The sequence below is a fragment of the Asparagus officinalis genome, chromosome 3 (genome assembly GCF_001876935.1).
Source record: "Asparagus officinalis chromosome 3, Aspof.V1, whole genome shotgun sequence".
Lineage (NCBI taxonomy): Eukaryota > Viridiplantae > Streptophyta > Magnoliopsida > Asparagales > Asparagaceae > Asparagus > Asparagus officinalis.
Genome location: NC_033796.1, coordinates 15,360,728 through 15,463,575, shown reverse-complemented (window position 1 = coordinate 15,463,575; position 102,848 = coordinate 15,360,728). Strand labels below are relative to the sequence as shown.

Below are 102,848 nucleotides of genomic sequence, written 5' to 3'. Positions count from 1 at the left end.
TGTCTAATTTAATTCGTGTTAAGTTTAATTCAACTTGTTTTAAATCTAATTTGATTCATGTTAAGTCTAATTTAATTCATTTTAAGTCTAATTTAAATTATGTTATGTCTAATTTAACTTGTTTCAAGTCTAATCTAATTCGTGTTAAGTTTAATTCAACTTGTTTTAAGTATAATTTCATATTAAGTCCAATTTGATTCATGTCAAGTCTAATTAAAATCATGTTATGTCTAATTCAATTTGTTTTAAGTCTAATTTAATTGGATTTAACATGAAACTAGACTTTAAAAAAGTTAAATTAGATTTAACATGATTTAAATTAGACTTAAAAGGAATTTAACATGGAGTAAATTAGACCTAACATGAACGATTATTAGACTTTGTTAGGTCTCATGTTTATGAGCCTACTATCTAATCTAGTTTTGATAATTAACAAACAATTTCTAACATTGTTTGTCGAGTGTTTGTATTTACTTGTTAGGATTCCTACACAAAGATCCTCCGTTAGAGGTTGGATGGAATTGCGCTTTCACGATGATATCTAATAGAGGTTGGCGAAAATTGGAATGAAGTCGTTGCAATTCAAGTCAAGATCCAATATCGCTTTATTTTCGCAACCAAGATGAGCTACTGAAGATCCATTGCTTGGTATATTAGTTTAGGTGTTTATAGTTTATGTGTTATACTTATAAGCTCAAATATTACACACATACACATTTTTTTATTTTATCGGTTTCAAGTTAAATTGTAGAAATATGAAACTAATAAGTTATATTCATATACATATATACTAGTTTCCTATTTATTATTTTTTGTTTGGGAAAATAATGTGTTCACGGATTAAAAGACTTGATTATACTACTTCATATCCTTTCTAAAAGTCTATTAACCCATTTTGCAAAATCTCAAGAATACGCAAGCTTGTTTGAGAAAATTTCAAGTGTTTAAGATTTCATATTTTGCCTATTTTGAAAAATGATGAGTTTTTACAAACGGGGAATGCTATTTAAAATTTTTCTTTTCTAACATGTTACTATTCATGTTTATAAACATTGTCCCAAATTTTATAATTTTTAGAATTTATTTGCTATTTTTAAAATGACTTTAAAAATTAAATTCACTATTCAAAATTGGTCTGTGCATGTTTATGAGTCGACTGACACTGTTCATCAGTTGATGACACTGTTCACCAGTCGACCGATGAAATGTTCTGCAATTGCCAAAAATCTATGCTCAATCGATTAATCCTCATTAGTCGACTCATTAATGGACCGATGAGTCAACCGATAGGCTTTTTAGCAGTTGTAATAGTCAGCTCATTAGTCGACAGACGAACCCATCAGTCGACTAACGGCTACTATAACGGCTAGTTTCCAGTTTCCTGATTTTCAGGGATTTTGTTATTTTTGTTTGATTTTTCTAGGTTTTTAGGGTTTGTTCTTGGAACCTATATATACCACTTAGCCTCAACGTTCTGAATTATCAAAGAAAAATTTAAAACAAGTTTTTGTAAGTTTGTTTAAAGGTTTTTAAGTGTGTTGTTCATGTGAAGATAGTTTCACAAAAAGAGGAGATCATTTCGGTTTGAGCTTCAAATTTTCATATCTCCATCTCTTGTCTTCAGAGAAGTTTTTCTAAACTTATCTTCTAGCTTATTCATATTTTGATTCATATATATTTGTGCTAAATTGATTTAAGTTTAGTTTTTATTTTACTTATTGATTTCACACACGCCCTATTGAGCTTTTTAATATTTCACATTAAGTATTATTTGATTTGTGGTGAGTGAATCATTGAGTGTGAGTTTACACCTTCGTTCTCATTTGTATTAGAGAAAAATATTGTATTTGAGCTTAATCATCGAGAGATCACATTATAATATACAAGAACACCGATAGAAATGGTTGGTGAGAGACGAGGTTAATTCCAAGAGGAGTGACGTCGATTGTAAATCTTAGGGAGAGGTAGTAATTCCGAGTACTTGAGCAAAGTGACACGGGCTAGGCCAACACTTAAAGGAGTGTATTGTGTATTAACAATTGTGTGAGTTGTAAAAGTTTTCGGTGAACTTAGAAAACCGATTGTGTAGTTGATTTTGAGATAGTGGAGATTCTCCTCGTGGGTGAGGAGCGGAGACGTAGGTCGAGAGTGACCGAACTCCATGATCATTTGATTGTGTTTGTGATTGTTATTTGCGCACTATCTCTTTCATTTGTGTTTTATGTTTATTTCGCCCTTTGTTTAATTCTATACCTTTGCATATATCATTTGTGTATATCAAAATTGCTAGAGTATTGTTAGTAAGTTTTAAAATTGGTGTTAACATCGGATTAGATTAGTAAATACCATTTTCACCCCCTCTAGGGTAATTTTAGACTTAACATGAACTGAATTTAGACTTAACACGAATCAAGTTGGACTAAACATGGAATTAGACCTAACATGAACTGTTATTAGACTTAACATGAACTGAATTTAGACTTAACATGAATCAAGTTGGACTTAACATGAAATTAGACTTAACATGAACTATTATTAGATTTAACATGAACTGAATTTAGACATAACACGAATTAAGTTGGACTTAACATAAAATTAGACTTAACATGAACTGTTATTAGACTTAACATGAGCTGTTATTAGACTTAACATGAACTGAGTTTAGGCTTAACACGAATCAAGTTAGACTTAACATGAACTGTTATTAGAGTTAACATAAACTGAGTTTAGACTTAACACAAATCAAGTTGGACATAATATGAAATTAGACCTAACATGAACTGTTATTAGACTTAACATGAACTGAATCTAGACTTAATACGAATCAAATTAGACTTAACATGAAATTAGACTTAACATAAACTGTTAGACTTAACATGAATTGAATTTAGACTTAACATGTGGTAAAATTAGACTTAACACGAAACAAGCTGGACTTAATATGAAATTAGACCTAACATGAACTGTTATTAGACTTAACATGAACTGTATTTAGACTTAACACGAATCAAGTTGGACTTAACATGAAATTAGACTTAACATGAATTGAATATAAACTTAACATGAACTAAAATTAAACTTAACACGAATCAAGTCAGACTTAACATGAAATTAGACTTAACATGAACTATTATTAGACTTAACATGACTGAATTTAGACTTAACACAAATCAAGTTGGACTTAATATGAAATTAGACTTCACACGAACTGTTATTACTTATTAGACTTAACATGAACTGAATTTAGACTTAACATAAACTGAAACTAGACTTAATATGAATCAAGTTGGACTTAACATGAAATTAGACTTAAAATGAATTAAATTAGATTTAATATGAATCAAATTGGCCTTAACATGAAGTAAAATTGGGCTTAACATGAAATTGGATTTAAAATAAGTTGGAATAGACTAATATGATTCATGTTAAGTCTAATTCAACTTATTTTTAGACTTAAAATAAGTTGAATTAGATATAATATGATTCAAATTAGACTTAAAAGGAATTAAATTAAACTTAACATGAATCAAACTGGACTTAATATGAATCAAATTAGACTTAACATAAAATTAGACGTAAAACATGTTAAATTAGACTTAACACGATTCATGTTAACTCTAATTTAACTTATTTATAGACAAAAAACAAGTTGAATTAGACTTAACATGATTTAAATTAGACTTAAAAGGAATTATATTACACTTAACATGAATCAATCTGGACCTAATATGATAGATCTGGAGAGAACGAAGAGAGAGGAGAACATGAGGGTATTTTGGGCTTTTATGTTTATTTCTCTCTCATTTTGCTTAGTTAGCATGATAATTACATTAAAAAAAAACTGTAACACATGACGTGACACTTCTTAGAGCTGAACCACGTAGAAAAAAATGAAAGGGCTGCAACACATGAGAATATTGCTTTTGAGGCATTAATACAATTTTCAAAAAAAAAAAAGGAAAAAAAACCCTAGCGGAGTCTATTCGCAAAAAGGCCCACGGGGAGTCTATTCGCGTTGCAATTATTCCAAAAAATTCGCATTCTCCCTCGAGATTTGTCAGTCGCTCGGAGATCTCTCTCTCGCGCTCTCGTTTTTCTATTCTCGACCTCTCTTCGTTTTTCCTGTCGATCTCTCTTGCTTACAACTCCTCATCTCGATCTCCTTCTATCTGCCCTAATCCTCTCTCGATCTCCTTATCCCTCGATCTCCATCTTCTTTCTCGTCGCCGTCGCCGTCGCCGCCGCCTCTCGTCGAGGTAACCTTGACATAACCCTAGTCCTTTCTCTCCTCTCTCTTTCTCTTACCTTTTTTTAATTTTTTTCTTTTTTCTTTTTTGACAATCAGGGCTCGATTTGATCTGAGAGAGGAAGTTTAAGGCCATTGTCGAGTGCACCAACACTCGGAACCACTAAGGTATCAAAATCCGCCCCTGTGATCTTTTATTAGGTTTTGCTTGCTATATGTTTGATGAAATGCTCCCTAGACTTATTTGTATCAATAATTGATCTTTTTGCATTTGGATTTTTTTATTCATTGTTTGAAATTGTTTTATGAACCATATCCTGCACTCTTTCACTGATAGCCGCTTACTTTTATGATTAGCAAAAGTGGATAACATTTGGATTCAGCATCCATTGTAGTGATTGTTGCCTCTGTTGCCAAATATTTCTGACTGCAAATTTTTAATTAAAATGATGAAATATTAAAATCCTTTGTTTGCTATCTATTCTTTGACATAGGTACTATGAGTTCTTAACTGAATATTTAGAAACTACTTGATTATTAAAATTCTTTGGACAACATCAAGGAGAATAGTCATGAGAATTGTTCAAAGTTGAGAGGAGTTTTCTTATGTTTCTATGTAAAATATTTGGTAAGCAATAAATTAGTTGCTAAAGTTAAATGGATTTACATTTTGTAGAAAAAATGCAGCATTTGTCAATATGGCTATATTGTTGTAACAACTTTTGCAAATTCCTTTTTTGGGGTAGAGATCTTTTTACATCCTTGATTGTAAAGAATTTCTTCAACTCACCAGTAAAAACTTTTCATTTTTGAGAATCCCATGAATAATATTATTTACATAAATTATGGGGGTGTTTGATAAGTTTAATGTGAATAGAAAATGTGAAAGTCACTTTGTTTTGCTAATAAGAAAGTGTATCTATATCAACATGCAAGTGAAATACAATGTTCAAAGTGTATCTATATCAACATGCAAGTGAAATACAATGTTCATTTACAAAAATAAATTATTCTTGAAAGTAGAAAAGTAAAGGTAAGGTGGCAATAATATTTATTGATTTTAGATAGTATTTCCCATATATTTTGATAACTACAAATAAATGAATTGAAAGCGAGTTATATACACTAGGTAAAATTAATTCTTTATTTGAAAGCGAAAATACTTTACAAAATTTTATTTGTGATATTATCATTTTCTATTCATATTATCTGTTATAAGTTCTTTATATTTTATATGCATTACATATTTAATTGTAATTTTTAATAACATGTAAGTTATGTATTTTTGCATGATAATAATCTCAATAATTTTAGGGACTAATTTAAAAAATAATAAAGTTTAAGGGACAAATATAGATTTCCCAATAATAAACTCCCGTCCAATCCTTAAGTTCTAAACCTATCAGACATGCAAAAAAAAAATTTGGACACAAAAAAATATTTAATAAAAAATTTATTTATTTTAGTTAAAAAGGGTCCCACTTTTTCAACTTTTATATTACTTTTGCACGTTTGTAAGTGAAGATTTTTTGCATTTCATTTTCAAATACACTTAATAAAACATACACCTAAATGGATAAAAGTGAGTCACTTTCACACCTTTATTATTCGCTTGCAAATAACAAGCACCAGTGACATGCGAAAAATTTTAACTGTGGGATCCACTAAATAAACCAACACAATTTAGCTAAATAACAACTGTATTAATTCTCTTCAGTCAAGATTGTAGAGAATTTGAACTATTTTCTTAATGCCACATCATCAAGTTAGTTAACTTAAATCAAGAAGATGTAAGTTTCTTTTGCAGTTTTGAATAAACAAACACTTGGTTTGAAATGAAAACAAATTCATAAAACAAATGAAAAAACATTGAATTTGGATTTGGAAATACTTCCCATTATAAAGTGCAAACGTCCAAACGATGGATTTGAGGTTATTTCCAGCAATAAATGCTGCATGTGACATCTACTGCGTGCGACATTTGATGCATTTGCAATTGCAACACACAAACAACCACCAAAAAATTATATATACAAGTGCGAAAATGCGCATGCACTTTCTATGTCATACTCTTGTACGAGGCCAAAATGGTCATTTTTAGTAGTGCGGGTGCAATCCAAAGCAAAGTTAACCCAAACTCTCTAATCCGACCCTAAAACATATTTGTTTAATGCACTATAATCTCAAGTACCCATCTCTGCTTCCACTCTCCGCAACAGTGTGAGATTCATGTGCAAAACCATCACAATCAACACACGTCCTTGTGATCCCCCCTCGCCTTAACTCCACTTCATTGCTCTTTGTTTGCTCCAACTTCAACCCTAATCATCTCTTTTGATCAATCAGAATCAAAATCAAAATAAAGATAGAGTCGTTGCATCATGGAGGATGCTTTTGCAAGATCCGTGGCGGAGGTGAGCAAAGCACCTCTTTTTATCTCTTGTTTAATTTCGAGACAAAGTTATTTTGATGTGTGAATTTGCTTTTTGGTTTAGGTTCTGGAAGCATTTCGAGTGGATCCGACCAAAGGCCTCTCGGATTCACAGGTAGTGATGCAATGCGTTGCAATTTGATATTTTTTTTGTATGATTTGTTTATTAAAATGATCTAATTTATGTTTCTTTATGGTTCGTAATGATAGGTCGAAGAGAATGCGAGGATATACGGCAGAAATGGTACACACGCTTGAATTTTATTTGATTTCTATAGTAAATTGGTTGTTTTTTTACGTTATCTGTACTTTGAATTTTATGACGATACAAGTTTGTATGACAAAAAAGAGATTATTTCAGTATACTGGTGTAACTATTGTATTATACTTATGGTAGTTATGATAATCTATACTACTTATAAAAGAGAATACCCATATCAAAACTTTTAATTTCCTATTTTGCCCTTTCAAAATTTGATAATTCACAATTATACCATTAGTTATAAGTAATCCTTAAACAATTATCCATAACTTTTTATTAAATGCACCTACTGCTCTCTCTTAAAATATTTGGTCAAGAATATAATTATTATCAATAGTTTATAATCTAACACTACAAACAAATGCTTAGGTCTATATTTAGAATTTTAGAATGTCAATGTTCACCTTTCGGGCTACCTTAATTGCATGTCGGGGGGTTTGCGACCTACTCTCCTCTCTAAGAAGTTGAAACGACTGTTTTGAGGGACATTAAAGTTTAAGCAATGAGAGGACAAGGGTTTTGTGGAGACAACCTAAGAGGTAGAATTTGAGAATGATACACCTCATTCTTCATTCTTTGTGTCTTTTGAGCACCAATTGCTAATGAGCCCAAAATTTTTACTCAAGATTATAAATTTCTTCCCAAGAAGTCGCACAATAATATAAGACAATTGATCAAATAATTATAATAACAAGATGTAGAGTCTAGACTTTTAAAATTCAATTTGAATCAAGGCATAAACTACGAACCAAATTAACTAACAAACAACACTTTTTATTTTTATTTAACTTCTCTTTCATCTCTTGAGTATAAATTAGCTCACACATTTTCTTCCACTCACCATAATACGTACTAAGCCAAACTCATACAATTACAAGAGAAAAGCTCAACTAAAACTCCGCTTGGATTAAAATGGAAAATTTAGCAAAGCACAAGATGTCGACTTCTTTCGTAAATTTGCTCAAGCATGTGTTAGCATGGTATGTTCCTCTATAATTCAATTAGAATTTTAAAAATGTGTTTCGAAACTTGATTATTGTAGAAATGAGTCAATTCGGTACAATTTAAGTTGCTACAATCAATTTGACGATTAGTTTTCTTTTTAGATACATTGGGTTCACTCGAAATTCAAAATGTATTATGAAAAATCTGAAACGAGCAAATGTATCTTGATATCTCATTAGATTAAATACTTTTAAAATTCAATCCGCTAAACGCATTTCACAGTGTAATTTGAAAACACATTGTACCAAAAAAATCTATGATGCTAATATCATGAAGTAAGGGTACAATTAGGAATGTATTAGGCTACTTTTATTACCCTTTTGATGTTACAGTAAGAAATACAAAATGAACTTTCTTATCGTGATTATAGACAAAAAAGTTGAATAAATACTGCAACCAACATCATATTCACATGCATCCAAAATAAATTTTATATTTTTATTATAAATAAACCTTGATTACTAAAGTGATATTTTCTTAAGCTTTGACTTTTTACCTTCTAATTAATAACTCATTTTTATACATGACATTTATTTTTCATTTATTTCTATCTATTCCTCTCCTTCCAACCATCTGACTTCTATTTCTGAGAATTGAATAGCTTGGGATGACAATAAAGATGGAATAGATTTCTATGGAAATGCTACCACAATAATTCAGTGTTAAGGTTGTGTACTAGAGATTGATAAAAGACACATGAATGATATAATCAGTCTCTCTTGCAATTGTCACGGAACTTCAACTAGTGATAAGTCCCTATTTGCATGATATATCTCAATCATCCCGTCATGTCAATTTTAGCTTTAAGTTTAAGAAATTTATTTAGGAAAGTTCTTATTATCTAGCATTTCCTTAAATAGCTTGAACCTTAGTGTAAATTGAGCAAAAATGTATCTCTCATCTCTAATACTAAAGCATCTTTTAATGTTGCTATTGTGTTTACAGAATAAGTTTGTCATGCAGAGGATTATAATTTTTCGTCCTATTAATCCATGTTAGATATCAGCTATTTAGTAAATTCGACTCTCTATGTCTATATGTTTTGTTTCAGCTTCAAATGTTGATGACTAGTATAGACTTTGATAAAGTATTTAAATTTGAAATATGATATGAATTGGTTCCTTTTTTTATTTCATTACCCTATAGATTCAAGACTCTTTTATTACGTCCTTCATTTATGTTTCATGAATATTGGTAAAATTTAAACTACCTGAGGTACATGAATGAATCGAGAGTTGTCCATCGATTCACTTCATCATTTTACGGTCCACATTTAAAATTTTCATTGTTAAACAAGCATGCTCACGTGCAACGCACGTGCATTTTACTAGTTACTTCAAAATTTAATATTTCAAGAACTAAAAGTTTTGTGACATGGGGAAAGAGAACACTTTATTTTTTATTTTAACTAAGAGAGGAAGATGTTTGGTTAGGAGTAGAGCATAATCTGGTCTAAAGCTAGAAGGATTATTGTTATTCTTATGGGCGTTAGAAGTTCTTTGGGATCTTTTATATGCGTGCTGGCTAATGTACTTTTGAGAAGGGGTCCCATTTACTAAGGGTGGTCTACAAATAAAGAGATGTGCCTTGATGGAAACTGCACGAATTTTTGTGTGTTATTTCCTTTGTTTAATTAAGGGGAGCTTATTTAAACTGCAGAAGGTTTTAAAATGAAAAATTAGAAAAGCATTCTTGCTTCTTACGTAAGCTCAAAGATAGCAAAGTGAAACCAAAAAGATAACCTGTGAGGCTGTGAATCAAAATGACAAGTCTGCTTTAGCATTGCAAAAAAAAAAAAACCCTAATGGTTGCAAAAAAAATATGTTACCAATAAAATAATTTACATGCACGAAATAATGTGATAAGCTTGGTTGGTTCAAATAAAATAGTGTATATGCATTGCACTCTATAATATGTCCTTTTAGAATCAAATGCTGAGTGTGGGCCTAGTTATCTCCTTATTGAATGATTTAATCTTGTCGCGTCTTTTGATGAGTGAAAATTCGAAACTTGTTTTTCCTTTTAGAATGAAATACATGTTCGCTTTAGCATATCAAGAAACACCTAACAGTTGCAAAAAACATGTTACCAATAAAATAATGTACATGCACGCAATAATGTGATAATCTTGGATGGTTTAAGTAAAATAGTGTATATGCACGCTATAAGATGTCCTTTTAGAATCAAATGCTGAGTGTAGATCAACTTGCCTTCGAACTGAAGGATTCAATCTTGTCACATCTTTTGATGAGTCCAAAACAATGAAAAATCCATACTCACTTGTCATATTGCCTCTTATGCCCACTGTCATCATTTATGAGAGAGAGAGCTTTGAGCTTTGTAGATTTCCCATCCGCCAAGGGATTTGGAGCACTTTCAACAAATATTTTGTTCATCGTCGTGTCCCGTGCTTTATCAGACATAGGAATCTCTCATGGATATAAATGTCTTGAGGTCGTACAATCCTTATTTACATCATTTAAGTTTCTTTAGAAGGCCAATTACGCTGTCCTTATCTTGGTTCTCAAGGAGTTGGAAAATCCATTTGACCGTAGGCATGTAGTTTATGATATTCTTTACACAAGATTGTCTTTAACATAACAACTAATATGATGCCTTATTTTTTTTCCCCATTTGGTCAAATTTGATCTCATATTCTTCTCCTGAGAATACTGATCAATGTATCCATGGTTAGAAGAGGAATCTTGTCTTACAGACAATGACATCAATTCCTATTTATCATACGAGAATTAAATTTCTTCAGTATCCTATTATGATGATAAGGAGAGAAAGATGAAAGCCTTCATACTAGGGATTGAGGTCTGATTCTTGTCATTTAAAGAAAAAGAAGAATTAGCTTTATAGTTAGGCAAAAGGCCACTGTCAATTAATTTATGAAGCTTCATGGGCGGTTGGATTGTGTCCTTCATTTAAGCGGGATCTAATTCTCAGAGTAAATTACTGCTAACAAACCCACTTTATTTGAACATGAATCAACCATCTTTTCCTATTTGGCGTGAAAATCATGTTGCTTTTTAGTTGAACTCATTTTGATTTATTATTAATTGCATGAACATGCACATTTTACATGATAAAGGAGTATCTTTTAGGTTTGGACTTCTTTATAGACCTAAGATATTAATAAATCTTGCAAACAACAAATTGTATCCAAGCTTTCATGGATCACTTTAACTTCTGGTTAGTGTCGACCCTTTTATCATCAACACATTCCCCCCTTTTATCATTAACAACCTTGTTTGGTTGTCTCCTCAAAGCTGTAGGTTCTTCAACACATCATGTTACCCATACCTTTTTGTTCATCATCAATTGAAACCTTTTCCTGCTAGACTCAAGAGTTAATGTTGAGGCTGAGAATTTCTTAGGTTCCAAGGTACACAACAAAGATATAAAAAAAATATTTTTAATATATGCAACCATCAACTAGGCAAGCTGGTTAGTTTCTTGCCCACCCCTATGATCAAGTTAGTATGAGTGTTTAAGAAAAGAAAGTAGTGAAAGATTAAAGAGCCACAGTGAGGAACCCTATCAGAGTTTGGAGAGATTTCTATGCTGTCATTCTTTGTTGGCCCATCCACAAATAGTTTCTTAATGTACCAGGCCTTATTTCGCTTGATAATTCGTATATGTTGTTTCTCAGTTAGTCATTAGTATTTGTTGCCGTTAAAGTGGTGTTACATTATTTTATCCTCCAATTGTTAATATTCCTTTCCATCCAAGGTGATGTTCAATCACATTATCCTTGACAATGACATAGCCATCCTATGTTTCTAGTCCCTCCATTTTCATAATCGTCAGATATTCTAGAACTACACGTGTCATACAACCTCCTTCCATGAATTAAGCTCGTTCTTTGATTCCTAACTAATATACTCTCTACCAACGTAAGACCGCCCAAGCTATTAAAAGCGTGAGTCCTTGTGTTCCACCTCCCATCAAGTGCTACAATTTTGTCTTCCTTTTTATACTCAAAACCACAAATATATGTGTTGTAGAGTTGTCTTTCAAGCAATTTGATGTTTGAAGATTTGCTCAATGAACGCCATTCTTTGAACTTATTACAAGTATTACAACAATGGTCTATTTAAGTTGGTTGACGTAGCTAATTGGATTAATACACGTATTCAAATTGGAGGCTGAGATGTGTTTGTGTTTAACTACTAAACCATTGTATTCTTTATTCTACACAATGTTTTAAGCAATGGTTTAGGGGCCCACCTAGATCCAAGGTTTTAAGTATCGGTTATCGGGGATTTATCGGACAGCCAAAATCCTTATCGGATAGCGGAAATCGGGGATATATCGGGGATACGTAGTATTTATCGGAGTGATATACTGGATGGTGTATATATAATATAATAACTAAAAAATGTAATCTAACCATGCTTAATGAAATATAAACATACCAAAATGTAAATCATCATGTTTAGAATCACTAACTAATTGTAGAAAGCGGGTCGGGTCGGGTTTAAAAACTCAACAATCCAACTCAAAATACCTGGCCGATAATCCCGATAAAAAAGCCTTACTTATCGACTGATAAGTGCTGATAACGCCGATAACTCGCCGATAAACTCTCCAAAACGATAACCGATTACAAAACCAACTTATCCTAGCGGAGAGCTCTTAAATCCGATAACTCGGCCGATAATATCGATTATCGGCCGATATTTAAAACAATACCTAGATCCCCTAGGCCTAAGAAATACCTAGGTGGCCTGCCTAGGTCTTGGAAGCGCCCAAGGTAGCGTGGGGCACTTATGCAGATTGCACCATTTAGATCTTGGTTGGAATTTCCTCCGATGCTGCCTCCACATCCTCTGATCTCTTTTGGCCTTCTCTGGCCTCCTTCACCAACTACGAACACCTCTCGCTCCTCCTCACGCCTTCAACAAAACTCCTTCAACACCACTTAAGTCTGCTGCCTCCACGCCCTCCTATCTCTTTCAGCCTCCTCCACCAACTACGAACACCTCCTGCTCCTCCTCACCTCCTGCTCCTCCTTAGACCTTCAGCAAAACTCCTCCAATACTACTTAAAAAAAAAGAAAAAAAGAAAGAAAAGGGCAATCCGCCTAGGCCTTGCCTAGGCACTAGCCCTTTGTATAACATTGATTCTACATGAGACTCTTGTAGCATTTGCTTTATCAACTCATGTGGATGTTGACACATAAGTGCAACAAATTTCCACCATCGCTCACATAAGATTGCGTCCAATTTGAGTTGTGCTTACTCTATGGTTCACTTTATTCTAACTCCATCTTAAAATTTGAAGTTAACATAGGGGTGGTTTTTCATGATTCTTTGCTATAGCACCTAAACACTTCGACTTGATTCAAGTCTCCACAGCACTTCCGAAGGCAACAGATGCGCGTGCATACACACCAACCTCCTTGTTTTGTAAGTCCCAAATTAATCAAGTCATCACGCGCAAGCATGTATCTTATGGTCCTCCAACTCAAACAAACAATAGCTGGTACATCATCAGTTTCAATGTAAAGTTTTACTAGCTTTTGTTTTAGTGACTCAACGTCAATTCTACTCTTAAGTGGCAACTTACGACAACTCAATATCAGTTGTTATGACAATCACCTCAGTTAAGCTGATGGAAATGGGTAATCATTTAACCAATTTTCTTTGTATTCTATTGACTAACTCATATTTTAGCGCCCAATGTACCCAGTCAGTTTGCTTTGGGACACCTAATCAAACACCAAGGTTGTACATAAGTTATTCACTTGGTGTTTCTTTTGCATTTATACAATGCACATGGAAGTGCAAATCCTACACACAACTCACCTGAGTGCAATCCCCATATTGATTTCTCAGTTCTAAGCATCCCACCTACAGTCTGTATCTCATGTTTCCCTTAATGCGACACTTAGCTAGCTCCACTCAATAGATTGAATTTCTCGAATCGACGGTAAGAGTCGGAGCATTATTAGCATATCAAATGGTGGAATGAGGTCTCTCCTGTAAAGTCGGCTTAATGAACCAAGATTTGCCAAACCTGCTGAAGCGATTTCTGGGTTTCAAATGATTAAGGAAGCAGGTTTGACGTGCTTTATCTCATTGTGAAACACATGCAATGTCACAACTGCTTGACCTCTTCAAGTTCAAACTCAGAAGAAGGTTGTACATCACATTGTTCATGATTGCCAATGGATTCTGATAGGACATTTTTGTTGTTATATATGATTAGATTTAGATGTATGGTGGAGGTTGATTGATTCAATTCCAGCAACACTTCGTTTCCACTCATTTGGCCACTGGAATTCTAATGCAATTCCTCCTGCAGTTGGTGCATCAGTATGTATTGACTTTTTTAGATACACTGATAACTTAATGAAATATTATTCAAGTATTTACTTGCCTTGTCTGAGAAAGAAAGAATGAAAAAAGGCAATTGATAATGTTTTCCTTAAAGTGATGGTTGCAGATTTTTATGATTTGGTAATTTCTAAAGACTTGTATTTTTGTTTCCTCCAATTTGGCCAGCACACTCTGTATCTGTGACGCCCCTTGGTTTCACACAAGGCTGTAGTCCAAGGTGAACCTAAGGATGTTAAATCTTCCATGCACTGAACACTATGCAATAACACGTTTCACCATCATAGGAATCTCTCTCTAGTGGAATCAATAAAAGACAGTGCAGGTACAAGCAGATATAAAAAGGATGTAAACAGGAAATAAGTCATAGATATAAATGATCAACATCAGATATAATCAAGTCTCAACAGGTATAGAAGAAAATACGTCCAACAATCTGATACAAATGATAAATAATCTAACTACAAGAGTTATCTGAAAAGTACATAGGTTCTTAGCTCTCAAAATGAAATGCAAGTCTAATAATCAACTAAAATCAAAACTAAACAACCGTGGAGCAGAAACTACTATAAATAAATAACGGTGACTATGTTGAAAGTTCGTCAACCTGTAGCTCTCCGAAAATCTGATCTGCTGTCTGAAAAGAAAGGAAATCAACAGCGTCAGAGCGCTAAGAAAATCATCTCCATCCGCCCCCAGGGAAAGGGCTACTAGATACGATGGAGGCTCTACCTATAAGTGCATAGTCTATCTAAATCATTTTATCCTATACTACATGAAATTTATATTTAGAAACCCACAACACAAGACTGGTACGTCGAGCGAAATAATCCAAACAAGGAAACCCTCATGTATATATTATATGTCTCAAGTTGTAAATCTCTAAATATAAATTCCAACTAAACAAGTAAAATAATAAAGAAACACAATACAAGAAAATATCACAACAAACATCTCCATAAATATCATCGAACTCCTCATTTTACCCTTGAGGGTAAAGTAGATACCAATACAAAATTTCCATATACCAACGACGTGAAGTACCTCCACAATAAAACATATAAAAAAGAAATTCAATCATCACCTGTGACTCATGTTATCATCAAGTCTATTAAATCATCCTTCTCTGAAATTCAACTCATCGCATCCCCGTGCGGATCGACAAATAGGTATATTAACATCTGCGCATAACCATACGAAAACAAAACATAGGTTCATCGACCTCTGTGCGCTCTCGTACAGATACAAGAGATATAGGTTCATCGACGTCAGCGCATGCCCGTGCGGAAACAATAATGCATAAAGGAGTGAAGTCCATCGCTGTCTCATTGCAGTATACTGATTAACGCACTCAGAGTGTAGTCCATTCGCGGTTTCATTGCGGGTACTAACTGACCCCACTCAACCAATCGCAACTATAATAGAATATAATAATCGTCACTCGTAACGATGCAAACTATTTGGCCACTACAAACAATGAATTTGTACGTACTCAAACTCAATGCATGAACTCCTCAAAATATGTGTATAGAACAGCACACGACTTACACTACTCGCTCGCAAATTGAACCCACAATTAAAAGAAACAAACATCACATATAAGGCTTGATCAGTCGACCAACAAGGAGCTTCGGTCGACTAATCGGCTGCTTGAATGAGGCTGACTGCACCTTATCAGTCGACTGACGCACGCGGTCAGTCGACTAATCAGACCGAAATTTGCCAGGTTTCGGTTTCTGCTTGGTTTTTCTTCAAAGCTCGGTTTTTTATCAATAGATTTGATTTAGAACTCATGGATACTTGACAAAAGGTCGTTTAAACTAGATAAACTCTTGTAGATTCATAGATTTAGGGTTTAGCCTTCTAATCATAATTTTTGTTTAACATGATTAATTAGGGTATTCACACCAATTTAAAATAAGATTTACCAATTAAATGCAACTCTAATGATCATGATCATCTAAACTCGATAATTATAGATTTATTTTACTGTTTATAACCGTGATTTAAGATTTAACATCATAGATTAGGTTCTAACACATTAGATTAACCCTAAACATGAAATTAAACATAATTATCACATAAAAACTTGATTTTTAATTAAGGAGAGGTTTGGAGGGAGGTGATCTTACCTTTTGCCACGTGCAAATCCCTCTGAACCAAGTAGGGCTCGATCCTTCGTCGTCAAACGTCGCAAATCTCGACTTTTCCTCAGTGTTCGCCTCACGAAACTCTTCCAAAAACACAATTTAGACTTAGGGTTTGAGAGGGAAGAAGAGGGTCTGCTAGGGTTTTGAAAAGATGAGTTTTTCGTGTATAAACACACCCACACACCCACACCCACACACCCACACACCCACACACACAGCTGCAAACCCGAATCAAAACAGCCCAACCCGAAACAAAGCAAACAGACCCGAAACTGGAAACCCAGTCAGACTGGGAAAATAGTCTTTGGTACTTTGGCTGGAACTTTCTCGTCCGACCTCGAATGAGGTGATTTAAGATGCGTTGGAAAGCTATTTTAGAGACCTACAACTTTTGTTTTTTGAGCTTTTCCAGATTCGAACTGTATCGGTGTGTAATGCATATATACTCTTAACTGGTTGTTTTTTTCAGATTTCTTCTTTGTGCATGTTTTAGTCGTTTCGTGCATGTTTAGCCTTTGTATACTCTCATATATACTCTTAATTGATCTCAAATCAATTGTTAGCATAATCATACATTCACACTTGATATTTATCATGATTAAAACTCATTTATCAATATTAATCAAAATATTTTCAAAATTTACGGGGTTTTACAATATCCTTGATGTATTTGTCCTTTGCTTTGGCAGCAACTTCTTATTAGTCTGTGCCAATATTAAAAAAAACAAAAGCGCGGGGTAAAGCGCTAGACCCTTTGATGAAGCGAGGCGTAAGCTTCAAAGCGTGAGGCGTAAGCTTCATGAGTTAAGTATTTTAATTTTAAATTTGTAAAAATTATGAACATATAGTATATAGTGGTATAATAATTTACACATATATACATTCATGTCCTGATTAGTAAATAAGAATTAAATATGTGAAGTGTTGAAACGAATCATAATGCACTAAGCTACATGCATAACATATATGTTTTAGTTACAATCACACGGTCATATTGAAAATACATGGGGCATTTTAATATAAGTAAAGAAATCCTTAAAAATCCTTTTATATTCTTGCATCTTGTCTAAAGTGTGCGCTTCAAAAGAAAAGCGCTTTATGAAGCACAAAGCACACACTTTAGTTATGCTTTTAGTGATGAGATGTAAGCTTCAAGGGCTAACGAGCTTCACTCTTGAGTCTTGAATTTTGAAGTGTTTAGCCATTAGAAAGTTGTGAAGCGAGTTTCAAAAAGGCTTTTACAAACATTGGTGTGTGCAATTTCAAAGGAACTTCCAGAGGTCTAAAAATTTTCCCCAACCTTAGTTGTAGAAGTTTCCATAAAATTCTCGAGAATTCATTGTAGTTTTAAGTTATAACACTTGCTTTGCACTCCAGTCTGCACATATAACATCTATCACCATCATCCATTTAAGATTTTCATAGCTCTTTTTTATAAAAGAATTAAAAACATTCTGTTCCTTACTCTCACAGGGGCTATGTTTTCCATAATTATTTGATGTAAGTGAAATATAATTGCAATAGAAAGTGCCAGGAGTTCACCATAATGCCAGTTCTATTCCCTCCAAAGCCACACGGTCTTTTGGATCTACTATTTTCTTGCCTTGGGCGGTTAAGGGTTTCAGATGTTCAGTAATTTCTCTCTTTTTCAGAGGGTTAAAATTACCTTCTTAACCAATGTAGCTATCCTTCTTTACAACACAGAAACGAGCCATTTATCATCTGAAGACAACTATACTTCTATATTATCAATATTAAAAGTTTAGTTCTTATTCCTACATAATCAAAGTAATGGCCAACGATGCCATTAACATTGTTAGGGGGTGATACATTGGTAAATTTGAAAGTTTAGGGGAGTTTTGTGAGACACCCCTAAGTTTGCCAATGTTTTTACTCGCTTCTAGAGTACTCTTTGTTACTTCCCATTTAGAAAGGAAAGGTCGACCCTTGTTACGTAATTTAGAGTCCTGAACTATTCTTGAGGATGCTAAAAGTCATTTTGCATAGCAAATCTTCAATACTACCGCATTACAAGAAATTTATACTTTTCATTAGTACGATTGAAATTATTATTAGATGCACATGTGTAACCTGTACAGATTTTAATAAAGTAAAATGACCTAAATCCACTTGTATGTATATATTGTTATACATTGATTATGAACCCAGTCAATTTTTCCAATCTACCATGTTAATTTATGGCACATATTTCTAGTGTTTAATAGTTGAGTGAGCTTTACTGGTACCAGCTAAGTAGTTTTTCTATACCTGCTAATTGGTGTTCCAGATTCATGTGATTGTTCTTTCTAGCTCTAGTTGCTTTAGTTGGATTAGTACCAGTCTACAGAGTTGACATTAGGATTAGGATGTCACACGGTGATAAACCTTTTCTGGAGATTTTAGATTTTGAAGACTTGAAGTACATCTCATGTTCATCCCGTTCGATGAAAAGAAGATCGTTTTATGAAAATTGATTTAAAAACTTTTCTAGGTACATGTTTGCTAGTGAAAACTTAACAGATTGTCAGGCTTCTGTTCAGGAGATGCTTGATATTCTGGTAATTGCTAGTCAGTAACTGGTTAAACGCCTTCCTTCTTTCAATCCTATGTTTCATATGACTGGAATAGTTTCTTATGTTTAGAACTTTAGTAATCTTATAGCTTAGGCTGTAGTAATGTTATGAATCAGGATGTTGCTTTACTCAAGTGTATGATTATATAGATTGTTTGATTTCTTTTGATGCAATATTTCTGTATGTAAGTTCACTAGGAATGACTTCTGTATGTAGTATATATGTATGTGTGTGTAGCAATGCTAGTTAAAATATATTATGAGCAATTTACAGGCAGTCAATAACTTTGGAAAATTTCTTGTTTATGACTTATAAAGTTTCATTTAATTTTAAAAAGTTTTATTTAATTTTAATTGCTAACCTCACACATCTGATTCTTGCTTCTCCCTTCTCTTTTGCATATGCTGTGTGGGCCAGTGCTTCCTCAGGAAAAAAGTAAGTTCTAAACCTTCTCAATGCTTGTATATTTCTTGTTTAGTAGCTGTTAGTCCATAACGATAAATTGTGAGCTGCTTTATCTTTGTTTTTTTTGATGAATGGACGGGTTGGCTGTTTCTTTGACATGTCTTCTTTAGGAAAGATTCGCCTTCTTGCCTTAATTTTTAATTAATTTTTATGGTTATAACAGATAATTTAAGCACTTGGCGTTTCCATAAAATTTGCAATGTACATGAGCTCCAATTACTATGTGTATTTCATAGTAGATTACCTAGTTTCCAGCAAAAGGTTTTCTCTTTTTGTTGATTACCTTTTTGTCCAGCTAGAGTATTAAAACAGGAAAATGACACAAAATGAGGTCAGTCTGAGAGAAGTATAGGTTGGATTGGCTCAAAAATCATTTTCAGAGTTGCATATAATCAATATATGATTGTGTTCTGACTGTCATGTTTGTTACCACTGTGCTTGGTTTGTTACCAGAGTGAACATGTCAATCTTTTCAATCAGCTTGACTTGGTCTGGTCATTCACAATTCTTCTTTTAGAAACCTGAAGTTGAATGGGTGCCTTGTGCAAGTCTATCTTCAGTTTCTGTTTAAGAAACATGACTGACCTGTTTGCCCAAATTGAACTGGGATAATAGGGTAAGGTGGACTATATGAATCTTACCCTATTAATCATAGGATCAGATCAGTATCAGGTATACTTTTGGACGAAAAGTGGAGTACACTTCTTCAGTGAGATAGTAATGAAACTGAAGCAGAGTGATCCACCGTTGAATGACTGATAGATCATCACACGAAGTTAGTCACTATGATTGGGCAGCTGACAAGATTCATATCCAAAATAGCAGGGATGCAAGGCCACAAAAACCATTGAGTAAAAAAAAAAAAAATAGTACGAATGACCAAGAAAAAAAAGACAGCGGGTCTGTGCTCCTAGTAAACCCATTGCTTGTTTTCTATGGTCACCAGGTCCCATAGCTTCCAACCTGAAAATAGGGCTGAAGGTGCCTGCCCCTGTTACATGGAGCTACAAAACAGTTACCTGGAGATCTGGTGCCCTCTTGCTCTGGTTTGATAACACCTACCTGTTATGAGAAACCACTGCTGCCTGACAAAAAATTAGGTTATAGTTAATAACTTAACCTTTTCATAGTATAGATTAACTATAACCTTTTCATAGTATAGATTGTTGTTATAATCCCTGTGCATCTGCTTCTAAGTGTTTACACTTTAACAGACTCTATGTTGAAGTGTATTTACTTATGACATATATTTTAAAATAATCAGGCCAACTCAAATCAAATTGGTTGATAAGCTGAACCTGAAACCCCCTTGTTTAATGCATCGGTAAAGTTGGTAAAACTGTTAATATCCTAGAATTCATTTACACTGATCTGGGCCTCCAAGCTTCTCAAGGGATGTTGGTTAGCTGGCTACCCTTAGTCTGAAGCCGTTTGACAAAGATCTACAGAGTGGATCTTTAGAATTGTTTTTTGAGGTCATTTAAAATGAAATGTTTAGTTTCTTGTAATAGAAAAGGCGGCACAGACAGGGAGAAATCATGGCTCTCTTTAGTTTTTTGAACTTTAATTAGGAAAAATTACATTTTTTGTTATCAAATCTGAGGAGGATTAAACACTTGTAAAGACATGTCTATTAACCAATAATCTAAAATCTTGAAAATCATGGAAAAGTGATTCTTGAATATAGTTTTAATCAAGCACAAGTTGGTTTTTGTTCTTTATCACCTGGATTTATGTTTTTTTTTTAAATTTGGCTTGCACTTTCACTATGTTGATGTTGCTGTGTCAAATCTTAAGCTAGTTGCTTCATGTGGCTCTATGGCAAGTGCCTGTCTTAAACAAATGCTAATACTTATTTTTGCACACAGGTACTCCCTTCTGGAAACTTGTATTGAAGCAGTTCGATGATTTGCTTGTTAAAATATTGATTGCAGCTGCAGTGGTTTCATTTATTTTAGCTTTGATTAATGGAGAAACGGGCCTAGCAGCATTTCTGGAACCTTCTGTATGAAACACTCGTGGTTATTTTTCTTATTTTGCAATGATTCTTTGTGTTGAGTTTTTCTGTGCGTTTGAATTTAGTGCATAATTCTTGCACTATTTACGGCTGTACTCAGTGTTAAAGGATATTTTTCCAGTGTTTCCTTCTGGAATTCATATTTTGTTGTGGACTCAATCGACACCTGTATTTCGGGAATTATCTGAAACTTTTTTAGCCTATAAATAGTTATATATCATCCTCAGTTACCAGTCTTCTCCATTCAGCTCTCTCTTTCTCTCTCTCATTCTTCTCTCCTTTTTATACTCCTCATTTTCTTGTTTGGTCAGGTAATTTTAATGATATTGGGAGCAAATGCAGCAGTTGGCGTTATAACTGAAACAAATGCTGAAAAGGCCCTAGAGGTAATAAATTTAATTACCGTAGATACTGGTGGAAGAAACATTTCTTGTCTTATTCACTTTTTTGTCCTATAAGATTTTTATGGTCTTACCTTATCATTCATCTGCACACGTTAGTTCTCCTTTTTCCCCCTTGACACCCTCAAGTATTAAAACAAAGCTTATATCAAACTTTTATTATTGCAAATTAGCAGTTTGAAACTGGCCTATGTAAAGACAGTTCTTAATTTATTTCATCTATATAGCGGTGTCAAATTTATGAGTATTTGAGCTTGTAGGAGGAGCCTAATCTGATGTGTCACCTCTTAGTGATTTGGTCAGCTGCGCTGTTCTAGACTAATAAAAATTATTTACCTTTCAGATTTTCTTTTATCAAACTTCGTTATGATATGGAAGTTATCAACATTGGTAGTTTCAGGACCGTCATGCTTCTGAAGATATTACCATTTTTTGAATTACTGTGGTTCTCCATATAATATTAGGATTAATCATGAATTTATTCGAGGAGATTAGGAATAGGAAATTATTTACATAAATCTGAAGCTTTAAAGGATTTTAGTTATGTGCCTGTGTACAACCTTAAGGTCATCTAAATATTTCCAAGGGCTTGCATGATATGGAAATGTTAGTAAAGTTGTAAAAAGCTTGAGAGGCCTGGATGAATGAAGACGAAAAAAAGGTCCGGGCAAGTTTCATGAACAAAGTAACCTTCCATAACAAAAAGTTGCAGGGAATTCAATGGGGCACCGCTTGTGGATTGGTCAGGGGTTTTATTTATATTTTGGGGTCAAGTACATGCCTTTGATGGTGGAGGTTGTCTCTCAGCAAAATACACCTTCCACTTGTTCATCTTTACAAGAATAATATATCCAAAAACAACATGGATAAAGTAATGTTGTTCTCAATGCAAGTTGATGTAACTTCTATAAGTAGCATGTACCATCTTGATCAAATGTCAGTTTTTTCCTTCTTTTTTCCTCTCTAATGACTGGTATCATGAAATTTTAAATTAAATTAAAAACTTCGTATTTTCTAAAAAAAAAGAAAAAAAGAAAAAAAGGAAAAAAAAGAAAAAGAACTTCGTAAGACGACTTTAATTTTCGAGTTGGACGAGTGTGGATTTCTGCCGCAGTTTTCAGCAAATTTCTCTATGCTTCATTTGAATTCAAATTTCTGCGTGTCCTCGCTCTTGGCTTTCTTCATTCTCTTTTCATCGATATACATACAATTGGCGTCCCCCACCCTCAGAGATATACATACAAGACATTTAAAGAAGACACAACCAGAAAAGTAGACGAGGTCACAGGTAGAAAATGTAAAATAAAGAACCATATCTGGTGTTTGTGGTTGTGAACTTAGTTTTAACTGTACTGGGTTTTTCACTAGATCTTTTTTTATATTAATTGTACATTTGTACTTAAGTTTTCCGTCTCATTTTATAATCCGAAGTATAGATACTTTTCTTTTGGTAAAGTGTCATTGTTTGAATTTTAGCAGCATAAAAACATTATGTAAGGGCCATCTGGAATACTTTTTGAAAGGCTGATGTTCTTCCTCTTTGCTCAATCGTACATTTAACTTCTCCGATTTGGTTATGATTCCTGAAACTGAGATCTTCATAAGCAGATCCCTTACAGCATACCTTTGAGAACACAATGAGCTTTGTTTTTAAATTTAAACTTATCTTTCAGAAATCAGAATGCTTCCTCATGCTCTTTTTAAGAGAATGCTATTGGCATATGTTCTTCTACAGCAGCTTATGTGGTTTTCTCTTCCCGAAGCAATATAACATTTTCCTTGATGAAAATTTATTCCTTAATGATTTTAATGCCTTCTATAATATACTTTGATCAGTCTGTCTGTATTCTTTATTAACCTGTTATAATTTGTGTTGTATCCTTTCTTATTGCGATATTCATAGGAATTGCGGGCATATCAAGCTGATATCGCTACTGTTCTTAGAAATGGTAAGGAATAATAATTTGCTTCTTGGTGCTTATTTGTTGTCTTTGTTCATTCTGCATCTTTATGATAACTATTGTTTTGTAGCTTCTTTCATTAAAGTATACTACTTGAAGCGAGCTCTTAATCAAAACTCAAGTTAATCATGTCATATATGCCAGTTTTAGGTTTTCTAATTTTCTTTTCAATACAAAAACATCCAAGTCCTCCATCTCTTCTTTTTTGAATATATCCATGCATCAGGAATACTTCTTTTATTTTGAAAAGTTAATGATAGTTGTGAATTAGAAACCAAGCAGATTAGAATAAGCAACAATTATTCTGCAAGGTGTCTTAAAGCAATATGCTAGCTTTTGGCTTTTATGATAAGAACTTGAATGGTTAAAAAGTCAATTACTTGGTCAAACCTAGCTTAATTAGATGAGCTTATAAGCTAGTTTTTCAAAAGTTGGGGAACCCCAACTTTTTAATGAGATAAAAGCTAGCTTATTTGAGCTGTCACCAAACATGCAGATATGGAAATGCTAGCTAAAGCTACTATGACCAAAAAATAAGCTCCTCTAAACACCCTCTTGGAGAGGCAGTATCCGCTTAAACTAAATCATGGGCAATGTTCCTACTATCACGGTGTACAATGTACGCTTTTAATCTACTGTGTATTGTTCAAATATGACTTTTTCCTTACTCTTACGCAGTCTAGCCATGACCATATATTTATAGCTTGTTGAAAAACATAGCTGTGGTGTATTTACTGGGAAGCAATGTCTTCTGCAGGTTGCTTTTCAATACTACCTGCTACGGAGCTTGTACCTGGAGATATTGTTGAAGTAGGTGGTAAGTTTACCAATATACATTGATAGAGGTACTTTTCAGAAGCATTCTTTTTCATGGTTTGATTAACTTTCTGTCTTTTGTTTTTACTAGTGGGGTGCAAAGTTCCGGCGGATATGAGAATGATTGAAATGCTTAGTAATCAACTACGAGTTGACCAGGCAATTCTTACGGGTATATGACTCTTTGTATATTGATTTTAATATTCTTGTCGAAACTTTTAGTCATCATTTATCATCTCATTTATGGGAGAACCATGAAAAGGAGAAGCAGTATATGTTGATTCTCAGTAGTATGAAAACATTATTCTGATGTATCAATTGATTTCCTGATTGGAGACTTCTCAGAAATTTAATCATATTAAATACCGATTAATCGTTGTTTTTATTTTCTTTTTTTCTGAGCAATTAGATTATCAGTGTGGTAGATAGTCAAGCAGTATCTGCATAATAAACTGCATTGACTACTTTTACCACCTGACGCTTGTGTCAAAAGCTTAGAATTTCTGTTATATTGGTATCTTGTAAGTAGTCCTACATTATTCCTACCCATGTCCCAATATCAGCTGTATAATGTTGAAAATTTCTGGATCTTTCCCAAACATTGAACTTTGAACCCTTGACAAATTACTCCCAAACCCCATAATTCTGATTATGGGACAATTCATTCAGACAAAGAATCTACATTTAGTTTTTGTTCATCTGCATGGCACGACTTCTCTAGATTATCTTCCACTAGAAGTAAGCCCTTCTAATCAGACGAGACTTATTCTAAGATCTCAGATTTTTTTGCATTGGAGGTTAAAGGTTTTAAAGTTTGTTGAATGCTGGAAAGACTGTACTTTGTAGTTAGTGTTTCAGTATGTGATTTGTTGTGCTGGTATGCAAATCCTGGTGCATACATATGCAAATACATATGCGATCTTGGTCATTTTTGGTGAAAGTAATAAAAAACAACAAAATATATAAAAAATAGGTAATTTCACCAATAAAAAAAAAGAATGCGAACAAATTAATAAAAATAAAAATACGGAATAAATTCAGAACTATGTAGAGATAAGTATTTAGAAATGCATGCAAATGAAATTGGAAATGACTATAAGAGATCACTTGAAGTAAGAAACAATATTTGGTGCATACACAATGAAAACCAAAGTTGCATGAAAATGGCTATGAGTATGGGTACGGGTACGGATACAGGTATGAGCACGACAAAATTGTAAAATGTAGGCTACGGGGGATACGACTACATGTATATTGAGATTAATAATTTATATGTAGTCATTATTGCTTTTCAATTCACGTGTTATTAGAATTAAAGTTCCTATCATGTTTTTAAGTTTCTTTTACTGTGTTGATTATTATTATAAATTGGAAGCTACTCGTATTTGAACTAGACACCCAAGCGACCCTTTAAAATCATAGTTTTGAACCTGAGTATAAGCTGAAACAAACCCGAACTATGTCTATTGAGTTTCAAGAAATGGGTGTGAGCATTGTGAAGTGTAGGATATACATCAAAGAAGTGTTTGACAAGAGTTCTGAACTAAACCATATGTTATAGAATCGAGCACATGTTTGAATAAATGTATGCATATATCCAAGGAGTGTCCATGAAGTTTGGGTACCGATATATCTCGGCTACGTATCTGGTACGGGTACGGCTTCATGATAGAAGCGCTCGGGGAACACAGATGATAACTAAGAAAATAAAAAGAGCTTAACTACTAAGTTACCAAGTAAATTACTGCAACAAAAGCATCTAAATAAGTAAACTTATTAAGCAAATAAAAATACATATGGCTCAAGCGTTAAGATAGAATGCCTTTTAGAGCATCAAGTATTGTTTTATGTTAAAGATAGGGATAAGAGAGTTTAGATAGTTTATTGGCTCTCCTCTACTATCTTATTTATAATAGTTTCATAGATATAAAAGTTATCCCACAACAAATGTGAGACTAAACTAATAATTTATATTGAAGTAAACCTCTCATAACACTCCCCATCAAGGTGGAGCATACATATCATACAAGTCTAACTTGCCACAATTGAATTCACTCGTGTTTTCCCGAGAGAATTTGTAATGAGATTTGCCAATTGATGAGTCGAGGAAACATGTTTTGCTTGAATAACCACACCCGTAATATTCTTACGTACTATGTGACAATCCACTGCAATATGTTTTTTCTGCATCTGGAACTCTAGATTCTCAGCAATATGAATAACATTCTTATTATTACCATACAAATTTATAGGACATTTTGGTCTTAAACCAAGCTCAATTAATAAATCTTTAACCCAGACTAGCACACAAGTCATATTTCCATTGCATGATACCCAAACTCAGCAGTAGATCAAGGTACCAGAGTCTCCTTGCTCTTCTAAGGCACAATATTTCCTCACAACAAGACTATTCTGTAAGTAACCTCGTGTCAGCTGGCAATCATGCCTAATTTGCATTTGAGAACCCTACAACTCTAGTATAACCCGAGTTTGAATGTATAATCCCCTTTATTAGAGCCTTCTTCAAATATCTGATTATCCTTTTGACTACATGCTAGTGTGTTTGTCTTAGGTACTGAATAATAATGGCTCATAATGCTTACAACAAAAGCAATCTCTGGTCTAGTCATTGTTAGGTAATTTAGTTTGTTTACTGATCTTCGATATCTCCCATTATCTTCAAAAATCGTCCACGATCCGCTAACAGCTTAGTATTCACATCCATTGGTGAATCTATACGCCTTACGTCCTAGAAACATTCCTGCTTTTAATAACATATTAGTACCATATTGTTCTGGAAAGGTGAATTCCTTTCTTAGCCTTGCTACTTTAATTGCAAAGAAATACTTTAAGGAGCATTTGTTTGAAAACACTTCCACCAAGCGTTTCTCAGATTGTTAATTCCTTACATTTTATCTCTTGTAATCATAATGTCATCCTCATATGCTATTAAAGGTATTGTTTCCCTTCCTTTAGCCTCCAAAACACCAAGTAATCTTTCTGAGTGCGATTTCTGAGTGCGATGAAGTCCAAACTCCTGAACAACAAATACAAATCTTCCAAATAAAAAGCTCACAATGACTGCTTCGAGCTATATAGTTACCTCTTCAGTTTACACATTCTAATGCTCTCCCTTGAGCAGCATAGCTGAGTGGTTTCTCCAGATAATACTCACCATCAAGAGTACAATTTAGATCTAGATGTATTTATGATATCTTGCTGATATAGTGGCCAATGGTATACTGCATCTAGAGATATCAAAATTTGCATAGATGCCATCTTGGTCACATATGGAAATGTCTCCTGATAGTCAAGCTCATACACTTGTGAGTACCCAATTGCAACCTATATTGCCTTTAAACGTGCTAGCGAATTGTCATGGTTTATCTTAACAATATAAACCCATTGACAGCTAACACCTTTCTTTCCTATAGTGGGATAGAAAGGAGACTAGATCTAGTTTGATATTTTGCTCTAAAGCCATCATTTCTCTTGCATTGCCTCTGCCTATCGTGAGATAGAAAGAGCTTCAGATGCTGACTGGGAACATGGTGTTAGTCTATAGAAGAGAGAAAAGCTTGATATGAGGATGACAAATGAGAGAAAATTAGAAGAGTGAGAAGTAAAGAGGATGAGAAGTACAATTATGTTTACCCCCTCGAGGAGTAATGAGAATACTACCATTAGGTACATTAGTAGTACTAGAGTGCCGTGTAATAGCCGTATTCTTACTAGACTGATATTTAAGAGTTGGAAACGAAGCTGATGTTGGCTCATAAGCAGGAGATCCAACATGTATAAATTTGAACATGATCTTTATATCTTGGCGGTTTTGTATCCAATGCTATATCAGAAGTTAATAGTGTATGTCATTTAGCACTTCATGAACATGAAAATAACCAAAATCATCCTCGATGTCTCATGGAGACTCTGACAAAGCCCGACCAACTCAATGGAAGTAAATCAACAAAGAAGATATATTGATCTAAAGGACATTAACATTTATATCCTTTATAATATGAGAATAACCAAGGAATATATCTCTCAAGGTTCAAGAGTCAAGTTTAGTTTTGTGAGGGGTTATATTGTGGATAAAGCACATAGGCCTAAAAAACTTTTGGAGATAAGGAAAATAACTCATGATTCAGATGTAAATCAGAAGATGGAATTTTGTTATCTAGAATAATGTAATGTATGTGATTGATCAAATGTGTGAGAATTGCAGAACTCCAAAAATTTTAGGAACTTGCCTATTGATTAGAAGAGTTCGGGCAATTTCAAGTAAATAATAGTTGTTATGCTCAACAACTTCATTTTGTTGTGTGATATACTCACAATAAGATTGATGCAAATATACTTTTATTCCATAAATTCCTTATTACATGGATCAAATATACTCTTTAGCATTAGTAGATCTCAAAATTGATATAAATGTATTAAAATGATTATTAATTCATGAACAAAAAATTTTGAAGTGTGAAAATGCTTTGGATCTTGATTTCACAAATAAATCCAAGTTATATGAGAAAAATCATCTACGTAACCCACAAAATATTTTTAACCAAGTTTCGAACTAATAGGACAATAACCACATACATCAGATTCAACTAACGTAAACAGGCTTTTAGTCTTCTTATTGACCCTACTAGGATAGGACACATGATTGTATTTTCCTAATTGACACGACTCACAATATTAAGAGTAAACATGACTTAGAGAAGATACTAAAAGTTTTAAAACATGTAAGGGGTTGACCAAATGACAGTGATAGTAAATGTTTATGCAGAGTTGGTACATGCTATCTAGATGGATGCTCCTTAATTGTAGGATTTACTCACCAAATGTTCTCTTTGAACTTTGTATTTGTTTAGCTCTATTGCCTAAGCTATCGATTTTACAAGCCACCTAAGCTATGGATTTTACAAGCCACTCAAATACACATTTGTTTGCAAAACAAGGTGAGAGCATAATGAAATCCACATATTGTGTGTTCATCCCAATAATAACATAATGAAACATTAGATAAATAATAATCAAATAATTTAGCACAAAGAAATTCTATAGAGATTGAGAAACTGGGTACACCTTGAAAGATGAAGTCTATATCAAGACAAAAAAATAGTAGGAAAAAAATTAGGTGATCATAAAAGCATTTTTTAAAAAGAGGTTCTTCCTGATGGAAATTAAGCAGACGTTGAAAGATGATAAGTTTGAAGTCTATATCAAGATAAAAAAAATGGCAGAGAAAAGATTAGATCTTGATAACAAAAACACTTACGCAGAGAAGTCTCTTTCTGGTGAAAGTTGAAGTATCGAAAGAATTTGGGAGATGAACGCTTAAGGGTCTCTTGAGAAAGTTGAGTGTACAGAAAGTCGCTAAAATGTTTTGCAAGAGTCTTTTAAGAAATTTTAATTGGCTAAGTTATTTCTATTGTGAAATAACCAAGTGTTTATTATAACAGCCAAAATTAGTATCTAAATAGTCAAATTGTACCTCAAAAAGTCAAAATATATTCATGCAAGCACTGCTTAATGTATCTTCTTTTTTTTAGGAGGGGATGTTTGCCACTAGGACCCTTGCCTTTAGGCCTATAGTCGTTTAGCTCCATTGAGGGTGGTGGTGATCAGCTGGCTGCTAATTGTTCGTGATGCCATCGGTCGGTTGGGTCTAAATAATGTCCATTTAGTTTGAGACCTTGAGCCTTTTTTTACTCTGATTAGGTCTAAACAGGATGCATATGATAGAATATGATCATTTGAACTCGTGTGTAAGTTAAATAGAATCTGGATGACGTAAAAACAATAATGATGATGTTTTTCCTCATTTAGATAATTAGTTATGGTTGAATAAAATCCTATAGGCAAATTTGATCCTTATTATTTTACTTTGGCCTAAGATTTAATATCTTGGTTGATCTATCGACATCTCTTAAACTTCTTTCGGTACTCTTCTATATGATCTGTAATTTGATAGCTTTTTTATGGAGTCATTGCAAACTTTTTTCACCCTCATTTAAATAAATGCTATAGGTGCGATTTTATCCTCCCTCCAACAATGTTTCACTATTATCCTTATGTAAAATAACCAATTAAATTTAATATTACCTCCATGGAATGTTTGTCTATTAACAGTTGTTATTTATTGTTGCTCAGGTTTCATTATGAGATGCGTCTTTTTTTTATAATAGTTATTTTTGTCCTCTATTTATCACCAACAAAGTGCATGTTCACGTCTCTTTTAACTCATTGCTGAATGATTTGGAATACGATAAATTTATAGTTAAATTAAGGCTTTAGTCCCTACTTGCCCTTATACTATTAAATTTGTCCTTTCTTATTCTGTGAATTTTTTTTAGTGCCTACATGCCCCCTTGAACTAATAAAGTCTATTGCTTACCCTCGAACTATATTTGGTCTCACTTTGCCCCTTAGACTATTAAATCCGTGTCTGTTTATCCCTTGAAATGCGAAATTCAATATATATTTATCACCTTTGATTAATTACTCTTTGGGTCTTCTCATTTAACTTATGAGAAGAAAGTGGAGTTTAGGGGCAATATGGGGACCAAAAGTAGTTCAGGGGTAAGCAAAGAACAAATTAAATAGTTTAAGAGGCATATGTAAGCACTAAAAATAATTCAAGGGGTTAAGAAGGGATAAACTAATAGTTTAGGGGGTAAGTAGGGACTAGAGCCTTAAATTAATGTCTTTTATTCAAACTTTTTCTCTTATATATATTTTAACTTGAGTCGAGTCTTGTCAAATCCTTTTGCCTAGAACATTATTTATGAGCTAATTTTATTTTTCTCAACACTAGGTGAAAGCTGCTCTGTTGCAAAAGATATTGAATCAACTTTAGCAGCTAATGCTGTTTATCAGGATAAAACAAACATTCTCTTCTCGGTAAGTTTTTAGTGCGCTATTTATTGACTCGGTTCTTTTGTAAATTTTGTTCTTCTTTTAATTATTTCCAATAAGAATATATTCTTTTTTTGTGTCGCCTTAGTTGTGAGTGGACATGGGGGAACTCATTTATCTCTCTAACTTAATTAGTTATTGTAGGTGGAGGATATTTTTTTCATTTAAAAATCGTGAACGCCAATTGTGGCGACAAAAGCATAAGGATTAATCTTCAAAAAGTTATATATGTTGCACATTTAGATTATGAAGTGATGTAATGTAAGAGTAGGATGACAACATGGATTGATATCTAATGCTTCTAATGCTTCACAAATACCTGTGAAGTATGTTGTGAAAAAATATTGATTTCACTGGTGGAAAATGATGATATGATCAAATTTGAATAATCATACTAAGTCCATTTTAAATTAATTATAGGGAACCAAATAAAAAAAAATTATCTTAGATTTCCATTTTCTTTTAACATTTGGGAGTTTTGGTTGTTCTATATGTTGAGTGAAGGCTACACCATTGGCGTATGTTATACTCACTTGTGAATTTGATTTTGGATCCACTTTAGCTCTTTACATTCTTTTTCCTTAAATGTTCATTTGGTTCTCTATGACTGGTCATATCATTTCCTCTCTTGGTTCAAACTTTCATCCTTTAGGAAAACTTGGATGTTTGTTCCTGAATTGTGTGAGGTTAATTGCTTATCTATGTTTTGAAAAAAATGGTTTATCTTATTTAGGTTTATTCATAGAGTGTTTGTTTATGATAAAAAATGGTTGGTGAAAACATGAAGTTTGGTATCTTTTTAGAGCTTTGTTGACTTTAAGTTAACTTCGTTAGTATGAATGTTGCAATATTTTAGTGGGAAGTCATTTGAATAACGCAATCTTGAAAATTGATTGATGATGACGATCAAATATAATATGTTATTGAGCTAGATACTACTATACTATGGCTTGAACTTTCAACCTTTCAGAAATTTTTATACTGGAACATTTTTTTTTCAACAATAGCAATCCCAAATTTTAAGGGTTGATTACATGAATCCTACTCTTATACTCAGTTTTGTTGAGGGTTGTGTCCTCCACTAAGTTAATTCATCTCATATCACTCTTATTAGTTTCTAACCAAGTTCTAGTAGTCCTACCTCTTATTTTTCTTTCTCCATTAATTGTAATGCTATCCCGCATCTAATTGGTCATTTAATGGCCTCTGTTGCACATGACCAACCATCTCAAATGATTTTCTCTGGTTTTTTCCTTTATAGGAGCAAACTCTAATTATCTACAAATGCACTCTATATACTCGTGAATTGTTTTCAACAACATGATCATGTTTTGATAGTGCAAATTGCACTCTTTAACCAAAGTGTATCCGGGCTTATAATCTTGCCATTTTTCTATGAAACACCCTCAATCATGTTTAATCCCATGGGAAAAAGAAAAAAAGAACAATTTGATATTCTCATGGTGCTTGAACTCTATGTTTATATATGCTTCTGCATGTTTCTTACTTAAAAATAAATCATAAACATGCCCTTTTCTTTAGTTTCTTTCTTGAAGACAACCTTTGAGCATATGTTACTTAGGAAATTATATGAGGGAAACATCACAATAGTAATCTTTTTAGGTGGTTATATATGGCTATACGGAAGACTATTGTTTGCATCGAGTGTTCCCAAGGCAATCTAGTTTTCTTTAGTTCTTACAATTTAAGATAAAAGAAATTTTTAAGTCATATATAGGATATAGGAACGATTGAAACAGAATTGAATTCCCCGGTGAATGGACTCCGGGAAGATAGAACAAAAATAATTAAGTAAAAATTAAGTTAATAGTAGGAATGAATGAACATCTTTAAAAAAAAGATTTATTCTTTCCTATGAAGGAATCTATAAAAATTATTCAACAGGCTCTAGAAAGGATTCCTGGAGGACCTTATGAAAATTTAGAAGTCCGACGCTTTAATAGAATAAAAAATTCCAAACGGACTAATTTTGACCATAGATTTATTACTAAAAACTTTCACCCAATTTTGAATTGTCAAAACAAAAACTTTATGTGAGAGTAAATGTCCCAAAAGGAGAATTAGGAATTTATTTGATAGGAGATAGTAGTGTTTTCACCTGGAGATGGAAAATTCATCCACAAGGTTTTATCAATTTAAAAATTCTACCTCAACTAGTTAAAAGAATAAAATTGGCTAAAATCATGACGATACTAGGTAGTATAGATATCATTATGGGAGAAGTTGATTGTTGATATGATAATTGATACGACAGAAATAGAAGTACAAGTTATCAATTTTTTTTTCTAAAGTAGAATCCTTAAAAGAAGTCTATGGCCTCATATGGATCTTTGTTTCTGTTTTAACCCTTCTATTAGTAATCATAATAGGGGTACTCGTAATTATGTGGTTAGAAAGAGAAATATCCGTAGCAATACAACAACGTATCGGGCCTGAATATGCTGGCTCTAATGGTGTCAATAAGAAAGCGCCAAACATTTCTAGATATATTATTCAAAAGAATCAACACAATACACCCAGTCGATTAGATCTGAGAAAATTTTGTCGCTGTTGTCACAAGCATACGATTCATTGGGAAATAAAGAAATAGATCATCCGAATCTTACAACAACCAATAAGGTATTCCATGCTTTCTGTGTCGGTATAAGAATACAACTATTCCATCTATAATGATATCAAATTGAAAGGGGAAATGTTAAAAGACTGACCCACAAGTTTGTCCAATGTTCAAAATAACGATACTGCGTAACGCTCTACCTTCTGATAATGGTTAAAGAAATGCAAAGAAAAGTAATGCATGTTTATTAATAATTAATTATTTAAATATTTTATAAATGCAAATTATTCATGATGACTTTATTAATTAAAATCATCAAAATTTTCAAACATGGGGGAGGACCGAAAGAGTTAAAAGGAGTTACGATTTAGAAACCTTTTGTCTTCGTCAAGAAGAGTTAGGTTATAAAAGTTGGAGCGGTTCTAGAGGTGAGATAAGGTTAATCTTTCTTCATCGACGAGAGGTGATGATGGATCAGAGGAAGAACCAGAGAGGAGTCTTGTCATCAATGAAGATAGAGGAAGATAGAAGCGTTCTTGTCGGTGAGAGGCTGTCTTCGTTAGAGGCGTGAGAGGGAGAGAGAAGAGATCGAGTGGTTTTCTTCTTCGTCGAAGGCGTGAGAGGAGGCGGAGGAGATAGGGCTGTGGATTTGCTATTTTTTTTCACATGAATGAAATTGGGGTCGTGCGATTTGATTGTGAACTTATTTGACTTAAGGTGATTTGGACTGTGGAGATATTGCCACTTGTCCAATTTTGATTACTAATTTTGCGCAATTTAACAAACGTTGAATAACACTTAATGTAATGTAGATAAAACACATTTATAGTGTTATTTTCTGCATTAAATGCGACATACGTTTTCTGCCTAAGTTTTATTATACTTTGGCTCAATTAGGTGTCAAAATGGGTTATAACAAGTTTTAAAATGGTTTTTTTCTATACCGGTTTGTGCATCCTTCTTAGGTGAGTTGTATAAGAGATGACCGATTTGATGTTTCTTTATCGTTCTCATATTGGGTCGAACTCATTAGTTATGATTATTATGCATAGTCGGATTGTTGTAAGCTAATACTCTGCATTTTCTCTTTAAATTTATTAAGTTATAGGCGACCACCTTAGGTTAGTTAACTTCTTTGTTCTATTATTTCCCAAACTTCTCTATTAGATGTTTCGTTATATGACATGATGGTTATGATTTTAATGTTCCTATCTAGGGTACCGTCGTGGTGGCTGGCAGGGCTAGAGCTGTTGTTGTTGGCGTAGGATCTAATACTGCAATGGGTAGCATACGCGATGCCATGCTAAGAACAGAAGATGTAAGTTGCTGATGTTTCCATCTTGTGTGTAGTTTTAAGTCTTCGTATATTTGTATGTCCTTTTTCTCTAATGATTTATAGTTTTGAAGACCTCTTTCTCTGTTTGCTAGTTTTATCAAGGGTACATAACAGCAGATGATGTGACAAACCATATTTATCCTATTGTTTCTATTTTTATATAAATGATAATTTTACAGGAAGTCACGCCTTTAAAGAAGAAGCTTGATGAATTTGGGACATTTCTGGCTAAGGTACTGACACATCTATTTACCATTGTTCATTGTTAATTCTGCGCAACTCTATAATGAATCTTACATGCTGAAGGCAAAATTGTTAAAATATATAGCATATCTTCCTAATGGTAATGTACAAAATAGTATCTCTGTGCAACGAAATAATTCAAAACTTGGAAGCATGTTTCTTTTTAGTTAGAGAAAACAAAACGTGTTATTTGTAGAGTTAGGTAATGTTCTTTTGTGAACCCTAAGATAATTTGTATAGTCTGATGTTTTCTTTTTCTTTTCTTTTAACTTCTTTATTTGGGAAATAAAGAACTTGTCTTCATTTTGGTTCTCCCTTTCCATTATCACCTTGATAATCACTATCTAAAGAAATTATTTTATAAAGGAAAACACGAAATAATTTTTTTGTCCAGTGTACACATGCTTCAGCCATTGTGTGCACGTAGATCATAACCTGGCAAAACTAGTATAAGGTTTACAAAGGAGTACACGAAGGTTTATATGCCTTCATGAAGCTTGAATTCCATTGCATACATGTTCTAATTAAATTTCTCTGTCTCCTGTGTTTTTATATGGGATATTCTTCTACATGTGAATACGCACACAAATAAAACTTGTATTCCTGTTCTTTAAAATCGGATATAGATATAATCGGGTGTGTGGGAAAGAAAACATATGCGTAGCCATTATAAAGGAAACAAGTACGTCTCAGAACTATGTAGGTGGTGCAAGAGTGATTTAGATACAAGCTATCCTATCTAAAGCCTTTTTAGTATGTCTGATGCACCCAAAACCTAGGATAACTTCTTGAATCACCCAAATCAGCTTAAGATTACCAGTCTGATATTAAGTTGGTATATCCATCTTATCGAAACAAGTAATTTGGATATATGTGTCCAGCCTTTTGCTCATATCCATTTAATTATCTAGATGCTACCTAACTAGAGAGATATACATATTTATATTGAACCAGATATGGTTGATATCTGTAACTACATTTGATTGGATGTGGATGCAAATATATTTGTGGTTTCTGCTTTGCACTCATATTATAAGCATCCATTTGACGGTCATAAAATAAATTGCATAACACAGAAAAATAGGAACAAATTATTTGTGACATAAAAGCTTTAAATTGCAATGTTTTTTGTATGTACATTTGGCATAATAAACAAGATGGATGGAGTGAATTGTCTATTTGCATGACTCATGATGAAGGTTAATTGGTGGGGACAAAGTTGAAGTTTGTTGAACCATAAAGCTAACAAAAGAAAGTGATTTTATCAGAATATTTTGCAACAAAGATACGTGAAGAGGGCTCTATTGTAAGCTACCAACGAAAGATTAAAGATCTGCATTTTTATGTTAATCTACGCATAAATTAGCTTTTAATAGAGACGAACAATGCAACTTTACAACTTTTTCATATGAAGTTTTTTTTACAAGGAGTGTGTTATTTTAGATGTAAAAGAAAGATATCATTTTGTTCATACAAAATATCAAGTGGTTTCGAAAGTCCTAATTCTTTCGTCAAAGGTTTTTAAATTTCCTATTGCTGAATAATATACTTCTAGCAACAACTTTATTCATATATAAAAACACAATTGCTTGATCTCTCAAGCTAATTTACATGTGTAGAAAAATGAATGTTGCAGATCTTCCATGGTATGCACAATGGAGTCCTCACAAAGTTTATTTTAGGGGCTGTTCTCACATGATACTCTGCATATATCTCGTAAACATATACATACTTCCTTTTTAGTATGTATGTATGTATGTATGTATATATATACACACACATATATGTATACATATTCATATACATATACATATACATATATACATACACATATACATACACATAAACATATACACACACACGTGTACACACACACATGTGTACACACACACGCACTCACTCACGCACGCACCCACACACCCCCACCCACACCCCCCCACCCACACCCACCCACCCACACACACGCACGCACACACGCACCCACGCACGCACGCACGCACACACGCGCGCGCACACACACAGAGGGGAAGAGGAGAGGATAGGGAGGGGGAGAGGAGAGGAAAGGGAGAAGGTGGATGGGCCATTGGTGGAGGGGGAGGAGAGGAGAAAAGAATTTATGGTTTGGAGAAACCCTAAAGGCGGAGGAGGTGAATGAAGAAGAGGAGATGGAGAGGAGAGGGAAGATATAAGGTGGGAGAGGACGGGGAGAGGGAGAGGGGAGGCATGGTGTAGGAGAAGAGGAGGGAAGGAAGAAAGTAGAGAGAGAAGAAGGTGCAGCGGGTATTTTTGAAAATTTTTGGGATAAATGGTGGCAAATGTGTGACATTGAGAACAAGTAAACAAACTAAGGTATTTTACATTAAAAAAAGATGGGTAAGTTGCAATTTGGGCAAAAGTTAAGGTGATGTTCATGTAAAAACCCTTAAAAGGTCCAAAAATTAGAAATATAGGATATAAATTAGACGGTAAACTAATAAAATAACTCTAAAAATATAAGTAAAGACAACTAGACTTTAAAGCAGTTTTGCATAGGAACGGGCACAAGTACTGCTGGGGGTATGGTTATGGGAGACAAAAGTAGGGTATGGGGACACAAGTATACATTAAAATGAATAATTTACATGAGTTTAATATTGTTTTTTCATTCACGTGTTGTGCTAATTAAAATTCCTACACCATTTCATGTTTCTTTTATTATGTAGATTATAAACTAGGAAACCATACATTTTAAATTGGATATCAAAACGAGCTTAAAATCATACTTTTAATCGTTTACGGATTGAAATGAACCTGATCATGTGCAACGAGTTTCAGGAAGTGGATGTCAAGTGTAGGATATATGCCAAAAAAGTTTATGACAAATGAATTAAAACATGTACTATATAATTGGGTACACGTCTAAAAATACATTTACACATATGTTCAAGGATTGTCGGTGTTAGATATGGGTATAATACATGTTATGTACAGGTACAACTTCATGATAGATGTATCCACACAACACAGCTTTAGAGTCATATGGAGAAGAACTTAAGAAGTAACATCTGCAATACAAGCTTCTGAATTAAAGAATATTAAACACGTACTCGCTGTCGACAATCACCATATTGTCACCATTGAATTATATGATGGAGGATCTCGTTTTGAGTTTGAACCTGTACAGTATAAGTTGCGTGGTTTGGACCCATCTAGAAAATAATATGTGTCCGTGTAAGAGATATAACCTTCATGGACTGATGGCATTTTCACACTGCTTGTTTAGCTACATAGATCTAGTTCCATGCAGAATTGGGACATGTCTCCATGTTAACTTCGCGACTGCGTAAACCGTATTTTTTAACACTTGACATATCATGTAAAACAATACATATTATTCCTTGTTGGCATTCACAATGCGCATCATCTAAAATATGCATCTTCTTTGTTTTTTGTGTAGAAAGATTATATTCCTAATTAGTTTGACCGTTTTTAAGTTAAAGCTGCAAATCCACCCAGGATGGGTGTCTTATCAAATGGGTGCTGATCACATTCCTTTTTGGTCAAGCTTTTACACTGTATCTGTTGCCTTCTTGATCATAGTTACTAGTTTATGTGGAATGTTAGAAAATTTTCTGCAGTTTCATGAAGTCATTATTAGCTCTGCTATTTTAAGCCAACAGCTGCTGCTTAGGCTGACATGTCATTCATTTTAGGTCATTGCAGGGATTTGTGTCCTTGTATGGGTTGTAAATATTGGCCATTTCCAGGATCCTTCTCATGGTGGATTCATAAGAGGTGCTATTCATTACTTCAAGGTATTTCTAATGTCTAATCTTACTATGTAATTCTTATGCATTCATCTTTCCATGTTTCATCCAGTTTAGCAATCTTTTACCCTTACTACATATATACATATATACACTCTTCTGGGTCAAGATTAACTAACATCAAGTGGCAAGGGGTGCTTCTCATTGTTAGTTTTCCCCTTAAATTGCACCAAGATTAACTGAAGCGGATCTAGGAAGGTCTGTTCAGGTCATACTTGATTACTATTTTGACTTGAGACTTTCTTCACAACCCTGGCATGCATGGCTGAAACTACGAAGACATCTTAAACATGACAATATTAGATAAATTTATCCTGAGGCCAAAGATTCAAAGCTAATAAGCATGTCGTTTGTTTATTATATTTCTTGTAAAATCTGATAACTCATGGTAAGATCTCTTTGTGTGTTTGATTTCTACGCATGATGAATAGCCTTAAAGAATGTCAACATTCATAAAGGTTATCAATTTGATAAAACACCTCAAAGGAACTGTACTAAAGATTTTAGCATCTTATTTCCATTATTTATGACTAGCTAGAAGGTTCCAGATTTTTATTGATTGATACACAAATTCTTCTTTGGATATTGACTGATTTATAGCTTAATGTTTTCTTATTAAGCAATTAAGAAGAGTGCACAGGAAGTAAAATCCTGAGCGTGAAGATAAGTGTATAGCTGAACCTGTGTTACACTAATACTTCATAGAGGAGAATGCCCATGCACTCTATATTTTCAATGTAACTAACACTATTTTAAAAAGCCTCCGCCTAGGCGGAACCTTGGCCTCCTAACTAGCGCTTAGCGCCTAGGTGGTGCCTAGGCTGCCCACCTAGGTTTTGGGAGTGTTTAGGGGTGCATTGTCTGCTTACGTAGACTGCATCCTTTAGGTCTTGATTGTGATTTTCTGTGTTGCAGACTCCACGTCCTCCAACCTTCTTCAAACTCCTTTAACCTCCAAATATGAGCATCTCCACTATCTCCTCCGACCTTCAGCAAAACTTTCTCGACCACAACTTAAATGAAGAAAGAAATCCGCCTAGTTTTACCTAAGCTTTCTATAACATTAACATTTACTATCAATTATTATGATTAAAAAATAAAAAAAGAAAATTTCCTAGGCTCTAGGTGACGGGTCTAACGCTTAAGCCTCCTAGTGCTTTCTATAACATTGTTAGTTATTATTTTGGCTATTTAGTATTTAAGTATGCATGATTTATTGTGGATCTAGGATTGCTGTCTATTTCTTTTTTACAAATTTAAATGAATTTAATACATATTTTTATCAATTGGTATAATTAAATAATTTTAAAAATAGCCAAATGCCTAGGCGCCGCCTAGGCGTTGGCTCAAACGCCTAGTCCACGTAGTGCCTTTTGTAACATTGGTAACTGAATATCTTGATACTTGAATACTTAGCGGATATTACCCCAAAAATTATAACCTATTCTGGATGTATTAAGATAGGTAATAGTCGTATGGCGTGAATGATTGTGCTTTCAACTAAACTGAAATTGTAGATGCTTTTATACAATTCATCCAATTTTTTTAATTTTTTGAATAAGAGATGGAAAAAGTAAAAAACTGTGCAGACTAGCATTTATTTTTAAGACTTAGAATTGAATCATGTTATCTGGATTAAGTGTTTCAGTCATCTGGTTTGGTGATGCATGTCCATGTGCTTGTATCATTTCATATTCATACGATCTTCTGTTTAAATTTCTGCACCCTTCTAATGGTCTAGGGCTAAATGGAGGTTGTAGAAATTTGTTGTGGTGTTTGCGATTACGAGCAAGCGATTGACCTTGTAAAATGACTCTTCTCTTCTTGTTGTCTGTGGAATATTTTTGCGATAACCTGTGGCGAAATTTAAATCATATGGTTATTGCCCTTAGGGGAAAAAAGGGAGATGATTTTTCAAAATGGAACTATAAGCACGTTACGCAGGATTTTACTTAAGCTGAATCTTCCCCTTCTTGTTTACATGGTGCTTTTCTTTAACATGCTTTGCGACAATGCTCAAGACATTGGATTAGTTGATGTTAAAGAAAGATATGGGGATTACACTTCACAACTCTTAATGTTTAGACAAGAAACCAATCAAGTAGAACATACTCAACTCTATAATTAATTCCCGTAGCTTAGGTGAATTATTTGCATAGTCACGCTGCATACCCTTCTATGCTTTGTCATTTAAGTATTGTCTCTGAATTGGTTTTTTTTGTTTACTCCAATTGTACTACATTGGTTTTCTTTTAAGTTCCTTAGAATGATCTGCCTGGCACACAGATTGCAGTGGCTCTTGCGGTTGCAGCAATACCTGAAGGACTTCCTGCTGTTGTGACAACGTGAGTACTCATTGTAGTTGTCAATCATAATCTTAATTCTATCACATTATTTCTTTGGTAAATTTGATCTAATTAGTGCATTATTATTAGTTTGATAAATGGGTCATGCTTTTATTATTATTTTTTAATAAATGTAGTTGTGTTCTGTATTTATTTGATTTTTTGTGTTTAGTTCTATAGCAAGTTCTCAATCTTGCTTCAGCACTTTAATTCATTGGCCATGTTCTCAAAATTTCCAAGCCATCTGCTGTGGAGAGCAATGATTTTATATATGTCGTATATGTACAATAATTATTCTGTGAAACCTGCATAGTAATTGTGTTATATAATGCTTATTGACCAGAGGAGAAAAAATTGGAGCTAGATTAGATGTTTGTTCAAAATACTTGAGGTATTTACATTAATATTATCAAAACAGAAACAATGAGTGGAATTCAGTTTCTGGTGCATTCCGAGTGATATTACAGCATAAATTAATCAGTGGTGCCATCACAAATTGATGCATAATTTCTGAAGCTGGTAAGTGACTGTGCGATGTTAAGTGATGGTAGTTTCTTGATTAATTAAAGGCAAGCTTTTCAAAATGCTCATAAGAAAAGGCCATTTTTGTTTTCAAGCTGTTAAGAACAGTCATGAGGGAAAGATTGAAAGCACTGGCAAGGATCAATCTTAATGGTTGGAAAGGTAAGTTACATCTGAGTGATTGAAGTTAGGAGTTGCTAGGATCAAGGTTATGGTGATGTCTATGGATAAGAAACTAAGATGGTCACGGGTTGTGAGGAGTTGATGACCACCAATGGAAAGGTTATTGCATTTTTTCATAATGTTCATGCAAAGACAAGAAGGAAACCTATATAACATGAAATACAAACACTTAGAAAACTGGAAGAATCTGTTCAATATATGGCATTTGTTTTGATATGAATGATTGATGCAGTGAAATTCATGAGGCTCCATAAATAAATAGCTAATAAAACAACAAAAGGTGGTTGTGACAACTCTTTACTTTAATGTAAATGAACAACTTGTCTATTGACAAATGACATTATAAATAATAAATTGCTACACATTTATGAAAAATTTGGAAAATTGTATGATTTATTTCTTCCATGGAGATTTGGAATGTTGGACTTTAAAATGGATCCAATAACTAATCATATAAGAGTTCAGCTTTACTGCAATACCTCAAGTTTTTGCTGTGGTTATATTGTAGCTTAATGCTTCAAAAATGTTTGTAACTATTTATTTATTTATTTTTAATTTACATAAACATTGTGATGGAACCTGAAAGGGGATTCCGATCTGAAGTTGAGTTTTCTTGAGTAGCAGGGGCTGTCATCTTTAGTGGAGAATGGCTGGGTGGTTAGTTATCTTTAGGGTTGTATCTGGTAATTAGAGTGCTGTTTGGGGCTGCTAGCAAAGATGAGGGGTGATGTTTTGATTCTGGTGGCTGAGGAAAAAGAAACAGGGAAGGTGGACGGTGTCTGCAGTTGCTGCATGCTAAAGAACATAGGAAGAAAAGAGGTTTGAGTGGCTAGGACATAAATGAGGAGATGGTTATGTGGAGATGAAAAATAAAGATAAATAAATACATATAAGGTTTTGGGCTTCATACCCCTAGATAAATCATTTACACAGTCTAGCATTCTAAAGAAAACAACCAATTCACATGCTTATAAAGATTTCTTAAAACTCATAATCTTCATTAATGAAGGTGTAGTCCTGATGTAGGATGACACATATTTATTGTAGAGAAAGCATCTAATCACTAAATGAAATAAATCAAAATCCTAATCTGATCAAAAGCTAACGAAATTAAAAGTTGCAATCAAATAAAAGTATAAAACCAACGAATTAGAAGGAAATATCAAAACCAAATCCTAAATAAGTCCTTATTGAAGTCCAATATCACGTAGAATAAAATCAAATCCGACCAAAGGACGATAGATCCCAATAAATGCTAATCGCATCAGATCTACGGTCCATGATCGTTCTGCATCACATTGTGTTCATTATATTGTTGAACTACTGTTGAAGACTTAATACCTTGTCTATTTAACTTGTGGATGCGTGTTTAGCTATGTTTTGTTATCATTCACCTAGTTGTCATTCATTGACTTCCAATGCTGTGATCCATATGGTCTTTTTTGGTTTTAAACGTTTCTAACTTACACCACCTTCTTAATATCTACTTTTCTTCAACTAGGTGTTTAGCTCTGGGAACCAAAAGAATGGCACGGCTAAATGCAATTGTTAGGTCATTGCCATCAGTGGAGACATTAGGCTGTACAACAGTAATTTGCAGTGACAAAACAGGCACTCTCACCACTAACATGATGTCTGTATCAAAGGTGAGTGACCACAATCCAGAATTCATGTTTTATAGTATTCTCGATATTGTTTATTTGCTTTATAATTTATTGATAGAACATAGTATTGCATAACATGAGGATAACCATACAAGTGTGCTCAGTCATTAGTTATTAGGGGTTTTTGCCTTTAAACCCAAAGCTTTCCCCCCATTTATTTGTAAACCCACTTACTTTTATTGACACCTATACCCAAAAAACTTTCACTTTTCATCTTTAAGCCCAAAATATCAAATGAATACTATTTTGTATACATTATTTATAAAAAGGAATTAGAAACACCAAAATGCCCTTGTCTTTCTACCCTTGCTTGCCCATACTCCATTCTTCTCCTTTTTGCTCTCCGCTCTCTTATCCCCTTTGTTTGCTCCTCCCTCTACCCTCTCCACCGTCCCCTCCTCCCTCTCCTCTGCCGTCTCATCCCTTTCCCCCGCAGTCTCATCCCTCTCTCTCCCCCTGTGTCCCGTCTCCTCTAATTCCTCTTCTTTTTCTCTGAGACATACATCTTAAGTTGCTATACTTACAGCTTATGTTGTCATGCTTAAAACTTAAGTTGCTATACTTAAAACTTAAGTTGCTATACTTACAGTTTAAGGTGTTATACTTACAGTTTAAGTTGGTGTACTTACATCTTAAGCTGTAATGTTTATTTAATATTTTGTCCTCAAGTATCCGTTCTTTGTACAAGCTTATCAGTTAACATGTTTTTGCTATAAGTCAGCTTGATATATATGCCCTACGGGAGTTCTTTCCCTTCAACTCCCATGCTTTTTGTTGTTTTTTATTATAATTTTCAAATGGTATATGTGTTATCAGGGAGAAAGCCAAAAGATCAGTAGGGGCCAAAATTAGTCTCATGTTAGCACAGGTTAAACTTCTAAGTCGAAGAAATTTCTGGAACTGACATTAATCTGCAACAAATTTAGCAAAGAGTTCACAATGTATATTGTCGATGGGTAACAAAATATTGAAACATCATATTTTTTGGACATTGAACAGATCATAAGCAAGCTTCTGTGGTTGACATTATACAATGTTAGGAAAGTTCTATCCAGATGACGTAGATCTATTAGTTTTATATGTTTCTAGTAGTACATTTGCACCCATCTGTTAACAATGAGTGGAGTACTACTATTATACAACCTACAAATTGCAAAAATGTGTGGATGAAGTGTCAGAATCATCAAAAATTAAAAATATTGTGCTGAATCGATTGGATATTAATAATTGAAAGTCCATGCATTTCTAACTAGTTGGCTTATTTCTAGTTGATTCCTTTATTATTGATTATGTGTGGATGATTAAGTTAGCTTTTATTGAGATATTATTGTTTCTTGTCTGATGAGAAGAAAGGAAGACATTATTATGTTCTCATGGTGGTTGATTTTATAACCCATTTAATGCAAATCAGATCTTTTTTCTTTCTTCTTTCAATATCTTTTAGATCTGTGTTGTTCGGTCTGTGCATCGTGGTCCTATCACCAGTGATTACACTGTTAGTGGAACAACATTTGCGCCGGAAGGATTGATTTTTGATACTGAAGGCATTCAGGTGTGTTGAATTTCTATTTTTAGATAATCAAATAAATTATGTGCTGCATGTTGTTTGGTCACAGGTTGTCATAGTTTTGTCAAATATATTTGCAGGAGAAGTTGTATTACTTGCTGATTTCTGTTTGATGGGGCGAAACATTTTCCTTTTCTGTATGAACTATAGGGGGCTTTGCACAGGACCATACTGAACTTTATAAATAAGATAGTCCTCTTGAACTTCCAAAAGTCAACTACATCCTCTGAAGCATAGGAAAATCTCATAAATGTTGTTAATGGTTAGGGTACTAACTTTGAATTATGACTAATGAAAATTTGTAATCAAAAAGTGGAATGAGGCACATTAATGTGGGAGAACAAGACACGAAACCAGTCACATTGTTTTCGTTGAATTTTAATTTTTTTCCCTATTTATTTGTATACATCAAAAAGTGTGGTATAGCAATAACCCTTTATTACATTGAAAATTAATTTTGAAGTGACAATTTGTGCAGTATTCCCAATGCAACCAGAAGACTTTGATTTCTTTCTAAAAATTGAAGAAATAAAAAAGACCTCTGCATGATAGACTATCGACAGTTTCCTTTGTATATAAGAAGGCAGAGGTATCAAGTGTCATAGTCGACTGTCAATTTGTTAGCAAGAATACAATCCTTAGTTGTTTACTATTACTGTTGTTGTGAAATCATCAAAATGAAGTTTTATAGGGGTATGCTGTTCAAGATCAGATGCTTGGACCAATGGAAGAAAAATTGATAAATGGGATTCTCGAAGCTCCTTGATGTTGTGTCTATTAAACGGATCATATATAAACAAATTATTGTTATGCCAGCAGACACTCCAAAATATACTATAGTAGCTGCATATTTAATGTATAGATTTAGATCATTTTGATGATCTTGCTTTGCAATTTATGCAAGTAGGTCGATTGTTTTAATATTTGGTTCATACATAAAATTACGTTCGCATAGAGAATTAACTTCTCTCATATTTTGAATATTTTGATTACCATTGGTCTAACGATTCTTAAATAATTTTTCTTTCTGGATGAACTTGAGTAGACATCAATCTTTTAATATTTTGATTATAAGTTTTCATAATTTCAAAGAAAAGAGCTTCGAGATTTTATTCTAGTTTGTAGGTAATTCTATTACAATTACAACAACAACTTCATTATTAAAGCCTTTATCCTAAATGTTTGAGGTTAGCAACATGAATCCTATTCTTCGATTCCATTCTATTATGGGACATCTCCTTCGTTAAGTTAAACATAATCATACCATTGTTAATTGCTTCCAACTAAGTTCTTTTAGGCCTGCTTCTAGATCTTCTAGTCCCATTAACTGTACTGCTATCACTTTTCCTAACCGATGCACTAAGTGGTCTCCGTTGTAGATGACCAAACCATCTTAGTCGATTCTCTCTTATTTCATCCTCAATCGAAGTAACCTCTAATTTACTACGGAAACACTCATTTTTTATCCTATTTTTAGTGTATACCCACAAGACCATTGCAACATCTTCATTTATGCTATACTTATTTTTTACACATATTATTTTTTAATTGTCCAACAACTCTGACCCATAAAGTATTGTTGGTCTTATAACCGTTCTATAGAATTTTTCCTTAAGGTTCATTAATATTCTATGATAATATAAGACTTTCAAAGCACTTCTCCATTTCAACCATTTCGATTTGATTCGATGAACAACATCATCCTTAATTTCACCATCATGCCAAATGATTGATCCTACATAGTAAAAATGATTACTTTTAGATATTTCTTGACCCTCCATATGTACAATAGGTTTTTTTTCTTTTTTTTCTTTTATTAAAAATGCACTCCATATATTCTGTTTTTATTCTACTAATTCTAAAATCTTTAGATTCAAGAGCTTGTCTTCATCTTTTTTACTTTAGAATTTATACATTTTCTAGTTTTTCGTCAACTAACACTATATCATTTACAAATAACATACACCATGGGGTTTCATCTTGAATGTGCCTAGTAAGTTGATCAATAAGTAATGCAAAAAGATAAGGAGTTGAACCCGACTCTTGGTGTAAACCTATAGTAATAGGAAACAAGTTAGTCTCTCCATCATTAGTTCTTACTCTAGTTGTTACTATATCATATATATCTTTAATCATATCAATACACACACACACATACTAGATACATGTTTTTTCTATAACCCACCATATTGCCTCTCTAGGCACTTTATCATAAGCTTTTTCTAGATCTATGAAAATCATATGTAGATCCTTTCTCTTTTCTCTATATCTCTCCATCAACCGTCTCAAAATATGTATAGGTTCCATAGTTAACCTCTCGGGCATAAAATCAAATTGATTTTCAAATACACTTGTCTCATTTCTTAGTCTTTACTCAATTATTCTTTCTCAAAGTTTCATAGTATGACTCATGAGCTTTGTACCATGATAATTTTGACAACTTTGTATATCTCATTTATTCTTATATATCGTTATCAAAATACTAATCATCCACTTATTAGGCGTCCTTTTTGTCTCGATAATCTTATTAAATAATTTTTAAACATCTTAAGTCTATATCTCTAAGACATTTCTAAACTTCAATAGTGATACCATTCAGTTCTATGGTTCTTCCACTTTTCACCGTCTTTAGGTCATCTTTAACCTCACTAATCCTAATTTTTTGACAATATCTATAGTTTTTATCATTCATTATGTGGCCAAGTTCTCTATGTTGCTCACTTGTTTGGTTATTATTAAACAATTTATGAAAGTAACTCCTACATCTCTATTTTATTTCCCTATCTATTATTAGAACTCTTTGATCTTCGCTTTTAATACACTTTTACCTAAATCCCTACTCTTCCTTTCTCTAACATTAGCAAGTTTATATATATCTCTTTCTCGCCCTCCTTAGATTCTAACTTATTGTAAAAATTCTCATCAGACTTGTATTTAGTCTCACTAACTACTCTTTTTGCTTCCTTCTTCAATAGCCTATATTTCTTCAAGTTTTTCTTACTCCTATGCTTTTGTCACTCGTTATATAATATTTTCTTCTCTCTAATTGTCTTTTGTACATCCTCATTCCACTTCTAACTTTTCTTACCATCTAATCTACAACCTTTGGATTTTCCTAGTATATTTTTAGCCACCTTCTTAATACACGGAGATATGCTATTCCACATAATATTAGTCTCGTTATTCATATTTCATATATCTTTCGTCAATATCTTATTTTTAAAATGCATTAAATTCTCTCCCTTTTAAGTTTTACCATTTAGTTTTTTGTCTCTTGTTTATGTTATTTTTTTTACTCCACTTCTAGATAGACATGTCTAATACCATCAACCCATGTTGTGTAGTTAACCTCTCTCCTAGTATAATTTACAATTTTTACATATTAACCTATCCACCTTTCTACTAGGGAAAAAGTCTATTTGACTACTATTATATCCACTTTTAAAGGTTATTAAGTGTTCATCATTTTTTCTAAATTGTGTATTTGTTATTATCAAATTATACGATGCTGCAAACTCTCAATTGTGTAGTTGCTATTATCAAATCATACGATCCTGCAAATTTGGGTACGCAATTCCCTAGGCCCCCCTCGAACTGTTGAACACTTCATGCGAAACCAATTCCGGTACATTTATGAACCGATTCCTTTCGATACACGAATTGGTTCCCCAAAATTAGCGTATCGCTTACTGTATATGAGGGGACAAAAGTTGATTTACAAGTTTGTATTCATGCACATGTGCAAAGATTTTTTTTATATGTTTCGATAATATCACTAAAAGTATTCTTTTAGTAAGTGGAAATTATCCAAAGTTAATAACTAATTCTAGATCACTATTGCTTTAGCTAAGATATATATTGAGACAAGACAAGACAATAAATTATCAATATGAGTGAATGACTTTATTGCAACTGACAAAATAGCTATGTTAAATAAAACATGAAATGAAATGATCATCTCAATAAAAACTATGTGAAAAGAAAAAAAGTTTTAAAAAAATGAACTCTAAAGAATAGAAAAAGAATTGACTTGATATGCATGAGACATTCTTGAAATAGAGAACAAATTTCTTTAAAAAAACATAATTCAAAAAAGAAGAAGAGAAGAGAAGGAGCTTAGATGGAATTGTTTGGACTCGAAATTAGCAGAAGACGCACTAGATGTTAAGGGACAAAAAGTTGCAAAATAGAAACAAATTATTAAGAGGCTGCCTAATATTCACTATTTTTAGTTTTATGAATTCCAAAAACTATAAAAATGAAGTATTGAAGTATTTTATATGAAAAAAATTATTAAGAGGCTGTCTAATATTTACTGTTTTTAGTTTTATAGTTTATATTTTTTACTATACACTTTGAAAAATGATAAGCGTACCAGAAAAAATTACATTGTATCCTATATTGAACTTACGCATTAAAGCAAGCTACCCCTGTCGAATCCAGAATTTCAAAGTCTCGAATTGCGTACCCGAATTTGTAAGATGACCCACTACGTAGTGCGAACCATGTAACTATGCTTTATCCTCTTAATGTACTTTGGTTTAGCATGAGAATAGGAATTACTCGATATGAAGAAAGAAGAAGATTACAATAAATATTAGACAGCCTCTTGGATTATCTCTTCTGCTAGGGCACTAACAATTTCCTCCTTTATGCACTACGTGGTGCGAACCATGTAACTATGCTTTATCCTCTTAATGTATTTTGTTTATCCACTATCCTCTTAATGTATATTAGACAGCCTCCTTTATCCTCTTAATGTATTTTGTTTATCCACTACGTAGTGCGAACCATGTAACTATGCTTTATCCTCTTGGATTATCTCTTCTGCTAGGGCACTAACAGTTTCCTCCTTTATGCAGCTAGAGTTTCCTGCCCAGTTTCCTTGTCTTCTTCACATAGCGATGTGTTCAGCTCTTTGCAATGAGTCTACATTGCAATACAATCCAGATAAAAGAAATTATGAAAAAATTGGCGAGTCAACTGAAGTTGCTTTGCGAGTGCTAGTTGAAAAGGTCAGTCATTGGAGAATTTTTTGAAATAGACCAATTCACAAACTTAATTACCAAAATCAACCTGGTTGAAATTTATTTATCAAACTTAACCAATTTTCAACCACATTTATTTATCAAACTTAACCAACTTTAAACCACATTTGCATGGCGCTGAAAGTTGGTCAATTTTGAAAAAAAAAAACTACCTTCGAGAGCCTATGGGATTGGCAATCCTGTGTAATTAGTGGGCTAAGCTAACCACATGGGATTGGCAATCCTGTAGACTTAATTGTCACTCTAAAAATCACAGATAACCTATCCCGTGATATTTCGTTCATCACCAAGCTCCACGGGATTGTCAATTCCATGGAGCTTTTGTAATTAGTTTTCAAATCTCCGCTAGCTCCGATTCGAAACCCTAGCTAGAAAAGTGAAGCAAGGAGCAAACGTGCAGCTCTCTTGACTCCCATCCCGATCTCACTGATTTTATTGTAAGTCTCTCCCCTCTGTCAAAACCCTAGCTTTTTCACTTGAAACGGTGAGTTCGATACTTTGATTGGTAGCTATCTGATCGTCATATCCTTAAATTAGGCTTGTGTTGATTAACTATTGCTGCTGCTGAGATTTTCCTTTTCTGGGTTCTCTCTGTTTATGGTGCCGTTTCGGAGTAAGAGAGTAATGGACACACCCTCTTTTGATGTTCACAGGGCGGAATCTTCTGATCAGCATTGATGGAACAGATTAAATTAGGAATCCTGTGGAGCTCTATGGGACTGTGGGTCTTCTAGAGTTAAAAAATATTTTCAACACTACACGAGATTTGAGATCCCATGGAGTTTAACAATCTGCTAATCACACGGGATTGGCAATCCCGTATGATTAGCGTAGGCCATGAATCTTACGGGATTGACAATCCTGTAGAGGTCAAAAGCAATCTTTTTCAAAATGGACGATGTCTCGGTACACATTGTTGGTGTGGCTGAAACTTGGTCGATTTGAATAAATAAATGTGCAGTTAGTCGATTTTGGTAATAAAAGTTGTGATTTGGTCTATTTCAAAATTTCTCCTTAGTCATTTCATGCAATCATTATATGTACAAGAAAGTTCTAGTTCTTTCATTAAGAATATGTTGCAGGGAGTTCTATTTATATTAATCTCTGTCAGGTCGGCCTTCCTGGTTTTGATTCTATGCCTTCAGCTCTGAATATGCTGAGTAAGCATGAGCGTGCATCATACTGCAACCGATATTGGGAACATCAGTTCAAAAAGGTCTGTCTTCTCTTAGCTAAATTATTAGATTGTAAACAATATGACAATAGTTTGATCAATGCCATGCTATTTTTAACCCATATTTGAAGTTGTGCTCATGCTTCTTTTTTCATTCTATAATGTGAAGGTCATCCAGTAGGTTCAATCAGGTTTTTCTTTTGCTTGTTTCTAAAATGAAATCACCAAATTCTATTAGCTGAAATTATGTAATTTCATATAATACTTCACTATTTTTATGATCGACTTCATGTGTAGTATTCTGTTCTAATTTCTGAGATTCACAGTACCTTTTATGTTTCTTTATTCAATTTATTCACGTATGGTTTATCAAGTAAAGCGTGCAATTGATATTCATTAAATGATTTAGTCGTCATCTGCGTGATCCAAAAGTATGTAGTGGATATTTTTTAAGCTCATATGGTAAATTATTGTTTGTAGACTTCATGAGCCACAATAATATTATTAGAAACTATGTTCTATGCATGCACCATGATAGTTTGTTCTTGTGCCAGTTTTACAGATTATGTAGTTATTACTTATCAGGCCCTTTATGAAGCCAATTTGACCCAAATCAGATATGAGTCTCTCCAGAATACATATCTTTCGAGTCATGTTTATCTTTTTGGACTTGGTAGCCAACTAGGTTACCGGACACTTCCTTTGGGCTCCTGTATCCTTGTCTGACACTTCCCATATCCATGCCTATGTCAAACACTACTTGGACACTTCTTGGAAATATACATACATTTTATTCAGACATGTACTCAATTATATATACCCGTTTTAGTTTGAAACACTCATGGTACAATTCTTGGATGCATATCTTACACTTCATTCAATTTCTGCAACTCGTTGGACTCATGTCAGGTTTGGCCCATACCCAGTTCATAAGTATGATTTTTAAAGAGTCGTTTGGGTATCTAGTTAAAAAAGAAACGGTTTTTCAATTTGTAATCCACTCAATAATACAGGCATAAAAATGTTAAGGCATTTTAGTTCTCATACATGTGTATGAAAAAATATCAATCTTATAAATTATTAATTCCAATATATATATATATATATATATATATATATATAGACACACACACACACACACACACCCATATCCTACCTTTTACAAATTTGCCATGTCTCATATCCCCATCCGTTTGCGTGTCTGTACCTGCATGCATAACTGTGCAACATAGGTAGCCAATGTGATGGACCTATTGAGCTATGAATTTTTTTCATGGATGTGTCTTAACATAACCCTGTCAGAAAAATTGGATTCTTGCATCATATTTAAGGAAGAAAAAAGATTTTTTCCCTGATCCTAGGATACTATCTAGAATTCAGTCATGCAAAATGATGGCAGAAAATGATCTGTGCTGATTCACCTTCAGTCCTAGCTAACCATAATGCTGAAGTTTACCATATATCTCAACAGTTCTCTTCTACATTCTGAATTTTTTTTCCACATTTCAAGTTTGTATTCCATGAAGAAACATGATTCTAATTTCTGTCCTTTTATTTCTAACATGTCTATTGGAAGGGCGGTCTATCTAGATTGCAAATACTCCTGTATTCTTCTATCCTGAAGTCTCTCACTTAATGACCCGTTCTTTTCTAATCTTTTACTATGATACCTCTATCAGTAGCAATAACATCTTTGGCCTATGAGAGGCCATATTATATCTTATCAATGCAATTATTATCATCTTACTGTTAATAATGTTGTATTCTTCACCCAAATTGATTTCTTCAATTCCTAATGCTTACTATGTAAACTAGGACATTACTATTATTTCACTCCATTCTTGTTGTACAATATCTCTTAAGGTTAAAGGATTAGTTGAAACAAATTGTTGAAATATTGTGGTGTGGATGTGTCGGGGGCGGGGGGGGGGGGGGGGGGGGGGGGGGGGGGGGGGGGGGGGGGGGGGGGGGGGGGGGGGGGGGGGGGGGGGGGGGGGGGGGGGTTGCTTAAAGGTTTTTAAGAGCTTCCCCATTTATCCATGTGCGTGTTCTTAGTCTGCTGTCAAACTGGTTCTACTTGTGGATTTTAATTGATTGTTTTGATGGCACTAATGCACAGGAAAAATATTCCAGATTACTTGATCTCTTATCCTTAGAATAATAAGGTATGCTGATTATAATGAGTAGAGTGGATAATACCATAGTACACTTGGTATGGAGTTCCTACCGGAGGTTATTTTGAAGGTCGTATCTAGACGAACAAGTTCATGGTCACATAGACATTTTCCTGTATATGCTCTAGCCTTGTGTTTTGTGTTAATGGATTGAAGCTAGGATTAGAGTTTGTTCTCACATTTTGAGAGTTACATGATGAGCCATCCAAATAGACTGACCCATTTCATTCTCCTAATCTAAACATCTTGAACACATGTGGAGAGAGTGGAGTAATGTGCAAAAGAGTACAATGAACATACTCAATGAAAACAATTACCCAGTGGGAAGTTTATGATGACTACCCAAATTGTTAAAACTTAATCATTTATAGATTTTTTAATGCCTCTATCAATCCATATAATTTCGGTTATATTCTACTTGCTGCAATCTCTCAGATCTCGCTTTTGGAGTTTTCTCGTGACCGCAAAATGATGAGTGTGCTTTGCAGTCGAAAGCAACAGGAGATTATGTTCTCCAAAGGTGCACCTGAGTCCATCATCTCTAGATGCACACATATTTTGTGCAATGATGATGCTTCCTCTGTTCCATTAACTACAGACATTCGTAATGAGTTGGAGGCTCGATTCCAAAGGTCAGATTGTGTCCTATTTTCACTTAGATAAGCATTGCATGCTAACTTTCTTGATTTCACATCATTATTTGCAAGCTTTCTTTGCTCAATGTAGTCGAGCAGTTTTATATGTTCTTAGTTTGTCCTTGATTATTTGGCTATCTCATTATTGTCTTCCTAGCCATTTATTGTCAAGAGGAGAAGGGTTTCTGAAACCCATGAAACATCATTTGTTTACGGCTGTCAACTTTACATCAATCCTATAAACTAGTGCCGGAATTGCTTTTATGTGTTTATTCCTGATCAAATTTCTGATGAGGCTTCCATCATGATTTGATAATCGCATTATTCTAGCCTCTTGAGAAAATGTGGTTTCAAATATGAGATGAAAATTCGTCATTAACATCTTTAAAAAGTTTCAGTTGCCATATTACAATTTGTTCCTGGTCAATTCTGATAATATTCCTTCATCTTTCATTTCTTTTGATGCTTATATTTGTGCCAAATTACTTCTTGACAGTGGCCATTGTCAATTTGAAGCTTATAAAATAGTATATTCTGTACTTCGAAGTTGTTAGAATATAAAACTATAATCCTCAAGCTTTATCATAACTTTGAAGTTCTGATACATAGGTTTGATATATAGGTTAGAGGGACTTTCACATGGTATCAGAGCCAACCGCGTTTCAAATCTTGCTATCCACAAATTTAAAGCGGATTTTAAAAAAAATTGTTACCTCTACGTGAGTCCAGGTTTTAGCCCATAAAAAAGGGCGTCCAACTTGTGGGTATGTTAGAATATAAATCTATAATCCTCAAGCTTTATCATAGCTTTGAAATTTTGATATATTGTTAGAGGGACTTTCATAGAAGATAATGCCTAGTTTTATGGTATCCATTCAAGAATAATTCAGACCTCGTTTTATGGTCTTAGCAGTGCATCTTAATCTTTTTAACCTGCATAATGCTACGATGATGTTATTGAATGCTCTGATATCTTGCTTGAGGACTGAAACTTTTTGATGGACACCTATTGAAGATAAACAATAATTTTACATTTTATCAGTATGACCCTCTAACATTATCTAATTTGCCAGTTTTGCAGGAAAAGACAGTCTAAGATGTTTAGCATTAGCTCTAAAGCGGATGCCCACCGGTCAACAGACACTCTCTTATGAGGATGAGACGAACCTTACATTTATTGGGCTGGTTTGTCATTTTTTCTCTGGATTGTTTACATGGCGCAAAATCATGCTCTTGTAGCAATCTTCCCTGCCTGTTCACAAGTCTATCACATACATGTGTACTTGAAGTCTTTTTTTGGTTAACTCTCTGTTTCTGGCAACAGGATAACTCATTATGCAGGACACCGAGATAAAGTGATGACTTTCTTACTTTTGAATACGACTGAGAATTCATGGATTTGTGGTGATATCATGATGTATAAAGTTGAGAATTTGCTTACAATTGAGTTCTAGAAAATGATATTGTCTTCCTAAGCTCGAGTAAAAGTCTGTAATAGTCTGTCAACTAGGAGTTCTTAAAATTAGCCTGGATTAAGGACAAGGGAGTAGGAAACACTAACTGAAGGGCAAAGAAGCAAGGGCATAGGAATAGATGTTCTGCAAAAATATTGGTATATCCTCTTTTTTTCAATAACAGGAATTAAAAAAAAAACAGTGACAGTATCAAGAATAGTTAGTAAATATAGCTAATAAGTTGTAGTTACATTTAATTACTTTTTTTTCCTCCTTTCCTGCACATGTCTCTTGAGTTGAGATTTGCTTGATTAATTTGTCAATTTCCATATGCATTCTTCTAGGTTTTGCCTTTGCATTCAATTCTTACAGGATAAACTGTTGAAAATTTTCCTTTATAAAGCTTTTGCTTCATGTTTTGGATTATTTCCTTGACTTTCTGTAAAATAAAAAATTGTGATGGAGCCTTCCTTTAACTTTCCAGTAATACTGTAATATACAAAATGTCTGAGATTCATAGTCCATTTTCACCAGACTATGGATTACTAAAATCTTTAGTTCTTTTATAATTTTAATAAAGTTAATCTAAATGTGGTTTCTGTGAAGGTCGGAATGCTTGATCCACCGAGGGAGGAAGTAAAAAGTGCCATGATTTCATGTATGCAAGCTGGCATTCGAGTTATCGTTGTTACTGGAGATAATAAAGTAAGTGAAAAGGATCATCTTCCATATCCTTTATTTCATTCTTAGGCATGTTGATTTACATTCTATTTTTATGCTAGTCTACAGCAGAATCTCTTTGTCGGCAAATTGGTGCTTTTGAGCACTTAGATGATTTTACTGGATACTCATATACAGCAGCAGAGTTTGAAGAACTTCCTCCAATGCAGCGGACATTAGCATTGCAAAGAATGGTACTCTTCACAAGGTATAGTTCTGTCTAGTGGATGTCATTCTATTTTGGTGACATTTGCTGATACTCTTCGCATAGTTGCTTACATGTTACTTTTTCAAGCGAAATATGTCATATTGCGCCTTCATTTGATTGTACCTTTTAGGAAATCTGAATATCTGACTGGACTATATTTAGGGTTGAACCTTCTCATAAAAAGATGCTGGTTGAAGCACTGCAAAATCAAAGTGAAGTGGTAAGCCTTATGCTTATTTGAATTAGTTGTCTGATCGATCCCATTTCAAGCTTACAACTGCATATTATGTATTTTGCATTGACATATGTTCTATATACAATATTTTCCTGTCGATACTTCCAATATGAAAGTATTTCAGTTATGAGCTTTATATTTTCTGGTCACCGTTGTATGAAGATTCAAAATTTAGCCTACTGTACCTTCGTAAAGCTCATTTATTTGTTAGTAGCTCTCCCGTTTAATCTTTCTCATTTAATTTCAGTGGTTTTCCATGAATGCTTATAGAAGTTCATTACTAATTCACTACTTCTGAGAAATAGTTGTGTTCAAGTGACGGATTTGAAATGTTATTATTGATGTACAAGGTTGCAATGACTGGGGATGGTGTCAATGATGCACCTGCATTGAAGAAGGCAGATATTGGAATTGCCATGGGTTCAGGAACAGCTGTAGCAAAGGTGACACTTTTTACCTTTTCTTTTGAATGTGACGTGCATACATGGCTGCTAATTTTTTTAATGAATTATCTACCCTATAAATCACAGGATTAAGATATACGATGATGCATTCTATTTTCTAATTCAAATTATGAGTCCTGAGGAGAATAGTGATTCAGATTCTCGTCCTTAATGTTTGTGAGATGAAATATACTTGAATTTAAGGTATTGTTATGATTGATAGTTTGTTAACAAAGACGTACACAACCTTGAAGTCTTTCATCAACATTTTCCATTAGAAGGAAACAAATATGTAAGTGAAAATTTACTTCAGGAATGGAATGATTGGTTTTGATATCAAATTTTGTTTGAATAAGGGGTTTTTTTCGGATGTCTGTGTGAAATTTGAGGATCTATGACCCAGATTGGAAAGTGGTTATCCACCTAATCATTTTTCAAATGAGAGTTTCCTTCGTTTGGTTTGGATTTCATTGGGAATCCTAAAATGATAAAAATACATTGTTTGGTTTGCATGTCGTAGTTTTGGAAAGTGATAATTATGTGGACCCTATTCAAATGATTGTTATACCATAAGGTAAGGTTGCCTCATAAGATAATCTTAAGGAGTTTTTCTATATTTGTCCCTAAAATCTTTCATAAATTTGAAATAAACCCCTCAAATAATTAAATTACTATTAGGTGCCCCAATTATCAGGTTATTTCAAAATTGGTCTCTCAAATCACGAGTAAAAGTAGCAATTGGAGGGGGTTAATTTGAAACAAAGAATGGGTCACCTAATTGCAACTTGAAGTATTGGAGGGACTAATTTCAAAATAATTTAGGACCCAATGGTAATTTCAAAATTTTGAGGGGCTAAATTCAAAATATGAAAGATTTAAGGGACAAAATATTAAAAGAGGCCTATAGTCTAGTGTTGTTCAGCTTTCACGAACTGGGGAACCCAATAATTATTTCAATAATTTGAGGGGCTAAATTTAAAATATGGAAAATACAAGGGATTAAAGTTAAAGGAGAGTTTATTTTTGTTAAGCATTCATGAAGGGCGGTAACTGGGGCAGTTGAGGTTTTTAACCCTTTTTTTTAACACGATGTCCACTTTTCTCCAATTTCACTCCAAAATGGAGTGATTTCACTTTACTCTCCACCTCAGCAAAACTTGTCAGGTTTCACCACATTTACTTGCTTTTCGATTTGAAACCGAACACCGTAAATTTCGTAAAGCTGCAGCTAGGCCCTGCATTATAGCACCTTTTCCCCACTTTCAGTTGATTTCTTTTTCTCTTTTCCTTTTTTTTTTTGGTGACAACCAACCAGCCCATAAAGTGAAGGGGGTAAACTTAGAAAGCATCCTAATCTGGACAAAAAAAAATGTTATGGACATACACTGCCCAACTTTTAGAGCATAAACTTAAATGGATATTCATATATGTTTATAGTAATCACCATAAATTCAGAATATAATATTGGATAACACAGATACATACAGATTGAGAGAACTTGGATTAGCCTAACAACTGGTGCTTTTAATCTATCAGCTGGTCCTTCTGTCTTCAGGCGTACTTGAAATGTGTATTGTGTATCACCAATGGTTGTTAATCTGATAAATAGTGGATTGCTTATTGCTGCACGCTATTATATATGATTAAATTCTTGATAAATTTTTTCCCTGCTTTATCTTTTGAAGGTTATAAGTTTCCTTTTGGGCACTAGGTTTGATGCGAAATATGAGTATGAAACTAGATTTGATTTATCTTATTACGGTATAGGGATAGGTGATATTAGCTTGCTAACTTCTTTTAATGATTTTTTTCATTGTCATGGGCAATGTTACATTAAACGCTGGGCGCTTCTAGGCGTCGGACTTGGCGCCCAGCGCTTAGTCGTCTAGGCGGGCGCCTAAGCGGTTTCTGGGCGTTTTTTTTTTCTTTCTTCATTTAAGTGGTGATCGATGAGGTTTTGCTGAAGGTCGGAGGAGGTAGTGAAGGTGTTCATATTTGGAGGTTAATGGAGTTTGGAGGACGTGTAGGCTACGACACATAAAATCACAATCAATGCCTACAGGGTGCAATCCACATAAGCAGACAATGCTCCCCTAAACGCTCGTAAAATCTAGGTGGGCAGCTTAAATACCGCCTAGGCGCTAGGCGCTAGTTAGGCGGCCTAGGTACCGTCTAGGCCTAGGCGTACGCCTAAGCGGACTAGGCGGATGTTTTTTAAAACAGTGGTCATGGGTGAGGATGAAACCATCAAAATGCTAATGATAAGTGCATATGTTCATTATGAAAAAAAATTAGTGCTAAACAGAAATCTGAGAAAATGATGCCAGATATAAATGATATTCTTGTAACAACACAGATGCTTGTCAAGCGCTTCCTTTTTTAAGAGCGCGCGCGCGAAATAGAACCTTTAGGAATAGTTGGAAAGACGTTGAGATCTCTTGAATTTCACACAACGTAGCTCATTCAGCATCATTCAACCTCCAAAATTTCTCCAGTTCTTTGTCATGATGGTTATTTGGAGGTAAACGTCCAGATTTAATTTCCCAGTCCATTGTACACTTCCAACAAAGGACAAAAAGCTATAATTTCATCTGGATTTGTCACTCAACAAGCTAAAATATAATTAGGTATTATTAATCAACTTAATTCTACAGGGGAATTTGTACATGATTTAAGTAATGTTGAGGATCTACATGTGATAAATGAGGATAATTCAGATGAACCTTATGCGAAAAAAATGGAAAAGTAGAAAACATGTATTAGTACAGTTATACTGCCAATGTAATTGATTTACAGTGATCATTGAAGGAAGATATTGATTTCTGCAGAATAATTTCAGAATTTTCACTTAGATATAAACTGATTTATTAGAACATAGGAAGGTTATTTAATACATTAGGATACTCCACTGTATAGACTACAAGGCATAGCTCTTTGCTTAAGAATGACTCTGGAGAGTTATTATCTTTGTAAAAGAGGCTTCAAATTTTATATAAAAAAGAGTATACCTAAAAACATTCTGAATCTGAGTAGGTAATCAGGAAAAATGATTTAAGTTTTTTCACGAATATAGTAAGAAACTGTTGCTAAAATTAGTAGCCACCGTTCATGTGATAGTAATCTTGCTATTCATCTGAACACTACTTTGCATCAGATTTTGCATGCAATGTGATAGATAAACAAACATGTGTATTTTCCCTAATAATTTACTTCCACTAATGAAATCAAAAGAGAATAGAGTTTTCGCATTGATGTTTTAGTGTTTGTTTGGACTTTTGAGTTTCTAGTTTTTGGGGTTTTTATTGTCTGGACCTATGTGATCTATTGTTATAGAAGCGATAGGGACTGCTTATCTGAAATGGGTTAAATCTAAATGGGCTGCGTAGCTCTTTTGTGATTATATGAGGGCTGGGCCGCTAGGGTGCAAATTGTATTAACTTTGGGGTCAGATTTGAATTTTACAAGGGGCTTAATGATAACTCTAAGAATTCCAGGGGTCCAACTGGCCCCCTAGAGCACCATGTCAACCTGCCCCTGGTTGCATGCATTTATTTCTTTCCATGATCCAGTGGTTGATTGATTCTTAACATCAAACAATCATGATCAATGATATACAGAGTACGGATGGTATCATGCTAGCAATCTTTCCTTGAAGACCATTTTTAATCCTTTTAACCTTTTGAAACTGGATTGAATTTTTTAAAAAGTATTGCTGATATCATGCATGTATCTAGTGACACACCTTAATGAAGACACATATTCATTTAAATATAACTGCAGAGGAATCAATTACCAGTAGATGATTTTATGGAATTTATGACCACCTACATTACCTGTGTACTTCTATCATGAAGCCGTATACATACCCGACACATGCACCAAAACTTCACAGACTGCTTGGGTATATGCATACATATATTTAGACATGTACTCAATTATACGATATATTTTTTAATTTAAAGCACTTGGCATACACTTCTTGGATGTATATCTGACACTTCACATCATTTCTTGAAGCAGGTTTGACATGTGTCGGGTTCGTTTCAACCCATACCCCCTAGGTCAAAACTATGATTTTAAAGGATTGTTTGGTGCCCTGTTCAAAAATGAGCACTTTCCAATTTATAATAGTCAACATAATAAAAGAAACTTAAAAATGTGATGGGAATTTTAATTCTAATAACATATGAATTGAAAAACATAAATGATCTCATGCAAATTATTAATTTCAGCACATATTTTTAGTCGTGTCCCTGTACCCTACATTTTACAAATTTACCGTGTTCCGTACCTGCATCCGTACCCATACATGTTTCCATGCAATTTAGATGACCACCTTTCACCTCGATCATTTATTTGGAATAAGTCAGTTTTTAAGCCTTCTGTCATGTCATGTCACTTTGTTAAGCTTGTGTTCATGGATGTTATAGCTCTACTAAATAATTTCCTTGTTTCTTTTCCAAATTATTGCAGACTTTGAGTAAAATCAGGAAAAGTTAAAAAAAAAACAAGATGACTAGTTTAATCCTCGTACTTGCTATGACGGATAATGGTTGCATAAATTTTTTTCGCAAGCTGGAAGCCTGAGCTTTGTGGTACTATGCAACACAATTAAGAAGATCGAACTCTGCATAGCTCATAAGCTTGTCTTTGAAATAGATATAGTTAGCCAGGGTTTTTATGTTTTCTAATAGTGTGTTGCATTGCTTTTACTTGCAGCCCCAATTTTTTTTGTAGCTAATGATATTGGTTGGTCAGCATATTTACTCTGAATGTCCTATTCATGTTTTATTTACGAGCTCTCTACTAATTTTGATTCATTTTTAAATTTCTAGAGTGCTTCTGACATGGTGTTGGCAGATGACAATTTTGCTTCAATTGTTGCTGTAAGCTTCTTTTAGTATTTAACTTTCTAGTGAACTTTTACTATAAGCTAAGTATTAAAACCCATCACTAACATTTTTTTGGCAGGCTGTTGCAGAGGGAAGAGCTATATACAATAACACAAGGCAATTCATCAGATATATGATCTCTTCTAATATTGGAGAAGTAGTTTGTATATTTGTGGGAGCAGTACTTGGGATGCCTGACACTCTAGTTCCTGTAAGCACTTGTTAACATAATGTGTGGTCACATTTATAGTGCTTTGTAGTTGTAAATAAGGTGGTTGTGATTTTAATTTTTTTCTCTTCTTATGATTTCTCAAAGATCTTAGAAGTTTTCTTTCCCTTCTCTTTTTACCTCTAAACAAGATTGCATGTGTTTCTCAAATTATAGTAATACCAATTGTAGATAACACTGTTTGTAATGTTTCTTATTATAAATACTTTAGTTTGTTTTTCCTATTTATTAGCTTAAGTTTTGCTGTTTCTGTTATATATTTTTAAATATATCTTTACTGTTTACAGGTCCAGTTACTTTGGGTGAATTTGGTTACTGATGGCCTACCTGCTACAGCAATTGGTTTCAACAAACAAGATAGAAATGTGATGATGGTTAATCCCCGGAAGGTATGGTGAACGGTCAATGATGAAAGTGCTCATACTATATCATAATAAACATACTCTGGAACAAACTTGGACTGCGAAGTCTTCAATTTTCAAGACTATGATGTTCTTTCAACTTACAAGTTTTAACCTGTAATTGTTGCTCATCATACCTAAATAAACGTCTGTGCTTTATGTTGTGAACTATTCGAGCATTTTATTGGAAGATGATAAAGAGGAATTTGCATAGGAAAATAGTGAGAGTGGGTCTGAATGAAAGAGATGTATCTTAGAGCATCCAAATGACATAAACGGCTTATGCAATTGCTAAAGTGGGATGGAACCACAATGTTATGGAAATAGACTCATCAAGATTGCATGTCATAACTCTGATTGTGATTGGGCCATTCAATACAAAAAGGAAGACGGATGCATCTGTTATTGGAAATTGTGTACCTTCAATGATTATCTGGTAATTCAGTGAAAGATGGAGGTAACTCAAACAATGGAAGAGCATTCTCTGAGAAATTGTTGTATATAAAAAGAATTTTGAGCACCTAAAAATTTAACAATGTTACACTTGAAAGCTTCAAGGCAGGTTTGTCAACAGTTTTAAACATTGAGAAAAGACCATCATAGGTTGCACAAAACAGCAACCCTGAAGCTATATTAGCTGTTTTATGGAATATGGAATCTTTTTAAACTACTGGAATGGTGATTGTGGAATCTAATTAGGATGGAGTTTAAATGAAGGTGATATTCCCTGACGCTTAGCGAATAGAGCATCAGTGGTAGTAAAAGTACCATGGATTCAAATAAATAGCTCATATGACCGAAAATGAATCTGGATTTAAATTTTCGATATAAATTTCAGGCCCTATATAAATCTCTGGCTGTATTTAAGACTACTTTGCTTCGTACTTGGATATATGTCTATTCTTCCAATTTCTTCTTTCTTTTCTGCCTTTGCTTATTGGAGTATTTGATGCCTGTGTTGTTAGGATGTTACTACTGAAAAGCATCTCATCCACAGCATTGCATTAGCATCTTACATCTGCATGTTCTTTTTTTCTAAACGCAGACATAATTTTTAATAAATTGGTTAACATAATAAAGTTCTTGGTAATCTAGAAACGTAACTGTATAAAATGGATAGGGTTTTCATTCTCAAATTGTATGCTCCAAATATAAATCAAACTGACACGCTACTTTTGACCTTTCATTTTTACTTTGATTCCTATGGGAAAAAAAGCATTTTCCTATGAAATGTACCTGTATAAAATGGATAGGGTTTTCATTCTCAATTTGTATGCTCCAACTATAAGTCAAACTGACTCACTAGTTTTGACCTTTCGTTTTTACTTGATTCCTATGAAGAGCAAAAAAACCATTTCATTTTAATTTTTAGGCACTTTACACAGTGTATATCAAAGTTGAACAGAGAGTGGGTCTTCATTTTGATTTACCAGTCATTCAACGTTGGTGCCAAGGAATTTATTCTGAATCCTCCTAGAAGGAGCCATATTAGCCACTGCCTCTCTAAACATGCATGCATAGATATTTAGTTACATAGATACATACTTACATACTTCTATATGCATTTACGCACAGACACATATGGATGTATGCATACATGGGCACATGTATGTACACTTACATGCATACAAATGTGGTCATTTTCCTTAACGTTAAGTGTTGATAACTCAAGGTTAAATGCTTGTCCATTTTCTATTTCAGGCTAATGAAGCTGTAGTTACTGGATGGCTATTTTTGCGTTATTTAGTAATTGGAGGTATGTCTCAGAGTCTGAATGCTATCAACTCATTAACTTATCTTACTTCTATGTTATTTTCGTGGACTTCCACCTTTCCTATGAAACTATTTTCATCTATCATACTGATGCCTGATGGGGTCGCTTTATCAATTACGAGATCATCAAAGCACAATAGCTATTATTTTTTGTGTAAAGAGTAGTTGTAAGACCTCTTTCATTCCCTGTAAATAAAGGAACTAAACTTATTGCCATTCACCTCATGAACTGTAAAATGTCTGTTTTCTTTCTCTGATGGTAATATGTAGCTGAGTGGAAGTTAATAGTTCTGTTAAAATGTGGATAAAGAGCATGATAATATTGAAAGATGAATTATTGAGATTGTTTTACCCGAGAGGTATTAAGGTTTGTCATACTGCAATGGAGGTTCTGAAACAAGAGAAGGGTACATGGAAGTACACACTCACAGGGATTTGAATATAAACTAGAAGAAAGTGGAAAATTAAGTATTGAGGTTATCATATTGCAGTAGAATTACCATAAAAATTGGGACAGATATATGGAAGACCACGCATCCACATTGAATATGAACTACAAGAAAGTGGAAGTTCTTTTCCATAAATTTTAAATTTTTATTACGGAAATATCCCATGTTCATTCAACTTTTACCTTTAATGTAGGTTATCCGGACACTTCATCTGAGCCCACATATCCGTGTCTGAAACTTTTCGTATCCATGCCTGTATTTGACACTCCTTGGACACTACTTAGAAATATATATTTTATTCAGACTTGTAATCAATTATAAATGTTTTAGTTGGAAGCACTCGTCTTATACTCCTTGGACATATCTTGCATTTCACTCAAATTTTTGCAACTCCTTAGACTCCGGTTGTGTTCATTTCAGCCCATACCCAGTTCATAAGTATAGTTTTTAAAATGTCATTTGGGTATCTAGTCCAAAAAGAAGTGGTTTTTCAATTTATAAACTTCTCAATAAAATAAACATAAAAATGTTAAGGGATTTTAGCTCTCATGCATGTGAATAAAAAAACAATATCAATCTCATGTAAATTATTAATTTATATATATGTGAATGAAAAAACAATACCAGTCTCATACATGTGAATGAAAAAACAATATCAATCTCATGTAAATTATTAATTTATATATAAATATATATGAAGAAATAATATAAACAAAATCGACCATTTAATAATAAATTTAGCAAAATCAACCTGGCCAAAATGAGGTCAATTTTGTAAAACAGAAGTTTTAATTTACACGGGACTATTAGTTCCATGTGATTAGCAACTGTTTAGGAATCAACATGTCTTCTAGTGCTGCACCACTAATGAAGACTAGTGTGTTCTAATTACACGGGGACAGTAGTCCCGTGTAATTTCCAAACCTTTTTTCAGCAAAATCGACCGTTTCTGCCAAGATGGTAGAAAACAGTCGATTTTGCTAATTTTTCTATAACAAGGTCAATTTTGTTAAAATTAATTAAAAAATGATCCTTTATAAAACATTGTCATATATATATGTATATATTCTTTGAAACGATTAATCTTATTTTCAGGAAATGGGTAGGGGGAAATCCATAATTACAAAATTCTTATTTTTAGGAGGAGACAAAAGAAAAGGAGAAAACAAACGAAGAAAAAGAAGAGGAAAATGAAAGAATAACAATATCAGAAGCTTGGGATATCTTTATATTTACTCAAGCAATAAGAGGTTTAATGTTAGTAACCCAATCTTTTCTTCGAAAATACGTTATATTACCCTTATTGATAATAGCTAAAAATATCGGCCGTATGTTATTATTGCAATTCCCCGAGTGGTATGAGGATTTGAAGGAATGGAATAAAGAAATGCATGTTAAATGTACCTATAATGGCGTTCAATTATCAGAAACAGAATTTCCCCAAAATTGGTTAACAGACGGTATTCAAATAAAGATTTTATTTCCCTTCTGTCTGAAACCTTGGAGAAGATCTAAAATACGATCTCATCATCGAGATCAGAAAATAAAGAAAAAGGAGAAAAAAGACAATTTTTGTTTTTTAACAATCTGGGGAAAGGAAGCAGAACTACCTTTTGGGTCTCCCCGAAAACGACCTTCTTTTTTTGAACCCATTTTTAAAGAACTCGAAAAAAAAATGAGAAAATTGAAAAAGCAATTTTTTCAAGTTATAAAGGTTTTCAAAGAAAGAAGAAAACGGTTTCAAAAAGTTTCAAAAAAAAAAACAAGATGGGTCATCAAAATAGTTCTAGTTATAAACTTAATAATGAAAGAACTTGAAAAAATAAACCCCATTTTCTTATTGAAATTGAGGGAGATCAAAGTATATGAACCGAATGAAAGCGGAAAAGATTCCAATATAAATAATAAGATTATCCGTGAATCGACCACTCAAATTCGATCCATGAATTGTGTAAATGAAAATTCTTCACTCATAGAAACGAAAATCAAAGATCTTGCTAATAAAACAATCACAATTAGGACTCAAACAGAAGGAATCACAAAAGATAAAAAAAAAATAGTTAGGAACTTGGTACTAAGCACAAAATTTGTGCTTGGTAGTATGGTGTCTCATTCGTATCCACTTTCTAATCCATGTGAATGTGGTCCCCATTTCAATGAGTGGATGAGAATGAGTCACCTCACTACCAAGCACAAAAACTTGTGTTTGGTACCAAGTTCCTCCATATTGCTCACACACACACACACATATGTATATACTAGTACCAAGTTCCTACATTTTTCTCATGTATGTATGTATGCATGTATGTACTGTTATAAATAGCGGTGCTAATAGCGTTAGCGGTCCCTTCCCGCGACGCTATCGCACGCTACGCTATCACGCAATAGCGGTGACATATTACGGAATATGTTTGTTGGCAAAAACGACCAATTGTGTGTCATAACGGTAAATAGTGAGCGATTGCATTCGAATTTTGCTTTTTGACTGCTATTTAAAAGCGGTTCGAGGCTTATTTTTTTAAAATTAAACTCAACCCTCGACCATTGCATTCCACCGTCTCCTGTGATTTTCAGCATACTCCCGTCACCTCTCATAGCCTTTGACACCTACCTTGATATTTTCTCTCACCTCATTCACCGTGAGCTCTCTTAGGGCAGTCCTGTCATCGCTAAACTCTTCTTCTCGAAGACGATGATTTTTTGACTCCAGTCATCTTCGGTATTACGTGATGGTTACATGTCTATTTCATGTTTAGGATCTCTTTAAATCATCCAATATGTACTTTTAGATTTTTTAGATTTTTTAGATTTTTCTTTTTTAGTATCTATACATATCTAAATTAGACCGCTATTTAATTTTGCGTTTTTACCATTATTTTGTGGTAATAGCCCGAAATAGCCTTAGCGATGCCTCACCGCTACGCGACGCTATCCGCTATTGATAACATTGATGATTATTATTGTTATTATTATTTGCAAATGACTCTCACATCCATGTCAACATGAAAATAAAATATAGTGTTTGTTTGAAAAACGAAATTATTGTAGAAAGTGCAATGTAAAAATGATATGGCAATATAGGACTAATTAGTAAATATAGTTAAAAATTATTTTATAAAATTGATTACCATTTTTGTCTCTTTTATGTGACTTCACTACTTTTTTAGAAGTCAAAATTGCATTAAATCCTATATGGTAACTTTCTTGCATTTCACTTTCTTTCATGCAAACGGACACTTAAAATGTTAAAAATGAGTCACTTTCTCACTCTCGTCTTTTACTTGCATTCAGAGAAACACCGCCTAAGTGCAACTTTATTTAATGCACAGTGTAATGAGCCCCTTTGACATCTATTCATCAATGAAGAATTCTTAACGTGAAAACACTGAGATAGTGCTAATCTTTGAATAGTGATCCACAGAGTCCCAAATGAAGTGGTTAATTCAAAAAAAGCCTTATTCTTTGGGAAATCTATTTCGTGTCTAGTACTACACGGTTCCATTTTGTAAAAACTCTGAATCATTCTCTTGAAGCTCATCCTCTTAATAATAAGTGACCGCTTGCCCTAAAAAACCTGGCCCAATAGGGAAATCCCAATACAATGGGCCTTTCAATACAAAGAAATAGATTGCCACAAGGGCGTCATATTCTAGGAGCCCAAATTATATGATTGAATAAACTCTCCTCTATCTATTTCAGGTCGAGGAACCCTCCCCTTCTTCAAACTCCGGGTTGTATTTTTCATAAAAAAGTTAATCAACAATAGAAAAGTATCCATTTTGCATCATATCTAACAGACTCATTGGTTCTGACCAAAGAAGCTTTTAATAATATGGTTGTGATCTATCATTACTCGCAACCATCTTCATCAATTGATTAAATTTAGCGAAAAAGAAATGGTATTCATCTGCAAAGTACAAGCTTGTTCCAAAGTTGTTCTATAAATGTCCTAAGGTATCATTTCAAACACATTTGCGGGGCAGACTTGTACACATTGAGTACATTCTATGCATGTATCATAAATTTTTACTGAATGCAACATTAGGTCTATGAATTCTAATTTTGGACATAAAAATGTTTAATTTCAATTTCCTTAATATCTATTTGAGATGGGACATAACTGAATCTGGATTCACTGCAGTGAATCTAGATTCACTCATGCGTTTATTTCTTCAAAATTACAGCACATGCATTTATTTCTTCAACAATTCATTAAAAACCATCCTAACCATCCAAGCTTTCGCTGGAGTGAATCTGGATTCACTCCAGTGAATCTGGATTTACTCCAGTGAATCTGGATTATATTGAAGAATAAGAAATTTATGGTAAAAAACAAGCTATAAAATTTTAAACAAAAAGAATAAGAAACTTATGGTAAAAAACAAGCTATAAAATTTTAAACCATGAAAAGATTTCACCTTTTACAGCAAAAAATTAACAAACAACTCACATACTGATAATTCTAAGATTCATAGGTGAATGATAGATTCTAATGCAGTGAATTGATTAGTTATGTGTGTCTTCGTTTAACGGTTTCTTAAAAAAAAAAATTTTTCAGATAAAAGGGAATATTTTCACTTTTACAGATGTTGAAGACGAGGGAGTTGAGCGACTTGGGAGTGTGTTGACGGGGAAGCGGGAGTCTACGGTTCGGCTGTTGGCGTCGTCGGAGCGTCGGATGATGGCGACGGTGGCAAGGTAGGATCGGAGTCTGTTGTGTTGACTGGTAGAGAGAGGAAGAGAGATGCGTAAGTAAATGAGAGGATGAGAGAGAGAGGAACGGTGAGAGGAGTTGGTTTTTAGTGGTTCAGCTTTTGGGAAATAGATAGCAGTTTAAGATTACATCTCTTTAGTGGGCTGTTATTTTACCTTTATTACCTAGAGCTTTGAATCGTCAGCCATTGGATTGAGATCGTGATCAAAATGGAGATGAGAGTATTTTCATTTTAGGATAGTGAGGTTAGTATTTTGAATTCCCCTAAATATATATAAATATACTATGATAATTTATAATATTTATATACTACTATATATATATAGTATAGTGATATATATGAGTGGAGTAGAAAGTTGGTGACAAAGGTCTCTTGTCACTTAGTTGTAAGTTCAACTCTTCATCTCATCTCTTCGTCTAATAAGATATAGTACGTATACTGTATATATATATAATTATGTGTGGTAGTGTGTGTGTGTGTGTGTGTGTGTGTGTGTGGTGTGTGGTTGTATAGAGAGAGTAAGACTCCTATCAATTTAAGTTGATGTCCACCAAACTTCCTAGCCACTCATTTATTAATACTAGGTTTTATACACGTGCAATGCACGTGGTTAAATATCATGATTAAGTATTTTTAGATTATTTTTAACTAAAATTTGTTCCTCAGTTCCACTTTAATAACTAAATTTTAAAATTTTAGAATTTTTTATGATTTTTAAATTTTGAAAGAGTTTTTTCAATAACTTTTGAATCTTTGAGGTTAATTTCGGCAAATTTTAAATTTTTAGGTGCATAAGGATAATCTCTTTAATTCATCTTTTGTATTTGTAAATTTAAAATTTTTAAAATTTTGGGGTTGTTTTTTATAATTTAAACTTTTTGAGTGTGTTTCTATAATTTTTAGGACATTGAGGGTGTTAATTGAAAATTTTAAATTTTTGAGAGGCTGCTATTAATTTCTTGATTTCATGTTTGTTGTTTTAAGTTTTGAAATGTCAGAAATTTTCAGGTGCGTTATGGTAATCCCTTGAATTCATCTATGCTATTTTTAAGTTTTGAAATTTTAGAATTTTAGGTGCTTGTTTGTAATTTGAACTTTTGAGGGTGTTTCTACAATTTTTGAGATATTGAGATGTTAACTGTAATTTTTCAATTCTTCACAAACTACTGTTAATTTCTTAATTTCATGTTTGTTGTTTTAAGTTTTTAGACGTCGGGATAATTTTTATAATTTTGAACTTTTCAGGATATTTTGTGTAATTTTAGAACTTTTTAGGTTTTTTTGCAATACTTTATGTATTATAGTACGTTAGCTACGTACAATTTCTTTATCTTAACAAACTAATACCATGAAGATGTTTTATATATTTTATTAATATTATTTTTTAAATTGATAAGCTATAAATACTTCACATAGGATTAAGATAGGATATACTTATGATTATGATAGATTAAGATATAAATTAAATATTTAAAATAGTGAAGGGTAATATTGACCATAGAAAGATTTTTCCGAACTCGTGCTTTTAAAGGGATTAATATAAAAAACCTTTTCATATTATGCAAGGATCTCTAGACAATATGAGTGACTAGAAAGCTTGGTTATATATATATATATATATATGGAGAAATTTTTGAAATAGACCACATCACATATTTAATTACCAAAATCGATCTAGTTCAAAATTATTTATCAAAATCGTCATACTTTCAATCATGTCAGCATCGGTCATTGAAAGGGAGTTGATTATGGAAAAAACACAATTTTGTTAATGTACGGGATTGCTAATCTTGTGTAATTAACAAAGTTTACTAATTATATAGGATTGGGAATCTCGTGTATAATTTGAAGTTCAAATTAAACATGATTGCAGTGGTTAGCTAGGTTGTTTGCTTAAAGCGAGTTAGACTTCAAATAACTAATTTAGCTTGAGTTTGAATCTCGTCTTTGCCAACATTATTTTTATTTTTATTTATCGATTTAGAAGTAAAAGAAAAAATTAATTCATTACTTGGCTAAGATTCGAACTCATGCCTTTTCAACCCATAACTTATCACTTATTCTTTGAACCACTTTGCCAACTAACAATACAGCTAAAAGTTTCGGAGCAAAATATATATGGGATTGTAAATATAATATAATGAGTGAATTGCTAAGTGATTAGCGTAGGTCACTAATTACATAGGATTTCCAATCCCATAGACTTTCAAAACTAGTTTTTTTTCCCAAAATCGACCGACTTTCAGCGCTCTACACTAACATGGCTAAAAATAGGTTGATTTTGAAAAATAAAATTGAAGTATGTTGATTTTGGTATTAAATTTATAATTCGGTGTGCTCGCGTGCGCGTGTATAATTAGAGGTGCTCATTTAAACATAGTTACTACTTGATTACACACCTATTAAACGGGTGGATGATTCAGTACCAACCATCAAATTTGATGCTTGGTAGTGATGTGTTAACTTCTCATCCACTCATTTAATAGGTGGGTAATCAAATGGGGACTATTTTTAAATAGATCCCTTTAAATGGGTGGATGAGAAGCATCCACGTCACTACCGATCACTAATTTTGTGCTTGTATCCCGGATACTCATCTTCTTAAATGTAATATATAATATATATATATAATATATCATATATATATATATATATATAATAATATTATATATATATATAATATATAATATATATAAAAGGTCGCCCAGTCTCTTTGGAAATGAGTTGATGAGAATGAGTCACCTCACTACCATGAACCAAAATTAGTCCTTCATATGTGTGCGTGCATTATATACATACATGCATACATATACATATATGTATGTATGTATGTCCGTCCGTTCGTCCATCCTTGGTATCCTGCCTTCTACAAATTGAACGTGTCCTAAGATTCATCAACTGAAAACAAGAAATAGGAATACAAGATATGCATGATAGGTTTTTTTAAATAGAAATATGTAGTGGCGTTTCACATGCCCTTTGAAAAGCCACCTTGTATTATTATATTAGACATGATTAAGGAGCTTGATTCTATTTCGATAATGAGGAGGACATTTATATTTTTGTTCATATTCTACATTAAATGATAGATTTTTTGTACTTCCTTGGTTGACTCTCAAAGCTCTTTTCGCTATAATTTTGTCCGTGTATACAAATATGTCTATTATGCAGAAGTATTCCAGGTGACCATTTGTATAATCTTCCTTGTTTGACTCTAATATACCTGATATGTAGATACTACATCAACATACTAAGTAGGTATTTTTTTTGCAAATACTACAAACTTGGTAGTAATGGTCAATAGAGAAGCAAATCTGCCTTGGGATCTCTTCACCATTTGTTGACCTCTAGCGATGAGTCCGAACCACCTCAGACCTGTCTGCATGCGAGCAGGCGGTCCTACACTGCAAATGGGAAATATAGAAAGGGAATCCCCATGTGCATCTTAGAACCGCCTGCTCTCATGCGGGTGGTTCTGAGGTGATCCCTATTCACTAGTTATTCTATCATGGGTGGATCTATATTGCACAGAGTGTGGGCGCTCCCCATGTTGAATATTTTAAAAGTTAATGGTCTCTAGGGACTGTGTCTAGGTTGTAAGAAACTTGTGGCTGATCTGGGCAGTGAACATACCGCCTAGTCCCTAGCTGCTTATGTGCTCAAGTGTTTTCTCCTTTCTAGTTCTTAAGTTGTATATAAACGGAAAGTACCCCAAAACCCATAAAGTTTAGAAAAATCAGGAAAAATATTGAAAACTTAGGAATACTCTTACTCTAGGAATAAACAAAGTTAGCAGAGAATTTTGCATTTTTAACGACTATAACAATGAAGAGGAGAAAAACAAGGAGGAATTGCAGCAATGCTAATGACGTGTAGCAGCAGCAGCAGCAGAAGGGAAAAAGTCTGCAATGACACTTCTTTGTATCACTAAACTGGGAAAAGGGGATTTCCTGCATAAACTAAGAGGATACCCTCTGGCATCGTAGTACCTTACAGTTTATGTAGTTGGTTTAATAGTTCAATTGACCTGAAATAAATTGAGTACTGGACTTGGTTAAAATAAATAAAAATCATATTTATTCATGTAATTGGCATTTGGTTGCATAAACTGTATAGGTCATATGGCTTGTCGCATGATGGTTGTGCAAACTTACTCAACGTGGTTGTGACCTGCATATATTTATGCAGTTTTCTTTTGTGGATTCATAAATCACCTGCGTATATTTATGCAGTTTTCTTTTGTGGATTCATAAATCTTGTTTTCCATTAACTCATTGTAGTTCCTGGTATCTTTCTATGCTTTTTTTCATCTGTATCTTAACTTGAAAATTCAAAATCATCATTGATTGAGTTTACAGTGATTCATAAACATTTGTAAACATTATATTTGAAATGTTTTCTGCTTCGTTTTCTTCTGTATCTTAACATGAAAAGTTGAAATCAATGTCGATTGAGTTTACAATAATTTGTAAACACCATATTCCAAACGATCTCATCATTCTGACTGCAACGTCTTTACCACATGCCAAGGGGCTTCCCTATATGTCCTTGTCAACTTAGTATAAGAAAGTATTATTTTACAGTTAAACCTTGTCTCATTAAATTCTTATGAACTCTTTATCTTGTTATCCAGCTTATGTTGGTCTTGCTACTATTGTGGGGTTTGTCTGGTGGTTTGTTTATTCTGATGCCGGTCCCAGACTTCCGTATAAAGAGTTGGTAAGTTTGTCTTTCAGGTTTGTTTTTGTTTAAATTTTAATTTATATGTACAATAATATTTAATGTAGAATTGGCGAAGTTTATTTTAGCTCTGGTACTCTTAGAAACAATACCAAGTTTCATTACTACTCGTGATCTCAGCTCTATGCGTCATATGTTTGATGCACACAATACCAAGTTTCATTACTACTCGTGATCTCAGCTCTATGCGTCATATGTTTGATGCACATTATAAAAATATCACTTCACATTTCAGACTGATTCATATGTTTGATGCACATTATAAAAATATCACTTCACATTTCAGACTGACGTACATACATTAATTAAGCACATCAAATAGATGAAATAATCACAGCAGCATTTAGAAATGTTCCATCTTATCGTTTCCGTGATCATCTTCTGTTTGTTACCATTACTGTGGCCTAACTCTTGCTTAACAATATGTAGTAAATAAATTGTTTTTATATTTTCAGGTACTGTTTTTCATAGTTACTGTGTGCAACATGCCTTAAGTCATGAATTGCTATCTCCTCTAAATGTTTCTTAGTGCAGTATTGATGTTCTGCCTTTCATAGAGGCAAAACTAGAATTGACTTCCCTGAAGCACCTAGTAAACTAACGGAGGCAAAACGAGAATTTTGACTTCCCTGAAGCACCTAGTAAACTAACGGCTTTGACTTTTCTTTCAAGAAATCATAAACAGGGATGCATTGTAGTGTTGTGTTATTCTTCTTGCCTTCCATTTTATTGCTTCTAATCTATTTCTATTTGTATTCTCGGTGACATGTTTCAATTACCTTAATATCTATTCTGCTTATAATGTCCTTTTTCTTTTGATACTCGTTTGATGATTTTGGCTTCCTTTCTTCTCACAAACATGATCATAACTTTCTTTTCTTTTCCTTTTTATTTTTTATTTATTTTTTCTAATTTTCATACTTAGGCCTGATCTTATTCTAATCATCTCACATAATATTTGTTCTATGTATTGATTGTCTCAGGTTAACTTTGATACTTGTTCAACAAGGGATACGGCATATCCATGCAGTATATTTGATGATCGGCATCCATCCACCGTGTCAATGACTGTGCTCGTGGTTGTGGAAATGTTCAATGCGTTAAATAACCTAAGTGAAAATCAGTCACTTCTGTAAGTCAATTAGTTTTGGAGTCTCAGTTTCATTGTCATGATCTATGTTCTCCGCATCTAAACCAGCTAATCCATAAGTTCATATAGTTTAGATTGTATGGAAAATTCTGGCTAGAGCCACTAGATACTAAACCTTTTTTCAGATTTTCATTTTATGTAGGTTGTAGGATTACAACCTCCCTCTGTAAATTATTCTCTTACAGGATGATTTGACAGAGGTGTTTTCTAATCTCATTCTAGACAAGCAATTTAGCTTTTAACATCTTGCCTTTATAAAATACTTTAAACATGTATCAGATATATGGTATCCTAATTTTGTGGTGGTTGCAAGCAGATATGATTATAACGTAATACTTCTGTGAAAATAATGTTGTCCATGGAAGTTGAAAATCTGTACCATTTATCTTGATCTATGACTTAGTCATAGGCTCATAGCATACCTCTTTATGGAAAGGCTTATAGCATACTTCCATATGACTTAGTTATAGGCCTTTAGCATACTTGGATGCTTTGTAACCTTTAATTATATCTGATATTATTTGCTTCCTGCAATTGTTTGTAAGCATCCTAAAGAACATTTGATGACCATATTGGTAATTATATTTATGTGCTTAGTGATACGAGTCGCCGTGCGAGCACCTTTGATCGCGGAACTATCAAAAATGTCTTCGTGAAGAAAATAGCAAACCACAAGAACGATCCAATATAGCGAAAGAAAATACCTTCTCTAGATTATGAAGAATAATAGATTACAAATCTCTTCCCTCACAACCTCTCTAGAATAAAGAACAACCTCTCTATTCTCTCTGAACTCAGATTTCCAACCATGAATCCACTCTCAATAGGGTTTAGTTATACACAAACCTTAAAAACCGAAGCAGACTAGGAATCATGTTCGGTCCAGACCCACTATCGGTCGACTGATGATGGTTCCATCATCAGTCTTAGTCAACTGATAGGTCCTCATTAGTCGACTGATGAACAATCATCAGTCGACTGTCCAGAGTGAATTTCCAACACCCTGTAGAGTGCATGTTATTAGTCGACTGATATTGTCATCAGTCGACCGACCAGTAGCCTCCCTCGACCGACCAGAAGCCTCCCGTAACGCAGTTTCTGGCTATTGAATCGGTTGACTGATGACCCTCTATCGGTCGACCGATGATCCTGTTCCTGCTATGCATGTTTTCAACCATGCTTCTATTCTCAAGCTCCCATTAGAATTATCTATCATTAAGCTCCTATGAGGATAGCTAAGTTCCCAAAGCAGAGAAGATACACCCGTATCATGGCTCTCCCCTTTAGGAATTTGAAGTCACGTTCAAGTTAGAATTTCAGCTGAGGAAACTCTCAAGCTCCTCTTTCTTTGTTAAACCACTTGGCTTTGTAAGGAACCTGATCTTGACTTCCAATCAGAAACGATTTTTTCATCTAGTCATAGTCACAGTCCACTCTAATATGTAATCCTCTTTTAGTGGCTCCTCTCTATCAAACCACAAGTCTTCAACATGCAACAAGATCACTTTGTCGTCACCCTCATCGTCCAGCAATGGAGGTTCGAATAACTTCAAGTACTCAGCATTAATCACTGAATACATGCCTAAGTAAGGTGACAAATCCAGCTTGAAGACGTTGTCACCGATCTAATCAAGAATCCGAAACGGATCATATCATAAAGGCTTCAACTTCTTTCCTTTTCCCTTTAGTCGCTCTTTTCCTAACTTCAGCCATATCATGTCACCTTTGTCGAAATTACAAGGAACTCGATGTCGATCATGTTTTGCCTTGTACATCGCATGTGACTTCTTCAACTGTGCTTCAACTGCGTCGTGAATCTGTGCATTCTTCTTTAGAAATCGTTGAGCCTTCTGTCTTTCGCTCCCTTTACCGTCAGCCATAGTATCACTAGAGAACACTAAATCGAACGGACTTGAAGGTAAAAACTCGTAATAAGTCTCAAACGGTGACTTTCCTGAAGATCTGTGAACAGCCCTGTTGAAAGCAAACTAAAGATATGGTAAGCTCTCATCCCAAATCTTAAGATCTCTGAAATTATACTCCCGTAGCATGTGAACCATAGTCCGGTTGACTACTTTCGTCGGCTCATCTGTCTGTGGATGGAAGGTTGTGCTTTTCTTCAATCTGGTATCCATCAAACCTACAAAGAATCCCAAAAGTACCTAAGGAACCTGTTATTCTGATCTAAAATAATCGAACTCGACAAGCTAAAGTGCTTATATACATGCTCAAAGAACTGCGCTGCATCCGCTCCCATCATTATCTTCTTGCAATGTTCAAGATCATCATCTTGCTGAACCTGTTCACCACAACAAATAAGTAATCATGCCCGCGCTTGATTATTGGCAACCCTCCTAGAAAATCTATAGAGATACTCTCTCACGGTCTAGAAGGTACTGGTAACGGTAGATACAATCCCCGCTTTCCGTTAGAAGGTTTTGATGTGTAACATAGCTTATAGCCTCCAACATACTTGGTAACATCTTTGGCTAAAAGACATGACGTTGAAGATTGAGATGCGTCTTTTGAATCCCAAAATGACCTTGCACACGTGATGTATGTGCCTCTCTAATCCACTGTTATCGATCGTCATCATCCGGAATGCAAAGATGTTCTACGATACAACAAACCATCTGCTCCAAGCTCATACTCCCCCTTCCGACCTGCCTTCACTTGCTCGAACACATTGCTGAAGTCTTTGCTGGATGTGTACATCTGTGCATACTCCAAAGGAACCAATGGTTGAATACACGTCGCCACCAACAAAGCTCTCACTTGCGGTCGAGATAGCATATCGGCTAACTTGTTAGTCGTTCCCTTCTTGTACCTAATAATGTTGAACATCCACTTCACGTGTCGTGCCTGTTATAGCCTCATCTGGGCATATAGATACTCCAACGACTTGTGATCCGAGTGCATAACCACCTCCTTACCCAATATGTACACCCTCTAACGTTTGATCGTCTGGTAGAACGCATATCGTAAGTTGAATAGTTCTGAATAGCACATGTAAACATCTCAGAATGGTACTCCACCGGCTTCTTGTCCTACGTCAACATGGCGTCCATAGCATAGTTAAAAGCGTTTGTCTCTACCTCGAAGGTCATCTGCTAATTAGGCAACGCCAACACTGGTGCCTCTGAGATCTTCCTCTTCAGTAACTGAAAAACCTCCTGAGTGTAACCACACTCGAACTGAACTTTCGCCTTAGTGATGCCATGTAAGGGTGCCGCATAAGTAGAAAAGTATCGAATAAATTTGCGCAAATATTGGCAAGCCCCATGAAGCTTCTCACCTCTGTTATCGTCCTAAGCATCGGCTATCTCGTCATAACCGTAACCTTGCTTGGATCTATCCTCCGCTAGTCCTTCTCCACGATGAAACCGAGATACTCCAACTCGTCCCTCCCTAACTCACACTTCTTCACATTGAGCTTCAGCTGACCGTCCCACAACACTTCAAACACTTTCTCGACATGAATAAGATGCTCCTCTCAAGTTCTGTTGTACACCAAGATATCATCGAGGTAAACTATCACAAAATCCTCTATAAAATATCACAGCAAATCATTCATCAGCCTCATAATGGTCGTCAGAGCGTTGCACAACCCAAACGGCATCACCAACCACTCCAACAAGCCTTGCTTGGTTTTGAACGATGTCTTCCAAGTGTCGTCCTCCTGAATCCTCACCTGATGGTAACCAGACATAATATTCAACTTTGTGAAGAACCTCGCTCCCTCTATCTAGTCCATAAAATCATCGATCATCGGTAGTAGGTAACGATTCTTGATCGTTATCTTGTTAAGCGCCCGGTAATCCACACACATACGCCAGCCTCCATTCTTCTTGGGCACCAATAGCACTGGTGACCCATAAGACGAACAACTCAGCACTATCACTTCCTTCTCCAGAAGTTCTTGAACTTATCTCTTTATCTCCTCGAACTCCTGTACAGGTGTGCGGTAAAGACTTATATTTGGCAAGGAACTCTCTCCTGTCAGCATAATCTCATGCTCTACACTACGTCTTGGGGGGAGTCCAGTGATCTCCGAAAATAAGTCTGTATATTTAGTCTAACCTGTCAAGATTTTCCTCCTGGAGTTTGCTCAAAGTAGTCAAGCATACTCTACTTAGCTGCTCCTCATAAGGCCTAATGAACAGCAGGACAAACTTTTTCTTTGCATTCACTAGCCTCTTCGCTTGAGTCACCGTCACCAAGCTTGTTTTCTGTGGAAGAGACGCAGAACGAAAAACGAACTGTAGTGAACGTATACTTTTGGCCCACCTGTCGTAGACTGCGTACCTATCCCATAGATAGGGATTGTGTACCTATCCCACAGATAGGGATTGCGTACCTATCCCACAGATAGAGATTGTCAAATATTACCTGACAAACATCCAATAAAACTACGTCGCAAGTGACCTCGTCAATATACGACTCATGGAGTGCAAACCTGAAAGTGTATTGATTAACTACACTCAGTCCTGTTTCCTTCTGAATCCACCTTAATGGATAGGGATTTGGATGTCTGATCGTCTTCAGACCTAGCTTCTGAACCAAGACCTTGAATATCAGATTCTTTTGGCTGCTTGGATCAACTATGGTATCTATCAAATTGGTCTTCACTTGCAACTTGACAACAAAGAGTTACTCTCTGGGGTCTTCGTCCTCCCTCGTGGTCTGCTGCCTTGACATAAGATTAAGACTGCTGTTGGGCTTCGTCATACCTGGGATTTTTTTGGACGTTATGCTATCACGTTTGCCTTTTTCTCCTTCTCCTTCAACCCATTCGGCTTGAGATGATGATACTTCTTCCAGCACCGATCAGCGACATGCCCTGTCTGCTTGCAATGACTACAAGTCAAACCTGTTGTCTCAGGCTCACCCTTCTTCTCCTCCTCCTTAGGTTAGGAACCACTAGACTTGCCTCTAGCCTGCTTTGCATCTCCCTTCGTCTCATTGCTCTTCTTCTGTTTGCTCTAAATGGCAATAGCCTTCACGCTAGCCTCCGTAATTGACTCAATCATGAGTAGCTTCATCTCCTTCCGGATGTGTTCATTCAAGCTCGCCATATACTTCATAAAAACAGAGTACTCCTTTGTCACGATATTTAGGACCATAGCTTGTTGCTGAAACTCTGTAGTATATTCGTGAACGGTTTGATTGAATCTTTGGTGCAAGCCGTACCACTTGTACCAACGCTCTTTAAGAAATCCCACTGGGTAAAATTGCTTCCTAAGAAGGTCTTTGAACCTTCTCTACGACACAGATTTCTTCTCTTGCTTGCAGTAGAATTTTTATCACGTCAGCGCATGCCCGGAAAGCTTAAGAGTCGCAAAAACGATCTTCTCCTTAGACGAATAGCCATAAAGAGTAAAGTAGGTTTCCATACGCTCGATCCAGTCGTCTAGCCTCTCAACGTCGACACTCTCATCATAAACAGGAATCTCCACTCTGAAGTCAATATTTAAATTCTGGTAAGAGCCTTTTCCTCCTTGATGTGGAACAGTCTTGATGGCTTCGTCCTCTTCAAAATCTACCTCCTCACTGTCTCCATCAGATTCTGTAGGTTGCGTCTTTGGCCCCGTCGTAGATTCAATCTTCTTGTCGCCTCCGTAGATGAGATCGACGAGCTTTGTGAGAGTTAAACTGATTGTCTCGATCTGCTTCTCCACCGCATCAAGTCTTGATGGATTGTCGCTATCTGCCATCTTCTTCTTTTTTTGATTTTTGGACTTCTTCCAAAGAAATAGGAATCTCGCCTAGCTTCTTGTATTGTGATCGAGTAAGGATCATACACATGATACGCTCTTCATAGGATCTGATTGCTCTGATACCAACTTGATACGAGTGGTCATGCGAGTACCTTTGATCGCGAAACTATCAAAGATGTCTTTGTGAAGAAAATAGGAAACCATAAGAACAATTCAATATGGCGAAGGAAAATACCTTTCCTAGATTATGAAGAACAATAAATTACAAATCTCTTCCCTCACAACCTCTCTAGAATAAAGAACTTCCTCTTTATTCTCTCTAAACTTAGATTTCCAACCAGGAATCCACTCTCAATAGGGTTTAGTTATATACAAACCCTAAAAACCGAAACATGCTAGGAATCAGGTTCAGCCCATACCTGCTATCGGTCGACTGGTGATGGTTCATCTGTCGACTGATAGGTCCTCATCGGTCGACTGATGAACAATCATCAGTCGACTGTCCAGAGCGAATTTCCAGCACCCTGTAGAGTGCATGTTATTGGTCGACTGATACTATTTATCAATTGACTGACCAGAAGCCTCCCTGTAACACAGTTTTTGGTGATTGAATCGGTCGACTGATGACCCTCTATCAGTTGACCGATGGTCATGTTCTTGCTATGCATGTTTTCAACCATGCTTCTATTCTCAAGCTCCCATGAGAATTATCTATCATCAAGCTCCTAGGAGGATCGCTATACACCCGTATCACTTAGACATCAGAATGGCTTCATGAACTTGAGGCTCTAGTGGACCTTTGTGATCTTGAGGCTGTATTGGACCATTTCCATTGCTGTGCCTTGGTGATCCTGAGGCTGTATTGGACCATTTCCATTGTCGTGCCTTGGTGGATGGCCTATTTGTGGATGGCCTATTTTTATTATGAAGAAATGGTGATAATTATGTTGTAACTTGTGACATTATTCTCACTAACAGTATGTGTTTTTTGATCTATTGGCATGTTTTTGCTTACCCCACAGTCACTGGGAATATCACTGCCAATAAGCTAGTAATTCAATTTATTTGGAAAAGATGTTAGTTATTCTTTTTCCATAAGAAAAAATTATATTGAAAAATTGACCAGCTATTTTCACTCAAAAAAAAATTCACTAGCTATCGTTATGTTTTCCAGGGTTATACCTCCTTGGAGTAATCTTTGGCTTGTGGGGTCAATTGTGCTGACTATGCTCCTCCATGTACTAATTTTGTATATTGAACCTCTATCCGTACTTTTCTCTGTAAGTCCATGTTTCATTTCCAAATTTCCCCCCTTGATCTGATTACTGAAAAGAACTTACGATATAAAAACAAGAAAACTGTTTGAACTGACTTATCCTTTGTCTTTCAGGTGACTCCATTAACTTGGGCTGATTGGAGGGTTGTCTTATATCTGTCCATTCCTGTTAGTATTTAATTCTTTCCAAAATCTGCTTTGATTTTTATTATTTAATTTTTTGAGGTTAAGAGTAGATTATTTACGCCTATTGTTGGTTAGCTGGTCATAGTTTTTTCCCTCCTTTTTTACACTTGGACAGGTGATGGTAAAAACCTAACCATTTTGGACCTATTTCATTTATAAGCTGATGGAAACATGTATATTGATGTGGATATATGCATAATATATGCAATACGTCTGTTAGGTATCAGTGCTGTGAGTAATACTGGCATTCTATTTCCTGTGACTTTGGTTCACATATGTGAGCCACACTCACCTCTATTTAGTAACTCAATAATCCGGATTTCTTAGAGCATTCACCTCATTCGTCAGGGCTTGTTGTGACACCCTCAGCTGTACACTGGTTGATAGGGAAAAATTCCCTTGGGATGTTCCTGTTGCAGATGGCAGTAAATAAACTCGAAACCAAAAACTGGGGAATGTTTGGACACCAGTGTGTTTTTTTGGTTTCCATTTCTTTTTTCTTTTAAATAATGAAACATGTTTGGGAACTGGGGTGTTTTTTTGGGCAACCCCTTTACAAATCTTAAAATATACACGATTTTCTCAAAACACCTTTTTGAGATCCCCGTTTAATTTCTCCCCAAACCAACGCGATCCCATTTTCTCCCCCTCAACCCTTGAAGTCGTCCCCGCCGCCACTTCGATTCGCCGCCTCGTCGTCGCCGCTGCCGCCTCCACGTCTGGCAGTAAATAAACTCGAAACCAAAAACTGGGGAATGTTTGGACACCAGTGTGTTTTTTTGGTTTCCATTTCTTTTTTCTTTTAAATAATGAAACATGTTTGGGAACTGGAGTGTTTTTTTGGGCAACCCCTTTACAAATCTTAAAATATACACGATTTTCTCAAAACACCTTTTTGAGATCCCCGTTTAATTTCTCCCCAAACCAACGCGATCCCATTTTCTCCCCCTCAACCCTTGAAGTCGTCCCCGCCGCCACTTCGATTCGTCGCCTCGTCGTCGCCGTGCCGCCTCGCCATCGCCGCTGCCACCTCGTCGTCGACAAGTCTGAACCCAGGTTAGATCGCCGCCGCATCTCGTGACCATGCCGTCTCTGTGTCCCCCTAGTGTCGTCCCCGTCGCCGTCGATGCTTGTCCTGCTATGGAACCCATCTGTTGAGGGAATGAGGATTTTCCAAGTTGGTCCAGCCAATTTTGAGGCAAAACTCCAGCCTCGTCTACTTTGGATCCTTGATCAGGTGAGGATTTTGCTTTTCCTGTTCTGTGAAGAAGCAAGGATCTAAGTTTCTTTCTCATTTGTGATAATTGATTACACTAATTGAAACCCTTCATCACGGGAGCATATGTGATATGAAGGAAATTATTGCAAATATGACTAAGCATCTGAAATAAAATTAGAAATCCACTCTGTGCAAGGTGTCAATTACAAGTTCTTTTTTGTCAAGTTGTAGTATTACAATAGTTCTCTTAATCTTGGTTTTCCAGTGGACACCAGAACCATATGTTAGACATTTGATATTTACTCTAGAATTATATCTTGTTTGTGTCTAATGTCTATTCTTCATCCTTTTTCCATTTTGAAAACTTTTACAATGGTGTTTTCAAACACTTTAGGAGAAAAAACACAACACCAGTTTGTTTGTTTTTTTTTTTTTTTTTTGGAAAAACACTACAAAAACAAACACATTGGAATAAAGAAGCAGATTCATTTGCCATCTTAACCAGTCTATTGGTTAGAAAAGTATATTAAACTCAAGTCCATGAGCTCCCGGAAACAGATGCCTTGGTCATCTTATGTACGCTGTTTGGTAGGAAAGCATATTAGTTTCAAATCAAAGACTCAGGAAACTGTTCTTGTCCATTTCAGAGTTTTGCTCTGTATCGTAATGTGAGGGACACATGAAATTGAAATTTTCTCAAAAACATCAACATTTAAAGATGTTGTATGATTGTATCCTGCTTCCTTTGGGTTATGAGTCTTTAAGTTGTGCCCAGGTATTGAAGCTGATTTCTGAGGTGCATGTTTTGAAGAAGGCTTGCATTTGAAATTCACATACCACTATTATTTTGTATCCGCATCAACTACATTGTAACTAATCCTTTTCGTGCAATAAGATATCATGCGAAAAATGTGTTATGAATCTTTCCTGGTCAGAGTGCGTAATTCATGATAGACTTTGGTGATGTGTAGTCTCTAGAATCTCTTGTTCACATTTTTTAATACACATTCTGTATTTCCACGACATTCATTATTCATAGTATTTGCATCATGTGTATAATTTCTTTAGCTTTATCTCTCGCTGTCTTTTTATTTTGTTTCATTTACTGTGAATTTTATTTTTTTTATAGGTTATAATAATTGATGAGATACTTAAGTTCTTTTCAAGAAAGCCTGGAGGTATTCTTCTTTTTTATTATTCTTCTATCAAAATTTTGCATCAAGCCTGCAAGTGTTTCTTTATATACTTGGGCACTTTTGCCAGTTATGTGCAACTTTGTTCTCACACTGTTCTAAGAAAAATAAATAAATAAATACCATGCTGATGTTATTTGCAAACTAAGCTGTAGTTAATGTCGATATCTCACTTTTCCAAATTCTTTACAAGGGCCATGGTTATACTAAGAAAAATAAATAAATAAATACCATGCTGATGTTATTTGCAAACTAAGCTGTGGTTAATGTCGATATCTCACTTTTCCAAATTCTTTACAAGGGCCATGGTTATACTACATGATGTCTATGAAACATCTTATATGTTTTCCCAAAAAAAGAAAAAGAAAAAGAAACATCCTATATATTCACTTTCCTGGGAAGTGAATCTTTTCCGGTGCACCCATCAATTGTTTGACTGAATAATAGTTACAAACATACGTGTAAGATCTGTACTTATATTTTGTTCCATTACCTCCATACCTCCCAAATATTTAATGCATAATCTCCCTTCTTTCAACATTTCTTGTCTACTTAAAAAGAAGAGGTATTTTGGTTTCTTGCAGGTAAAAGGTTCAACTTTAGATTCAGAAGACATGATTCGAATATTTAATGCACAATCTCCCTTCTTTTCAACATTTCTTGTCTACTTAAAAAAAAGATCTATTTTGGTTTCTTGTAGGTAAAAGGTTCAACTTTAGATTCAGAAGACATGATTTGCTCCCAAAAGAAGCTCGGGACAAGTAAATTACTGCCACATCTCGGCAAGTTTTTGACCTTAGTAGGCTCCACGAGTCAAGGTTGATACAATCTTCGACGAGAGAGAGCTGAGCTTTGTGAAAGAGCTGTAGTGGAAATCTGGTTGTATACCCCACTGTATTGTGTAGGCAAGGATAACATTTAATTTAGAGAACGTTTGTTTGTAATCCATATATTGGGTAGCTAATAATGTAGCATCCAGTTTTTTCACAGTAACACTTTTTTTATTTAATGAAAGATCCAAAAATGTATTCATTTGTAAAATATGAAGCTCTTGTACTTGTATAAAAAGGGGCTTGTCAGAAAATGATGTCAATTTTTATTAGCAATTTTATACCAAGAACTTTCATAAGTTTAATGCACATCAAAGTCATGTTACAGACTGCTATTGAGAAGAAATCACTGGTGATCTTAGACGTGTATTTGTGTACTTTTGATTTTATAATAGTATGTAGAGATAGAGGATTCAATGACTATTAGAAAGCATTGGAAGTCTTACTCAGTTGATCACTGTGTTTGACTACCTGTTAGGGTTAATTTCAAAAATCCTCTCTGAACTTTGGGGCTTTTGGTTGTTGCAGATAATATGCTTGACTTTTTTGACTTAAGAACATTTTCCTAAACTTTCTGTATGTTGCAGGTGATCAAACTGGATTTTTTTTTTTTATTTTTTGGAAGATAGGTCCTAGTTTGGGCATTATGTAAAACTAGTGTTTGCCCCGTGCGAAGTACGGACTTTTCTTTTTTATCGCTACAATAATCCCTTATTAATTGCTACAGTTTTTTGAAATGCTACAGTAATATTTTTAAAAATGCTGCAGCATATGCTACAGTACTATTTTTGAAAATGCTACAGGTATAATGCTATAACAAATTAGTGTAACATTTACTGTAGTATGAATAGTGATTCTTGGATCCTCTCAGGAATAGATTTACTCTTTTCTAATATCACTGTTTTCTTAAACAAATAAAATTCAGTCCCATCTTAATCATGTTGTTCTTAATAAAGAACAAATAAACTGGTCTAGTGGGGAAGTTCGGATGATATTTGCTTCAGTTGAGGTGTAATGTTAATGCTATTATTGCATATTGACTAGTTATTATGGCTGGTAATCTGACAAAGGAATCCTTCCGCCATCTATTGTTGATTAATACTTTAGCAGCGAAGGAAATTGAATTAGCTTGGAAAGCTTGTAAGGGCTAAAAAGCAAGCTAAGATTTCCAGATTCTTATTGCAATCGATCTGCTCATTCTAGTGACTTGGCTCCAGAATGTATGCCCATGCTTTTCGTCTGAGACTATGGCTCTGTTTGGCAAAACTAGCTGAAAGCTGCGAGATTATAGCTGAAAGCTGTTAAGCTAGCTGAAAGCTGTGAAATTGTAGCTGAAAGCTGATAGCTGTGTAACTAGCTAATTGACTAGACCTGTTTGGCAAAAGTAGCTGTACAGCTAGCTTAAATTTGTTAAATGACTAAAAAGGACATGCAATATTATTAATATAAATCTAGAATTATTACGGGCAAAAACAGAAGAAAAAAATTGGCATCTCCTTCCCAAAGACAAATACTACTTGAGGTAGCTTTCCAAAAGCTACTTGTAAAAGACACAATCTTCAAAATAATCTCCTCTTATTTTTGGTCACCAAACAGCTCTACTAGCTTATTGACCAAGTCAATAAGACACAATCTCTTAGATAAGACACAATCTCTTGTTGCCAAACAGTGCCTATACCTACAAACATATTCTGCGAATGGAAAAGCAAGATATCCCCTCTATCAAGTTGTGCAACATAGGTGCTTAGTGTGTAAAATCCCTGCTAGTGTTACTGAGAATTAAGAAGGGGCGTACAACGTAAGTGCATTCTTCGAAGTTGCTGTCCATGAATCTGATTTTATGTTCCTGTCCGTTAATTGACTTTTTTTTTATGTTCGCATCCTTTGGATTGGTGTATTTCAAGCACAAGTATCTATCTATATTGAAGTTATTTCTACGTAAACAGATGGCACCAAATACTAAAGCTGCATCCGTCGAAGTTGCTCAGGTTGAGGCAGCACAGCCCAAGACCTCGAAGAAGAAGAAGAAGAAGAAGAATAAGAAAGAGAGGAGCTCAGAGTATGCCAGAAGAAGTGAGGCCTCTTCAAGAAACAATGGAGATCCTTTCTAGTTTATGAAATACCGGTAACAACCGAGCATGCCCTGAAGGAGCTTGAAACTAACAACACGCTCGTTTTTGTGGTTGACAAGTGAGCAGACGACAAGAAGATCAGATCAGCAGTGGAGAAATTGTTTTGCATCCAATCAAAGAAGGCTCATGTTATTTGCAGGAGTGGTGTCTCGAAGATATTTGATTATGACTAAATTTTGTTAAGCCATATGGTGTGTCAATATTTTTTTGTTAAGGGACAGGAATAAGGGATGCGATCTCTTCATCTTGAAGTTTAGTTTTGGTTTCTCTCGTCTCTGTTTTCTCCGTGCGGTTGTTATCTTGTGCATTGTGAGTATACAAGTAGTGATCCAGCGACTGTCAAATCAGAAAATAGAGGAACTTAAAAGTGAATACGCGCATATAGCAAACGGCAACTTGTGAAAACTTTCATCTGCTTTTGAATGAATAGAACTTGTAAAAGTCCATGCCTGAATTATTAGCAAAATGAATTAATCTTTGACACACGTATATAGTAAACCTCTCTGTTATAAGATAATGGAAACCTTAGTGATTTAATGTTAGTTAGGGGATTCTGTAGAATTAAATGGACGGATGCAAACTTAAGTTGAGATGCATTTGAAGAGAAAGATTTACTGAAAGAGAAGTTATTGTTTTGAAGAACCATCTCAATGTCGATTATTGAAGATCTGATCATAGAACGGGGGAAATTGATTTCTTTGAGTAAGAGGTTGGAATTTAACTGATAACCGACTTTCCTTGGTTGATTTTAATTAAGGAGTAAATATCAAAGGGCTTCAGTGTTAGCCGCAATTCCTGACTCACAGCCGTAACTTTTTGAAAGAATGAAAAAGAATGGGCCCCGTCATCACTTTCGGTGCAGAAAGCAGCAGTAAGGTTTGAAATGAGAAATGCACAATGACAATATTAATATAATATTACTGCATAGTATTTTTTTCAAACACTATAAATAGGCCTCAAACTCTTAAGAAAAAATCAACCCATAAACAACTTCACAATATAGAAGAGTGAGAGAGAAAAAATAGAGAGAGTTTCTTTTTGTAAAGAGTGATTGTAAACTCCAAAGTTTCTCCTCATAGTGGATTCTTTCTATCTTTGCTCGTGTTTTTTACCCTAAATTTATTAGGGGTTTTCCACGTAAATCTGTGTTCATCTTTTTATTACTTTCACTCTACTATTGTTGTGACATTGCTCTATTAGGCCCCGGGTTTGTCCCAACAAGTAGTATCAGAGCCTGTATTAGGGTGAATATATCTAATTATCGTATGTTCTGTGACTGCCACCAAATGTGGATCCTCCACATCAGAAAATAAGTTAGATTATCATTTACCCTTTGAAGGTGACAGGTATTATTCACGAGTACAACATTGTTCATAAATATGGTATTATTCATAAGTACGGTATTATTCACGGATACAGTTACTGTTCATAAATACAGTTATTGTTTACGTGAAATAGTAAAAAGTTGTTGTTCGTGGTAGAAGCAATGACAGCGAAGTTTGAGATCGAGAAATTCAACGGGAGTAATTTTTCACTATGGAAGTTGAAGATAAAGGCTATCTTGAGAAAACATAATTGCCTAGCGGCCATCGGTGCAGGCGAGATGACATCACAGATGACAAGAAGTGGAACAAGATGGACGGAAATGCTATTGCAAATCTTCATCTGGCATTAGCAGACGGGGTGTTGTCAAGCATAGAGGAGAAGAAGACAGCAAATGAGATCTGTGATACTCTAACAAAGCTATATGAGGCAAAATCACTGAACAACAAAATCTTCTTAAAAAGGAGACTTTACACGCTGAGGATAGCGGAATCTACATCGATGACCAACCACATCAACACCCTAAACACATTGTTCTCCCAGCTCACAATGTTGGGGCATACAATTGGTGTGAATGAACGTGCAGAACTTTTACTTCAGAGTCTACCTAACTCGTATGATCAGCTCATCATCAACCTAACAAACAACGTCCTCACGGACAATCAAGTTTTCGACAATGTTACAGCTGCTATTCTGGAGGGAGAACACCCTAAACACTGAGGATAGCGGAATCTACATCGATGACCAACCACATCAACACCCTAAATACATTGTTCTCCCAACTCACAACGTTAGGGCATACAATTGGTGTGAATGAACGTGCAGAACTTTTACTTTAGAGTCTACCTAACTCGTTTAATCAGCTCATCATCAACCTAACAAACAACGTCCTTACGAACAATCTAGTTTTCGACAATGTTACAGCTGCTATTCTGGAGGGAGAAAATCAGAGCAAGAACAAGGAAGACAGACAGACAAGTTCACAACAAGCGGAGGCCTTATCGGTGACAAGAGGAAGATCAACGGAACGTGGCTCCAGTGGGAGTCATACACATGGTAGATCAAAATCACGAAGTAAGAAGAATATCAAATATTACAAATGTGGCAAAAGAGGGCACGTCAAATCAGAGTGTTGGCACAATAAGAAGAGTGGTGATAAAAAGTCTTCAGACCTATCAACATCTCAAGGATGTGTTGTCAGCACATCAAATAATGGTGAAATTCTATACAATAGAGCAACCACAGTTGATGAAGACATAAAGAGGTTTGCTGATGTCTGACTTCTAGATTCAGCAGCCTCCTGGCACATGACCTCTCGGAGAGAATGGTTTCCCAAACATAAACTTATCTCATGAGGATCTGTATTCATTAGGAATGATCATACCTTGGAGATTTCTGGTATTAGCACTATCAAAATCAAAATGTTTGATGGTATAATAAGCACTATTCAAGATGTGTGACATGTGAAGGGCTTGAAGAAGAATCTATTGTATTTAGGATAATTAGATGAGCTCGGGTGCAAGACCCATATAGCAAACGAGATCATGAAGATTGTTAGAGGGGTGCTTGTTGTGATAAAAGCAGAAAAGATAACTGCAAATCTATACATGCTCAAGGGAGAGACTCTGCAGGAAGTTGATTCATGTGTGACATCAACTAGCCGTGGAGAAGAACAAACCATGATATGGCATCACAAACTAGGCAATATGTCAGAACGAGGCTTGAAGATTCTCTCCGATCAGAAGTTATTTCTTGGACTTAATTCAATAGCTCTTCCATTCTGCGAGCATTGTCTTACAAGTAAGCAGCATCGGCTAAAGTTCAACACATCGAGTTCTAGAAGTGATGCTATTATGAAACCGGTTCATTCTGATGTATGGCAAGCACAAGTTACATCATTGGGAGGAGCAAAATATTTTGTGTCATTTATTGATGATTACTCTAGGAGATGTTAGGTATATCCTATCAAGAAGAAGGCAGATGTGTTCTCGGTCTTTAAAGCCTACAAAGCGCGGGTCGAGCTTGAATCTGAAAAGAAGAGCTAGTGCTTGAGATCAGATAATAGAGGAGAATACACAGACGGTGAAATTCTTGCATTCTGCAAGCAAGAGGGGATCGAAAGACAATTTAGTACTACTTATACACCTTAATAAAATGGTGTGGCAGAGCGGATGAACAGAACTCTATTGGAAAGAATAAGAGCAATGTTGACAACTATAAATCTAGATAAAGTCTTTTGGCCGGAAGCAGTAAAAACCGCATGTTATGTGGTGAATCGATTTCCATCAACTGCAATATAATTGAAGACGTCGATGGAGATGTGGACTGGCAAGCCAGTTGATTATTCCAACCTCCATATATTTTAAAGTCCAGTGTATGTAATGTCCAATGCCCAAGAAATTACAAAGCTGGATTCAAAATCTAGAAAATACATATTCTTGGGGTATGCTAATGGAGTAAAGGGGCATCGCTTACGGGATCCCACTGCCCACAAGGTTATCATCAGTAGAGATGATATCTTTGTAGAGAATCAACTACAAAGTGAAGATAAAGAAAGCAATTCAATGAAGGATTTAGAGACTGTAGCTATTCAAGTAGAAAATGATCCAAATTCTTCTGAAGCAACACCGGAGCATGATGTACAAGAACCAGTTAAGTCCGAGACTCCAAAAGTTCGAAGGTCAACTCGTGAGAGAAGACTACCGACTTGGCACTCGGATCATATTACGGAGAGCAATATTGCATACTATCTCTTAACAGAGGATGGAGAACCATTAACTTTTCATGAAGCTATAAATAGCACAGATGCATCTGTGTGGATGGCAGCAATGTAGGAAGAAATTAAAGCTCTCCATAAGAACAAGACTTGGGTACTTGTGTTACTACCACAAGGAAGAAATACCATTGAAAATAAATGGGTCTACAAAATCAAGCACAATGATGATGATCAAGTGGAGCGATATCGTGCTAGATTGGTGGTAAAAGGATATGCTCAGAAAGAAGGTATTGACTTTAATAAAATATATTCTCATGTAGTTCGACTTACAATAGTCCGAATCGTCCTGACTATGAGCGTTATATTTGACCTACTACTAGAGCAGCTAGATGCGTAAACAATATTTTTCATGGAGATCTTGAAGAAGAAATTACATGCTCCAACCAGAAGGTTTTGAAGACGAAGGAAGAGAGAATTTGGTTTGCAGATTGTACAAATCTCTGTACGGTCTAAAACAGGCGTCGAGGTGTTGGTACAAGAGATTTGATTTATTCATCATGAACCTTGGATATAACAGACTTAATTCAGATCCTTGTGCATATTTCAAGAGGTTTGGAAAAAATAACTTTGTTATCTTATTGTTGTATGTTGATGACATGTTGGTTACAGACGCCAACAAAGATCGTATCAAAGAATTGAAGGCTCAGTTGGCTAGGGAATTTGAAATGAAGGATTTAGGATTTGCAAACAAGATTCTAGAAATGCAAATTTACCGAGATAGAATTAATAGGAAGATTTGGCTTTCTCAAAAGAATTATTTGAAGAAAATTTTGCGGTGCTTTAACATGTAAGATTGTAAATCAATTTCTACCCCACTTCCTGTTAGTTACAAGTTATCCTCCAGTATGAGTCCTAGCGGTAAAGAAAAAAGAATGGAGATGTTTTGAGTGTCGTATGCATTAACAATGAGAAGCTTAATGTTTGCTATGATTTGTACAAGACCAGACATTGCACAAGCAGTGAGAGTGGTAAGTCGATACATGGTAAATCCTGATAAAGGGCATTGGAATGCTGTAAAGAGGATCCTAAGATATATTAAGGGAACCTCAAATGTTGCATTAAGTTATGGGAGATCTGATTTTATTGTTAATGAATATGTTAATTCTGATTATGCAAGTGATCGTGATAATAGTAAATCCACCATAGGCTATGTGTTTGCACTTGCTGGCGGAGCTGTAAGCTAGATTTCAAAACTACAATCAGTTGTAGCTACTTCAACAACAGAAGCAAAATATGTAGCAGCTACACAAGCTAGTAAAGAGGCGATGTGGTTGAAGATGGTGCTGGAGGAACTCAGGCATGAACAAAAGAAGATTTCTCTATTTTGTGACAGTCAGAGTGCTTTGCATTTTGCAAAAAATCCAACCTTTCATTCAAAGACCAAACACATTCGAGTTCAGTACCACTTCATTCGTGAAAAAGTGGAAGAAGGAACAGTGAATATGCAGAAAATTCACACTAAAGACAATCTAGTTGATTTTTTGACAAAAGCAATCAATATTGACAAATTTATTTGGTGTCGATCCTCCTGTGGTCTATCAGATATATGAGCAATATGAAGATGGCAAGATAGAAAGAATAGTATGAAGATATGATTGATACTCAATTAAATCTTTAAGTGGGAGATTGTTAGCCGTAATTCCAGACTCACAGCCGCAACTTTTTGAAAGAATGAAAAAGAGTGGGTCTCACCATCACTTTCGGTGTCGAAAGCAGTCCTAAGGTTTGAAATGAGAAATGTATAGTAAAAATATTAATATAATATTAGTGTATAGTATTTTTTTTTCAAACACTATAAATAGGCCCCAAATTCTTAAGGAAAAATCCTCCTAGAAACAACTTCACAATATAGAGGAGTGAGAGAAAAAAAATAGAGAGAGTTTTTTCTTGTAAAGAGAGATTGTAAACTCTAAAGTTTCTCCTCATAGTGGATTCTTTCTATCATTGCCCATGGTTTTTACCCCAAATTTATTAGGGGGTTTTCCACATAAATCTGTGTGTTTAATTTTTTATTACTTTCACTCTACTATTGCTACGATCCTGTTCTATTGGGTCCTGTTTGGTGTAAAAATTAACTCCCGAAAAGTGATTGTTTGTATTAATAAGAATGGCTTATTATAAACTAAGGATCAACAAATACAACAGAAGCGAAAAGAATATTATTCTTGTTTAATGTGGGTTCTTCGGTAGTGATAGGATGTCTCCCTCGAATACTTACGTCGAGTTTGCTTCCTTTGGACGATCCGATCGAAACTGCGGTTGAGCTTCAGTACGCAGTAGAAGCTCTTGTGTGATTGAGTTTGATTACCCGAGCTTGATGAGTGTCAAGGCCGAATGCTTAAAGAAGGCTAATATGTAAGAGTTCGCAAAAAACCAAGAGTCTCAAATCTAAGATTTCAGATTGAGTCTACTTCAATAATCTAAGCTTCTGCTTAAGAATATCCAGCCAAGCTCTCAAGATGCTAAGCCGAACTCTTAGAATGGCAAACTTCCAAGCCAAAAAATCTCTAGCCGATCAAGCCTCTCCAGCCTATCTAGCCCCTTTCATCTGGCCAAAGGTGGCTTATAAATACGCAAAAGAGGCATGGTCAATCTCTTGACTTATGGTATGTGACTGCTCATAGGTAAGGAGCACCATAACCTCCCCTATAGCTATGGGATGTGACCACTTAGGGGTGATGAGACACATACTTTATCACCCAAAAATATTTCCAGTGTTAGTTGTATTTTCACTCCCACTGTTTCTTCCTTTTAGGTAAGGAGCACCAAAATCCACTTAGTGGAATCTTGACTTATGGTATGTGACTGCTCATAGGTAAGGAGCACCAAAATCCCCTTTTGATTCTTCCTTTTATGAACGAGAGGTTCGCGTTTAAATTGAGCGACCAAACCTTCCTACAGTTAGGATCGTCTCAAACCTCCCACTTGGTCAAACATTCCTACAGTTAGGGTCGAAACTGGTGTTCCCTCTCGATAAATGAGAAATCCACATTCAGATTAGATAATCAAACCTTCCGACAGTTAGGATTATCCGAATTTTGAAGTGGAGATTCCACTTTGAGTTTCTTTTGCATCTGGAGATAGAATATAACTTTTTTTCTTTCCAACATTGGGTTCGTCTTTGCCCCAAGAGAAGACACCACCTTCCAACACCAAAATTCATGCCTTACGCGCATGGGAGAATTTATCTCGATCCCTAAATAGAGATAATTCTGCATCTAACACATGCTGCAAGGTGGTCCGTTCCCGTGAAAACGACCAAGTCTACGTATTCAACACCGTAGCACCAAGAATCCATGCCTGACACACACGAGGAATTTTATCTCAAATTCTAAGTAGGGATAAATCAGCGTCAGCGCCTAACACGTGTTATCGGTTAGTCTTTTACCACAAAAAAGGTAAAAGCCCACGTATTCAACATCATGACAGACCGTTATTAATAACGCCAAATTCCGTGCCTGACACTTACAGGGAATTTTATCCTGAATCCTAAGTAAGGATAAGTCAGTGTCTAACACGTGTTACCGGTTAGTCCTTTACCATAAACAGGACAAAAATCCCACATACTCAACATTATGGCAGACTGTTAGTAATAACGCCAAAATTCGTGCCTGACACTCACAGGGAATTTTATCCTGAATCCTAAGTAGGGATAAATCAGCGCCTAACACGCGTTATCGGTTAGTCCTTTATCATAAAAAGGAAAATAGCACACATATTCAACATCGTGGTAGGCCGTTATTAATAACGCCAAAATCCGTGCCTTATATGCACGGAGAATTTTATCCCGAATCCTAAGTAGAGATAAGTCAATGTCTAACATGTGTTGCTGGTTAACCTTTCTCCGTGAAAAGAACGCTAGGATTCACGTCTGGGGGATGTTATCTCAATCCCTGAATAGAGATAAGTCTACACCTAACACGCGTTACCGGTTAGTCTTTTTCCATAAAAAGGACGAAGTCTATGTAATCAATATCATAGCACCAAGTCTAAGAGAGTTCATTATCCAAGCATAACATTACATGTGAAACGGATTTAGATAATTCATGTGTAAGCCCGATTCAAACGGTAATCGGTAAAGGCATATCAAATCCGTTGATGGCTAAAAGTTTGCCAAAAATCTTAAAGTCTGTGTCTAACACGTGTTATCGGGTAGTCTATTCTCACGACAAATGAGGAAGTCTATGTATTCAATATCATAGCATCAAGTCTAAGAGAGTTTATTCTTTTAGCATAACGTCACCTGCGAAATGGACTTAAACAATCCGCATGCTAGCCTGACTCAAATGGTAGTCAGTAAAGACTTATCAAACCTGTTTATGGCTGAGGGTTTGCCAAAAAATCCTAAAAGCACGATAGTCACTGACGTACCAGCTTCATCAGTTGGTCTCGTAACTTGAACACCTAGGGAGAACATCAATTCCAGCCAAAGTTTCCACAAAGGACTTTGAACTTGTTGCAATGAAGGTCAATGCCGGTCAACGCGTTACAATCAAAGTCAACGCCAGTCAACTCGTCGTCAATTCTCATCAAAACAAGGCTCAGGTCAACTCCGAAACAAAGGATAATCCCAGGGGGTTTAATTGTAATTCAAATACAAATCCCTAATGAAGATAATCAGTTCGACGTCGATCCAATGACACGAGCTAATTCAGATAACGACACGCTAGTTTCAGTTTAAGATTTTGACAACGGCCAGACATTAAACACAGTACCGGAAGAGTTTTAGTTATTCGACAAAATACTGAATAGACTAAAAGTTGAAGAAGTCGACGAATTGGAGGCTAACTGTATCATATCCAAAGTATTCTAGGCTCCTCTATAAAAGAATAAGACTGAAACACTTTAGAGGGAGTATCTGTAGGCGTCAAAAATTACATATAGGTCCCAAACATAACTCAAGACAATGAGCCGTCCAAACAACAAAGCGATGAATCGCTAATGACATTTGCAACAAGCCTGTGCGCTCACTAGCCACCTTCAAGTTAACGAAATGCATGAAGAGAATTGGTGAAACTAACAAGTCAACGAAACAACAAAATGCGCGTATCGGCGAAACAAGTCCAACCAGAACGAACCGGAAAAGCCCCAGACGTCCAAGTTGCATCAAATTGATCTAGCCAAAGCCAGTTGCTTGCATAGGCGCTAAATTAAATGACATTAATATTACATCAGCATACAAATCCCTTACTAAAGCCCACCATTTCGTTCCCATAAATGTTCGACAAGATCCAATTGCAATTGAGAATGAGTTTGTCTGTCTCTAATGCGATGATGATTCTGAATAAATTCACACAAATCTATTGTACGTTCGTGAGACACTGATATAGTTGGGGCTTCCTCAGCAACATCATACGTGAAGTCGATATAATCATCATTTCTTTCATCTTCAACAATCATGTTATGCATTATTATGCATGCTTGCGAGCCACCATTTGGTGGCTCGCACAGTGCCGAGCCATCGTGAGGTGGCTCACGCCCAGAAATGCTGAAAACGTGTTTTTTGATGGCTTTTGACGGTTTTCGCGGGATTCTTCTATTCCAGAGCCTCCCAACTATTTTGAAGATATCCCTAAACATGGTTAAATAGTTATTAACTGCGGATGAGGTCAAATTATTAATTCCTATCCTAAAGTGTCATAACTGAAGCCTATAAATACAAGCCTAAGGTCTTTATTTGTAGGGATCTGAGATCAGAGGGTGAGGTGCTATCAAATTGAAGAGTGGAGCACGAATTTCAGAGAGCTTAACAGATCTTAGCAAAGTTTTTCAGCATAAAGAATGAGAGTTCGAGAGATCTGAGGCACGTTTCACATTTCCTCTGGATCAAACTTGGTTTTGATCTCGAGAAGAGTCGTAATCTCGTTTGGTCGAGATTATCACTTTTGCGATTACTTCATTTGTGAAGTAAGAGGTTTGATCATCAATTTGTTAACCGGATCTGATCTGTGACGGTCTACGGACTAACGCGTCTCCGGTACAGGTAAAGATCTCACGTAAGCAGCAGGTGATAAATGTCATATGCGTTTGTTTTAAGAGAGAGTTGTAATCTTTTTATTTTATTTGTGTAAGAAAAGTCTTATAAAAAGGCTCACTCTTTTGAACTTGTTGTAAGATGATAAACGATTGTAATGAGTTCTCAAATAATGAAATCAACTTTCACCACAAACAGTCATAGATGGGCGATAAGAGGGCATAATCGAATAGGATGGCCGCCCCCATTTGAGTACGGGTGTGTAGGTAGACACCCTCACTTTCAATGGGGTAGGTATTTGAATCCCGGGAAAATATCCAGATCTGACGAATCCGAATACTTGGCTTTTCCTTTCCCTGTCATGTTAACCATGGCAGTCGGGAGTTCTAAATCATCATTAGCCTGTCTTCTCTAGTGATTGCGTCTCTGGAGAGGAGGTCTTGACTCTAGAGCCTATTGAGAAAGCCTTTCGAACACCAATGGTTTCGGTGTTTTAGTACATTGGCAATCAGCAAGTACTGCCTTGATGAGCCTCTCACAATGGCACTGAGGATTCACCTCGTGGATTGTGAGCTTGCTAGTCAGATGCTCTCTGAGGTCCCCCGTAGGTTGATGGTGACAACCCCCGATGTCAGAAGAACCAAACATGCAATCATGCGAAGAAGGTTCAAAAGAAGACTTGTCAGAACACTTAGAAAATTCTCCAAGTGTTGAATTCAGACGAGCCTGCCTTGACATGCGAGGTCTCATATTTTGGCGAGCTTCAGCCTTCTGGTGAGCTCCAACTGCTTGTTCATTCAAGCGAGGTCCGCCTATTTGACTGGTCTTTGTTTTGCCTTTTTGGCCAAGGCATGCTTGTGGGCGAGGCTTGCGTGTCAAGCAGGCCTGACGGGGCTCACCTGTTTTCATCAGCTCGCCTGATTTGGTGAAGTCGCCTAAATTGGGGACATGGCCTGAAAAAGTGAAGTTAGCCTGATTTAGGGGACTCGTCTGAGTTGCTAAGTTCGCTCGAATGGGGAGCTTTGCTCATGGAGCGAGGCTCGCCTAAAATATCTAGTTCGCCAGTTTTGGGAACTTTGCTAACAGAGCGAAGTCCTCCTGAGTAGGTGGGCTCACCTGATAGGCTCAGCTCGCCAGAACTGAGAACTTTATGTTCTTGCTTGGCTCTTCTCAGGCCTGAATAGTAATTCAGGCCATCATAGGAGATGATGGCTTGTGCCTCTTAGCGGGCGAGAGCTTGTCGTCGCTGTTGTTTGGCTCTTCTGGAAAGAGGGAGATCCATGTTAACAGCGAAGGCGTGATCGCCAACACGAACCATGGTCCCCTGCTGTATGGGGGGTATGCATGGATCAATTTACAACCAAACGAGCAGTCCTTTAGCTTGCATTCTTGGCCTTTGGCTCAGCCTTAATTGGTTTGGGGGAGATAGACCCCCCTGCCATAGCTCGGGTAGAGCACTCAGGCGTGGCTACCTCGGCCGCTTGGGGCTGGGCCATACGCATAACTTTGTGGTATTTGCAAGATGTATTGCCACCATAGGAGGATGAAGATAAGTACTCCTCGTACTTAGCTTGGCCGAACTCAATCACAAGGGACTCGACTATCATCCCCTCCGTAATTCCATCAAATTGTGCCACCACTATCTCATTTGACGAAATAGTTGCTCCCACTGTGGTCATCATCTTCTGTTTGGTGTAAAAATTGACTCCCGAAAAGGGATTGTTTGTATTAATGAGAATGACTTATTACAAACTAAGGATCAACAATTACAACAGAAGCTGAGAGAATGCTCTTCTTGTTAAATATGGGTTCTTCGGTAGCGATAGGACGCCTTCCTCGAATGCTTGCGTCGAGTTTGCTTCCCTTGGATGATCCGATCGAAACTACGGTTGAGCTTCAGTACACAGTAAAAACTCTTGTGTGATTGAGTTTGATTACCCGAGGTTGATGAGTGTCAAGACCGAATGCTTAGAGAAGGCTAATATGCAATAGTTTGTAAAGAGCCAAGAGTCTCAAATCTGAGAGTTCAGATTGAGTCTACTTCAATAATCCAAGCTTCTGCTTAAGAATATCCAGCCAAGCTCTCAAGATGCTAAGTCGAACTCTTAGAATGCCAAACTTCCAAGCCCAAAAATCTCCAACCGATCAAGCCTCTCTAGCCTATCTAGCCCCTTTCATATGGTCAAAGGTGACTTATAAACAGTTAAGAAGAGGCATGGTCAATCCCTTGACTTGTGGGATGTGACCACTCACAGGTGAGGAGTACCATACCCTCCCTCATAGTTGTGGGATGTGACCACTTAGGGGTGTTGAGAGCCATGCTTTATCACCCAAAAACGTAGGAAGTGGGAATGCCCACTCTCACAAGAAAGCAACTGCTTGCACTGCTTAGGCGAGCCTGGCGGGCCTGCAGGCGAGCTCATGTGTTGTCTAAATGCTCAAGCGATCTTAGCGAACATGCGGGGTTGGGTGACAGATCCCTTAAGCGTGTGAGCTAAATCCTGTTGGCGAGCTTAGTTCGTGCGACCGAACTTCCTACAAAGCTTGGCTCGTGCGGGTGAGCTCAACAATCAGGCGGGCTTAACTCGTGCCGGCAAGTCAAGTAAACATGCGGGCTTGACTCGTGCTGGCGAGTCAAGTAAACATGTGAACTTGGTTCATGCTGGCGAGTCAAGTAAACATGTGAACTTGGTTCGTGTAGGCAAACCAAGCGTTCAGGCGAGCTCGACTCGTGCAGGCGAGTCGAACATGTAGGCGAGCCCGACTCGTGTGGGAGAGTCAAATAAATAGACGGGCTTGAACTCGTGTAGGTGAGCTCAACAATCAGGCGGGCTTGACTCGTGCTGGCGAGTCAAGCAAACAGGCGAACTTGATTCGTGCAGGCAAACCAAGCGTTCAGGCGAGCTCGACTCGTGCATGCGAGTTTGACTCGTGTGGGTGAGTCAAACAAAACATGCGGGCTTGAACTCGTGCAGGCGAGCTCAACAATCAAGTGTGCTTGATTCGTGTCGCCGAGTCAAGTAAACAGGCGAACTTGGTTCGTGTAGGCAAACGAAGCGTTAAGGCGAGCTCGACTCATGCAGGCGAGTCGAACATGCAGGCAAGCTTGAATCGTGCGGGCGAGTCAAACAAACAGGCGGGCTTGAACTTGTGCATGCAAGTCAAGTAAACAAACGAACTTGGTTCATGCAGGTGAACCAAATGCTCAGGCGAGCTCGACTTGTGCAGGCGAGTCGAGCGTGCAAGCGAGCTTTGCTTAGCCTCGCTCTTGCCATCTTGAGAACGCAGGCGCGCTCAAAACATTGGCAGGCGAGCGAGGTTTGTTCTCCTTGATCAAAGGCAATTTTTATTGCCTATAGGCCCCGGGTTTGTCCCAATATTCAGGAGGAGTTAGAATAAATGTTATGATTACTTGCTTATCCAAAGATATAATTCTTAGCCTAAGAGACAATTTGGCTGAGTTCATGACCATTAGTGTTGGTAATAATCCGAGAAAATTTTGAAACAAGCAACATCTACAAGTTTGTCATCTCATACAACTTGCATAGTGCTTTTGTAAATGATTTTGGAACAATCTTTTTAATGTCCTAAAAAACGCCCTAGGTGAGGGCTTAGGCATAAGCGACCCTCCAGCCACCTAAAATGAGGGACAACTTGGGTGCTTGAGCGCTCGAGCCACCTAGGTGGCGGCACCTAGGCTTTGCCACCTAGCTTTTTAAGAGAAAAAAAACAAACATAAAAAACCCTGCATATAGGACCAACCCAACCTAGTTTCAAAACTAAAATATTAAAAAAATGTATTGTATATTAGTCCCTTAAATCATCTTTAATAGCCAAAAAGTCCCTCAAATCATATTTTTATTGTCATATTGTCCCTCTATTAGGGATTCTGTTAAATTTCCTACTTGTATTTGGATGAACCCTTAACCTACTGTGAAAAAAAATT

At 35.3% G+C, this 102,848-nt stretch overlaps 2 protein-coding genes across 3 annotated transcripts; both read left to right on the top strand.

Annotated features, from left to right (window-relative positions):
- LOC109833144 (calcium-transporting ATPase 3, endoplasmic reticulum-type) lies at positions 4,008 to 87,006 on the top strand. 2 transcript variants are annotated; one of them, XM_020400705.1, is made up of 36 exons: positions 4,008 to 4,256; positions 4,346 to 4,414; positions 6,593 to 6,660; positions 6,742 to 6,792; positions 6,888 to 6,921; positions 19,432 to 19,449; positions 21,348 to 21,484; positions 21,808 to 21,882; positions 23,801 to 23,846; positions 24,616 to 24,675; positions 24,766 to 24,846; positions 31,492 to 31,577; positions 35,387 to 35,488; positions 35,686 to 35,739; positions 39,442 to 39,543; positions 41,842 to 41,900; positions 44,107 to 44,251; positions 45,714 to 45,821; positions 50,699 to 50,851; positions 51,996 to 52,100; positions 54,668 to 54,864; positions 55,941 to 56,052; positions 56,928 to 57,026; positions 57,104 to 57,249; positions 57,412 to 57,469; positions 57,835 to 57,927; positions 62,763 to 62,813; positions 62,899 to 63,030; positions 63,336 to 63,437; positions 65,151 to 65,205; positions 75,020 to 75,105; positions 76,110 to 76,258; positions 83,168 to 83,273; positions 83,384 to 83,437; positions 85,804 to 85,852; positions 86,568 to 87,006. In XM_020400705.1, exons 3-36 carry the CDS (start codon positions 6,628 to 6,630, stop codon positions 86,630 to 86,632), a joined length of 3,003 nt encoding a protein of 1,000 aa, XP_020256294.1. In that variant the 5' UTR covers positions 4,008 to 4,256; positions 4,346 to 4,414; positions 6,593 to 6,627; the 3' UTR covers positions 86,633 to 87,006. The 2 variants fall into 2 exon arrangements, with proteins under 2 accessions (XP_020256294.1, XP_020256295.1); XM_020400706.1 differs by lacking the exon at positions 86,568 to 87,006 and adding an exon at positions 86,452 to 86,513.
- On the top strand, positions 91,697 to 92,107 carry LOC109834676 (uncharacterized mitochondrial protein AtMg00300-like). Its single transcript, XM_020402707.1, has one exon. It carries the CDS (start codon positions 91,697 to 91,699, stop codon positions 92,105 to 92,107), a length of 411 nt encoding a protein of 136 aa, XP_020258296.1.

Coding starts and splice junctions, on each gene's coding strand:
- LOC109834676 (XM_020402707.1), top strand. CDS start 91,697: ATGAAGATTGTTAGAGGGGTGCTTGTTGTGATAAAAGCAGAAAAGATA.
- LOC109833144 (XM_020400705.1), top strand. CDS start 6,628: ATGGAGGATGCTTTTGCAAGATCCGTGGCGGAG. Junction 45,822..50,698: donor TTGATACTGAAGGCATTCAG/GTGTGTTGAATT, acceptor TCCTTTATGCAG/CTAGAGTTTCCTGCCCAGTT. Junction 63,438..65,150: donor TGATGGTTAATCCCCGGAAG/GTATGGTGAACG, acceptor TTTCTATTTCAG/GCTAATGAAGCTGTAGTTAC.